The 144,179-nt window shown below is 46.5% G+C and overlaps 3 protein-coding genes across 3 annotated transcripts in view; all 3 read left to right on the top strand.

Moving 5' to 3' along the window:
- LOC311143887 (unconventional myosin-X-like) overlaps window positions 1-9,585 on the top strand; it is a 199,038-nt gene extending 189,453 nt beyond the window's left edge. The window contains exons 28-29 of the mRNA XM_084179757.1: window positions 3,805-3,996; window positions 4,663-9,585. Coding sequence (XP_084035883.1) covers window positions 3,805-3,996; window positions 4,663-4,767 — 297 coding nt within the window. The 3' untranslated portion in view covers window positions 4,768-9,585. The remainder of the gene's footprint in view (window positions 1-3,804; window positions 3,997-4,662) is intronic.
- Window positions 9,586-19,757: 10,172 nt separating this feature from the next.
- Window positions 19,758-22,384, top strand: LOC311143763 (small ubiquitin-related modifier 3-like). The gene is made up of 4 exons (XM_084179641.1): window positions 19,758-19,902; window positions 20,777-20,905; window positions 21,038-21,109; window positions 21,238-22,384. The coding sequence occupies exons 1-4, from the start codon at window positions 19,882-19,884 to the stop codon at window positions 21,340-21,342; spliced, it is 327 nt and encodes a 108-aa protein (XP_084035767.1). The 5' UTR covers window positions 19,758-19,881; the 3' UTR covers window positions 21,343-22,384.
- A 13,512-nt stretch (window positions 22,385-35,896) lies between these two features.
- LOC311143886 (uncharacterized protein) lies at window positions 35,897-99,520 on the top strand. Its single transcript, XM_084179756.1, has 25 exons — window positions 35,897-36,008; window positions 50,387-50,550; window positions 53,323-53,451; window positions 53,631-53,708; window positions 54,373-54,443; window positions 56,327-56,492; window positions 56,729-56,835; window positions 57,086-57,314; window positions 57,369-57,463; window positions 58,180-58,360; window positions 71,012-71,263; window positions 71,471-71,619; window positions 73,144-73,293; window positions 73,378-73,534; window positions 76,004-76,150; window positions 76,428-76,537; window positions 76,770-76,923; window positions 77,036-77,208; window positions 83,927-84,054; window positions 84,341-84,738; window positions 86,869-89,505; window positions 93,817-93,996; window positions 94,198-94,257; window positions 94,514-94,591; window positions 97,773-99,520. The coding sequence occupies exons 2-25, from the start codon at window positions 50,410-50,412 to the stop codon at window positions 97,992-97,994; spliced, it is 6,192 nt and encodes a 2,063-aa protein (XP_084035882.1). The 5' UTR covers window positions 35,897-36,008; window positions 50,387-50,409; the 3' UTR covers window positions 97,995-99,520.
- The last annotated feature ends 44,659 nt before the right edge of the window (window positions 99,521-144,179 follow it).

Here is a 144,179-nt window from a genome sequence, read left to right as displayed (position 1 = left end):
ATGACACGTGGAGGTAAATACATACATGACATGTAGAGGTAAATACATACATGACACGTGGAGGTAAATACATACATGACACGTGGAGGTAAATACATACATGACACGTGGAGGTAAATACATACATGACACGTGGAGGTAACTACATACATGACACGTGGAGGTAACTACATACATGACACGTAGAGGCCAGGGATACTGTGGTGAATAGGGCCAGGGTATGTGATGGTACTGTGGTGAATAGGGCTAGAGATGGGACGGTACTGTGGTGAATAGGGCTAGGGTATGTGATGGTACTGTGGTGAATAGGGCCAGGGTATATGATGGTACTGTGGTGAATAGGGCTAGAGATGATACTGTGGTGAATAGGGCCAGGGATGATACTGTGGTGAATAGGGCTAGAGATGGTACTGTGGTGAATAGGGCTAGAGATGATACTGTGGTGAATAGGGCTAGAGATGGTACTGTGGTGAATAGGGCTAGAGATGGTACTGTGGTGAATAGGGCTAGAGATGATACTGTGGTGAATAGGGCCAGGGATGCTACGGTGGTGAATAGGGCTAGGGTATGTGATGGTACTGTGGTGAATAGGGCTAGAGATGATGCTGTGGTGAATAGGGCTAGGGATGGTACTGTGGTGAATAGGGCCAGGGATGATACTGTGGTGAATAGGGCCAGGGATGATACTGTGGTGAATAGGGCTAGAGATGATACTGTGGTGAATAGGGCTAGGGTATGTGATGGTACTGTGGCGAATAGGGCTAGAGATGGTACTGTGGTGAATAGGGCTAGAGATGGTACTGTGGTGAATAGGGCCAGGGATGCTACTGTGGTGAATAGGGCTAGAGATGGTACTGTGGTGAATAGGGCCAGGGTATGTGATGGTACTGTGGCGAATAGGGCTAGAGATGGTACTGTGGTGAATAGGGCTAGAGATGGTACTGTGGTGAATAGGGCCAGGGATGCTACTGTGGTGAATAGGGCTAGAGATGGTACTGTGGTGAATAGGGCCAGGGTATGTGATGGTACTGTGGTGAATAGGGCCAGGGTATGTGATGGTACTGTGGTGAATAGGGCTAGAAATGATACTGTGGTGAATAGGGCTAGGGATGGTACTGTGGTGAATAGGGCCAGGGATGATACTGTGGTGAATAGGGCCAGGGATGATACTGTGGTGAATAGGGCTAGAGATGATACTGTGGTGAATAGGGCTAGGGTATGTGATGGTACTGTGGTGAATAGGGCTAGAGATGGTACTGTGGTGAATAGGGCCAGGGATGCTACTGTGGTGAATAGGGCTAGAGATGGTACTGTGGTGAATAGGGCCAGGGTATGTGATGGTACTGTGGTGAATAGGGCTAGAGATGATACTGTGGTGAATAGGGCTAGAGATGATACTGTGGTGAATAGGGCTAGAGATGGTACTGTGGTGAATAGGGCTAGAGATGGTACTGTGGTGAATAGGGCTAGAGATGATACTGTGGTGAATAGGGCTAGAGATGGTACTGTGGTGAATAGGGCTAGAGATGGTACTGTGGTGAATAGGGCTAGAGATGATACTGTGGTGAATAGGGCTAGAGATGGTACTGTGGTGAATAGGGCTAGAGATGGTACTGTGGTGAATAGGGCTAGAGATGGTACTGTGGTGAATAGGGCTAGAGATGATACTGTGGTGAATAGGGCTAGAGATGGTACTGTGGTGAATAGGGCTAGAGATGGTACTGTGGTGAATAGGGCTAGAGATGATACTGTGGTGAATAGGGCCAGGGATGCTACGGTGGTGAATAGGGCTAGGGTATGTGATGGTACTGTGGTGAATAGGGCTAGAGATGATACTGTGGTGAATAGGGCTAGGGATGGTACTGTGGTGAATAGGGCCAGGGATGATACTGTGGTGAATAGGGCCAGGGATGATACTGTGGTGAATAGGGCCAGGGATGATACTGTGGTGAATAGGGCTAGAGATGATACTGTGGTGAATAGGGCTAGGGTATGTGATGGTACTGTGGCGAATAGGGCTAGAGATGGTACTGTGGTGAATAGGGCTAGAGATGGTACTGTGGTGAATAGGGCCAGGGATGCTACTGTGGTGAATAGGGCTAGAGATGGTACTGTGGTGAATAGGGCCAGGGTATGTGATGGTACTGTGGCGAATAGGGCTAGAGATGGTACTGTGGTGAATAGGGCTAGAGATGGTACTGTGGTGAATAGGGCCAGGGATGCTACTGTGGTGAATAGGGCTAGAGATGGTACTGTGGTGAATAGGGCCAGGGTATGTGATGGTACTGTGGTGAATAGGGCCAGGGTATGTGATGGTACTGTGGTGAATAGGGCTAGAGATGATACTGTTGTGAATAGGGCTAGGGATGGTACTGTGGTGAATAGGGCCAGGGATGATACTGTGGTGAATAGGGCCAGGGATGATACTGTGGTGAATAGGGCTAGAGATGATACTGTGGTGAATAGGGCTAGGGTATGTGATGGTACTGTGGTGAATAGGGCTAGAGATGGTACTGTGGTGAATAGGGCTAGAGATGGTACTGTGGTGAATAGGGCCAGGGATGCTACTGTGGTGAATAGGGCTAGAGATGGTACTGTGGTGAATAGGGCCAGGGTATGTGATGGTACTGTGGTGAATAGGGCTAGAGATGATACTGTGGTGATTAGGGCTAGAGATGATACTGTGGTGAATAGGGCTAGAGATGATACTGTGGTGAATAGGGCTAGAGATGGTACTGTGGTGAATAGGGCCAGGGTATGTGATGGTACTGTGGTGAATAGGGCTAGAGATGGTACTGTGGTGAATAGGGCCAGGGTATGTGATGGTACTGTTGTGAATAGGGCTAGAGATGGTACTGTGGTGAATAGGGCCAGGGTATGTGATGGTACTGTGGTGAATAGGGCTAGGGTATGTGATGGTACTGTGGTGAATAGGGCCAGGGTATGTGATGGGACTGTGGTGAATAGGGCTAGAGATGGTACTGTGGTGAATAGGGCCAGGGTATGTGATGGTACTGTGGTGAATAGGGCCAGGGATGGTACTGTGGTGAATAGGGCTAGAGATGGTACTGTGGTGAATAGGGCTAGAGATGGTACTGTGGTGAATAGGGCCAGGGTATGTGATGGTACTGTGGTGAATAGGGCTAGGGTATGTGATGGTGCTGTGGTGAATAGGGCCAGGGTATGTGATGGTACTGTGGTGAATAGGGCAAGGGTATGTGATGGTACTGTGGTGAATAGGGCCAGGGTATGTGATGGGACTGTGGTGAATAGGGCTAGAGATGGTACTGTGGTGAATAGGGCCAGGGTATGTGATGGTACTGTGGTGAATAGGGCTAGGGTATGTGATGGTACTGTGGTGAATAGGGCCAGGGTATGTGATGGGACTGTGGTGAATAGGGCTAGAGATGGTACTGTGGTGAATAGGGCCAGGGTATGTGATGGTACTGTGGTGAATAGGGCCAGGGTATGTGATGATACTGTGATGAATAGGGCCAGGGTATGTGATGATACTGTGATGAATAGGGCTAGGGTATGTGATGGTACTGTGGTGAATAGGGCTAGGGTATGTGATGGGACTGTGGTGAATAGGGCCAGGGTATGTGATGGTACTGTGGTGAATAGGGCTAGAGATGGTACTGTGGTGAATAGGGCCAGGGTATGTGATGGTACTGTGGTGAATAGGGCTAGGGTATGTGATGGTACTGTGGTGAATAGGGCTAGGGTATGTGATGGTGCTTGGTATTTGATTCATTCAGTCATTTAGCATTGTATCTGACCTGCTGTATGTTTCTGTGTCCTCAGTGTAAAGAAGGAGGCTTTCCTCATGACCTGTGGCTGAGTGTGAGTGCAGAGAACGTGTCGGTCTACAAGAGAGGAGAACCCAAACCTCTAGAGACATTCCCCTACGAACACATCATCTTCTTCGGCGCTCCGCAGGCCGCTACCTATAAGATCACAGTGGACGACAGAGAGATGTTCTTTGAGACACCTCTGGTACAGTATACCACCATAATACAACATTAGATAAATAGTAGCCTGGTCCCAGGTCTGTTTATAACACCAGATTAGAAATGCTTTGCAGCCTTTCAGTAGCCTGTTCCCAGGTCTGTTTATAACACCAGATTAGAAATGCTTTGCAGCCTTTCAGTAGCCTGTTCCCAGGTCTGTTTATAACACCAGATTAGAAATGCTTTGCAGCCTTTCAGTAGCCTGTTCCCAGGTCTGTTTATAACACCAGATTAGAAATGCTTTGCAGCCTTTCAGTAGCCTGTTCCCAGGTCTGTTTATAACACCAGATTAGAAATGCTTTGCAGCCTTTCAGTAGCCTGTTCCCAGGTCTGTTTATAACACCAGATTAGAAATGCTTTGCATCCTTTCAGTAGCCTGTTCCCAGGTCTGTTTATAACACCAGATTAGAAATGCTTTGCATCCTTTCAGTAGCCTGGTCCCAGGTCTGTTTATGCTCATGCCAACATGTTTGACATGACAATGAACGACAGGGAGTCTACATGATAGCAAACTGACTGGCACCCCAGGCTAGCCTTTCAGAACATCACCCAACAAGGCCTTGGCTGTTACGATGCTTCTAAACACATGTCTGTTCAGTGTGTGTTGTACCTTTTCCCTGCTGTTAAAACTCTATCATCTGTGGTGTTTCAGGTTGGAGAGATCACCAAGATCATGAAAGCCTACATCAACATGATAGTGAAGAAGAGATGCAGTGTCAGATCTGTGTCCAGCTACGGAACCAACTGGATCAGGTGATTAGGGACAGGACAGGACACAGCCCAGTTGGCTTCCCACCACCCCAGGCTAACAGGCTAACAGGACAGGACACAGACCAGTTGGCTTCCCACCGCCCCAGGCTAACAGGCTAACAGGCTAACAGGACAGGACACAGACCAGTTGGCTTCCCACCGCCCCAGGCTAACAGGCTAACAGGACAGGACACAGCCCAGTTGGCTTCCCACCGCCCCAGGCTAACAGGCTAACAGGCTAACAGGACAGGACACAGCCCAGTTGGCTTCCCACCGCCCCAGGCTAACAGGCTAACAGGCTAACAGGACAGGACAGGACACAGCCCAGTTGGCTTCCCACCGCCCCAGGCTAACAGGCTAACAGGACAGGACACAGCCCAGTTGGCTTCCCACCGCCCCAGGCTAACAGGCTAAAAGCCTAACAGGACAGGACACAGCCCAGTTGGCTTCCCACCGCCCCAGGCTAACAGGCTAACAGGCTAACAGGACAGGACACAGCCCAGTTGGCTTCCCACCGCCCCAGGCTAACAGGCTAACAGGCTAACAGGACAGGACACAGACCAGTTGGCTTCCCACCACCCCAGGCTAACAGGCTAACAGGACAGGACAGGACACAGCCCAGTTGGCTTCCCACCACCCCAGGCTAACAGGCTAACAGGACAGGACACAGCCCAGTTGGCTTCCCACCGCCCCAGGCTAACAGGCTAACAGGACAGGACACAGCCCAGTTGGCTTCCCACCGCCCCAGGCTAACAGGCTAACAGGCTAACAGGACAGGACACAGCCCAGTTGGCTTCCCACCGCCCCAGGCTAACAGGCTAACAGGCTAACAGGACAGGACAGGACACAGCCCAGTTGGCTTCCCACCGCCCCAGGCTAACAGGCTAAAAGCCTAACAGGACAGGACACAGCCCAGTTGGCTTCCCACCACCCCAGGCTAACAGGCTAACAGGACAGGACAGGACACAACCCAGTTGGCTTCCCACCGCCCCAGGCTAACAGGCTAACAGGCTATCAGGACAGGACAGGACAGGACACAGCCCAGTTGGCTTCCCACCGCCCCAGGCTAACAGGCTAACAGGCTAACAGGACAGGACAGGACACAGCCCAGTTGGCTTCCCACCGCCCCAGGCTAACAGGCAAACAGGCTAACAGGACAGGACACAGCCCAGTTGGCTTCCCACCGCCCCAGGCTAACAGGCTAAAAGGACAGGACACAGCCCAGTTGGCTTCCCACCGCCCCAGGCTAACAGGCTAACAGGACAGGACACAGCCCAGTTGGCTTCCCACCGCCCCAGGCTAACAGGCTAAAAGGCTAACACTACAAGGCTAAAAGTCTATGAAGACAAGAGGGACTGTTCTCCTCAACCCAGATGTCTGGATAACTGAAGGCTGTTAATCAGCTACTCAATAACTTGTTCACCTCCGTTGACAACAAGGAATCTCATCTAGAAGATTATATGAACTGTAGTGTGTTTCTCAGGGCGTATAGATGTGGTAAAGAGGTCAATGGAACTAGACCAAAACAATGGAAATGCCATGGAAACGCGTGGGGGAAAGATCCTGAATCTCCTCATTGCCCCCCAGCAACATTACCCTATATCTAGCCTGTTGTTTATATGTGTATTTCACACTATGTTGAGGTAGAAATCGGAGTATAATGCTTGTATGGATGTCAACCCCAATACATGTTCATTTCATCGTCACCAATCAACTGCGTTACAGTTAAAAACTACTTTGACTACCACCACTGATTTCTGTATGCTAGCTATGCTAACCAGCTTATACGAACGGGAGTTAGCATTTAGCAGTCACTTCTTCTAAACCTGAAAAGGGACAACTTCTACATGTTATGCAGCGAAAACAGCCAAATATATCCAAATCAGACTTTAGTAACCACATTGTGAGTCTATTGCAATACATCAATCGTGACGGATTTGACAAATATCCACTTTGTTAGATCAGATTTGGTGAATGTCCGCCAATCCGGCGTCCCCACGGTCTGCATTCCATTGACCTCTTTACCGCATCTATGCCAACAGAACATTCTAGAACATTCTAGAACATTCTAGAACATTCTAGAATGTGTAGAACTAAATGTTTAACTGCTTTCCTCAACCATTGCATAGAGCTATTCCCTAGCTGTCGACAGAGTGGATAACCGACCATGTTATTTTCTGCCATTATTTACATCAATTTATCAATGGTATGGACCAATCAAGTGTCACATGTCGCATCAGATGTCCTTTTGCATCAAGTTTGACCATTTCAAATACCTTTCCAATGGACTGAGATTCAGATTGACTGAGAAGTCTCACACTGTCAAGCCCTCCCTGACAATAGCTCCCCTTCCTTATGAGAATGTTGTGTCTTCTTTTGAAAGTGCAAATGTGTTATTATTATTATTATTATTATTATTATTCTAACATATGAGTTGTTCATGTTTGGGCACCCAACTATATCATTCTATATTTATAATTAGAAGAAGTGATTTATGTAAGGATATACTATGTGGTCAATGTTGATCCTCGGGGGCAGTCATCGCTCATTACAAGACTCTCTATTGCCATTCAATAGGGAGATAAGGTTTGGAGACTTCCCCTCAGGTTTGATGAGCAATATGAGTCCAATTTCAGACCACCGACCCAGGGAGTTGAACCTCTTTACATTTTAATGCCTTAAATAGTTTCACTGCTTCCATCCATGTTTTTATTCATCTACTTTGGACCATAAGTCATAGTTTTGCCTTTCAGGAATGGCATCCTCCAACAGGTGTATGTTATAACACAGGTGGCCAAGGCTGCCATTCTACTCAGTGCCTGAGAAGCAGGGTTTAAACCACATGGTTTCAACTCTGGTGAAATGACACTTGCCTTTTATATAAGACTAGAACAAACCAATATATAGTCCATTGCTTCTTATTACTAATACATTTAGGATATTTATTTACACTAAAGGCTGTGGTATTCAGTAAACGCAGTGGTTAATATAAAAATGTGCGTATTTCTGTAAAACATGATTATAGAAGTTAGTCTCCAGTATTTTAAATAATTTAACTGTTATATTTGCTATTATGAATCGATTATTTTATTTTTTTGTCCTTGTAATGATTGTGACTGAAACTGTTGTTTAATGAGAGATGTTTTGAAGAGACAAGCAGGAGATTCTGTTACTGAAGGATGTATTGTTGTTTGGTCATTATGGGAGGGGACATTGTCTCACGTCAGATGACGTCACTCCTCCGTCTTGTTGGACGTGGAACTCAGATTCAAATTTCAATATTGAGCATCCGCCATTCAAAAAATTAAAACATAGTTCCTCATTTTTGATATCACTGCGCTAGCATGTGATTCTCCATGAAATAGGCAGAATAACCAACTAGCTAAATTATTACAAACGTTGTGACAGTGATTTAATAGTTTGCAATTGTGAGAAAATAAAAACAAACCAGTGGCTACCTTCTGCACAAATTCTGTGCCAGGACGTAGGTCGCCAGGCAGTGACTTGATCAGCTGTGTAGCTAACTGTTGTCGCTAGCTAGCTAATCAGCTAGCTCTTCCGTCACTGACATAAAAAGCTTGCTTTGCCTGTTTAAATTACCCTGAAGTTGTAGACATGCAGCCCCACAAATAATAGGAACTGGCTGTTATCACAAATCAGTCCATAGATCAGCATGATGCTCCTCGATTGTATCGTTGGGTAAGCTGAGCACAGCAGCAGCTGCTTCATGAAAACTCATAATAATGTAAGCATTAGCACTACTAGCTACAGCAGCTTGCTAGCCAGCTTTTGTTGGAAGATTCAACATCGTGTGCAGCACTAAGTAGGTAGCTGGTTGGTTAGCAGTGTCGTTTCAGTCAAGATGATTTCAGTGACTCACTCAGCTGTTGGACAAATGTATGCTTTTCGTGCCCATAGTCAAACTTCAGAAATACTGCTCATTAAAGTACAATAATCCTTAGCTAAATGTAAAATGGGACGACTTCCTCACCAAAAACACACACTATTGACATACTGTATTTATTATTTGAACATAAATGAATTCAGACAGTTGTGAGGCAGAAATGGGGTTCAGCAGACGATGTCAACAAGGTCATATGTTCAAACGTTATGGCAGCCCATTGTAGCCTGACCACGTCTGATCTATCCCATTACCCTTTGCGAGATACAAGACGGGTCAGTGCAGACGGAATCCACCGCTATCTGATGTAAGACAATGGGAGGGTGGGGTGTTTACTATGTGTAATTCCAAGAATCACTATAAGCAGACACAGGCTGTTTCTCAGCTTTCTGTGGCTGCGTCTGTATTGGCACCCTATTCCATATATAGTGCACTACTTTAGACCAGAGAATGGCACCCTATTCCCTATATAGTGCACTACTTTAGACCAGAGAATGGCACCCTATTCCCTATATAGTGCACTACTTTAGACCAGAGAATGGCACCCTATTCCCTATATAGTGCACTACTTTTGACCAGGGCTCTGGCACCCTATTCCCTATATAGTGCACTACTTTTGACCAGGGCTCTGGCACCCTATTCCCTATATAGTGCACTACTTTTGACCAGGGCTCTGGCACCCTATTCCCTATATAGTGCACTACTGTTGACCAGGGCTCTGGTCATATAGAGAATAGGCACCCCTCTCTGTTGTTTCTGTCAGCTGCCGGCAGCCGCACCAGAACTACTATGACTGGTTTCCCTTTATCATTACTGTACTTTTGACATTTTTCTGTTTATTTGGAGAGAGAGAAAAATTGAAAAAATCTGGAGATGATTTTTTTGTAACTGGATTTACAAAATGCTTAATAAATTATTGTATTTCAAATCAAATAACATTTTATTTGTCACACGCGCCGAATATAACAGGTGTAGACCTTACCGTGAAATGCTTACTCACAAGCCCTTAACCAACAATGCAGTTCAAGAAATAGAGTTAAGAAAATATTTGCTAAATAAACTAAAGTAAAAAATAAAATAAAAAGTAACATAATAAAATAACAATAACGAGGCTATATACAGGGGGTACCGGTACCGAGTCAATGTGCGGGGGTACAGGTTAGTCAAGATAATTTGTACATGTAGGTAGGGGTAAAGTGACTATGCATAGATAATAAACAGCGAGTAGCAGCAGCAAAAGGGGGGGGTCAATGTAAATAGTCCGGGTGGCCATTTGATTCATTGTTCAGCAGTGTTATGACTTGGTGGTAGAAGCTGTTAAGGAGCCTCTTGGACCTAGACTTGGCGCTCAGGTACCGCTTGCCGTGCGGTAGCAGAAAGAACAGTCTATGACTAGGGTGACTGGAGTCTTTGAAAAAATGTTGGGCCTTCCTCTGACACCGGCTGGTATAGAGGTCCTGGATGGCAGGAAGCTTGGCCCCAGTGATGTATTGGGCCGTACGCACTACCCTCTGTAGCGCTTTACGGTCGGATGCCGAGCAGTTGCCATACCAGGTGGTGATGCAACCGGTCAGGATGCTCCTGATGATGCAGCTGTAGAACTTTTTGAGGATCTGGGGACCCATGCCAAATCTTTTCAGTCTCCTGAGGGGGAAAAGGTGTTGTCGTGCCCTCTTCACGACTGTCTTGGTGTGTTTGGACCTTGATAGTTTGTTGGTGATGTGGACACCAAGGAACTTGAAACTCTCAACCTGCTCCACTACAGCCCGTCGATGTTAATGGGGGCGTGTTCGGCCCTCCTTTTCCTGTAGTCCACGATCAGCTACTTTGTCTTGCTCACATTGAGGGAGAGGTTGTTATCCTGGCACCACATGGCCAGGTCTCTGACCTCCATATAGGCTGTCTCATCGTGGTCGGTGATCAGGCCTACCACTGTTGTGTCGTCAGCAAACTTAATGATGGTGTTGGAGTCGTGCTTGGCCACGCAGTCGTGGGTGAACAGGAAGTACAGAAGGGGACTAAGCACGCACCCCTGAGGGGCCCCGGTGTTGAGGATCAGTGTGACAGATGTGTTGTTGCCTACCCTTACCACCTGGGGGCGGCCCGTCAGGAAGTCCAGGATCCAGTTGCAGAGGGAGGTGTTTAGTCCCAGGGTCCTTAGCTTAGTGATGAGCTTTGTGGGCACTATGGTGTTAAATGCTGAGCTGTAGTCAATGAACAGCATTCTCACATCGTTGTTGCTTTTGTCCAGGTGGGAAAGGGAAGTGTGGAGTGCGATTGAGATTGTGTCATCTGTGGATCTGTTGGGGCGGTATACGAATTGGAGTGGGTCTAGGGTTTCCGGGATGATGGTATTGATGTGAGCCATGACCAGCCTTTCAAATCACTTCATGGCTACAGACGTGAGTGCTACGGGCGGTAATCATTAGGCAGGTTACCTTCGCTTCCTTGGGCACAGGGACTATGGTGGTCTACTTGAAACATGTAGGTATTACAGACTCGGTCAGGGAGAGGTTGAAAATGTCAGTGAAGACACTTGCCAGTTGGTCAGCGCATGCTCTGAGTACACGTCCTGGTAATCCGTCTGGCCCTGCGGCCTTGTGAATGTTGACCTGTTTAAAAGTCTTGCTCACATCGGCTACAGAAAGCGTGATCACATAGTCGTCCGGAACAGCTGGTGCTCTCATGCATGCTTCAGTGTTGCTTGCCTCAAAGTGAGCATAAAAGGCATTTAGCTCGTCTGGTAGGCTAGCGTCACTGGGCAGCTCGCGGCTGTGCTTCCCTTTGTAGTCCGTAATAGTTTGCAAGCCCTGCCACATCCAACGAGCGTCAGAGCTGGTGTAGTAGGATTCAATCTTAGTCCTGTATTGACACTTTGCCTGTTTGATGGTTCATCTGAGGGCATAGTGGGATTTCTTATAAGCGTCCGGATTAGTGTCCCGCTCCTTGAAAGCGGCAGATCTAGCCTTTAGCTTGATGCGGATGTTGCTTGTAATCCATGACTTCTGGTTGAGATATGTACGTATGGTCACTGTGTGGACGACGTCATCGATGCACTTATTGATGAAGCCGGTGACTGAGGTGGTGTACTCCTCAATGCCATTGGATGAATCACGGAACATATTCCAGTCTGTACAAAACAGTCCTGTAGCGTAGCATCCGCATCATCTGACCACTTCTGTATTGAGCGAGTCACTGGTACTTCCTGCTTTAGTTTTAGCTTGTAAACAGGAGGATAGAGTTATGGTCAGATTTGCCAAATGGAGGGCGAGGGAGAGCTTTGTATGTGTCTCTGTGTGTGGAGTAAAGGTGGTCTAGAGTTTTTTTTCCTCTGGTTGCACATTTAACATGCTGGTAGAAATGAGGTAGAACGGATTTCAGTTTCCCTGCATTAAAGTCCCCGGCCACTAGGAGCGCCGCTTCTGGATGAGCATTTTCGTTTGCTTATGGCCTTATCCAGCCCGTTGAGTGCGGTCTTAGTGCCAGCATCGGTTTGTGGTGGTAAATAGACGGATACGAATAATATAGATGAAACTCTCTTGGTAGATAGTGGGTCTACAGCTTATCATGAGATACTCTACCTCAGGCGAGCAAAACCTCAAGACTTCCTTAGATATCGTGCACCAGCTGTTGTTTACAAATATACATAGACCGCCACCCCTTGTCTTACCAGAGGCTGCTGTTCTATCCTGCCGATACAGTGCTATTTGACAAATAGCCACACACCCCCACCCCTCGTCTTACCAGACATAGCTTCTCTGTCCTGCCAGCCAGCTCTATATTATCCATGTCGTCGTTTAGCCACGACTCGGTGAAACACAAGATATTACAGTTTTTAATGTCCCGTTGGTAGGATATTCTTGATCTTAGATCATCCTGTTTGTTTTCCAGTGATTGCACGTTGACCAATAGAACGGACGGTGGTGGCGATTTACTCACTCGCCTACGAATCCTCACAAGGCACCCCGACCTTCCCCGACCTTCGCCCCCTGTATCTCCTTCTTTTCTTGACGTGAATGACAGGGATTTGGGCCGGTCTCCGGGAAGCAGTATATATTTCGCGTCAGACTCATAACCTGTTTGGTGTTGTCTGTACGGTGTTGTCTGTACGGTGTTGTCTGTACGGTGTTGTCTGTACGGTGTTGTCTGTTTGGTGTTGTCTGTACGGTGTTGTCTGTACGGTGTTGTCTGTACGGTGTTGTCTGTACGGTGTTGTCTGTACTTCAACACGTAGCTACAGTACTATGACACCAAAGCAGTTTCTGGCCTTTGAAATAACAAAAACTGCTTTGAAACTAATGTAGCTACATCTTATACAAAATCCTTCCTTTTTAGAAAATGTAGATTCTTCAGAAAAATTATAATAAAGAAACTTCGCAGGTACTTAAAATATTCCACAAAAGAACGTCATTCAACTCGTAATTCCAAGTCGGGATTTCGGGCCTCTTTCTAGAGGACCTGAAGATCACTGACGTCATGATTCAACTTTGTTTTTTTCCAAGTTCCCAGTGGTCTTGAAAGCACCATAAATCCAGAGAATGCTAGACTTTGATGACAAAGTTTAATGACAAAATTTAGCCATGAAGGACCGCCGCGCCACCTTCCTTTTCAAGTGAGCACAGCCCAACAAGGTGAGTCCAAAAATGTATTGTATGCTGCTGCATAAATGATGTAATATGCCAGGGAGATATGTATACTGTAGCTAAGAAAGTAATACTAAGTGTATGTTGTGTAGTAAGCTGTTAGTAGCCCATGTGCCTCACCCTAATAATTTGGTCCCTTTCCCCCTCATAACTTAGCCTACTGTTCTGACTTGGTGGTGCACATGTAGCCTATAGCCTTTTAGAGAAATGTAATAATCAAATATTGTAAGAGCTTTCGTTGTCTGCTTATATTCCCCCTTTATTTATCCTACGGTTCTGACTTGGTGTACAGGGAGAACACTGTAAGAACGGCCCATGTTCTGAATTCTGTCGCTGTACATTTCAAAAGTGCTGAACAAATAGTTATATTGACTACGTCCGTCCTAGCTCGCTCATGAATGTCTTAATCTAAATTACGGATTGCCTCTAATCGGCTTGTCGTCCCCTTATGCCATAGTTTGTACAGCTCAATTGTCAGTAGAAACCACATTTGTTTAAGCAAGTCAGCCATATCAGCTATGTCTTTTAAAAAGGCAGTAAATGAGGCTGAATGAACTGTTTCTCTGCCAGACAAGGCCCCGCTGATAGCCAGGTGGAGCAGTGGTAAGGTGTTGGGACTGCTGTTGGGACAGCTTTATGGAGGCCCTAACAGTTTGTGGGCACCGTTTGTCACCGTTATAGTGCAGTTAACATATTGTTTAGTGTTGTGTAGTGGCTTTGCTGGCATGCATCAAAAAATAAAACATGTGTTTGCCCCACCAAGATTTACATGCTAAAATGCAGATATAATGATGTCCAGCTTCTTAGACACTTGTGCTGTATAATTAATCACTGTGGCTATAAATGCTACAAGATCCACCTTCTTCACAATAAGTGTATCCAGGTCACCCGATTGACCTATAACATTTGCAACTGGTTGTGGTGTATCTGCCACCATATCTTCTTCAGGACTGTTGCCTCTTGCCCCTTCAACTCTCTTCACCACCTACACATTGGAGATTTGCTGTACAGCCCTGATCCTTGACACCTCAACCTCTTTCACCCTAACAGGGCACTCAGGTCATTCGGAAATAAGCTCCCCACCACAGTTGCAACATTTTACATTCACAGATTCTTCAATATCGTACTTCTTCCGTCTACAAACATTTGACACGTGACAATATTTACAATTTCCACACTGTAATGGTTTGGACGCAAATGCTCTCACCATACCTCACATATCCAAGCTTCACATGTTCTGGTAGAGTCTCCTCAAACAACATAATAATATCGACAGGCTTTTCTCCTCCCTTCCATTTCCCATGCGGGTCAGGTGATCTGCCCTGACCACTCCTGGGAAGGTACTCATCATCTACTGTATATCCAACGAGGCTCCACCCAGTTCTACAGTGGGGGGGGGAAAGTATTTGATCCCCTGCTGATTTTGTAAGTTTGCCCACTGACAAAGACATGATCAGTCTATAATTTTAATGGTAGGTTTATTTGAACAGTGAGAGACAGAATAACAACAACAAAATCCAGAAAAACGCATTTCAAAAATGTTATAAATTGATTTGCATTGTAATGAGGGAAATAAGTATTTGACCCCCTCTCAATCAGAAAGATTTCTGGCTCCCAGGTGTCTTTTATACAGGTAACGAGCTGAGATTAGGAGCACACTCTTAAAGGGAGTGCTCCTAATCTCAGTTTGTTACCTGTATAAAAGACACCTGTTCACAGAAGCAATCAATCAATCAGATTCCAAACTCTCCACCATGGCCAAGACCAAAGAGCTCTCCAAGGATGTCAGGGACAAGATTGTAGACCTACACAAGGCTGGAATGGGCTACAAGACCATCGCCAAGCAGCTTGGTGAGAAGGTGACAACAGTTCGTACGATTATTCACAAATGGAAGAAACACAAAAGAACTGTCAATCTCCCTCTGCCTGGGGCTCCATGCAAGATCTCACCTCGTGGAGTTGCAATGATCATGAGAACGGTGAGGAATCAGCACAGAACTACACGGGAGGATCTTGTCAATGATCTCAAGGCAGCTGGGACCATAGTCCCCAAGAAAACAATTGGTAACACACTACGCCGTGAAGGACTGAAATCCTGCAGCGCCCGCAAGGTCCCCCTGCTCAAGAAAGCACATATACAGGCCCGTCTGACGTTTGCCAATGAACATCTGAATGATTCAGAGGAGAACTGGGTGAAAGTGTTGTGGTCAGATGAGACCAAAATCGAGCTCTTTGGCTTCAACTTAACTCGCCGTGTTCGGAGGGGGAGGAATGCTGCCTATGACCCCAAGAACACCATCCCCACCGTCAAACATGGAGGTGGAAACATTATGCTTTGGGGGTGTTTTTCTGCTAAGGGGACAGGACAACTTCACCGCATCGAAGGGACAATGGACGGGGCCATGTACCGTCAAATCTTGGGTGAGAACCTCCTTCCCTCAGCCAGGGGGACCTTGCGGACGCTGCAGGATTTCAGTCCTTCACGGCGTAGTGTGTTACCAATTGTTTTCTTGGTGACTATGGTCCCAGCTGCAATCACAAAGTACTAAGTCATGTTTTGCAGAGGGGTCAAATACTTATTTCCCTCATTAAAATGCAAATCAATTTATGAAATTTTTGACATTCTTTTTTCTGGATTTCTCACTGTTCAAATAAACCTACCATTAAAATTATAGACTGATCATGTCTTTGTCAGTGGGCAAACGTACAAAATCAGCAGGGGATCAAATACTTTTTTCCCTCATTGTATATATATGTAATAATATTGTAACTCCTTTGGCAGGCGCCCTGCTCCGAAGATCAATACATGTTACTTCTGACGTGGACACTTTTGCCAGATCCAGTGCACGCTTCTTCTGTTCTTCATCAACACAATTAACCAATACAAGACTGCTTCTAATCGGTGCCCCAGCACATTGACTCTGTACCGGTACCCCCTGTATATAGCCTCCCTACTGTTATTTCCCATTGACTCTGTACCGGTACCCCCTGTATATAGCCTCTCTACTGTTATTTCACATTGACTCTACCGGTACCCCCTGTATATAGCCTCCCTACTGTTATTTCACATTGACTCTGTACCGGTACCCCCTGTATATAGCCTCCCTACTGTTATTTCACATTGACTCTGTACCGGTACCCCCTGTATATAGCCTCCCTACTGTTATTTCCCATTGACTCTGTACCGGTACCCCCTGTATATAGCCTCCCTACTGTTATTTCCCATTGACTCTGTACCGGTACCCCCTGTATATAACCTCCCTACTGTTATTTCCCATTGACTCTGTACCGGTACCCCCTGTATATAGCCTCCCTACTGTTATTTCCCATTGACTCTGTACCGGTACCCCCTGTATATAGCCTCCCTACTGTTATTTCCCATTGACTCTGTACCGGTACCCCCTGTATATAGCCTCCCTACTGTTATTTCCCATTGACTCTGTACCGGTACCCCCCTGTATATAGCCTCTCTACTGTTATTTCCCATTGACTCTGTACCGGTACCCCCTGTATATAGCCTCCCTACTGTTATTTCCCATTGACTCTGTACCGGTACCCCCTGTATATAGCCTCCCTACTGTTATTTCCCATTGACTCTGTACCGGTACCCCCTGTATATAGCCTCCCTACTGTTATTTCCCATTGACTCTGTACCGGTACCCCCTGTATATAGCCTCCCTACTGTTATTTCCCATTGACTCTGTACCGGTACCCCCTGTATATAGCCTCCCTACTGTTATTTTACTGCTGCTCTTTAATTATTTGTTATTTTTAACTTAACACTTTTTTTCTTAAAACTGCATTGTTGGTTAAGGGCTTGTCAGTAAGCATTTCACTGTAATGTCTACACCTGTTGTATTCGGCGCATGTGGCAAATATTTTTTTTTATAGTCACCTTGTGTAACAATGTACACTGGGAGTCAGGAAGCAAGTACAGGGAGTGCATTTAATGATAAATGAAACAAAACAAGAGTCAGGAACAGAATCAATAACCCCTGGGGAAGGAACCAAAGGGAGTGACATATATATAGGGGAGGGAATCAGGAAGGTGATGGAGTCCAGGTGAGTCTGATGAGGCGCTGGTGCCCGTAACGATGGTGACAGGTGTGTGTAATAAAGAGCAGCCTGGTGACCTAGAGACGTTATGGGACCGGTCCTTGTCTTCATTATGGGACCGGTCCTTGTCTTCATTATGGGACCGGTCATTGTCTTCATTATGGGACCGGTCCTTGTCTTCATTATGGGAACGGTCCTTGTCTTCATTATGGGAACGGTCCTTGTCTTCATTATGGGACCGGTCCTTGTCTTCATTATGGGACCGGTCCTTGTCTTCATTATGGGACCGGTCCTTGTCTTCATTATGGGACCGGTCCTACAACTTATACTCATTTGGTTCCATTCTTTGATATCTCTATTTACTCTTTTTTCATTATCACACACTTCACTAGCTGCACTTTCAGATTCAAGCACAGTCGCCATTTCCTCCTCTCAGGCCTGCTGCTTTCCTGATCATTCATTGCAGGTCTAAAACAGTCCCTGGTGAGTTGAGTTTCAGGGTACTAGACAACATTATTCTGACATTATTGTTACTTTAATGATTGTTAAATGCTGATGTTCATTATGTCAGTGTTTGTTTTGTAAGGTATTTGGTTTAGCTGAAGTCTTTGGTTTGTAATGTTTGGATACCTGAATGTAGCCAGCCACGCCTTGTTGTTGTGTTATATATAACACTTGATCCTTGGCATCTAGACAAACCTCTGAAAATGTATTGCCAAAGACTTAGGGCAGGGTTTCCCAAACTCAGTCCTTGGGACCCCAAGGGGTGCATGTTTGGGTTTTTGCCCTAGCACTACACAGCTGATTCAAATAATCAACTAATCATCAAGCTTTGATCATTTGAATCAGCTGTGTAGTGCTAGGGCAAAAAAACTAAACTTGGGACCAAGTTTGGGAAAAGCTGACTTAGGGGGGAACATGTCTGATTACTCTTCCCATTAATGTGCCTAAAATGCACCATCTAAAAACACTCCATTTAGACTGCAGATTGTCAAACATTTCAACTAATTCAATAATACAAGTATGTGGAAACCCTTTCAAATTAGTGGATTTGGCTATTTCTACAACGCCTGTTGCTGACGGGTGTATAAACTCTAGCACAGAGCCATGCAATCTCCATTGGCAGTAGAATGGCCTTACTGAAGAGCTCAGTGACTTTCAACGTGGCACCGTCATAGGATGCCACCTTTCCAACAAGTCAGTTCGTCAAATTTCTGCCCTGCTAGAGCTGCCCCGGTCAACTGTAAGTGCTGTTATTGTGAAGTGGAAACGTCTAGGAGCAACAACGGCTCAGCCGTGAAGTGGTAGGCCACACAAGCTCACAGAACGGGAGTGCTGAAGCACATAGCATGTAAAAATTGTCTGTCCTCGGTTGCAACATTCACTACCGAGTTCCAAACTGCCTCTGGAAGCAACGCCAGCACAATAACTGTTCATCGGGAGCTTCATGAAATGGGTTTCCATGGCCGAGCAGCCACACACAAGCCTAAGATCACCATGCGCAATTCCAAGTGTCGGCTGGATTGGTGTAATGCTCGCTGCCATTGGACTCTGGAGCAGTGGAAACGCATTCTCTGGAGTGATGAATCACGCTTCGCCATCTGGCAGTCCAAAGGACAAATCTGGGTTTGGCGGATGCCAGGAGAACGCTACCTGCCCCAATGCATAGTGCCAACTGTAAAGTTTGGTGGAGGAGGAATTATGGTCTGGGGTTGTTTTTCATGGTTCGGGCTAGGCCCCTTAGTTCCAGTGAAGGGAAATCTTAACACTACAGCATACAATGACATTCTAGACGATTCTGTGCATCCAACTTTGTGGCAACAGTTTGGGGAAGGCCCTTTCCTGTTTCAGCATGACAATGCCCCCGTGCACAAAGCGAGGTCCATACAGAAAGGGTTTGTCGAGATCAGTGTTGAAGAACTTGACTGGCCTGCACTCTGACCTCAACCCCATCGAACATCTTTGGGATGAATTGGAATTACGACTGCGAGCCAGGCCTAATCGCCCAACATCAGTGCCCGACCTCACTAATGCTCTTGTGGCTGAATGGAAGCAAGTCCCCGCAGCAATGTTCCAACATCTATTAGAAAGCCTTCCCAGAAGAGTGGAGGCTGCTATAGCAGCAATGGGGGGACCAACTCCATATTAATGCCTATTAATAACCCCCCCCCCCCCCTCCCCTCCCCTCCCCTCCCCTCCCATCCTCTAGTGTCTATGCTGCAATAGTCTATTGATAATTAACATGGATCTTTACACTTAATACATTCATTCATCCAGGTGATAGAAATGGCTGTCCGATTTTGCTTAATTCACGGGACTGCGCATTAAACCGATTCGCGCGCCCATGTGTGCACGGTCCCAACAAAACATATAGACACGTGACCCAGTGAGCCAATCAGAGTTTAAAACCCTATGCGCGCTCCTGGTCGAAACGAAGGAAACGGGAAGAGGTAAAAGAAGCGCTAACATTTAGCGATCTGTCTGTAAATTAGTAACTCTCAGAACATTAACTAGCTACACAATGTCTGAAGAAAAGCCAAAGGTAAGAAATGTTGTGTGTGATTGAATATTTCGGTGCATTCTGCCTGTCGAGCGTACTGATATGTGGGTGATAACGTTAGATTGCCAGATTCCGGTTTGAGCGGGTAAAAAGAGAAAACAAAAGGTTGTTCGATTTGCGGACATTTGGCCGTGCGACGTTTTGCGTGTAGCTAACCAACTATCTGATAGATGTATGCCTAGATGTAGTGTACTCTTATCTACTGTTTCGTGAGGTGATTGTTTGCAGTGAAACAGCGCCATTGTGACTTTTCTGCGCCCATTGGAATGGGGACCAACGTTGTCTCTTTGCGGCTTTTTGAGCTAACTAACTAGCATGCTAACGTTAGCCTAACCCCCCCCCCATGGCCGGCCAGTTAGCTAGCTATCTAGGTTAGCATGGCTCTTGTTGCTAGAGGTAGCTAGCTAAGCTATTGCTGCTAGCTAAAAAGCTAAACACAAACAAATGTTTGACACCAAGCAAGGACATTATTCTTCGCCAGACCGTGTGAACTCCTCACCCTACCAGTACTGTTATGCTCCTCTATTGGGAAATAGTTGTGTCATTGTGAGATGCAGGGCAACCTTACAAAAAATAAACTTGGTCCCAATGGGACTCAGCTAAAATGAAGGTACAATAAAATACAACCGTTAGCAGTGTGCACCGCTAGGTAGCTAACGGAGCTATATTACAGATGGATTGCTGTTGCCATAAAACTAGCTAGCTAATATCTTCATGTTACAATGCGTGTTGAGATGCTTTAATGTTAGCCAAAAAGTTTGCTCTGTCTAATGCATAACATTAGCTATATTAGACTGTAGTGATATAAACAATATAGATATTGTCTCTGAAATACACCCTTTCCCCACTGTTTCAGGAAGGAGTGAAGACTGAAAACGACCACATCAACCTAAAGGTTGCAGGTCAAGATGGGTCAGTCGTCCAGTTCAAAATCAAAAGGCACACTCCGCTCAGCAAGCTGATGAAAGCGTACTGCGAAAGACAGGTTTGGCTTTCCTTAAAGTTTACATTCATCTGACTACTCTTCTGCTGAGGCTGATTGGACAACCTTACAGGGCAACTCCTGACCACAGTAACTTGCTAGATGAGTAGATATAACCTCTCCCCTTTATTTCAGGGTTTGTCAATTAGACAGATACGGTTTAGGTTTGACGGACAGCCAATCAACGAAACGGACACACCTGCACAGGTAGGTGACACTTTCGTTATAGTCCTCTATAATGCAAAGATTCAAACAAACTGATATCATGCACAGACGGAGTTACATGTAGACATATTTTGTGACTTACTGACAATTCTATGTATTTGTGTTGGCAGCTTGAGATGGAAGACGAGGACACTATTGATGTATTTCAACAACAGACCGGAGGAGGCTCCTCCTTCTCGGAGGCTTCTCTTAAAAGTGTATGGACCCCTCTCTGAGGCTCCTCCCTCTCTGAGGACAGAAACACACTTGAATAGCAGCAATGTTTTTTTATTTTATTAAATAATTGTTCAGCTTTATTTTATTTTGGGATCTATCCGCTCGTAGCCATGGTCTTATCTTTGTCATGATCACAAGCTGGATTTCATGCCACCTATCCACAAATGTCTTGTTTAAATTCATACTGAGGATGGACTAGATAAACTGCTTGGAGTCATGTTTTGGAGAATATGTATTTGTTTCACACACGGGACAATGGTGATGTGGGGGGGTTCAACTCATTCAGGGTTTGTCCCAAATGGAACCCTATTCCCTTTATAGTGCACTACTTTAAACAACGTGTATATGGTCAATAGGGGGCCGTTTGGGACGCGCCCTCAATCTACCATAGGTTGAGGGACTTATAGTGTTGAACAGGTCTCATAATATGCAACATGCTATAGTTTTTTTTTTTTTTTTTTTGTCTACTGTTTTTAAGTACATCTTGCAAAATATATACAGTCCAAGTGATCAATTTAAAACCTGTTCAAGGAATATTGGTGAATGGGCCCTTCCTCTAGTGCCGTTTAGATTGAATTGCTATCTCTGTCTGGACCAAAATGCTAACTGAAGTGTCGTGAACAGAAATGTCTTGGTGATATGATAGATTAGGGGTTGCAGGTCTATTTTTAACAACACTTGAAAGGGTGCATCATACCTTTCACACGTCTCTGTTTGGTTTCGACCCCCTTCCACACAGATTTAAGGGGAGTAGTTGAGCTGTACTTTGGATTTCTCCTGCTTTTAACCCATCCCACTGCATCACTGATATTTTATGACAAAATAAAAGGGAATCCACCCTGACTTCAACAACCCTTGACTTTCTTTTGTTTAGCCTTTAGCTATAACCAAGACTTCATGAACTGATCTTCCCACCTGCCTTCAGACTATTGTGTGGACTGGGGCCTTGAATAGGGAACACAGGTCCACTGATCCGCTGTTTCTCTAATGATTTGTATATTCTTTTACTACTGTATCCAATAAATATAGTTTGGTACTCAGCTTCCTTGTTTGCATGCTGTGTGAGGAGTGCTGAAAGACTTGCTGTCTTCCCACATTAGGATATCTCACACCACACATCTTACCAAATATTGTCCCACCTGGAGTATGGAGTGGGCGTTTTCCAAAGCAAGCAGCTAATTGGTCAGATATTACTGCTTCGCCTAACCCTCTGCAAGCGCAGACTCTGAGACTATATGAGGTAGATAGTTGAACAACTCGAGATGAAAGTGTAATATGTTGAACAACTCGACCTACAGCCGATACAGCCGAATAAAATGACGATATCTCGTAGCCATAAAATGAAGAGTTATACACATTTTCAACAAGTGTGTGCAGTCAAACGCTACACTGTTGCAATGCACGAATTGAAAACCTGCCTAGAAATGGCGGTAAGTCGTAGCCATAAATTAAAGGTACCCTAGCAATTGTTACTGTCAAATCACATTTTATTTGTCACATGCGCCAAAGGATCTGGGGACCCATGCCAAATCTTTTCAGTCTCCTGAGGGGGAAAAGGCTTTGTCGTGCCCTCTTCACGACTGTCTTGGTGTGTTTGGACCATGATAGTTTATTGGTGATGTGGACACCAAGGAACTTGAAACTCTCAACCTGTTCCACTACAGACATTTACATTTACGTCATTTAGCAGACACTCTTATCCAGAGCGACTTACAAATTGGTGCATTCACCTTATAGCCAGTGGGATAACCACTTTCCAATGTTTTTTTTGTTTTTTTTGGGGGGGGGGGGGGGGGGGGTAGAAGGATTACTTTATCCTATCCCAGGTATTCCTTAAAGAGGTGGGGTTTCAAATGTCCAAGTCAATGAGAATGGGGGTGTATTCGGCCCTCCTTTTCCTGTAGTCCACGATCAGCTCATTTGTCTTGCTCACATTGAGGGAGAGGTTGTTGTCTTGGCACCACATGGCCAGGTCTCTGACCTCCTCCCTATAGGCTGTCTCATCGTGGTCGGTGATCAGGCCTACCACTGTTGTGTCGTCGGCAAACTTAATGATGGTGTTGGAGTCGTGCCTGGCCACGCAGTCGTGGGTGAACAGGAAGTACAGAAGGGGACTAAGCACGCACCCCTGAGGGGCCCCCGTGTTGAGGATCAGTGTGGCGGATGTGTTGTTGCCTACCCTTACCACCTGGGGGCGGCCCGTCAGGAAGTCCAGGATCCAGTTGCAGAGGGAGGTGTTTAGTCCCAGGGTCCTTAGCTTAGTGATGAGCTTTGTGGGCACTATGGTGTTGAACGCTGAGCTGTAGTCAATGAATAGCATTCTCACATAGGTGTTCCTTTTGTCCAGGTGGGAAAGGGCAGTGTGGAGTGCGATTGAGATTGCATCATCTGTGGATCTGTTGGGGTGGTATGCAAATTGGAGTGGGTCTAGGGCACTTTCTTGGGCACAGGGACTATGGGGGTCTATTTGAAACATGTAGGTATCCATAGAAACTCATTCACTCCCATGGAGAGAAGCTATGTGCAGTTCAAACATCTTTTCAGTGAACTTAGCTATGCTACTGAATCACTTCTCTAAGTCATATGTTTCAATCATCACTGCACAATGAAACATGTATGCAAATTAGAACATTTGGTCAACTGAAAAAGAGGCATTCTGTGACAATTACATCACACATGTCCCTGAATATAATGACAAAATATATACGACCCATAGACTCCTGCCTCTATTAGGGAAGTGGGTGAGAGGAGAGAGATGTGAGGGATAGCATACCCTGTCTGTATGTGAGGGATAGCATACCCTGTCTGTATGTGAGGGATAGCATACCCTGTATGTGAGGGATAGCATACCCCGTCTGTATGTGAGGGATAGCATACCCTGTCTGTATGTGAGGGATAGCATACCCTGTCTATATGTGAGGGATAGCATACCCTGTCTGTATGTGAGGGATAGCATACCCTGTCTATATGTGAGGGATAGCATACCCTGTCTATATGTGAGGGATAGCATACCCTGTCTATATGTGAGGGATAGCATACCCTGTCTCTATGTGAGGGATAGCATACCCTGTCTGTATGTGAGGGATAGCATACCCTGTCTGTATGTGTCCGTTGTGAGCTCACCTTCAGCCTGCTGACATCATGTGTGTTTGTATGTTAATCCATCAGCGTATTGAGTGAATATAGTAATTCACTTGAAGACAGCCTAATTAAAGGCGTCCGCATGCTTCCCAGCCGAAACAGTTCAGAAGAGTTCATGCATATATTATGACGACATTTTGTGACGTTTTTGTTCGTTTTGGACTTCGGTAAGGGTTTTTTCGGCTGTTCGGGCACACAACATTTTTTCTCCACAGCATGATGCTGTCACCACCATGCTTCAACGTAGGGATGGTGCCAGGTTTCCTCCAGACGTGACGCTTGGCATTCAGGCCAAAGAGTTCAATCTTGGTTTCATCAGACCAGAGAATCTTGTTTCTCATGGTCTGAGAGTCTTTAGGTGCCTTTTGGCAAACTCCAAGTGGGCTGTCATGTGCCTTTTACTGAGGAGTGGCTTCCGTCTGGTCACTCTACCATAAAGGCCTGATTGGTGGAGTGCTGCAGAGATGGTTGTCCCTCTGGAAGGTTCTCCCATCTCCACAGAGGAACTCTGGAGCTCTGTCAGAGTGACCATCGGGTTCATGGTCACCTCCCTGACCAAGGCCCTTCTCCCCCGATTGTTCAGTTTGGCCGGGTGGTCAACTCTAGGAAGAGTCTTGGTGGTTCCAAACTTCTTTCATTTAAGAATGATGGAGGCCACTATGTTCTTGGGGACCTTCAATGCTGCAGACATTTTTTGTTTCCCTTCCCCAGATCTGTGCCTCGACACAATCCTGTCTCGAAGCTCTAAGGACAATTCCTTCGACCTCATGGCTTGGTTTTTGCTCTGACGTGCACTGTCAACAGTTTTTTATTTTTAATACATTTGCTAAAATGTATAAAAAATTATTTTCTCTTTGTCATTATGGGGTATTGTGTGTAGATTGATGAGGAAAAACATTTAGTTAATACATTTTAGAATAAGGCTGTAACCTAACAAAATGTGGAAAAAAACAACGGGTCTGAAAACTTTCCGAATGCACTGTACATCGACTGTGAGGAATTTTTGCCAACTCTTTTTTACAGTACTGATTCTACTGTGTCATGTTCAAGGGCTTTCTTGAATGCACGGACCGCTTCAAGTCCCTCCACAGCATTTCGACAGGATTGAGATCTGGGCTTTGATTCTGACATTCCATAACCCTCCATTTCTTATTTTTGAGCCATTCTGCTGTAGCTTTGTTTGTGTGTTTTGGATCATTGTGCTGTTGCAAGATCCATGTTCGGTTCAGCTTCAGCTTTTTGACCGATGGCCTCACATTCTCCACGAGAATTTTCTGGTACAATATATAATTCATGGTTGACTCAATGATGGCAAGTTGGCCAGGCCCTGAGGCAGTAAAGCAGTCCCAAACCATAATGCCACCGCCTCCATGCTTTACGGTTGGTATGAGGTTATTCTGATCAAAGGCAGTGTTTCGTTTTCGCCAAACATTACGTCTGGCATTGAGGCGAACCAACAACTCCACATTTGACTCATCTGTCCAGAGCACATTGTTCCAGTAGTTTTGGTCTTTACCCAGGTGTTGTCTGGCAAACGTCAGTCATGTCTTGATATTCTTTTTTGAGAGCAGAGGCTTCTTCCTTCCTGACCTCCCATGTAGGCCTAGTTTGTGCAGTCTCTTTCTGACAGTTGACTCATGCACTTCGACATTGATTGGCAAGAGATCAAGAGATCCCTGGGCTTCATAGAGATCCCTGGGCTTCATAGAGATCCATGGGCTTCATAGAGATCCCTGGGCTTCATAGAGATCCCTGGGCTTCATAGAGATCCCTGGGCTTCATAGAGATCCCTGGGCTTCATAGAGATCCCTGGGCTTCATAGAGACCTTCTATGAGCATCTTTCGGTCGGCTCTTGGGCTTGTTCCAGCTCCTTTCAGGAAGTCCAGATACCAGTTCTATCAGTCATATTAGTGACCTGGTTTTTAGGTTTCTTTAGTACTGCCCAATCAGCATGTTCACATTTAACAGTGAAATCGCACTTATAGTTGAAGTCGGAAGTTTACATAAACTTAGGTTGGAGTCATTAAAACTTGTTATTCAACCACTCCACACATTTCTTGTTAACAAACTATAGTTTTGGCAAGTCGGTTAGGACATCTACTTTGTGCACGACATAAGTAATTCTTCCAACAATTGTTTACAGACAGATTATTTCACTCATAATTCACAGTATCACAATTCCAGTGGGTCAGAAGTTTACATACACTAAGTTGACTGTACCGTTAAACAGCTTGGAAAATTCCAGAAAATGATGTCATGGCTTTAGAAGCTTCTGATAGGCTAATTGACATAATTTGAGTCAATTGGAGGTGTACCTGTGGATGTATTTCAAGGCCTACCTTCAAACTCAGTGCCTCTTTGCTTGACATCATGGGAAAATCGAAAGAAAGACCTCAGAAATTTTTTTGTAGACCTCCACAAGTCTGGTTCATCCTTGGGAGCAATTTCCAAACGCCTGAAGGCTGTCATACCGCTCAGGAAGGAGACGCGTGCAAATCAATCCCAGAACAACAGCAAAGGACCTTGTGAAGATGCTGGAGGAAACCGGTACAAAAATATCTATATCCACAGTAAAACGAGTCCTATATCGATATAACCTGAAAGGCCGCTCAGCAAGGAAGAAGCCACTGCTCCAAAACCGCCATTAAAAAAAGCCAGACTACGGTTTGCAACTGCACATGGGGACAAAGATCGTACTTTTTGGAGAAATATCCTCTGGTCTGATAAAACAAAAATATAACTGTTTGGCCATAATGACCATCGTTATGTTTGCAGGAAAAAGGGGAATGCTTGCAAGCCGAAGAACACCATCCCAATCATGGAGCACGGGGGTGGCAGTATCATGCTGTGGGGGTGCTTTGCTGCAGGAGGGACTGGTGCACTTCATAAAATAGATGGCATCATGAGGAAGGAAAATTATGTGGATATATTGAAGCAACATCTCAAGACATCAGTCAGGAAGTTAAAGCTTGGTCGCAAATGGGTCTTCCAAATGGACAATGACCCCAAGCATACTTCCAAAGTTGTAGCAAAATGGCTTAAGGACAACAAAGTCAAGGTATTTGTCACGGCCGTCTACGGAAGGAGTGGACCAAAGCGCAGCGTTTGTAGCGAACATGACTTTATTAACGTTAAAGTACACGAACGAGGAAAACAATAAACAATGACGGATAGTGAAGTCCTCAGTACACAGACTGAAACATGGAACAAAAACCCACACCCACAAGGTGAACACACACAGTATAAATATGGCTCCCAATCAGAGATAACGAGCCGACAGCTGACACTCGTTACCTCCGATTGGGAGTCATTGACCAAACCAAGACAACACAACCAAAGACAACCAACCAAAACACAACAAAACGAACACACCCTGGCCGGAGCCGGACTGACGACACGCGCCCCTGGCTTGGTGCGTGGAACAGGAACGGACCGGACCGGGCTGACGATACACACCCCTGGCTTGGTGCGTGGAGCAGGAATGGACCGGAATGGGCTGGCGACGCGCACCACCGACCTGGTGCGGAGAGCAGGAACGAGCCGGACAGGGCTGACGAGACGCACCACAGACTTGGTGCGGGGAGCAGGAACAGGCCGGACCGGGCTGGCGACGCGCACCACAGGTTTGGTGCGGGGAGAAGGAACAGGCCGGGCCGGGCTGGCGACGCGCACCACAGACTTGGTGCGGAGAGCAGGAACGAGCCGGACAGGGCTGACGAGACGCACCACAGACTTGGTGCGGGGAGCAGGAACAGGCCGGACCGGGCTGGGGACACACACCACTGGCCCTACGCAGGGATCAGGAACAGGCCGGACCGGACTGGTAACACACCCCAGTACCTCTCGCCGTGCCTCCACACTTTCCCTCTCCTCTGTGACCAGTGGCCCCCTTAACCTGGCGGCCTCCTCTTCACACCCGCTGGACCGCTCCATCGCGGCCTCCTGCTGCCCCGTCGTCCACGTCGTGAGCCCCCCCCTAAAAATTTTCTGGGGTTCTCTCCTCCCCGTGGACCAGGCCTCCCTAGCTCTCGCCAGACTCTCGATCCATTGCTTCATAGACCAGCCTCTCTCCTCTTCACTTAGCGTGGCCCAGCCGAAACTCCTACTCCCCTGATCCCAGGTCCTTCCTCTCATGTCCAGTCTCCTTGCTCCTGGACACGCTGCTTGGTCCTTTTTTGGTGGGTTTTTCTGTCACGGCCGTCTACGGAAGGAGTGGACCAAAGCGCAGCGTTTGTAGCGAACATGACTTTATTAACGTTAAAGTACACGAACGAGGAAAACAATAAACAATGACGGATAGTGAAGTCCTCAGTACACAGACTGAAACATGGAACAAAAACCCACACCCACAAGGTGAACACACACAGTATAAATATGGCTCCCAATCAGAGATAACGAGCCGACAGCTGACACTCGTTACCTCTGATTGGGAGTCATTGACCAAACCAAGACAACACAACCAAAGACAACCAACCAAAACACAACAAAACGAACACACCCTGGCTCAACATACAAAGTCCCGGAGCCAGAGCGTGACAGGATTGGAGTGGCCATCACAAAGCCCTGACCTCAATCCTATAGAACATTTGTGGGCAGAACTGAAAAAGCGTGTGCGAGCAAGGAGGCCTACAAACCTGACTCAGTTACACCAGCTCTGTCAGGAGGAATGGTCCAAAATTCACCCAACTTATTGTGGGAAGCTTGTGGAAGGCTACCCAAAACATTTGACCCAAGTTAAACAATTTAAAGGCAATGCTACCAAATACTAATTGAGTGTATGTAAACTTCTGACCCACTGGGAATGTGACGAAATAAATAAAAGCTGAAATAAATCATTCTCTCTACTATTATTCTGACATTTCACATTCTTAAAATAAAGTGGTGATCCTAACTGAGCTAAGACAGGGAATTCTTACTAGGATTAAATGTCAGGAATTGTGAAAAACTGAGTTTAAATGTATTTGGCTAAGGTGTATGTAAACTTCCGACTTCAACTGTAATAGTTCCTATCTAAGAGGTCAGAGGTTAGACACAAAGCCTAGTCGCCTAGCGACTACCAGCAGTTTCGGAGCGGTTGAATGAGGGCAGAAAAAACTACTACGGTCAACGCTTCCCAAATTCTCAGAGCGGAATTTACTTGTTTTATTGTTCTGGAAAATGACTGTAGCCTGGTGCCAGGCAGTGTACCCAGAATCAGATTGATATCTACTAAACCCAGAGTGATAATCAGTGGTTATAGATTGAGCATCAAATGGATTCGGGATCAGGGGTGTACCATGTGACAGACTCATTGCAGGGGCCTTTTCTCGTCTCATGTGGTCCTGGGCTTCTGGTCCCCCCAGCTGGGGCAGAGAAGACAGGGAGAGGTTACCCAGTACACCTGGTCCCCCCAGCTGGGGCGTAGAAGACAGGGAGAGGTTACCCAGTACACCTGGTCCCCCCAGCTGGGGCGTAGAAGACAGGGAGAGGTTACCCAGTACACCTGGTCCCCCCAGCTGGGGCGTAGAAGACAGGAAGAGGTTACCCAGTACACCTGGTCCCCTCAGCTGGGGCGTAGAAGACAGGGAGAGGTTACCCAGTACACCTGGTCCCCCCAGCTGGGGCGGAGAAGACAGGGAGAGGTTACCCAGTACACCTGGTCCCCCCAGCTGGGGCGTAGAAGACAGGAAGAGGTTACCCAGTACACCTGGTCCCCCCCCAGCTGGGGCGGAGACAACAGGGAGAGGTTACCCAGGACACCTGCTTCCGGCCCGTTGTCTGCTAAGGAGTCCCAGAGCTACTGAGAGTCCAAGGACCCTACTTGGCTGTAGGAGCAACATCTTCTTCCAGTTCAGCTCCTTCATCCGAGGCACTTAACTGCAGTTTGGGTGACCTGGACGATCTGGAACTGCCCTTTCCACTGGGGTTTCCATAGTTATTTCCCTCGAGTGTGTCGTCTCACCATTACCCAGTCCCCTGGCTGGAGTTCGTGGCTGTGGAGACTTGTGAGTGAACAGCTCGGATGCAGTCAGTTAAGGCTACACAATACTTTAGCACAGTATCATCTAACCAATGCAGGTCCGGGATAGCACATGGAGGAGATGCTGGTGTTCTCGTAGAGAACCTTGTGCGGGCTAAGTCCAGTTTTCCTAGCCGGGGTAGAACGCATCGTGCTATAGGGAGAGTGTCTACCTAGGTCAGTCCATATTTTGTCTAGTTTATTTTTCAGGACTGCAGTGAATTTCATAAAAACCTAAATAGTCAAAAATTTAAAAAAGTATGCTTTTTAGATAAAACTATAATAAATATATTCACGTCACCAAATAATTGAATTAAACACACTATTTTGCAATGAAGGTCTACAGTAGCCTCAACAGCACTCTGTAGGGTAGCACCATGGTGTAGCCGGAGGACAGCTAGCTTCTGTCCTCCTCTGGGTACATTTTTTATTTTTTATTTATTTTTATTTAACCAGGTAAGCCAGTTGAGAACAAGTTCTCATTTACTGTGACCTGGCCAAGATAAAGCAAAGCAGTGCGATTAAAAACAACAACACAGAGTTACATATGGGGTAAAAAAAACATAAAGTCAAAAATACAACAGAAAATATATATACAGTGTGTGCAAATGTATTAAATTATGGAGGTAAGGCAATAAATAGGCCATAGTGCAAAATAATTGCAATTTAGTATTAACACTGGAGTGATAGATGTGCAGAAGATGATGTGCAAATAGAGATACTGGGGTGCAAATGAGCAAAAATAAATAACAATATAGGGATGAGGTAGTTGGGTGGGCTAATTACAGATGGTTCTCACCCCCTTCCATAGATGTACACAGTAACTATGACAACTGATAAATAAAACATGAAACAAAACAAGAGTCAGGAACAGAGTAACAGAATCAATAACCCCTGGGGAAGGAACCAAAGGGAGTGACATATATAGGGGAGGGAATCAGGAAGGGGATGGAGTCCAGGTGAGTCTGATGAGGCGCTGGTGCGCGTAACGATGGTGACAGGTGTGTGTAATAAAGAGCAGCCTGGTGACCTAGAGACCAGAGGGGGAGCATACGTGACATGAACAAATTAATTTATTCAGAGAAAGAGAGAGATTATTTCTCTCAAATGTTGTGCACAAATCTGTTAGTGAACATTTCTCCTTTCCCAAGATAATCCATCCACCTGACAGGTGTGGCATATCAAGAAGCTGATTAAACAGCATGATCATTACACGGGTGCACCTTTTGCTGGGGACAATAAAAGGCCACTCTAAAATTTGCAGTTTTGTCATACAACACAATGCCACAGATGTCTGAAGTTTCGAGGGAGCATGCAATTGGCATGCTGACTGCAGGAATGTCCCCAGGGCTGTTGCCAGATAATTAAATGTTAATTTCTCTACCATAAGCCGCATGTTGTTTTTATAACACATGGTACCTTTAATAATATTTAGATCAACTAGGTCCTGGATGAGAGCAGGCCTGGATACGGCCCAGTACATCACTGGGGCCAAGCTTCCTGCCATCCAGGAAAAAAAGAGGACTGAGCACGCCCCCATTCTCATCGCAGGGCTGTAGTGGAACAGGTTGAGAGCTTCAAGTTCCTTGTTGTCCACATCACCAACAAACTATCATGGTCCAAACACACCAAGACAGTCGTGAAGAGGGCACGACAAAGCCTATTCCCCCTCAGGAGACTGAAAAGATTTTGCATGGGTCCTCAGATCCTCAAAAAATGATACAGCTGCACCATTGAGAGCATCCTGACTGGTTCACCGCCTGGTATGGCAACTGCTTGGCCTCCGACCGCAAGGCACTACATAGGGTAGTGCGTACGGCCCAGTACATCACTGGGGCCAAGTTTCCTGCCATCCAGGACCTCTATACCAGACGGTGTCAGAGGAAGGCCCTCAAAATTGTCAAAGACTCCAGCCACCCTAGTCATAGACTGTTCTCTCTGCTACCGCACGGCAAGTGGTACCGGAGTGCCAAGTCTAGGTCCAAAAGGCTTCTCAACAGCTTCTACCCCCAAGCCATAAGACTCCTGAACAGTTAATCATGGTGTCACGCCCTGGCTCTGGGACTCTTATATGTTGAGCCAGGGTGTGTAGATTCTATGTTTTGTGTTCTTTGTTTCAGTTTCTAGTTCATGTGTATCTATGTTGGCCGGGGTGGTTCTCATTCAGAGGCAACGAGAATCAGCTGTTGCTTGTTGTCTCTGATTGGGAACCATACTTAGGCAGCCTGTTTGGCACAGTGTATTGTGGGATCTTGTTCCGTGTTGGTTTGTGTTTGTTACCTAGGACTTCACGTATCGTTTTGTTGTTTTTTGTTCATGTGGTGAATATATAATAAAGTATGTTCGCATTCCACGCTGCGCATTGGTCCAATCCTTTTGACGATCGTGACACATGGCTACCCGGACTATTTGCACTGCCCCCCCACCCCATCTTTTTACGCTGCTGCTACTCTGTGTATTATTTATGCATAGTCACTTTAACTCTACCCACATGTACATATTACCTCAACTACCTCAACTAGCCGGTGCCCCCGCACATTGACTCTGCACCGGTACCCCCCTGTATATATAGCCTCCCTACTGTCACTTTATTTTACTTCTGCTCTTTTTTTCTCAACACTTTTTTGTTGTTGTTGTTTTATTTAACTTTTTTATGAAAAAATTAATGCATTGTTGGTTAAGGGCTGTAAGTAAGCATTTCACGGTAACGTCTACACCTGTTGTATTCCGCGCATGTGGCAAATAAGATTTGATTTGATTTGATTTGAAAGCGGCAGCTCTACCCTTTAGCTCAGTGCGGATGTTGCCTGTAATCCATGGCTTCTGGTTGGGGTATGTACGTACGGTCACTGTGGGGACGACGTCATCGATGCACTTATTGATGAAGCCAGTGACTTATGTGGTGCACTCCTCAATGCCTTCGGAAGAATCCCTGAACATATTCTAGTCTGTGCTAGCAAAACAGTCCTGTAGCTTAGCATCTGCTTCATCTGACCACTTCTTTATTTAGCGAGTCACTGGTGCTTCCTGATTTAGTTTTTGCTTGTAAGCAGGAATCAGGAGGATAGAGTTATGGTCAGATTTGCCAAATGGAGGGCGAGGGAGAGCTTTGTATGCGTCTCTGTGTGTGGAGTAAAGGTGGTCTAGAGTTTTTTTTCCTCTGGTTGCACATTTAACATGCTGTTAGAAATGAGGTAGAACGGATTTAAGTTTCCCTGCATTAAAGTCCCCGGCCACTAGGAGCGCCGCCTCTGGATGAGCATTTTCCTGTCTGCTTATGGCCGTAAACAGTTCATTGAGGGCGGTCTTAGTGCCTGCATCGGTTTGTGGTGGTAAATAGACAGCTATGAATAATATAGATGAGAACTATCTTGGTAGATAGTGGGTCTACAGCTTATCATGAGATACTCTACCTCAGGCGAGCAAAACCTCAAGACTTCCTTAGTATTTGATTTTGTGCACCAGCTGTTGTTTACAAATATACATAGACCGCCACCCCTTGTCTTACCAGAGGCTGCTGTTCTATCCTGCCGGTACAGTGCTGTTCTATCCTGCCGATACAGCGCTGTTCTATCCTGCCGATACAGCGCTGTTCTATCCTGCCGATAAAGTGCTGTTCTATCCTGCCGGTACAGTGCTGTTCTATCCTGCCGGTACAGCGCTGTTCTATCCTGCCGATACAGCGCTGTTCTATCCTGCCGATACAGTGCTGTTCTATCCTGCCGATACAGCGCTGTTCTATCCTGCCGATACAGCGCTGTTCTATCCTGCCGGTACAGCGCTGTTCTATCCTGCCGGTACAGCGCTGTTCTATCCTGCCGGTACAGTGCTGTTCTATCCTGCCGATACAGTGTATAACCCGCCAAGGTGAGTAATCGCTGTTCTGATGTCCAGAAGCTCTTTACGGTCATAAGAGACAGTAGCAGCATCATTATGTTACAAACAATGCGAAAAAACAAACAAAATAGCACGGTTGGTTAAGAGTCCATAAAATGGCAGACATCCTCATTTTATGTCAGAGGTCAAGTTTAATGACAACACCGTTCAATCAAGAGCGTCTAACCTATAGCAGTTCGCTTTTGACACACCCACTCCTTTTGACACACCCACTCCTTTTGACACACCCACTCCTTTCGACACACCCACTCCTTTCAACACGCCCACTGCTTTCGACACACCCCACTACTCCGAGACCAGTTTGGGACGCAGCTACCTATACTTGGTGGGGAGCGGAACCCTTACAAAAAAAGATTGCAGTTTTGAAACTGCAGTAAAAGTGCAGTAACTGCAGTCGACTGTGGTATTTTTGACGCAGTAATTGCAGAATAACTGCAGTGTACTGCAGTTGAACTGCACTTATACTGCAACATTACTGCAGTAAATTAAACAGTGTTATTTTGGACGCAGTATTTGCCTCATATTGCAGTTATACTGCACTTTAACTGCAATCTTTTTTCGGAAGGGAAATTCCAACCGGATGCTTCAGATTTGTACATTCTGAGAAATATCTGGCTCCTGTGGTAGAAGCAAAAACAGTCAACTCTGTGGTACCTGCTGGACCCGCTCACCATCCACAAAGCTAGAGGAGACTACTCATCCGGCCACAGCTAGAGGAGACTACTCCTCCGGCCACAGCTAGTGGAGACTACTCCTCCTGCCACAGCTAGAGGAGACTACTCCTCCTGCCACAGCTAGAGGAGACTACTCCTCCGGCCACAGCTAGAAGAGACTACTCCTCCGGCCACAGCTAGAGGAGACTACTCCTCCGGCCACAGCTAGAGGAGACTACTCCTCCGGCCACAGCTAGAGGAGACTACTCCTCCGGCCACAGCTAGAGGAGACTACTCCTCCGGCCACAGCTAGAGGAGACTACTCCTCCTGCCACAGCTAGAGGAGACTACTCCTCCGGCCACAGCTAGAAGAGACTACTCCTCCGGCCACAGCTAGAGGAGACTACTCCTCCGGCCACAGCTAGAGGAGACTACTCCTCCGGCCACAGCTAGAGGAGACTACTCCTCCGGCCACAGCTAGAGGAGACTACTCCTCCGGCCACAGCTAGAGGAGACTACTCCTCCTGCCACAGCTAGAGGAGACTACTCCTCCGGCCACAGCTAGAGGAGACTACTCCTCCGGCCACAGCTAGAGGAGACTACTCCTCCGGCCACAGCTAGAGGAGACTACTCCTCCGGCCACAGCTAGAGGAGACTACTCCTCCGGCCACAGCTAGAGGAGACTACTCCTTCGGCCAAAGCTAGAGGAGACTACTCCTCCGGCCACAGCTAGAGGAGACTACTCCTCCGGCCACACGGTGGTGCTGTCTGCTTATGAAGTTAGTTATTTCTGCATGGTTCCTCTGTTTTTATGTCAGAGGTAAAGTTTACAGGTTTGAATCGTGTTGTGAGGAAGTGTTTAGGATCATCAAAATGAATGTAATAAATATGGGATAGGTTTCATTACTTTTTTTGAAGGCTACAGAAAGCGTTTGTTTACATTCACAGTATGTTTCGAAGGATCTGCTTTTGAAGGTAGGAAAGCTGTCTACTTGCTATCTTGATTGCTAGCTAACTAGTTTAGAGTATGATTCATCTCACTGTAAGCTAGCTTTAGCTAGCTAGCCAACTAACGTTAACGTTGCTTGTTACTTGGCAAGCTGATTATGAGGAGCTCATCTCTCCAATGCCAAAACTACCTTGCTATGTTACTAGCTACTGATCTTCTTATGTGGGTCAAGGTTGAGCTTTTAAAGCTAGCTAGCTATCACTTGTATATTCGCTACTAACCAACTCTGGGTCTATGGGGCTCTGCCTGATTCAATGTTTCCCCTTTTATCATTGTGGTTGTGCTTACGAATTCGTTTTCTGCTGAACTGATATCTGTAACATGAATTTATCCATAACATTACGAATTGCAGAATACTGGAGGCTCACAATGGATCAGAGTTTTACTCACTGTCAACCTGACCTGACCCACTTCAAATCAAATTAGGGCTGGACGATATGGCCAAAATATAATATCACGTTTGTTTTTTAATTAGACGGTTTGACAGTATTTTATGTTTTTGAATAATAAAAGTAAATCATTTTCTATATGAGTAGTGCGTGACTCTAGGGTGGCAACACAGACTAACTGGACATTCTATATGAGTAGTGCGTGACTCTAGGGCGGCAACACAGACTAACTGGACATTCTATATGAGTAGTGCGTGACTCTAGGGTGGCAACACAGACTAACTGGACATTCTATATGAGTAGTATGTGACTCTAGGGCGGCAACACAGACTAACTGGACATTCTATATGAGTAGTGCGTGACTCTAGGGTGGCAACACAGACTAACTGGACATTCTATATGAGTAGTGGGTGACTCTAGGGTGGCAACACGGACTAACTGGACATTCTATATGAGTAGTGCGTGACTCTAGGGTGCAACACGGACTAACTGGACATTCTATATGAGTAGTGCGTGACTCTAGGGCGGCAACACAGACTAACTGGACATTCTATATGAGTAGTGCGTGACTCTAGGGTGGCAACACGGACTAACTGGACATTCTATATGAGTAGTGCGTGACTCTAGGGCGGCAACACAGACTAACTGGACATTCTATATGAGTAGTGCGTGACTCTAGGGCGGCAACACAGACTAACTGGACATTCTATATGAGTAGTATGTGACTCTAGGGCGGCAACACAGACTAACTGGACATTCTATATGAGTAGTGCGTGACTCTAGGGTGGCAACACAGACTAACTGGACATTCTATATGAGTAGTGGGTGACTCTAGGGTGGCAACACGGACTAACTGGACATTCTATATGAGTAGTGCGTGACTCTAGGGTGCAACACGGACTAACTGGACATTCTATATGAGTAGTGCGTGACTCTAGGGCGGCAACACAGACTAACTGGACATTCTATATGAGTAGTGCGTGACTCTAGGGTGGCAACACGGACTAACTGGACATTCTATATGAGTAGTGCGTGACTCTAGGGCGGCAACACAGACTAACTGGACATTCTATATGAGTAGTGCGTGACTCTAGGGTGCAACACGGACTAACTGGACATTCTATATGAGTAGTGGGTGACTCTAGGGTGGCAACACGGACTAACTGGACATTCTATATGAGTAGTATGTGACTCTAGGGTGCAACACGGACTAACTGGACATTCTATATGAGTAGTGGGTGACTCTAGGGTGCAACACGGACTAACTGGACATTCTATATGAGTAGTGGGTGACTCTAGGGTGGCAACACGGACTAACTGGACATTCTATATGAGTAGTGCGTGACTCTAGGGTGGCAACACAGACTAACTGGACATTCTATATGAGTAGTATGTGACTCTAGGGTGCAACACGGACTAACTGGACATTCTATATGAGTAGTGCGTGACTCTAGGGCGGCAACACAGACTAACTGGACATTCTATATGAGTAGTGGGTGACTCTAGGGTGGCAACACAGACTAACTGGACATTCTATATGAGTAGTGGGTGACTCTAGGGCGGCAACACAGACTAACTGGACATTCTATATGAGTAGTGCGTGACTCTAGGGTGGCAACACGGACTAACTGGACATTCTATATGAGTAGTGCGTGACTCTAGGGCGGCAACACAGACTAACTGGACATTCTATATGAGTAGTGCGTGACTCTAGGGCGGCAACACAGACTAACTGGACATTCTATATGAGTAGTGCGTGACTCTAGGGTGGCAACACGGACTAACTGGACATTCTATATGAGTAGTGGGTGACTCTAGGGCGGCAACACAGACTAACTGGACATTCTATATGAGTAGTGCGTGACTCTAGGGTGCAACACGGACTAACTGGACATTCTATATGAGTAGTGCGTGACTCTAGGGTGCAACACGGACTAACTGGACATTCTATATGAGTAGTGGGTGACTCTAGGGCGGCAACACAGACTAACTGGACATTCTATATGAGTAGTGGGTGACTCTAGGGCGGCAACACGGACTAACTGGACATTCTATATGAGTAGTATGTGACTCTAGGGTGCAACACAGACTAACTGGACATTCTATATGAGTAGTGCGTGACTCTAGGGTGGCAACACAGACTAACTGGACATTCTATATGAGTAGTGGGTGACTCTAGGGTGCAACACAGACTAACTGGACATTCTATATGAGTAGTGCGTGACTCTAGGGTGGCAACACGGACTAACTGGACATTCTATATGAGTAGTGGGTGACTCTAGGGCGGCAACACAGACTAACTGGACATTCTATATGAGTAGTGGGTGACTCTAGGGTGGCAACACGGACTAACTGGACATTCTATATGAGTAGTATGTGACTCTAGGGTGCAACACAGACTAACTGGACATTCTATATGAGTAGTGCGTGACTCTAGGGTGGCAACACAGACTAACTGGACATTCTATATGAGTAGTGGGTGACTCTAGGGTGGCAACACAGACTAACTGGACATTCTATATGAGTAGTGCGTGACTCTAGGGTGCAACACGGACTAACTGGACATTCTATATGAGTAGTGCGTGACTCTAGGGTGCAACACGGACTAACTGGACATTCTATATGAGTAGTGGGTGACTCTAGGGTGGCAACACAGACTAACTGGACATTCTATATGAGTAGTATGTGACTCTAGGGCGGCAACACAGACTAACTGGACATTCTATATGAGTAGTGCGTGACTCTAGGGCGGCAACACGGACTAACTGGACATTCTATATGAGTAGTGCGTGACTCTAGGGTGCAACACGGACTAACTGGACATTCTATATGAGTAGTGCGTGACTCTAGGGTGGCAACACGGACTAACTGGACATTCTATATGAGTAGTATGTGACTCTAGGGTGCAACACGGACTAACTGGACATTCTATATGAGTAGTGGGTGACTCTAGGGTGGCAACACGGACTAACTGGACATTCTATATGAGTAGTGCGTGACTCTAGGGTGGCAACACAGACTAACTGGACATTCTATATGAGTAGTGGGTGACTCTAGGGTGGCAACACGGACTAACTGGACATTCTATATGAGTAGTGCGTGACTCTAGGGTGGCAACACAGACTAACTGGACATTCTATATGAGTAGTGGGTGACTCTAGGGTGGCAACACGGACTAACTGGACATTCTATATGAGTAGTGCGTGACTCTAGGGTTGCAACACAGACTAACTGGACATTCTATATGAGTAGTATGTGACTCTAGGGTGCAACACGGACTAACTGGACATTCTATATGAGTAGTGCGTGACTCTAGGGCGGCAACACAGACTAACTGGACATTCTATATGAGTAGTGGGTGACTCTAGGGCGGCAACACAGACTAACTGGACATTCTATATGAGTAGTGCGTGACTCTAGGGTGCAACACGGACTAACTGGACATTCTATATGAGTAGTGCGTGACTCTAGGGCGGCAACACAGACTAACTGGACATTCTATATGAGTAGTGCGTGACTCTAGGGTGGCAACACGGACTAACTGGACATTCTATATGAGTAGTGCGTGACTCTAGGGCGGCAACACAGACTAACTGGACATTCTATATGAGTAGTGCGTGACTCTAGGGCGGCAACACAGACTAACTGGACATTCTATATGAGTAGTGCGTGACTCTAGGGTGGCAACACGGACTAACTGGACATTCTATATGAGTAGTGGGTGACTCTAGGGCGGCAACACAGACTAACTGGACATTCTATATGAGTAGTGCGTGACTCTAGGGTGCAACACGGACTAACTGGACATTCTATATGAGTAGTGCGTGACTCTAGGGTGCAACACGGACTAACTGGACATTCTATATGAGTAGTGGGTGACTCTAGGGCGGCAACACAGACTAACTGGACATTCTATATGAGTAGTGGGTGACTCTAGGGCGGCAACACGGACTAACTGGACATTCTATATGAGTAGTATGTGACTCTAGGGTGCAACACAGACTAACTGGACATTCTATATGAGTAGTGCGTGACTCTAGGGTGGCAACACAGACTAACTGGACATTCTATATGAGTAGTGGGTGACTCTAGGGTGCAACACAGACTAACTGGACATTCTATATGAGTAGTGCGTGACTCTAGGGTGCAACACGGACTAACTGGACATTCTATATGAGTAGTGCGTGACTCTAGGGTGCAACACGGACTAACTGGACATTCTATATGAGTAGTGGGTGACTCTAGGGTGGCAACACAGACTAACTGGACATTCTATATGAGTAGTGCGTGACTCTAGGGCGGCAACACAGACTAACTGGACATTCTATATGAGTAGTGGGTGACTCTAGGGCGGCAACACGGACTAACTGGACATTCTATATGAGTAGTATGTGACTCTAGGGTGCAACACAGACTAACTGGACATTCTATATGAGTAGTGCGTGACTCTAGGGTGGCAACACAGACTAACTGGACATTCTATATGAGTAGTGGGTGACTCTAGGGTGCAACACAGACTAACTGGACATTCTATATGAGTAGTGCGTGACTCTAGGGTGGCAACACAGACTAACTGGACATTCTATATGAGTAGTGCGTGACTCTAGGGTGGCAACACAGACTAACTGGACATTCTATATGAGTAGTATGTGACTCTAGGGTGCAACACGGACTAACTGGACATTCTATATGAGTAGTGCGTGACTCTAGGGTGCAACACGGACTAACTGGACATTCTATATGAGTAGTGCGTGACTCTAGGGTGCAACACGGACTAACTGGACATTCTATATGAGTAGTATGTGACTCTAGGGTGCAACACGGACTAACTGGACATTCTATATGAGTAGTGGGTGACTCTAGGGTGGCAACACGGACTAACTGGACATTCTATATGAGTAGTGGGTGACTCTAGGGTGGCAACACAGACTAACTGGACATTCTATATGAGTAGTGCGTGACTCTAGGGCGGCAACACAGACTAACTGGACATTCTATATGAGTAGTATGTGACTCTAGGGTGCAACACGGACTAACTGGACATTCTATATGAGTAGTGGGTGACTCTAGGGTGGCAACACGGACTAACTGGACATTCTATATGAGTAGTGGGTGACTCTAGGGCGGCAACACAGACTAACTGGACATTCTATATGAGTAGTGGGTGACTCTAGGGTGGCAACACGGACTAACTGGACATTCTATATGAGTAGTATGTGACTCTAGGGCGGCAACACAGACTAACTGGACATTCTATATGAGTAGTATGTGACTCTAGGGCGGCAACACAGACTAACTGGACATTCTATATGAGTAGTGCGTGACTCTAGGGTGGCAACACGGACTAACTGGACATTCTATATGAGTAGTGCGTGACTCTAGGGTGCAACACGGACTAACTGGACATTCTATATGAGTAGTGCGTGACTCTAGGGTGGCAACACAGACTAACTGGACATTCTATATGAGTAGTGGGTGACTCTAGGGTGGCAACACAGACTAACTGGACATTCTATATGAGTAGTGGGTGACTCTAGGGCGGCAACACAGACTAACTGGACATTCTATATGAGTAGTGCGTGACTCTAGGGTGGCAACACGGACTAACTGGACATTCTATATGAGTAGTGCGTGACTCTAGGGTGCAACACAGACTAACTGGACATTCTATATGAGTAGTGCGTGACTCTAGGGTGGCAACACGGACTAACTGGACATTCTATATGAGTAGTATGTGACTCTAGGGTGGCAACACAGACTAACTGGACATTCTATATGAGTAGTGCGTGACTCTAGGGTGGCAACACAGACTAACTGGACATTCTATATGAGTAGTGCGTGACTCTAGGGTGGCAACACGGACTAACTGGACATTCTATATGAGTAGTGGGTGACTCTAGGGTGCAACACGGACTAACTGGACATTCTATATGAGTAGTGGGTGACTCTAGGGTGGCAACACGGACTAACTGGACATTCTATATGAGTAGTATGTGACTCTAGGGTGGCAACACAGACTAACTGGACATTCTATATGAGTAGTGCGTGACTCTAGGGTGCAACACGGACTAACTGGACATTCTATATGAGTAGTGCGTGACTCTAGGGTGGCAACACAGACTTACTGGACATTCTATATGAGTAGTGCGTGACTCTAGGGTGGCAACACGGACTAACTGGACATTCTATATGAGTAGTGGGTGACTCTAGGGTGGCAACACGGACTAACTGGACATTCTATATGAGTAGTGGGTGACTCTAGGGTGGCAACACAGACTAACTGGACATTCTATATGAGTAGTGGGTGACTCTAGGGCGGCAACACGGACTAACTGGACATTCTATATGAGTAGTGCGTGACTCTAGGGTGGCAACACAGACTAACTGGACATTCTATATGAGTAGTGCGTGACTCTAGGGTGGCAACACAGACTAACTGGACATTCTATATGAGTAGTGCGTGACTCTAGGGTGGCAACACATACTAACTGGACATTCTATATGAGTAGTGGGTGACTCTAGGGTGGCAACACGGACTAACTGGACATTCTATATGAGTAGTGGGTGACTCTAGGGCGGCAACACAGACTAACTGGACATTCTATATGAGTAGTGGGTGACTCTAGGGCGGCAACACAGACTAACTGGACATTCTATATGAGTAGTGGGTGACTCTAGGGTGGCAACACAGACTAACTGGACATTCTATATGAGTAGTGCGTGACTCTAGGGTGGCAACACAGACTAACTGGACATTCTAAGTGATTTCAAACGGGTCTTTCTCCATTCTGATTATTTTATACTGTTCAATTCAACTTCAACCAACATTTTCAGCATTTAAATCAATTTCTGCATTTCCTGCACTCATTTGAGATCATTTGCCATGGATGGCTGCACGATATTGGCAAACAATCTAGGCCTTATTTTTAACCAAATGTTGCAATTGTGATTTAGAGCAAAACACTTGGGTGAACTGTTGGAATCATGGAAAAATAATGATTATTCAAATTCTATAGTTAGAATATAATAGTGGGCACTTTGAATATAGTTTGACATGACAACAAATGAAAATGCCAGGATAGGAACCAAAGTGTTGACAAGTGTTTCCTAGGGGACCCTATAATATTTGGCTACATTTAATGTTTTCACTTAACTACTTCATGTAGTTAACATATTCTTCCTTCACGTATTCGTCTTTGATTTAGAAGATGCTGTTGCCTGAAAAAACTGATTTAGGTCTATACCATCTCTGGTATTATCAGACTGTACAGTGCCTTCGGAAAGTATTCAGACCCCTTGACTTTTCCCACATTTTATTAGGTTACAGCCTTATCAATCTACACACAATACCCCATACCTCTGGGGTATGACGCTACAAGCTTGGCACACCTGTATTTGGGGAGTTTCTCCTATTCTTCTCTGCAGATCCTCTCAAGCTCTCAGGTTGGGGAGCGTCGCTGCACAGCTATTTTCAGGTCTCTCCAGAGATGTTCGATCGGGTTCAAGTCCAGGCTCTGGCTGGGCCACTCAAGGATATTCAGAGACTTGTCCCGAAGCCACTCCTGCGTTGTCTTGGCTGTGTGCTTAGGGTCATTGTCCTGTTGGAAGGTGAATCTTTGCCCCAGTCTGAGGTCCTGAGTGCTCAGGAGCAGGTTTTCATCACGGATCTCTCTGTACTTTACTCCGTTCATCTTTGCCTCGATCCTGACTAGTCTCCCAGTCCCTCCCGGTGAAAAACACCCCCACTACATGATGCTGTCACCACCATGCTTCACCGTAGGGATGGTGCCAGGTTCCCTCCAGACGTGACGCTTGGCATTCAGGCCAAAGAGTTAAATCTAGGTTTCATCAGACCAGAGAATGTTGTGTCTTATGGTCTGAGAGTCTTTAGGTGCCTTTTGTCAAACTCCAAGCAGACTGTCATGTGCCTTTTACTCCTGAGGGGTGCAGCGGTCTAAGGCACTGCATCTCAGTGCTAGAGGCGTCACTACAGACCCTGGTTCGATTCCAGGCTGTATCACAACCGGCCGTGATTGGGAGTCCCATAGAGCGGCGCACAATTGGCCCAGCGTCGTCCGGGTTTGGCCGGGGTAGGCCGTCATTGTAAATAAGAATTTGTTCTTAACTGACTTGCCTAGTTTAAATAAAGGTTTAAAAAACAACATAAAGGCCTGATTGGTGGTGTGCTGCAGAGATGGTTGTCCTTCTGGAAGGTTCTCCCATCTCCACAGAGGAACTCTGGAACTCTGTCAGAGTGACCATCGGGTTCTTGGTCACCTCCCTGATCAAGGCCCTTCTCCCCTGATTGCTCAATTTGGCCGGGCGGCCAGCTCTAGGAAGAGTCTTGGTGGTTCCAAACTTCTTCCATTTAAGAATGATAGAGGCCACTGTGTTCTTGGGGACCTTCAATGCTGCAGACATTTTTTGGTACCCTTCCCCAAATCTGTGCCTCGACACAATCCTGTTTCGGAGCTCTACGGACAATTCCTTCGACCTCATGGCTTTTTGCTCTGACATGCACTGTCAACTGTGGGACCTTATATAGAAAGGTGTGTGCCTTTCCAAATCATGTCCAATCAATTTAATTTACTACAGGTGGACTCCAATCAAGTTGTAGAAACATCTCAAGGATGATCAATGGAAACAGGATACACCTGAGCTCAATTTCGAGTCTCATAGCAAAGGGTCTGAATACTTATGTAAATACGTAATTTTTTATTTTTAATACATTTGAATTTTTTTTGCAAAACTTGTTTTTTCGCTTTGTCATAATGGGGTATTGTGTGTAGATTGCTGAGGATTATAATTTTTTAAATCCATTTTAGAATAAGGCTGTAACGTAACAAAATGTGGAAAAAGTCAAGTGGTCTGAATACTTTCCGAAGCCACTGTATAGCTAATTATGTTTGCTCTGTCTCAGTACCTTTATTAACTAGCTAGCGATTAGCATTAGTGGCTAACAAGATTCAGGCCCAACTTGCTAAGAAAAGAGAAACTAGCTGTTTGCAGATGTAAGAAACACCGTTATAGATAGTAAAGTAAAAACCCAAACCGGTCCGTGCATCAATAAATACGGTATAGCCTATCGCCCAGCCCTAAGGTATATCGCCCAGCCCTAAGGTATATCGCCCAGCCCTAAGGTATATCGCCCAGCCCTAAGGTATATCGCCCAGCCCTAAGGTATATCGCCCAGCCCTAAATCAAATCACATTGTATTCTTCACAAGCTTTGTAAACAACAGGTGTAGATTAACAGTTAAATGTTCACTTCAACAACCCAGAGAGAGAAAATAGAGAAATAATAGAAAAGTAAAACACGTAATAATAAATACACCACGAGCCATAGAACACAGAGAATAGAACACAGAGAATAGAACACAGAGAATAGAACACAGAGAAGAGAACACAGAGAAGAGAACACAGAGAAGAGAACACAGAGAAGAGAACACAGAGAAGAGAACACAGAGAAGAGAACACAGAGAAGAGAACACAGAGAATAGAACACAGAGAAGAGAACACAGAGAAGAGAACACAGAGAAGAGAACACAGAGAAGAGAACACAGAGAAGAGAACACAGAGAATAGAACACAGAGAATAGAACACAGAGAAGAGAACACAGAGAAGAGAACACAGAGAAGAGAACACAGAGAAGAGAACACAGAGAGCCTGGTCCTTGATCAGTTTGTGCTGTCAAATCAAATCAAATGTTATTTGTCACTTGCTTGGTAAACAACAGGTGTAGACTAACATTGGAATTCTTACGGGCCGTTCTCAACAATACAGACAGAAAAATAGAGACAAATTATAGAAAAAATACAAGGAATAAATACACAGAGTAACGATAACTTGGCTATATACACAGGGTACCAGTACCGAGACGATGTGTAGGGGTACGAGGTAATAACTAGGCTATATACACAGGGTACCAGTACTGAGACGATGTGCAGGGGTACGAGGTAATAACTTGGCTATATACAAGGGGTACCAGTACCGAGACGATGTGCAGGGGTACGAGGTAATAACTTGGCTATATACACAGGGTACCAGTACCGAGACGATGTGCAGGGGTACGAGGTAATAACTTGGCTATATACACAGGGTACCAGTACCGAGACGATGTGCAGGGGTACGAGGTAATAACTTGGCTATATACACAGGGTACCAGTACCGAGACGATGTGCAGGGGTACGAGGTAATAACTTGGCTATATACACAGGGTACCAGTACCGAGACGATGTGTAGGGGTATGAGGTAATAACTAGGCTATATACACAGGGTACCAGTACCGAGACGATGTGCAGGGGTACGAGGTAATAACTTGGCTATATATACAGGGTACCAGTACCGAGACGATGTATAGGGGTACGAGGTAATAACTAGGCTATATACACAGGGTACCAGTACCGAGACGATGTGTAGGGGTACGGGGTAATAACTTGGCTATATACACAGGGTACCAGTACCGAGACGATGTGCAGGGGTACGAGGTAATAACTTGGCTATATACACAGGGTACCAGTACCGAGACGATGTGTAGGGGTACGAGGTAATAACTAGGCTATATACACAGGGTACCAGTACCGAGACGATGTGCAGGGGTACGAGGTAATAACTTGGCTATATACACAGGGTACCAGTACCGAGACGATGTGTAGGGGTACGAGGTAATAACTTGGCTATATATACAGGGTACCAGTACCGAGACGATGTGTAGGGGTACGAGGTAATAACTAGGCTATATACACAGGGTACCAGTACCGAGATGATGTGCAGGGGTACGAGGTAATAACTTGGCTATATACACAGGATACCAGTACCGAGACGATGTGCAGGGGTACGAGGTAATAACTTGGCTATATACACAGGGTACCAGTACCGAGACGATGTGCAGGGGTACGAGGTAATAACTTGGCTATATACACAGGGTACCAGTACCGAGACGATGTGCAGGGGTACGAGGTAATAACTAGGCTATATACACAGGGTACCAGTACCGAGACGATGTGCAGGGGTACGAGGTAATAACTAGGCTATATACACAGGGTACCAGTACCGAGACGATGTGTAGGGGTACGAGGTAATAACTAGGCTATATACACAGGGTACCAGTACCGAGACGATGTGTAGGGGTACGAGGTAATAACTTGGCTATATACACAGGGTACCAGTACCGAGACGATGTGTAGGGGTACGAGGTAATAACTAGGCTATATACACAGGGTACCAGTACCGAGACGATGTGCAGGGGTACGAGGTAATAACTAGGCTATATACACAGGGTACCAGTACCGAGACGATGTGCAGGGGTACGAGGTAATAACTTGGCTATATACACAGGGTACCAGTACCGAGACGATGTGCAGGGGTACGAGGTAATAACTTGGCTATATACACAGGATACCAGTACCGAGACGATGTGCAGGGGTACGAGGTAATAACTTGGCTATATACACAGGATACCAGTACCGAGACGATGTGCAGGGGTACGAGGTAATAACTAGGCTATATACACAGGGTACCAGTACCGAGACGATGTGCAGGGGTACGAGGTAATAACTTGGCTATATACACAGGGTACCAGTACCGAGACGATGTGTAGGGGTACGAGGTAATAACTTGGCTATATACACAGGGTACCAGTACCGAGACGATGTGCAGGGGTACGAGGTAATAACTAGGCTATATACACAGGGTACCAGTACCGAGACGATGTGCAGGGGTACGAGGTAATAACTAGGCTATATACACAGGGTACCAGTACCGAGACGATGTGTAGGGGTACGAGGTAATAACTAGGCTATATACACAGGGTACCAGTACCGAGACGATGTGCAGGGGTACGAGGTAATAACTAGGCTATATACACAGGGTGCCAGTACCGAGACGATGTGTAGGGGTACGAGGTAATAACTTGGCTATATACACAGGGTACCAGTACCGAGACGATGTGCAGGGGTACGAGGTAATAACTTGGCTATATACACAGGGTACCAGTACCGAGACGATGTGCAGGGGTACGAGGTAATAACTAGGCTATATACACAGGGTACCAGTACCGAGACGATGTGCAGGGGTACGAGGTAATAACTTGGCTATATACATAGGGTACCAGTACCGAGACGATGTGCAGGGGTACGAGGTAATAACTTGGCTATATACACAGGGTACCAGTACCGAGACGATGTGCAGGGGTACGAGGTAATAACTTGGCTATATACATAGGGTACCAGTACCGAGACGATGTGCAGGGGTACGAGGTAATAACTAGGCTATATACACAGGGTACCAGTACCGAGACGATGTGCAGGGGTACGAGGTAATAACTTGGCTATATACACAGGGTACCAGTACCGAGACGATGTGTAGGGGTACGAGGTAATAACTTGGCTATATACACAGGGTACCAGTACCGAGACGATGTGTAGGGGTACGAGGTAATAACTAGGCTATATACACAGGGTACCAGTACCGAGACGATGTGCAGGGGTACGAGGTAATAACTTGGCTATATACACAGGGTACCAGTACCGAGACGATGTGCAGGGGTACGAGGTAATAACTTGGCTATATACACAGGATACCAGTACCGAGACGATGTGCAGGGGTACGAGGTAATAACTTGGCTATATACACAGGATACCAGTACCGAGACGATGTGCAGGGGTACGAGGTAATAACTAGGCTATATACACAGGGTACCAGTACCGAGACGATGTGCAGGGGTACGAGGTAATAACTTGGCTATATACACAGGGTACCAGTACCGAGACGATGTGTAGGGGTACGAGGTAATAACTTGGCTATATACACAGGGTACCAGTACCGAGACGATGTGCAGGGGTACGAGGTAATAACTAGGCTATATACACAGGGTACCAGTACCGAGACGATGTGCAGGGGTACGAGGTAATAACTAGGCTATATACACAGGGTACCAGTACCGAGACGATGTGTAGGGGTACGAGGTAATAACTAGGCTATATACACAGGGTACCAGTACCGAGACGATGTGCAGGGGTACGAGGTAATAACTAGGCTATATACACAGGGTACCAGTACCGAGACGATGTGTAGGGGTACGAGGTAATAACTTGGCTATATACACAGGGTACCAGTACCGAGACGATGTGCAGGGGTACGAGGTAATAACTTGGCTATATACACAGGGTACCAGTACCGAGACGATGTGCAGGGGTACGAGGTAATAACTAGGCTATATACACAGGGTACCAGTACCGAGACGATGTGCAGGGGTACGAGGTAATAACTAGGCTATATACACAGGGTACCAGTACCGAGACGATGTGTAGGGGTACGAGGTAATAACTTGGCTATATACACAGGGTACCAGTACCGAGACGATGTGCAGGGGTACGAGGTAATAACTTGGCTATATACACAGGGTACCAGTACCGAGACGATGTGCAGGGGTACGAGGTAATAACTAGGCTATATACACAGGGTACCAGTACCGAGACGATGTGCAGGGGTACGAGGTAATAACTTGGCTATATACACAGGGTACCAGTACCGAGACGATGTGCAGGGGTACGAGGTAATAACTTGGCTATATACACAGGGTACCAGTACCGAGACGATGTGCAGGGGTACGAGGTAATTGAGGTAGATATGTACATATAACTAGGAATAAAGTGACAGATAGTAAACAGCAGCAGTGTATGTGATGAGTCAAAGAAGTTTGTGCAAAAAGGGTCAATGCAGATAGTCCGGGTAGCTATTTGGTTAACTATTTGACTAACTATTTATCAGTGTAATGGCTTGGGGGTAGAAGCTGTTCAGGATCCTGTTGGTTCCAGACGTGTTGCATCGGTACCACTAGCCTGACTGTGTTGGTGTGTGTGGACCATGATGGATCCTAAGTGATGTGAGGGGGTGGGACTCGCCCTATGAGGAACTTGTTTCACCCTATGGGTTTCCCTTGTAATTCCTCCCCAGCTTCCTGAGTGCCCAGGACCAGGATGGAGTCAGCGCTGTTGGATGGCTGGAAGGAGGAGAGGGCGGAGCTGAGGGCAGAGGTGTCTCGGCTGCAGAATGAGCTGGCTGAGAGTCACGCTGAGAGGGAGGAACTGGAGTCCCGTGCCCAGGCCCTCACAGACCGGGTGAGTCCCCACCCCCCCAGGCCCTCACAGACAGGGTAATCCCCCCCACCCACTCAGGGAGGTGAATCATCGCCCCCCCCCCCCCAAGTTACATTTCAACTATTCTTGCGGGACCAGACCTCAACACTGTATTTTTGTTCGAGAACGGGTTGAGTTCTGGTCTTCTGGAGAAACCTACAATTGCTGGAGTCAAGGCTTTCTTGTAGGGCTGACCCCATTTAGTGGTCTGGTCGATTGTTTGGTCGTTAGGCTGTTGGTCGACCCATATTGTTTTAGTCGAGCAGTAACAAATATATATATTTGCGCCCATCTCAGTGAACTAATCCATTGCGGAGGCCTAGACTAAAAGCCAATGTCTGAGGCTCCATATGGAAGGTGTGACTCAATTGCGGAGCCTCCAGAAGCTCTGTATTGCATCGCCATGGCGTCTCCCAGATGTTGTAATAATGCGGAGGGCTCTGCATAGCTCCGTTCTGCATCGCCATGGCGTCTCCCAGATGTCGTAATAATGCGGAGGGCTCTGCATAGCTCCGTTCTGCATCGCCATGGCGTCTCCCAGATGTCGTAATAATGCGGAGGGCTCTGCATAGCTCCGTTCTGCATCGCCATGGCGTCTCCCAGATGTCGTAATAATGCGGAGGGCTCTGCATAGCTCCGTTCTGCATCGCCATGGCGTCTCCCAGATGTCGTAATAATGCGGAGGGCTCTGCATAGCTCCGCAGTGACACGATTGGTTGACGGTAGGTGGGGGCGATATATAGAAAACACAAACTCACTTCCTTGACAACAGCTCTGCACTGCTCTGCGAAGCGTGAGAAGTATGAATGCCCTTCTACTGAGGCCGTATTGACCATGCGCCCAGATGCACATTGAACTTCTCTCTCCAGAATGCACTCTTTTTTCCCGCCAATTTGTGCACATTCATTGTTTCATAACTTTCATTGTTTGAATTGTTTGCGTTTGATTGTTAGTGTCTATCAATTCCCCATTACATATATCACCAGTAGTGCATTTACCGTTAATTCCTATAATTTCTAATCTGTAATGTTTGTTACTTTGGTTACGGTCATTTCTGTTAATGCATTCAATATTGTTATTCCAGTCTTCCTGTTATCATTGTCTGAGTGGACACATTGTTTGCAGAGTACACAACCTACTACACTTGTGAGAAACAAGTTTTGGTTTATTTCATTACATTTATGAGTTCTGTCAATTTAGACATTGTCTTTTGTTTGGAGCTCCTGTCAATGTTGAGTAAAGACGCATAGAAGTAGTCCTATAGGCTACCTGGCCTGAACGCAAATGGAGGGTTAGGGTTAGGGTTAGTGCTAATGGAGGGTTAGGGTTAGGGTTAGTGCTAATGGAGGGTTAGGGTTAGTGCTAATGGAGGGTTAGGGGTTAGGGTTAGGGTTAGTGCTAATGGAGGGTTAGGGTTAGTGCTAATGGAGGGTTAGGGTTAGTGCTAATGGAGGGTTAGGGGTTAGGGTTAGGGTTAGTGCTAATGGAGGGTTAGGGTTAGTGCTAATGGAGGGTTAGGGGTTAGGGTTAGGGTTAGTGCTAATGGAGGGTTAGGGTTAGGGTTAGTGCTAATGGAGGGTTAGGGTTAGGGTTAGTGCTAATGGAGGGTTAGGGTTAGGGTTAGTGCTAATGGAGGGTTAGGGGTTAGGGTTAGGGTTAGTGCTAATGGAGGGTTAGGGTTAGGGTTAGTGCTAATGGAGGGTTAGGGTTAGTGCTAATGGAGGGTTAGGATTAGGGTTAGTGCTAATGGAGGGTTAGGGTTAGTGCTAATGGAGGCATAAATGTGCCCATTTGGGGATCTGATAGTATTTCTGATTGGCTTAATGCACCACCACTAATGACCTGTGGAGCTTCTCAAAGTAATGTTTTCTTCACCTCAAAAACAGCAAGCAAACAAAGTCTGTTTTTACATCGATTGAGAATGACAATAGTTCCTTAGTGTATCTGAAACATCTTTCCATCTCTCCCCCTTAGATAACCACTCAGCGTGACAGGGAAGAAATGTAACGCTCTGATCCAGGCCATGTGTAGCCAATGTGATTTATAGGATATTTGTTTTTATCAGGATATTTTCTACCTGCAGGTTGCAATGTTTTTATTTGTTGGCTTTATGGAGGCTATTTTTACATAGTTGGCAATATAAGTTACTTTTTAGGTTTGTATCATTTTCATTTAGATTTGGATCGAATTTTTAATTCACCACATTACAATGATTTAGAGATATAAAGACGTTATTATAAATTAAATGAAACAGTTTCACGACAATGTGCATATGGAAACCATAACTGGCACGCAGCTCGGTAGAAATTGTAAGATAAATTGGCATTCCACATCAGAATGTTGCCGACTCCTCGTGTAGCCTATCACCGACAACTTCAGGAGAGTAACGGCAGAATCTGAGAAAGCCAGCAGGAGCGGATCTCTGGCGCCCTCTTGAGGCATTTGTCTTATTTCATCCAACCGTAAGCTTAAAGCATCCGACCAGCTCAATGCATATAGTTGATTTTATTAAAACACATAGGGTGTGTCTATATATGGAAAAACACATGTTTAAAAATGTCAACCAATCGATTGGTCGAAAGAACAGACGACTTTCGGTCAACCAATATTTTTTTTTTTTGTCAGGGACAGCACTATTTTCTTATCCATTTACCAAAATACAAAATAATAATAATAATATAAATGGCATATTATTATTATTATATTATTATATTATTAGCCTCATATATCTGTCTCTTTCTATCCTCTGGTTAGCTGTCCCAGTCACTGGACCCATCCCTGTGTGTGTCTCTGCGTCTGGACAGCGAGTGGAGAAGGAAGATGAGAGATGGCAGAGAGAGGGAGGCCAGGCAGGCTCTACTCATCCACAAACTACAGAACAAGGTCCGGGTTTAAATGGTTGGCACTGTGGGGCTATAATGGACTTGTATATGGCCATGTTTTAAGAGCATAAATTCAACAGTCGATGATCAGCGACTGAGCAGAATTGACACTCTCAAACATGGCCGTGAAAATAATTGTTGCTCTCTCGTTTACACTGTGATCAAATGCTCTGTTCTCAGGTGCTGGAATACCGGGATCGCTGTCAGGGAATGGAACACCAGGTGAAGACCGAAGAAAGGGAGCTCCTGAAACGTGAGGTTAGAAGAAAATCTATTATTTGATGAATACTTTATTTAACCAGGTCAATCCCCATTAAGATATGAATCCCTTTTTCAAGGTAGCCCTTGATGAAGTGTTTTTCAATGGTAGTTAATTGAATCTGCATATCAGCACAGAGGAAGAGGAGAAGTGAGTGGGATGACTGGGCCCAAAATCTGTCTTCTCCAGCAAGTGGTGTTTTTTCATTTTTTTAGCTCACCAAGTGAGTCGAATTTGGTTACAACAAATATTAATGGCTTATTTGCTATGTGTGGCTTATTTGATCCAATAGAAGTTTGGTAATGATTAGGTTATTACGAGTGCACTGATCTAAGTAGGACGTGTGACATCCCGACAACATCCCGACAACTTTATATCGGAGTTGTGCCTGGTCGTCACTAGGTACCACAGCCACAAAGTCAAAAACCCATCCTATTTCTACAATGTATTTTCTTAAAATGTGATTTTAAACCTAACCCTATCCACACTAATGATCTTATGCCTAACCTTAAATTAAGACCTACAAGCAAATGTTTGTTTTCACGAATTTTTATGATATAGCCATTTTGAATTTGTGGCTGTGGTAACTAGTGCAAACCGTTGTGTGGCTGTTTACACGTAAATCTGCTCTCTCATTGTCCTTCTTCTGTTGTTGTTGTGCAGAGGAGGATCAGGGATGAGCACAGTGACTCCTTAGAGAGCGCCCTCATCAGGCTGGAGGAAGAACAGCAGAGGTGGGTGGGACACATCATCGACACATCAGAGACACAAGCCCTGACTGCATAGGGGTTGAATAAATCACAATTAAAGAAGATGTCAGAATTGGAAATGTTGTGAACTGCGTTAGAGTCAATCAATCAATCAATCAATTTTATTTTATATAGCCCTTCTTACATCAGCTAATATCTCGAAGTGCTGTACAGAAACCCAGCCTAAAACCCCAAACAGCTAGTAATGCAGGTGTAGAAGCACGGTGGCTAGGAAAAACTCCCTAGAAAGGCAAAACCTAGGAAGAAACCTAGAGAGGAACCAGGCTATGAGGGGTGGCCAGTCCTCTTCTGGCTGTGCCGGGTGGAGATTATAACAGAACCATGCCAAGATGTTCAAAAATGTTCATAAGTGACAAGCATGGTCAAATAATAATCAGGAATAAATCTCAGTTGGCTTTTCATAGCCGATCATTAGAGTTTAAAACAGCAGGTCTGGGACAGGTAGGGGTTCCATAACCGCAGGCAGAACAGTTTAAACTGGAATAGCAGCAAGGCCAGGCGGACTGGGGATAGCAAGGAGTCACCACGGCCGGTAGTCCCGACGTATGGTCCTAGGGCTCAGGTCTCTCAGTTGGCTTTTCATAGCCGATCATTTAGAGTTGAAAACAGCAGGTCTGGGACAGGTAGGGGTTTCGTAGCCGCAGGCAGAACAGTTGAAACTGGAATAGCAGCAAGGCCAGGCGGACTGGGGGCAGCAGGGTGTCATCATGCCCGGTAGTCCTGACGTATGGTCCTAGGGCTCAGGTTCTCAGAGAGAAAGAGAGAACGAGAGAATTAGAGAGAGCATACTTAAATTCACACAGGACACTGGATAAGACAGGAGAAGTACTCCAGGTATAACCAACTAACCCCAGCCCCCCGACACATAAACTACTGCAGCATAAATACTGGAGGCTGAGACAGGAGCGGTCCGGAGACACTGTGGCCCCATCCGAAGAAACCCCCGGACAGGGCCAAACAGGAAGGATATAACCCCACCCACTCCGCCAAAGCACAGCCCCCGCACCACTAGAGGGATATCCCCAACCACCAACTTACAATCCTGAGACAAGGCCGAGTATAGCCCACAGAGGTCTCCACCACAGCACAAACCAAGGGGGGGGGGGGGCGCCAACCCAGACAGGAAGATCACGTCAGTAACTCAACCCACTCAAGTGACGCACCCCTCCCAGGGACGGCATGAAAGAGCACCAGCAGGCCAGTGACTCAGTTAGAGTGTTCTCAACAAACACTATAACAAACACTATTAGCCCACAGAGGTCTCCACCACAGCACAAACCAAGGGGGGGGGGGGGCGCCAACCCAGACAGGAAGATCACGTCAGTAACTCAACCCACTCAAGTGACGCACCCCTCCCAGGGACGGCATGAAAGAGCACCAGCAGGCCAGTGACTCAGTTAGAGTGTTCTCAACAAACACTATTTTCAGACCAGGTAGCTATTAGTCTTTCCAAAGTCAAGACAGAATTGATTGTTAAAACAGAATTTGCCATCCATCGTGTTAGACTCAACCGGCCCAGTCGTTTACTGGTCAACAAGCTTCGCAGTAATGATCAATTAACTGATATAGCAACTATTGAATCTGAAACTGGGGAATTACTATCAGAACCCACATTAATCAATCAAAGATGCTTCTTCATTTGGGAGAGATGTGAATACAGCACTAACTAAGCTTTTATTAAAAAAGGTAAGGATGCCACCCGGTGTTCTCACTATCGCCCCCTACCTTTGATAAATATAGATATTAAACTGTTTTCCATAATGTTGTTGTCCCGTCTCGAGACTATAAGGTCCCTAGACAAGATTGTGAAGCTTAATTCCCCTTTGTGTGTGTTTGTCTGTGAGCAGGAGTGTAGGGCTGGCAGAGCTGAACGCTCTCCTTCGTGGCCAGCTCAGCCAATCAGGGCAGGTAAATGAAGCACTGAGGGAGGATCTTTGCAAACTGACCACTGATTGGTCCAAAGCAGTGGAGGAGGCGGGACTGAGGGAGACGGAGTGGCAGAAAGAGAAAGAGGTAGACTGATAGCTGATTGGTCCAAAGACAGGAGGAGATGAGTCTTTCATTACTGGAGCTGTTTCATCATTCTGATCATCTCTTCTCTCTCTCTCTCTCTCTCTTTCTTTCTTTCTTTCTTTCTTTCTTTCTTTCTTTCTTTCTTTCTTTCTTTCTTTCTTTCTTTCTTTCTTTCTTTCTTTCTCTCTTTCTTTCTTTCTTTCTCTCTTTCTCTCTTTCTCTCTTTCTTTCCTCAGCGACTGACCAGTCATGTAGACCAGGGGCAGAGTCGTCTGATGTCCGTCTGGGGAGATGTGATCACTCTGAGACGACACTGTCACACTATGAAGACTGCCACTGACAGGTGCCTGGAAAACAATTCAAACCAGTATCTTAAACTCTCTATCTCTACGGCTGTGTCTGAAATGGCACCCTACTCCCTATATAGTGCACTACTTTTGACTAGAGCCCTATGGCTCTGGTTAAAATAGCCCTAGTGCTCTGGTCAAAAGTAGTGCACTGTATAGGGATTAGGGTGCCATTTTGGACGTACTTCTGTACTTGTGATATATAGTCCGGTTGGTAATGATTGTTGTTGTTGATCCCACCCACAGGGACCTTTGGGAGCTCAGGGCTGAGTTCTCTCACCTTTCTTCCTCTCTCCTCTCCCACTGTGGTTCAGTGGTGTCTCTCTCTCTATGGCCTAGTGACCCTACAACCAGCCTCCATCCTGCTTCCCGCTCTGCCTCTGCCCCACCCCTCTCCTCCACCCCGGGCCCACCCCTCTCCTCCACCCTAGGCCCTCTCTCCTTGCAGGACCTGGACCACGACCAGAAGGAGAGAGAGGAGAGGGAGAGGGAGAGAGATGAGAAGGAGAGAGAGGAGAAGGAGAGAGATGAGAAGGAGAGGGAGAGAGAGGAGAGGGAGAGGGAGAGGGAGCTGACAGAGCTCAGAGACCTCTATGAGGCTGAGACCCTGCATCTGAATAACAGGTCAGACTAAAAGGTTACTCCAGCCCTGCCTTTCCTGCATTCTCCACTGAGAACAATACTCATTGCTTTGGTTGTGTCCCAAATGGCACATTATTCCCTATATAGTACTCTCCCTTTGACCAGAGGGCTCTCCCTTTGACCAGAGGGCTCTCCCTTTGACCAGAGGGCTCTCCCTTTGACCAGAGGGCTCTCCCTTTGATCAGAGGGCTCTCCCTTTGACCAGAGGGCTCTCCCTTTGACCAGAGGGCTCTCCCTTTGACCAGAGGGCTCTCCCTTTGTGCAGAGGGCTCTCCCTTTGACCAGAGGGCTCTCCCTTTGTGCAGAGGGCTCTCCCTTTGTGCAGAGGGCTCTCCCTTTGTGCAGAGGGCTCTCCCTTTGTGCAGAGGGCTCTCCCTTTGTGCAGAGGGCTCTCCCTTTGTGCAGAGGGCTCTCCCTTTGACCAGAGGGCTCTCCCTTTGACCAGAGGGCTCTCCCTTTGACCAGAGGGCTCTCCCTTTGACCAGAGGGCTCTCCCTTTGACCAGAGGGCTCTCCCTTTGACCAGAGGGCTCTCCCTTTGACCAGAGGGCTCTCCCTTTGTGCACTACATAGGGAACAGGCTGCCATTTGGGATTCATCCTTTGTCTCTGCCTCAGACATGATCAGCTTAATCAATCCTGTTTCTGATTGTCTAGAGGTAGACGTGGTTGTTCCTCTTCTCTCTCTCTTCTTCCACAGGATCTCTGCGTTATCTCGTACCATTCAGGACCAAGAGGAAAAGGAAGAACGCCAGGAGGAGGAGAGGAAGATGGAGCGAGGGAGGGCTTTGGAGAAGCGTGAGAACAGAGAAAAGGAGTGGGAGAGACAGAGAAACACAGAGAGAACTCTAGAGTCTGTCTGTCAGGCCGTTCTAAAACTGGTAAGACTGACCACAGATCAGAAAATACAGTGCCTTCGGAAAGTATTCAGACCCCTTGACTTTTTCCACATTTTGTTACGTTACAGCCTTACTTCTAAAATGGATTTAATCATTTCCCCCCCTCATCAATCTACACACAATAGCCCATAATGACAAAGCAAAAACAGGTTTTTAGAAAGTTTTGCAAATTTATAAAGAAAATCACCTGAAATATCATATTTACATAAGTATTCAGACCCTTTACTAAGTACTTTGTTGAAGCACCTTTGGCAGAGATTACAGCCTTGAGTCTTCTTGGGTATGACGCTACAAGCTTGGCACACCTGTATTTGGGGAGTTTCTCCTATTCTTCTCTGCAGATCCTCTCAAGCTCTGTCAGGTTGGATGGGGAGCGTCGCTGCACAGCTATTTTCAGGTCTCTCCAGAGATGATCCAGATCCTGACTAGTCTCCCAGCCTCTCCAGAGATGATCCAGATCCTGACTAGTCTCCCAGTCTCTCCAGAGATGATCCAGATCCTGACTAGTCTCCCAGTCTCTCCAGAGATGATCCAGATCCTGACTAGTCTCCCAGTCTCTCCAGAGATGATCCAGATCCTGACTAGTCTCCCAGTCTCTCCAGATATGATCCAGATCCTGACTAGTCTCCCAGTCTCTCCAGAGATGATCCAGATCCTGACTAGTCTCCCAGTCTCTCCAGAGATGATCCAGATCCTGACTAGTCTCCCAGTCTCTCCAGAGATGATACAGATCCTGACTAGTCTCCCAGTCTCTCCAGAGATGATCCAGATCCTGACTAGTCTCCCAGTCTCTCCAGAGATGATCCAGATCCTGACTAGTCTCCCAGTCTCTCCAGAGATGATCCAGATCCTGACTAGTCTCCCAGTCTCTCCAGAGATGATCCAGATCCTGACTAGTCTCCCAGTCTCTCCAGAGATGATCCAGATCCTGACTAGTCTCCCAGTCTCTCCAGAGATGATCCAGATCCTGACTAGTCTCCCAGTCTCTCCAGAGATGATCCAGATCCTGACTAGTCTCCCAGCCTCTCCAGAGATGATCCAGATCCTGACTAGTCTCCCAGCCTCTCCAGAGATGATCCAGATCCTGACTAGTCTCCCAGTCTCTCCAGAGATGATCCAGATCCTGACTAGTCTCCCAGTCTCTCCAGAGATGATCCAGATCCTGACTAGTCTCCCAGTCTCTCCAGAGATGATCCAGATCCTGACTAGTCTCCCAGTCTCTCCAGATATGATCCAGATCCTGACTAGTCTCCCAGTCTCTCCAGAGATGATCCAGATCCTGACTAGTCTCCCAGTCTCTCCAGAGATGATCCAGATCCTGACTAGTCTCCCAGTCTCTCCAGAGATGATCCAGATCCTGACTAGTCTCCCAGTCTCTCCAGAGATGATCCAGATCCTGACTAGTCTCCCAGTCTCTCCAGAGATGATCCAGATCCTGACTAGTCTCCCAGTCTCTCCAGAGATGATCCAGATCCTGACTAGTCTCCCAGTCTCTCCAGAGATGATCCAGATCCTGACTAGTCTCCCAGTCTCTCCAGAGATGATCCAGATCCTGACTAGTCTCCCAGTCTCTCCAGAGATGATCCAGATCCTGACTAGTCTCCCAGTCTCTCCAGAGATGATCCAGATCCTGACTAGTCTCCCAGCCTCTCCAGAGATGATCCAGATCCTGACTAGTCTCCCAGTCTCTCCAGAGATGATCCAGATCCTGACTAGTCTCCCAGTCTCTCCAGAGATGATCCAGATCCTGACTAGTCTCCCAGTCTCTCCAGAGATGATCCAGATCCTGACTAGTCTCCCAGTCTCTCCAGAGATGATCCAGATCCTGACTAGTCTCCCAGTCTCTCCAGAGATGATCCAGATCCTGACTAGTCTCCCAGTCTCTCCAGAGATGATCCAGATCCTGACTAGTCTCCCAGTCTCTCCAGAGATGATCCAGATCCTGACTAGTCTCCCAGTCTCTCCAGAGATGATCCAGATCCTGACTAGTCTCCCAGTCTCTCCAGAGATGATCCAGATCCTGACTAGTCTCCCAGTCTCTCCAGAGATGATCCAGATCCTGACTAGTCTCCCAGTCTCTCCAGAGATGATCCTGACTAGTCTCCCAGTCTCTCCAGAGATGATCCAGATCCTGACTAGTCTCCCAGTCTCTCCAGAGATTATCCATATCCTGACTAGTCTCCCAGTCTCTCCAGAGATGATCCAGATCCTGACTAGTCTCCCAGTCTCTCCAGAGATGATCCAGATCCTGACTAGTCTCCCAGTCTCTCCAGAGATGATCCAGATCCTGACTAGTCTCCCAGTCTCTCCAGAGATGATCCAGATCCTGACTAGTCTCCCAGTCTCTCCAGAGATGATCCAGATCCTGACTAGTCTCCCAGTCTCTCCAGAGATGATCCAGATCCTGACTAGTCTCCCAGTCTCTCCAGAGATGATCCAGATCCTGACTAGTCTCCCAGTCTCTCCAGAGATTATCCAGATCCTGACTAGTCTCCCAGTCTCTCCAGAGATGATCCAGATCCTGACTAGTCTCCCAGTCTCTCCAGAGATGATCCAGATCCTGACTAGTCTCCCAGTCTCTCCAGAGATTACCCAGATCCTGACTAGTCTCCCAGTCTCTCCAGAGATGATCCAGATCCTGACTAGTCTCCCAGTCTCTCCAGAGATGATCCAGATCCTGACTAGTCTCCCAGTCTCTCCAGAGATGATCCAGATCCTGACTAGTCTCCCAGTCTCTCCAGAGATGATCCAGATCCTGACTAGTCTCCCAGTCTCTCCAGAGATGATCCAGATCCTGACTAGTCTCCCAGCCTCTCCAGAGATGATCCAGATCCTGACTAGTCTCCCAGTCTCTCCAGAGATGATCCAGATCCTGACTAGTCTCCCAGTCTCTCCAGAGATGATCCAGATCCTGACTAGTCTCCCAGTCTCTCCAGAGATTACCCAGATCCTGACTAGTCTCCCAGTCTCTCCAGAGATGATCCAGATCCTGACTAGTCTCCCAGTCTCTCCAGAGATGATCCAGATCCTGACTAGTCTCCCAGTCTCTCCAGAGATGATCCAGATCCTGACTAGTCTCCCAGTCTCTCCAGAGATGATCCAGATCCTGACTAGTCTCCCAGCCTCTCCAGAGATGATCCAGATCCTGACTAGTCTCCCAGCCTCTCCAGAGATGATCCAGATCCTGACTAGTCTCCCAGTCTCTCCAGAGATGATCCAGATCCTGACTAGTCTCCCAGTCTCTCCAGAGATGATCCAGATCCTGACTAGTCTCCCAGTCTCTCCAGAGATGATCCAGATCCTGACTAGTCTCCCAGTCTCTCCAGAGATGATCCAGATCCTGACTAGTCTCCCAGTCTCTCCAGAGATGATCCAGATCCTGACTAGTCTCCCAGTCTCTCCAGAGATGATCCAGATCCTGACTAGTCTCCCAGTCTCTCCAGAGATGATCCAGATCCTGACTAGTCTCCCAGTCTCTCCAGAGATGATCCTGACTAGTCTCCCAGTCTCTCCAGAGATGATCCAGATCCTGACTAGTCTCCCAGTCTCTCCAGAGATTATCCATATCCTGACTAGTCTCCCAGTCTCTCCAGAGATGATCCAGATCCTGACTAGTCTCCCAGTCTCTCCAGAGATGATCCAGATCCTGACTAGTCTCCCAGTCTCTCCAGAGATGATCCAGATCCTGACTAGTCTCCCAGTCTCTCCAGAGATGATCCAGATCCTGACTAGTCTCCCAGTCTCTCCAGAGATGATCCAGATCCTGACTAGTCTCCCAGTCTCTCCAGAGATGATCCAGATCCTGACTAGTCTCCCAGTCTCTTCAGAGATGATCCAGATCCTGACTAGTCTCCCAGTCTCTCCAGAGATGATCCAGATCCTGACTAGTCTCCCAGTCTCTCCAGAGATTATCCAGATCCTGACTAGTCTCCCAGTCTCTCCAGAGATGATCCAGATCCTGACTAGTCTCCCAGTCTCTCCAGAGATGATCCAGATCCTGACTAGTCTCCCAGTCTCTCCAGAGATGATCCAGATCCTGACTAGTCTCCCAGTCTCTCCAGAGATGATCCAGATCCTGACTAGTCTCCCAGTCTCTCCAGAGATGATCCAGATCCTGACTAGTCTCCCAGTCTCTCCAGAGATGATCCAGATCCTGACTAGTCTCCCAGTCTCTCCAGAGATTATCCAGATCCTGACTAGTCTCCCAGTCTCTCCAGAGATGATCCAGATCCTGACTAGTCTCCCAGTCTCTCCAGAGATTACCCAGATCCTGACTAGTCTCCCAGCCTCTCCAGAGATGATCCAGATCCTGACTAGTCTCCCAGTCTCTCCAGATATGATCCAGATCCTGACTAGTCTCCCAGTCTCTCCAGAGATGATCCAGATCCTGACTAGTCTCCCAGTCTCTCCAGAGATGATCCAGATCCTGACTAGTCTCCCAGTCTCTCCAGAGATGATCCAGATCCTGACTAGTCTCCCAGTCTCTCCAGAGATGATCCAGATCCTGACTAGTCTCCCAGTCTCTCCAGAGATGATCCAGATCCTGACTAGTCTCCCAGTCTCTCCAGAGATGATCCAGATCCTGACTAGTCTCCCAGTCTCTCCAGAGATTACCCAGATACTGACTAGTCTCCCAGCCTCTCCAGAGATGATCCAGATCCTGACTAGTCTCCCAGTCTCTCCAGAGATGATCCAGATCCTGACTAGTCTCCCAGTCTCTCCAGAGATGATCCAGATCCTGACTAGTCTCCCAGTCTCTACAGAGATGATCCAGATCCTGACTAGTCTCCCAGTCTCTCCAGAGATTACCCAGATCCTGACTAGTCTCCCAGCCTCTCCAGAGATGATCCAGATCCTGACTAGTCTCCCAGTCTCTCCAGATATGATCCAGATCCTGACTAGTCTCCCAGTCTCTCCAGAGATGATCCAGATCCTGACTAGTCTCCCAGTCTCTCCAGAGATGATCCAGATCCTGACTAGTCTCCCAGTCTCTCCAGAGATGATCCAGATCCTGACTAGTCTCCCAGTCTCTCCAGAGACCTGTTCTTATTGTCCTCAAATAGGTTGGAAAAATAGGCTGATCGAGCAGCAGTGAGGGCTCTTTGATATTGCTCTGTACTGTCTATCCAAGCTAGTAGGAAGACTTCCAGTTTGGTGGAGCGCCATTTCCGTTCCAATTTTCTGGAGGCTTGCTTCAGGGCTCGGGTATTCTCTGTATACCAGGGAGCTAGTTTCTTGTGACAAATGTTTTTTGTTTTTAGGGGTGCGACTGCATCTAGGGTATTACGCAAGGTTACATTTAGATCCTCAGTTAGGTGGTTAACTGATGTTTGTACTCTGACGTCCTTGAGTAGGTGGAGGGAGTCTGGAAGGGCCTCTAGGGACCTTTGGGTTGTCCAAGGATTTATAGCACGGCTTATGATGGTCCTTGGTTGGGGTCTGAGCAGAATATTTGTTGCGATTGCAAACATTTACATTTTTACATTTTAGTCATTTAGCAGACGCTCTTATCCAGAGCGACTTACAGTTAGTGTGTGTGGTAATAAGATGGTGGTCCGATAGTCCAGGATTATGAGGAAAAATATTTAGATCCACAATATTTATTCCACGGGACAAAACTAGATCCAAGGTATGACTGTGGCAATGAGTAGGTCCGGAGACATGTTGGACAGAACCCACTGAGTCGATGATGGCTCCGAAAGCCTTTTGGAGTGGGTCTGTTGACTTCTCCATGTGAATATTAAAGTCAGCAAAAATTAGAATATTATCTGCCATGACTACAAGGTCCTATAGGAATTCAGGGAACTCAATGAGGAACTCTGTATACGGCCCAGGGGGGTAAATTGACATTTGCCATCATAAATGTTAACAACACCTCCGACTTTGCGGGATGCGAGGGGGATATGGTCACTAGTGTAACCAGGAGGAGAGGCCTCATTTAACACAGTAAATTCATCAGGCTTAAGCCATGTTTCAGTCAGGCCAATCATATCAAGATTCGGATCAGTGATTAGTTCATTGACCATAACTGCCTTGGAAGTGAGGGATCTAACATTAAGTAGCCCTATTTTGAGATGTGAGATATCACAATCTCTTTCAATAATGACAGGAATGGAGGAGGTCTTTATTCCAGTGAGATTGCTAAGGCAAACACCAGCATGGCACAGACACGGTCTCAATGGGGATAGCTGAGCTGACTACCCTGACTGTGCTAGTGGCAGACTCCACTAAGCTGGCCGGCTGGCTAACAGCCTGCTGCCTGGCCTGCACCCTGTATCATTGGGCTGGCTAACAGCCTGCTGCCTGGCCTGCACCCTGTCTCATTGGGCTGGCTAACAGCCTGCTGCCTGGCCTGCACCCTGTCTCATTGGGCTGGCTAACAGCCTGCTGCCTTGCCTGCACCCTGTCTCATTGGGCTGGCTAACAGCCTGCTGCCTGGCCTGCACCCTGTCTCATTGGGCTGGCTAACAGCCTGCTGCCTGGCCTGCACCCTGTCTCATTGGGCTGGCTAACAGCCTGCTGCCTGGCCTGCACCCTGTCTCATTGGGCTGGCTAACAGCCTGCTGCCTGGCCTGCACCCTGTCTCATTGGGCTGGCTAACAGCCTGCTGCCTGGCCTGCACCCTGTCTCATTGGGGAGGCTAACAGCCTGCTGCCTGGCCTGCACCCTGTCTCATTGTGGAGGCTAACAGCCTGCTGCCTGGCCTGCACCCTGTCTCATTGGGGAGGCTAACAGCCTGCTGCCTGGCCTGCACCCTGTCTCATTGGGGAGGCTAACAGCCTGCTGCCTGGCCTGCACCCTGTCTCATTGGGCTGGCTAACAGCCTGCTGCCTGGCCTGCACCCTGTCTCATTGGGGAGGCTAACAGCCTGCTGCCTGGCCTGCACCCTGTCTCATTGGGCTGGCTAACAGCCTGCTGCCTGGCCTGCACCCTGTCTCATTGGGGAGGCTAACAGCCTGCTGCCTGGCCTGCACCCTGTCTCATTGGGCTGGCTAACAGCCTGCTGCCTGGCCTGCACCCTGTCTCATTGGGGAGGCTAACAGCCTGCTGCCTGGCCTGCACCCTGTCTCATTGGGGAGGCTAACAGCCTGCTGCCTGGCCTGCACCCTGTCTCATTGGGCTGGCTAACAGCCTGCTGCCTGGCCTGCACCCTGTCTCATTGGGCTGGCTAACAGCCTGCTGCCTGGCCTGCACCCTGTCTCATTGGGCTGGCTAACAGCCTGCTGCCTGGCCTGCACCCTGTCTCATTGGGCTGGCTAACAGCCTGCTGCCTGGCCTGCACCCTGTCTCATTGGGCTGGCTAACAGCCTGCTGCCTGGCCTGCACCCTGTCTCATTGGGCTGGCTAACAGCCTGCTGCCTGGCCTGCACCCTGTCTCATTGGGCTGGCTAACAGCCTGCTGCCTGGCCTGCACCCTGTCTCATTGGGGAGGCTAACAGCCTGCTGCCTGGCCTGCACCCTGTCTCATTGGGCTGGCTAACAGCCTGCTGCCTGGCCTGCACCCTGTCTCATTGGGGAGGCTAACAGCCTGCTGCCTGGCCTGCACCCTGTCTCATTGGGCTGGCTAACAGCCTGCTGCCTGGCCTGCACCCTGTCTCATTGGGGAGGCTAACAGCCTGCTGCCTGGCCTGCACCCTGTCTCATTGGGCTGGCTAACAGCCTGCTGCCTGGCCTGCACCCTGTCTCATTGGGGAGGCTAACAGCCTGCTGCCTGGCCTGCACCCTGTCTCATTGGGCTGGCTAACAGCCTGCTGCCTGGCCTGCACCCTGTCTCATTGGGGAGGCTAACAGCCTGCTGCCTGGCCTGCACCCTGTCTCATTGGGCTGGCTAACAGCCTGCTGCCTGGCCTGCACCCTGTCTCATTGGGGAGGCTAACAGCCTGCTGCCTGGCCTGCACCCTGTCTCATTGGGGAGGCTAACAGCCTGCTGCCTGGCCTGCACCCTGTCTCATTGGGCTGGCTAACAGCCTGCTGCCTGGCCTGCACCCTGTCTCATTGGGCTGGCTAACAGCCTGCTGCCTGGCCTGCACCCTGTCTCATTGGGCTGGCTAACAGCCTGCTGCCTGGCCTGCACCCTGTCTCATTGGGCTGGCTAACAGCCTGCTGCCTGGCCTGCACCCTGTCTCATTGGGCTGGCTAACAGCCTGCTGCCTGGCCTGCACCCTGTCTCATTGGGCTGGCTAACAGCCTGCTGCCTGGCCTGCACCCTGTCTCATTGGGCTGGCTAACAGCCTGCTGCCTGGCCTGCACCCTGTCTCATTGGGGAGGCTAACAGCCTGCTGCCTGGCCTGCACCCTGTCTCATTGGGCTGGCTAACAGCCTGCTGCCTGGCCTGCACCCTGTCTCATTGGGGAGGCTAACAGCCTGCTGCCTGGCCTGCACCCTGTCTCATTGGGCTGGCTAACAGCCTGCTGCCTGGCCTGCACCCTGTCTCATTGGGGAGGCTAACAGCCTGCTGCCTGGCCTGCACCCTGTCTCATTGGGGAGGCTAACAGCCTGCTGCCTGGCCTGCACCCTGTCTCATTGGGCTGGCTAACAGCCTGCTGCCTGGCCTGCACCCTGTCTCATTGGGCTGGCTAACAGCCTGCTGCCTGGCCTGCACCCTGTCTCATTGGGGAGGCTAACAGCCTGCTGCCTGGCCTGCACCCTGTCTCATTGGGCTGGCTAACAGCCTGCTGTCTGGCCTGCACCCTGTCTCATTGGGGAGGCTAACAGCCTGCTGCCTGGCCTGCACCCTGTCTCATTGGGGAGGCTAACAGCCTGCTGCCTGGCCTGCACCCTGTCTCATTGTGGAGCTAGAGGAGTTAGAGCCCTGTCTATGTTGGTAGATAAGATGAGAGCACCCCTCCAGCTAGGATGGAGTCCATCACTCCTCAGCAGGCCAGGCTTGGTCCTGTAACACCCCTCCAGCTAGGATGGAGTCCATCACTCCTCAGCAGGCCAGGCTTGGTCCTGTAACACCCCTCCAGCTAGGATGGAGTCCATCACTCCTCAGCAGGCCAGGCTTGGTCCTGTAGCACCCCTCCAGCTAGGATGGAGTCCGTCACTCCTCAGCAGGCCAGGCTTGGTCCTGTAGCACCCCTCCAGCTAGGATGGAGTCCATCACTCCTTAGCAGGCCAGGCTTGGTCCTGTAGCACCCCTCCAGGGTCCATCACTCCTCAGCAGGCCAGGCTTGGTCCTGTAGCACCCCTCCAGCTAGGATGGAGTCCATCACTCCTCAGCAGGCCAGGCTTGGTCCTGTAACACCCCTCCAGCTAGGATGGAGTCCATCACTCCTCAGCAGGCCAGGCTTGGTCCTGTAGCACCCCTCCAGCTAGGATGGAGTCCGTCACTCCTCAGCAGGCCAGGCTTGGTCCTGTAGCACCCCTCCAGCTAGGATGGAGTCCATCACTCCTCAGCAGGCCAGGCTTGGTCCTGTAGCACCCCTCCAGCTAGGATGGAGTCCATCACTCCTCAGCAGGCCAGGCTTGGTCCTGTAGCACCCCTCCAGCTATGATGGAGTCCATCACTCCTCAGCAGGCCAGGCTTGGTCCTGTAGCACCCCTCCATCTAGGATGGAGTCCATCACTCCTCAGCAGGCCAGGCTTGGTCCTGTAGCACCCCTCCAGCTAGGATGGAGTCCATCACTCCTCAGCAGGCCAGGCTTGGTCCTGTAACACCCTTCCAGATAGGATGGAGTCCGTCACTCCTCAGCAGGCCAGGCTTGGTCCTGTAACACCCCTCCAGGGTCCATCACTCCTCAGCAGGCCAGGCTTGGTCCTGTAGCACCCCTCCAGCTAGGATGGAGTCCGTCACTCCTTAGCAGGCCAGGCTTGGTCCTGTAGCACCCCTCCAGGGTCCATCACTCCTCAGCAGGCCAGGCTTGGTCCTGTAACACCCCTCCAGCTAGGATGGAGTCCATCACTCCTCAGCAGGCCAGGCTTGGTCCTGTAGCACCCCTCCAGCTAGGATGGAGTCCATCACTCCTCAGCAGGCCAGGCTTGGTCCTGTAGCACCCCTCCAGCTAGGATGGAGTCCGTCACTCCTCAGCAGGCCAGGCTTGGTCCTGTAGCACCCCTCCAGCTAGGATGGAGTCCATCACTCCTCAGCAGGCCAGGCTTGGTCCTGTAGCACCCCTCCAGCTAGGATGGAGTCCATCACTCCTCAGCAGGCCAGGCTTGGTCCTGTAGCACCCCTCCAGCTATGATGGAGTCCATCACTCCTCAGCAGGCCAGGCTTGGTCCTGTAGCACCCCTCCAGCTAGGATGGAGTCCATCACTCCTTAGCAGGCCAGGCTTGGTCCTGTAGCACCCCTCCAGGGTCCATCACTCCTCAGCAGGCCAGGCTTGGTCCTGTAACACCCCTCCAGCTAGGATGGAGTCCATCACTCCTCAGCAGGCCAGGCTTGGTCCTGTAGCACCCCTCCAGCTAGGATGGAGTCCATCACTCCTCAGCAGGCCAGGCTTGGTCCTGTAGCACCCCTCCAGCTAGGATGGAGTCCATCACTCCTTAGCAGGCCAGGCTTGGTCCTGTAGCACCCCTCCAGCTAGGATGGAGTCCGTCACTCCTCAGCAGGCCAGGCTTGGTCCTGTAACACCCCTCCAGGGTCCATCACTCCTCAGCAGGCCAGGCTTGGTCCTGTAGCACCCCTCCAGCTAGGATGGAGTCCGTCACTCCTTAGCAGGCCAGGCTTGGTCCTGTAGCACCCCTCCAGGGCCCATCACTCCTCAGCAGGCCAGGCTTGGTCCTGTAACACCCCTCCAGCTAGGATGGAGTCCATCACTCCTCAGCAGGCCAGGCTTGGTCCTGTAACACCCCTCCATCTAGGATGGAGTCCATCACTCCTCAGCAGGCCAGGCTTGGTCCTGTAGCACCCCTCCATCTAGGATGGAGTCCATCACTCCTCAGCAGGCCAGGCTTGGTCCTGTAGCACCCCTCCAGCTAGGATGGAGTCCATCACTCCTCAGCAGGCCAGGCTTGGTCCTGTAGCACCCCTCCAGCTAGGATGGAGTCCATCACTCCTCAGCAGGCCAGGCTTGGTCCTGTAGCACCCCTCCAGCTAGGATGGAGTCCATCACTCCTCAGCAGGCCAGGCTTGGTCCTGTAACACCCCTCCAGCTAGGATGGAGTCCATCACTCCTCAGCAGGCCAGGCTTGGTCCTGTAGCACCCCTCCGGCTAGGATGGAGTCCATCACTCCTCAGCAGGCCAGGCTTGGTCCTGTAGCACCCCTCCATCTAGGATGGAGTCCGTCACTCCTCAGCAGGCCAGGCTTGGTCCTGTAGCACCCCTCCAGCTAGGATGAAGTCCATCACTCCTCAGCAGGCCAGGCTTGGTCTTGTAGCACCCCTCCAGCTAGGATGGAGTCCATCACTCCTCAGCAGGCCAGGCTTGGTCCTGTAGCACCCCTCCAGCTAGGATGGAGTCCATCACTCCTCAGCAGGCCAGGCTTGGTCCTGTAGCACCCCTCCAGCTAGGATGGAGTCCGTCACTCCTCAGCAGGCCAGGCTTGGTCCTGTAGCACCCCTCCAGCTAGGATGGAGTCCGTCACTCCTCAGCAGGCCAGGCTTGGTCCTGTAACACCCCTCCAGCTAGGATGGAGTCCGTCACTCCTCAGCAGGCCAGGCTTGGTCCTGTAGCACCCCTCCAGCTAGGATGGAGTCTGTCACTCCTCAGCAGGCCAGGCTTGGTCCTGTAGCACCCCTCCAGCTAGGATGGAGTCCATCACTCCTCAGCAGGCCAGGCTTGGTCCTGTTTGTGGGTGAGTCCCAGAAAGAGAGCCAATTATCTACAAATTCTATTTTTTGGGAGGGGCAGAAAACTGTTTTCAACATTCAGAGACTTGTCTCGAAGCCACTCCTGCGTCATCTTGGCTGTGACATAGGGTCGTTGTCCAGTTGGAAGGTGAACCTCCGGTCAGAGTGACCATCGGGTTCTTGGTCACCTCCCTGACCAAGGCCCTTCTCCCCCGATTGCTCAGTTTGGCCGGACGGCCAGCTCTAGGAAGAGTCTTGGTGGTTCCAAACTTCTTCCATTTAAGAATGATGGAGGCCACAGTGTTCTTGGGGACCTTCAATGCTGCAGACATTTTGTGGTACCCTTCCCCAAATCTGTGCCTCGACACAATCCTGTCTCGGAGCTCTACGGACAATTCCTTCAACCTCATGGCTTGGTTTTTGCTCTGACATGCACTGTCAACTGTGGGACCTTATAGAGACAGGTGTGTGCCTTTCCAAATCATGTCCAATCAATTGAATTTACCACAGGTGGACTCCAAATCAAGTTGTAGAAACATCTCAAGAATGATCAATGGGAACAGGAGGCACCTGAGCTCAATTTCGAGTCTCATAGCAAAGGATCTGAATACTTATTTAAATAAGGTATTTCTGTTTTTATTTTTAATACATTTGCTAAAATTTATAAAAACCTGTTTTCGCTTTGTCATTATGGGATATTGTGTGTAGATAGATGAGGAATAAAATGTATTTAATCCATTTTAGAATAAGGCTGTAACGTAACAAAATGTGGAAAAAGTCAAGGGGTCTGAATACTTTCCGAATGCACCACATAGAAATGAACACATCCCCCAGCCCACTGTATTGGTCCATTATATAGCCTGTTTAATGATATTCTGTTGTTGTTTCCCGTGTCTAGTCCAAGGTTCTGTTCTCCCAGAGTAGCAGTAGCCCTACTCTGTGTCTGTCCAGCGATGGGTCAGGACCAGACCGGTTGACTACAGGGCTAACCCAGGTGTTGGATGTATTGGCCCAGGCTGAGACCACTACAGGGCTAACCCAGGTGTTGGATGTGTTGGCCCAGGCTGAGACCACTACAGGGCTAACCCAGGTGTTGGATGTGTTGGCCCAGGCTGAGACCACCCTGCTGTGGCGGCACCAGGAAGTACAGGTCTGTTGAAGACATGCATCAGATCCACTGTTCTAATAGGCTGTTTGAAGACAGACTCTACCCAGCAGGCCAAGCGTGTTCTAATGTTGTCATTTCAACCCATTTTTCCCCCCTGGGTAGAGAAGATATCTATATCTGTTTCTGCATGATCTAGTTAAGTCCAAACAAGCCACCAGTGTCCATGTCTCATCTCCCGCTTCCCTTCAGGATGCTGCGGCTAGCCTGCGGAGGCTGGGTGAGGAGAGAGCGGCGCTGGAACAGAGAGTCAGACAGCTGGAGACAGACACAGAGGAGAGGCAGACACAGAGCCTGCATGGAGGACAGGAGCTCACACACACACAGGACATGTTGCTCAGGTAACACACACAGGACATGTTGCTCAGGTAACACACACAGGACATGTTGCTCAGGTAACACACACAGGACGTGTTGCTCAGGTAAGACACACTGGACGTGTTGCTCAGGTAACACACACTGGACGTGTTGCTCAGGTAAGACACGTTGCTCAGGTAAGACACGTTGCTCAGGTAAGACACACTGGACGTGTTGCTCAGGTAAGACACACTGGACGTGTTGCTCAGGTAAGACACGTTGCTCAGGTAAGACACGTTGCTCAGGTAAGACACACTGGACGTGTTGCTCAGGTAAGACACGTTGCTCAGGTAAGACACACTGGACGTGTTGCTCAGGTAAGACACGTTGCTCAGGTAAGACACGTTGCTCAGGTAACACACACTGGACGTGTTGCTCAGGTAACACACATGTTGCTCAGGTAAGACACACTGGACGTGTTGCTCAGGTAAGACACACTGGACGTGTTGCTCAGGTAACACACACTGGACGTGTTGCTCAGGTAACACACACTGGACGTGTTGCTCAGGTAAGACACGTTGCTCAGGTAAGACACACTGGACGTGTTGCTCAGGTAAGACACGTTGCTCAGGTAAGACACACTGGACGTGTTGCTCAGGTAAGACACGTTGCTCAGGTAAGACACGTTGCTCAGGTAACACACACTGGACGTGTTGCTCAGGTAACACACATGTTGCTCAGGTAAGACACACTGGACGTGTTGCTCAGGTAAGACACACTGGACGTGTTGCTCAGGTAACACACACTGGACGTGTTGCTCAGGTAACACACACTGGACGTGTTGCTCAGGTAACACACATGTTGCTCAGGTAAGACACACTGGACATGTTGCTCAGGTAACACACACTGGACGTGTTGCTCAGGTAAGACACGTTGCTCAGGTAAGACACACTGGACGTGTTGCTCAGGTAAGACACGTTGCTCAGGTAAGACACGTTGCTCAGGTAACACACACTGGACGTGTTGCTCAGGTAACACACATGTTGCTCAGGTAAGACACACTGGACGTGTTGCTCAGGTAAGACACACTGGACGTGTTGCTCAGGTAACACACACTGGACGTGTTGCTCAGGTAACACACACTGGACGTGTTGCTCAGGTAAGACACGTTGCTCAGGTAAGACACACTGGACGTGTTGCTCAGGTAAGACACGTTGCTCAGGTAAGACACGTTGCTCAGGTAAGACACACTGGACGTGTTGCTCAGGTCTCGGGTGAGGAGGAGGAAGCCTGCTTATTTAAACCTGAATTTAGCCAGGTGGGTTGTTGAGAATAATATATATTTTACAATAATAACCTGTTCCTACTTCTGTTCTGCAGGATGTCTTGTGTTCTCTCTAGCCTGGTCCCGGATCTGTTTGTGCTGTCTTGCCAACTCCTGGTCATTGTCCCAGAGGAGTTGGAAAGACCGCACAAACAGATGTGGGACCAGGCTCTGTGTTCTCCACGTATAGTTGACTGGAAAAACGCTGGAGATTCACCCATCTATGTTGCTGTTGCTGTGTCAGTGAGAGAGAGATGGTGGGCTCCCTGAGGAGCCAGCTGGAGGAAGAAGAGAGACGGAGTGAGGAGAGAAGGAAGGAGAACGAACGACTGAGACGGGAGAGAGAGAGGGAGGTGGAAGAGAGGAAGGAGCTGGAGAGTGAGAGGCAGAGACGGTACCTACTCCAGGTCACTGTAAAGTCAACTGTTGATGTAACAAGGGCTTTACAAACCATTTGATTGATTGATTTGATTGACAGATTGGAGGCTGACCTGGTAGAGAGTGCCCATCTCAGTGAGCGTGAGGCTCGTATCCGCATGGAGCTGCATGCCCTACAGGGGGCGCTGCAGAGAGAACAGCTGGACAGGGAGAGGGCAGAAGAGGAAGCTGCTGATGTTAAGAATGCTCTAAGCAAGGTACAGCTATCATCTCTGACCTCTAACCTCTTGAGTCTTAGATTGGATCTGACACATGCTCGTTGTATTTGTCTGCCTTTGTTTACATGATCGTGATCGCTCACCCGTTAAAGCCTGCAAACTACATGCATCGTTTCATATTGAAAATAGAGTATTATGTTGTAGGGTGTCCAGTCAAACACGCATCTTTTGACCAATGGGTAAAATAAGGTGTTAATTGTGTAGATACTCCTCCAAGAAAACCAATGGACCAAACCTCATGTCTCTATCCGTTCAAAGTTACTAGAGTTTATTCCCATATAGGATGACTAGAATTAGTGTGAGTAAACCAATGGAGGACAGAGAAAAAAAGTGGGCAAAAATTAAGAAAATAGCATGGCGTCAGCTGGGCTGGATGCTGGGAGAGAATGGCTAACTGACAGGAAACTAGCATGGCGTCAGCTGGGCTGGATGCTGGGAGAGAATGGCTAACTGACAGGAAACTAGCATGGCGTCAGCTGGGCTGGATGCTGGGAGAGAATGGCTAACTGACAGGAAACTAGCATGGCGTCAGCTGGGCTGGATGCTGGGAGAGAATGGCTAACTGACAGGAAACTAGCATGGCGTCAGCTGGGCTGGATGCTGGGAGAGAATGGCTAACTGACAGGAAACTAGCATGGCGTCAGCTGGGCTGGATGCTGGGAGAGAATGGCTAACTGACAGGAAACTAGCATGGCGTCAGCTGGGCTGGATGCTGGGAGAGAATGGCTAACTGACAGGAAACTAGCATGGCGTCAGCTGGGCTGGATGCTGGGAGAGAATGGCTAACTGACAGGAAACTAGCATGGCGTCAGCTGGGCTGGATGCTGGGAGAGTATTAAGGCTAACTGACAGGAAACTAGCATGGCGTCAGCTGGGCTGGATGCTGGGAGAGAATGGCTAACTGACAGGAAACTAGCATGGCGTCAGCTGGGCTGGATGCTGGGAGAGAATGGCTAAACTGACAGGAAACTAGCATGGCGTCAGCTGGGCTGGATGCTGGGAGAGAATGGCTAACTGACAGGAAACTAGCATGGCGTCAGCTGGGCTGGATGCTGGGAGAGAATGGCTAACTGACAGGAAACTAGCATGGCGTCAGCTGGGCTGGATGCTGGGAGAGAATGGCTAACTGACAGGAAACTAGCATGGCGTCAGCTGGGCTGGATGCTGGGAGAGAATGGCTAACTGACAGGAAACTAGCATGGCGTCAGCTGGGCTGGATGCTGGGAGAGAATGGCTAACTGACAGGAAACTAGCATGGCTTCAGCTGGGCTGGATGCTGGGAGAGAATGGCTAACTGACAGGCTCCAGGCTCACCGCTGAACTCCTCATGTTTCTACTCAAACCCAAAGGACATAAAATGTAGAGCTAAGACAGATATCGATTTTGAGACATGACATGTAGTATTTTCATATTTTAGTATACACCTTTCATATTAATGCGTCATTCCTGATTGTTTTCGAAGATTTCTCACAAATATAAGCGTATCTCTGAAATGTCAATGTAGCTCAAGAGTGTACCCCAAGCTTTTTATTTCAAAGCCTTTTCTATTTAATCCAGCTTCTGTCATGCTAATTTAGCTTTTTGCGACCCGCGGAAACAACTTTGCAGACGACGACCACAACATCTAAAATCATCAAAAGTTACTGTCAGCAGAGCTTATTATCGGATGTAATAGGTTACGAAATCCGACTTTTTGGATATAATGTGAATGATGTTCGAGAAAGACCCCACTGAACGATTCAGAACATGAAGAATCATATTTGTCTTGGTAAAATGTGTTTTATTACATAAGGAACTGAAATGTTTTCTCCCACTCTGGGCAGAGTGGCGGGCACCCTATAATATTACATTTACATTTACATTTTAGTCATTTAGCAGACGCTCTTATCCAGAGCGACTTACAGTTAGTGAGTGCATACATTACATTTTTTATACTGGCCCCCCATGGGAATCGAACCCACAACCCTGGCGTTGCAAACGCCATGCTCTACCAACTGAGCTACGTCCCTGCCGGCCATTCCCTCCCCTACCCTGGACGACGCTGGGCCAATTGTGCGCCGCCCATGAGTCTCCCGGTCGTGGCCGGCTACGACAGAGCCTGGATTCGAACCAGGATCTCTAGTGGCACAGCTAGCACTGCGATGCAAATCCCCTTTGATGCTAACGCTTGCTTCTACTGCACATGCTAGCTTTCATGCTGTTCTGTTCTGTCTCTTTGTCATGGCGTTGTTTCTTCAGCACAAATGATGAAGGTGAAGACTAGAGCAGAAGAGCAGCTCTCATCTTCTTCCCTCAGGACCCCTGTGGAAATGTTGCCTTTCCCACTGGTAGTCTTGCTACTCACATCCCTCCTTCCTCTCCTCCTTCCTCTCCTCCTTCCTCTCCCCTCTCTCTCCCCTCTCTCTCCCCTCGGTCTCCTCCCTCATTCCTCCCTTTGCTTCCCTCCAGGCCCGTGAGTCAGTCTTAACCCTGTCATCCGGTCAGACCCTTCTGAAGAGAGAAGTGTCAGAGCACCGTGATGCCCTAGAGAAGATGGCTGCCTTAAACGAAGCCCTAGCCAAGGACAAGAGAGAGCTCAACGCCCAGGCTATACAGGTATACATTAACCCTAACACCCAGGCTATACAGGTATACATTAACCCCAACACCCAGGCTATACAGGTATACATTAACCCTAACACCCAGTGCTTTGTTGCACTTTTACATCGATGTTGAACATTTCTACTGTCCCACTCTTGTCCACTGTCCCACTCTTGTCCACTGCCCTGTCAAATGTTCAAAATAAATAAATACTCTGCTAAATAAACTGCTAAGCTGTCTCAGACAACTACTCTAGACCCAGAGAGAATGACCTGTTCTTCTCCCCCACAAGCTTGAGATGGAGATGGCTGACCTCCAGGGCCAGCTACAGGGACTGGAGTCAAAGGTCATGACCCTTCGTAGGGAGCTGAAGACCCAGTCCAATGAGAGCACAGAGTTAAGGTAGGACATTATGTGACTTCATCAAAAGTAGACAGACCTTTCTTAAATCCATTACAACTGTTCCAAATAATGTTAATGACATCTGTTTTGAAGACTAAATGCGAACATTAATTTGCCTCAGCGCCTGTCTGCGAGGGCTGGTTTGTGATCGTGATAGTTCCATCAGTATTCTCAGAGCTCTGGCTGTGTGTGACAATCAATCAACATCTTATCAATCAATGTATTTGTCCAGGACTCGTAGAGGATCAGAGCTGAGCTCCCTGCAGCAGCTGAGGCACAGAGAGAGGGACCTGGAGAGTGAGGTGGAGACCCTACGAGAGGAGAAGGAGAGAGAAATCACCGCTCTGGTGGAGGAGAGAGGGATGGATGGAAAACGACTGGAAGAGGTGAAGGAGAACAGGAGAGTGGCATTGAGTCTTTTTATTTTATCTGTGGGGTTTGTGTTGCTTCTATTCAGTTGATTGTTTTTGCGTATTGTTCTTGACGTGTGCGTTCCAGCTGTCTGTGCAGCACAGTGCAGTGTGTGGGGAGTTGAGCGGTCTACAGGCAGAGCTGTGCAAAGCGACAGAGCAGCGGAGGAGGGCAGAGAGAGAGAGCCAGGATGTGGCGGGGACTGTCCTCTCACTGGAGAGAGAGAGAGACCAGCTGGAGCAGGACATAGAGGAACTCAGGTCAATATACTCTTCATGCTTTACAAACGTATAAAAGTAAAGGTTAAAAGCAGAAAATGTGATTTAAGAAAACAGATTTGCCTGCACACTGCCTTAAACGGATAGTTCAGCCAAATGACTAAAGAACTCAATGGTTTCCTGACCCTGTCAGCAGTCTATGGAAAAGGTTTGACAGCAATCCATGCTTTGGTTTAGTTTCCTTGGCAGTGGCTAGTAGTGTTTCCAAATGCTGGCACAAATCCCATTCAAGTAATGAGACCGATATTTCCAGTGATTTTAAACATCACATCCATACTAGAATAGACCTACAAATACTGAACTGTTAAATAAAATGGGATCACTGTAGGTTATCCATTTTTTCCATTGTATGGCTAGAGATAATGCAATGATGCCTATATTAATTTATATGAAAATACTTATACAACTTCTGTTGCATTCACCTTTTACTTATTTGCATATTAGGATGTTTTGGACATGATGTGCGAAAAATGCTAATATTGGTCCCATGACTCAAATGGGATTTGTGCCACGAATGCTAAAATGTTAGCATTTGGAAACAGTGACAGGGAAACTAAACCAACACATTAATTTCTGTCGTTCCTTGTCCATAGACTGCTTACAGCACGTGTCAAACTCATTCCACGGAGGGCCGAGTGGCTGCTGGTTTACACGGAGGGCCGAGTGGCTGCTGGTTTACACGGAGGGCCGAGTGGCTGCTGGTTTACACGGAGGGCCGAGTGGCTGCTGGTTTACACGGAGGGCCGAGTGGCTGCTGGTTTACGCTCCTCCCTTGTACTTGATGGATGAATTAAGGTCACTAGTTAGTAAGGAACTCCCCTCACCTGGTTGTCTAGGTCTTAGCAAGGAACTCCCCTCACCTGGTTGTCTAGGTCTTAGTAAGGAACTCCCCTCACCTGGTTGTCTAGGTCTTAGTGAGGAACTCCCCTCACCTGGTTGTCTAGGTCTTAGTAAGGAACTCCCCTCACCTGGTTGTCTAGGTCTTAGCAAGGAACTCCCCTCACCTGGTTGTCTAGGTCTTAGTAAGGAACTCCCCTCACCTGGTTGTCTAGGTCTTAGTAAGGAACTCCCATCACCTGGTTGTCTAGGTCTTAGTAAGGAACTCCCCTCACCTGGTTGTCTAGGTCTTAGCAAGGAACTCCCCTCACCTGGTTGTCTAGGTCTTAGCAAGGAACTCCCCTCACCTGGTTGTCTAGGTCTTAGTGAGGAACTCCCCTCACCTGGTTGTCTAGGTCTTAGTGAGGAACTCCCCTCACCTGGTTGTCTAGGTCTTAGTAAGGAACTCCCCTCACCTGGTTTTCTAGGTCTTAGCAAGGAACTCCCCTCACCTGGTTGTCTAGGTCTTAGTAAGGAACTCCCCTCACCTGGTTGTCTAGGTCTTAGTAAGGAACTCCCCTCACCTGGTTGTCTAGGTCTTAGTAAGGAACTCCCCTCACCTGGTTGTCTAGGTCTTAGTAAGGAACTCCCCTCACCTGGTTGTCTAGGTCTTAGTAAGGAACTCCCCTCACCTGGTTGTCTAGGTCTTAGCAAGGAACTCCCCTCACCTGGTTGTTGTTGTTGTTGTTGTTGTGTCATTTAGCAGACGCTCTTATCCAGAGCGACTTACAGGAGCAATTAGGGTTAAGTGCCTTGCTCAAGGGCACTTGTCTATGTCTTAGCAAGGAACTCCCCTCACCTGGTTGTCTAGGTCTTAGTGAGGAACTCCCCTCACCTGGTTGTCTAGGTCTTAGTGAGGAACTCCCCTCACCTGGTTGTCTAGGTCTTAGTAAGGAACTCCCCTCACCTGGTTTTCTAGGTCTTAGCAAGGAACTCCCCTCACCTGGTTGTCTAGGTCTTAGTAAGGAACTCCCCTCACCTGGTTGTCTAGGTCTTAGTAAGGAACTCCCCTCACCTGGTTGTCTAGGTCTTAGTAAGGAACTCCCCTCACCTGGTTGTCTAGGTCTTAGTAAGGAACTCCCCTCACCTGGTTGTCTAGGTCTTAGTGAGGAACTCCCCTCACCTGGTTGTCTAGGTCTTAGTAAGGAACTCCCCTCACCTGGTTGTCTAGGTCTTAGCAAGGAACTCCCCTCACCTGGTTGTCTAGGTCTTAGTAAGGAACTCCCCTCACCTGGTTGTCTAGGTCTTAGTAAGGAACTCCCCTCACCTGGTTGTCTAGGTCTTAGTAAGGAACTCCCCTCACCTGGTTGTCTAGGTCTTAGTAAGGAACTCCCTTCACCTGGTTGTCTAGGTCTTAGTAAGGAACTCCCCTCACCTGGTTGTCTAGGTCTTAGTAAGGAACTCCCCTCACCTGGTTGTCTAGGTCTTAGTAAGGAACTCCCCTCACCTGGTTGTCTAGGTCTTAGTGAGGAACTCCCCTCACCTGGTTGTCTAGGTCTTAGTAAGGAACTCCCCTCACCTGGTTGTCTAGGTCTTAGCAAGGAACTCCCCTCACCTGGTTGTCTAGGTCTTAGTGAGGAACTCCCCTCACCTGGTTGTCTAGGTCTTAGTGAGGAACTCCCCTCACCTGGTTGTCTAGGTCTTAGCAAGGAACTCCCCTCACCTGGTTGTCTAGGTCTTAGTAAGGAACTCCCCTCACCTGGTTGTCTAGGTCTTAGTAAGGAACTCCCATCACCTGGTTGTCTAGGTCTTAGTAAGGAACTCCCCTCACCTGGTTGTCTAGGTCTTAGCAAGGAACTCCCCTCACCTGGTTGTCTAGGTCTTAGCAAGGAACTCCCCTCACCTGGTTGTCTAGGTCTTAGCGAGGAACTCCCCTCACCTGGTTGTCTAGGTCTTAGTGAGGAACTCCCCTCAACTGGTTGTCTAGGTCTTAGTAAGGAACTCCCCTCACCTGGTTGTCTAGGTCTTAGTGAGGAACTCCCCTCACCTGGTTGTCTAGGTCTTAGTGAGGAACTCCCCTCACCTGGTTGTCTAGGTCTTAGTAAGGAACTCCCCTCACCTGGTTGTCTAGGTCTTAGCAAGGAACTCCCCTCACCTGGTTGTCTAGGTCTTAGTAAGGAACTCCAGTCTCACCTGGTTGTCTAGGTCTTAGTAAGGAACTCCCCTCACCTGGTTGTCTAGGTCTTAATAAGGAACTCCCCTCACCTGGTTGTCTAGGTCTTAGTAAGGAACTCCCCTCACCTGGTTGTCTAGGTCTTAGTGAGGAACTCCCCTTACCTGGTTGTCTAGGTCTTAGTAAGGAACTCCCCTCACCTGGTTGTCTAGGTCTTAGTGAGGAACTCCCCTCACCTGGTTGTCTAGGTCTTAGTGAGGAACTCCCCTCACCTGGTTGTCTAGGTCTTAGTGAGGAACTCCCCTCACCTGGTTGTCTAGGTCTTAGTAAGGAACTCCCCTCACCTGGTTGTCTAGGTCTTAGTGAGGAACTCCCCTCACCTGGTTGTCTAGGTCTTAGTAAGGAACTCCCCTCACCTGGTTGTCTAGGTCTTTGTAAGGAACTCCGCTCACCTGGTTGTCTTAGTAAGGAACTCCCCTCACCTGGTTGTCTAGGTCTTAGTGAGGAACTCCCCTCACCTGGTTGTCTAGGTCTTAGTAAGGAACTCCCCTCACCTGGTTGTCTAGGTCTTAGTAAGGAACTCGCCTCACCTGGTTGTCTAGGTCTTAGTAAGGAACTCCCCTCACCTGGTTGTCTAGGTCTTAGTGAGGAACTCCCCTCACCTGGTTGTCTAGGTCTTAGTAAGGAACTCCCCTCACCTGGTTGTCTAGGTCTTAGTAAGGAACTCCCCTCACCTGGTTGTCTAGGTCTTAGTAAGGAACTCCCCTCACCTGGTTGTCTAGGTCTTAGTAAGGAACTAACAGTAGTATCATAGTGGTATTAGCATTGTAGTGGTAGTAGTATCGTAGTGGTATTAGCATTGTAGTGGTGGTAGTATCGTAGTGGTATTAGCGTTGTAGTGGTAGTAGTATCATAGTGGTATTAGCGTTGTAGTGGTGATAGTATCGTAATGGTATTAGCATTATAGTGGTGGTATTAGCGTTGTAGTGGTAGTAGTATCGTAGTGGTATTAGCATTGTAGTGGTAGTAGTATCATAGTGGTATTAGCGTTGTAGTGGTAGTAGTATCATAGTGGTATTAGCGTTGTAGTGGTAGTAGTATCGTAGTGGTATTAGCGTTGTAGTGGTAGTAGTATCGTAGTGGTATTAGCGTTGTAGTGGTGGTAGTATCGTAGTGGTATTAGCGTTGTAGTGGTGGTAGTATCGTAGTGGTATTAGCGTTGTAGTGGTAGTAGTATCGTAGTGGTATTAGCATTGTAGTGGTGGTATTAGCGTTGTAGTGGTAGTAGTATCGTAGTGGTATTAGCGTTGTAGTGGTGGTAGTATCGTAGTGGGATTAGCGTTGTAGTGGTGGTATTAGCGTTGTAGTGCTAGTAGTATCGTAGTGGTATTAGCATTGTAGTGGTAGTAGTATCGTAGTGGTATTAGCATTGTAGTGGTAGTAGTATCGTAGTGGTATTAGCATTGTAGTGGTGGTAGTATCGTAGTGGTATTAGCGTTGTAGTGGTAGTAGTATCGTAGTGGTATTAGCGTTGTAGTGGTAGTAGTATCGTAGTGGTAGTAGTATCGTAGTGGTATTAGCGTTGTAGTGGTAGTAGTATCGTAGTGGTATTAGCGTTGTAGTGGTAGTAGTATCGTAGTGGTATTAGCGTTGTAGTGGTAGTAGTATCGTAGTGGTATTAGCGTTGTAGTGGTAGTAGTATCGTAGTGGTATTAGCGTTGTAGTGGTAGTAGTATCGTAGTGGTATTAGCGTTGTAGTTGTAGTGGTATTAGCGTTGTAGTGGTGGTATTAGCGTTGTAGTGGTAGTAGTATCGTAGTGGTATTAGCGTTGTAGTGGTGGTATTAGCGTTGTAGTGGTGGTATTAGCGTTGTAGTGGTAGTAGTATTGTAGTGGTATTAGCGTTGTAGTGGTAGTAGTATCATAGTGGTATTAGCGTTGTAGTGGTAGTAGTATCGTAGTGGTATTAGCATTGTAGTAGTATCGTAGTGGTATTAGCGTTGTAGTGGTAGTAGTATCGTAGTGGTATTAGCGTTGTAGTGGTGGTAGTATCGTAGTGGTATTAGCGTTGTAGTGGTGGTAGTATCGTAGTGGTATTAGCGTTGTAGTGGTAGTAGTATCATAGTGGTATTAGCGTTGTAGTGGTAGTAGTATCGTAGTGGTATTAGCGTTGTAGTGGTAGTAGTATCGTAGTGGTATTAGCGTTGTAGTGGTGGTAGTATCGTAGTGGTATTAGTGTTGTAGTGGTGGTAGTATCGTAGTGGTATTAGCGTTGTAGTGGTAGTAGTATCGTAGTGGTATTAGCATTGTAGTGGTGGTATTAGCGTTGTAGTGGTAGTAGTATCGTAGTGGTATTAGCGTTGTAGTGGTGGTAGTATCGTAGTGGGATTAGCGTTGTAGTGGTGGTATTAGCGTTGTAGTGCTAGTAGTATCGTAGTGGTATTAGCGTTGTAGTGGTAGTAGTATCGTAGTGGTATTAGCATTGTAGTGGTAGTAGTATCGTAGTGGTATTAGCATTGTAGTGGTGGTAGTATCGTAGTGGTATTAGCGTTGTAGTGGTAGTAGTATCGTAGTGGTATTAGCGTTGTAGTGGTAGTAGTATCGTAGTGGTAGTAGTATCGTAGTGGTATTAGCGTTGTAGTGGTAGTAGTATCGTAGTGGTATTAGCGTTGTAGTGGTAGTAGTATCGTAGTGGTATTAGCGTTGTAGTGGTAGTAGTATCGTAGTGGTATTAGCGTTGTAGTGGTAGTAGTATCGTAGTGGTATTAGCGTTGTAGTGGTAGTAGTATCGTAGTGGTATTAGCGTTGTAGTTGTAGTAGTATCGTAGTGGTATTAGCGTTGTAGTGGTGGTATTAGCGTTGTAGTGGTAGTAGTATCGTAGTGGTATTAGCGTTGTAGTGGTGGTATTAGCGTTGTAGTGGTGGTATTAGCGTTGTAGTGGTAGTAGTATCGTAGTGGTATTAGCGTTGTAGTGGTAGTAGTATCATAGTTGTATTAGCGTTGTAGTGGTAGTAGTATCGTAGTGGTATTAGCATTGTAGTGGTGGTATTAGCGTTGTAGTGGTAGTAGTATCGTAGTGGTATTAGCGTTGTAGTGGTAGTAGTATCATAGTGGTATTAGCGTTGTAGTGGTAGTAGTATCGTAGTGGTATTAGCATTGTAGTGGTGGTATTAGCGTTGTAGTGGTAGTAGTATCGTAGTGGTATTAGCGTTGTAGTGGTAGTAGTATCATACTGGTATTAGCGTTGTAGTGGTAGTAGGATCATAGTGGTATTAGCGTTGTAGTGGTAGTAGTATCATAGTGGTATTAGCGTTGTAGTGGTGGTATTAGCATTGTAGTGGTAGTAGGATCATAGTGGTATTAGCGTTGTAGTGGTAGTAGTATCATAGTGGTATTAGCGTTGTAGTGGTGGTATTAGCGTTGTAGTGGTAGTAGGATCATAGTGGTATTAGCGTTGTAGTGGTGGTATTAGCATTGTAGTGGTAGTAGTATCATAGTGGTATTAGCGTTGTAGTGGTAGTAGTATCATAGTGGTATTAGCATTGTAGTGGTAGTAGTATCATAGTGGTATTAGCGTTGTAGTGGTGGTATTAGCGTTGTAGTGGTAGTAGGATCATAGTGGTATTAGCGTTGTAGTGGTGATAGTATTGTAGTGGTAGTAGTATCGTAGTGGTCTCTCCCTGTATGTATGAGTTGTATTTGTCTCTCCAGGATCCTGACGGTGTCCCAGCAACACCAGTTAACCCAGGCCCAACAGCAGGTCTCAGGGCTGGAGGTAGAGCGGAGCCAGCTACAGGTCCAGGTCACCACTCTGCTCCAGACCAAGGACGTGCTGCAGGGTGAGCAGTGACACCTGTTGCCTTAAAGATGAATCCCAATTTCCATTTGGCAGGAGTCAGAAAGTCTAGGAGCCTACTTCCAGAATCCAAGCCTACTGTAACCTACAATGGAAATATGACAAAAGTCCTAGATTTACCTCTCTGTGAGTTGGGGTCTCCAGACCCCATCAAATTACACAGAACCAGCCCATGTATCCACATTCTGTATGTGTTCATTTTCAAAGTTATTGAACTCATCATGGCTGTGTTGTATTGGTCCCCGATATCTCTGTCCTTTGTCCTCCAGGGGAGGTCCAGTTTCTGAGGGGAGAGATGGAGAGAGGGATGAGCCAGACGGAGAAGGAGAAACAGGAGGAGCGAGAGGAGAGGGAGAGGAGCCAGAGAGAGAGGGAGGTCTGGCAGGCTGACCTGGAGAGGCTGCAGTTACAGGTGGATCAGACGACAGAGAAGAGGACAAGAGAAGAGAGGGAACGGAGAGAAGAGAGGGAAGAATGGCAGAGAGAGAGGTTGGCGTTGAGCTCGGAGCTGGGGCACGGTGATGGAGAGGTGGTGGCGATGAAGAACAGGATGGAGGGATTGGAGAAGGAGAAGGAAGAGATGTCATGTATGTTGGAGGAGAGAGATGCAGAGCTGGAGAGACTAACCTCAGAACACAAAAGCCACCAACACAGAGAGAGAGAACTGAAGGAGGAGGGGGAGAGATGGAGGGAGAGAGCAGAGGAGGGGGAGAGATGGAGGGAGAGAGCAGAGGAGGGAGAGAGATGGAGGGAGAGAGCAGAGGAGGGAGAGAGAGAAAATGAGAGACTGAGTCAGAGGCTCACTGAAAAAGAGAAGAATGCCAGTGAACAACTAAAGGCTGTTAAAAGAGAGGGTGAGAATGTAGCGGAACAACTGAAAAAGAAGGAGGTCGAGGGAAGGAAGAGATTAGAGGAGATAGAGGAGCTGAAAACTAGAATGATCTCACTGGAGGAAGACAGAGGCTATCTGGAGAGGGACAGGGATGAAATGAGTCAGAGGTTTAAAGAAAGACAGAAGAAAGAGAGTGAACAACTGAAAGCCACAAGAAGAGAGATGGAGAAGGTGGCAGAACTTCTGAGAAAGAGTGAGGAGGAGAGTACAGAGCTGAAAGCCATGGTCATCTCTCTGGAGGAAGAGTTAAAGGACATTGAGATATTAAAGGGAAACCTTCTGGCTTTAGAAGAGGCCAACACAAAACTCAGGGACAGGGAGATGGAGGAAGAGGAGAAGAGAGAAAAGAGAGAGGCAGAAGAGAGGGAGAGAGTGGAGAGACTGAAAGGAGAGCTGGCACAGAAAGACGTCGAGGTACAGGATCTCCGGAGCAGGATGGAGGGATTAGAGAAGGAGAAGGAGGAGAGAGATGCAGAGCTGGAGAGACTAACCTCAGAACACAAGAGCCACCAACACAGAGAGAGAGAACTGAAGGAGGAGGGGGAGAGATGGAGGGAGAGAGCAGAGGGAGAGAGATGGCGGGAGAGAGCAGAGGAGGGAGAGAGATGGAGGGAGAGAGCAGAGGAGGGAGAGAGATGGAGGGAGAAAGCAGAGGAGGGAGAGAGATGGAGGCAGAAAGCAGAGGAGGGAGAGAGATGGAGGGAGAGAGCAGAGGAAGAGAGATGGCGGGAGAGAGCAGAGGAGGGAGAGAGATGGAGGGAGAGAGCAGAGGAGGGAGAGAGATGGAGGGAGAAAGCAGAGGAGGGAGAGAGATGGAGGGAGAGAGCAGAGGAGGGAGAGAGAGAAAATGAGAGACTGAGTCAGAGGCTCACTGAAAAAGAGAAGAATGCCAGTGAACAACTAAAGGCTGTTAAAAGAGAGGGTGAGAATGTAGCGGAACAACTGAAAAAGAAGGAGGTCGAGGGAAGGAAGAGATTAGAGGAGATAGAGGAGCTGAAAACTAGAATGATCTCACTGGAGGAAGACAGAGGCTATCTGGAGAGGGACAGGGATGAAATGAGTCAGAGGTTTAAAGAAAGACAGAAGAAAGAGAGTGAACAACTGAAAGCCACAAGAAGAGAGATGGAGAAGGTGGCAGAACTTCTGAGAAAGAGTGAGGAGGAGAGTACAGAGCTGAAAGCCATGGTCATCTCTCTGGAGGAAGAGTTAAAGGACATTGAGATATTAAAGGGAAACCTTCTGGCTTTAGAAGAGGCCAACACCAAACTCAGGGACAGGGAGATGGAGGAAGAGGAGAAGAGAGGAAAGAGAGAGGCAGAAGAGAGGGAGAGAGTGGAGAGACTGAAAGGAGAGCTGGCACAGAAAGACGTCGAGGTACAGGATCTCCGGAGCAGGATGGAGGGATTAGAGAAGGAGAAGGAGGAGAGAGATGCAGAGCTGGAGAGACTAACCTTAGAACACAAGAGCCACCAACACAGAGAGAGAGAACTGAAGGAGGAGGGGGAGAGATGGAGGGAGAGAGCAGAGGAGGGGGAGAGATGGAGGGAGAGAGCAGAGGGAGAGAGATGGAGGGAGAGAGCAGAGGAGGGGGAGAGATGGAGGGAGAGAGCAGAGGAGGGAGAGAGTTGGAGGGAGAGAGCAGAGGAGGGAGAGAGATGGAGGGAGAGAGCAGAGGAGGGAGAGAGATGGAGGGAGAGAGCAGAGGAGGGAGAGAGATGGAGGGAGAGAGCAGAGGAGGGAGAGAGATGGAGGGAGAGAGCAGAGGAAGAGAGATGGCGGGAGAGAGCAGAGGAGGGAGAGAGATGGAGGGAGAGAGCAGAGGAGGGAGAGAGATGGCGGGAGAAAGCAGAGGAGGGAGAGAGATGGAGGGAGAGAGCAGAGGAAGAGAGATGGCGGGAGAGAGCAGAGGAGGGAGAGAGATGGAGGGAGAGAGCAGAGGAGGGGGAGAGATGGAGGGAGAGAGCAGAGGAGGGAGAGAGATGGAGGGAGAGAGCAGAGGAGGGAGAGAGAGAAAATGAGAGACTGAGTCAGAGGCTCACTGAAAAAGAGAAGAATGCCAGTGAACAACTAAAGGCTGTTAAAAGAGAGGGTGAGAATGTAGCGGAACAACTGAAAAAGAAGGAGGTCGAGGGAAGGAAGAGATTAGAGGAGATAGAGGAGCTGAAAACTAGAATGATCTCACTGGAGGAAGACAGAGACTATCTGGAGGCAGAACTGAAGAAAACGGAACTATTGGAGAAAAAAATGGTTGGCGTGGAGAGAGAGAACTCACAGCTGAGAGAGAGGGAGAGAGTGAAATACCAGGAGGAGAGTCTGAGAAAGAGGTGGAGGGAGTCTGAGGGAAGGGAGAGAGAGGAGAGAATGAGAGAAAAGCTGGAGCAAAGCGAAGGGGAGGTTGAGGTCCTGAGAGTGAAGTTGATTGTCTTAGAAGAAGACAGGGATTGGGGGAAGAGAGAGCAACAGAAACTAGAGGGGAAGATGAGGGAAAGAGAAGTGGAGCTAGAGAAACTGTGGGGGACACTGAGAGAAAAGGAGGAGGAGAGACTGAGGGAGGAGGAAGAGGCAGGGGCTAGGTTACAGCAGAGAGAGGAAGAGTTGAGGAATCTGAAAGACAGAATGCACCAGTCAGAGCTCTCAGAGAAACATATCTCAGACCTACTGACAGAGACTGAGTCTTTACTAGAGACAGAGAGGAGTCAGGGCAGAGAGAGGGCCAAGGAGGAGAGGGAGAGAGAGCGAGAACGGGCACAGGAAACAGAGGAGAACAATGAAAGACTGGAAGATGAGGTGAAGAAATGGAAAGAAAGAGTGGAGGAACGGATAAGAGAAGTAGGAAGGCTCTCACAGCTCCTGGAGGAGAGAGAGGAGGAGGTGGAGGACTTTAGGGTGAGAGCGGTAGAGAGAGAGAGACAGAAGGAGGAGCTGAAAAGGAGTGAGGAGGAGAGGGAGAGACAGGAGGTCGTGTTGAGGAGGAACCAGGAGGAAAGGGAATGGTTGGGTGCCCAGCTGAGAGAGGAGCAGGCGGAGAGAGAGAGACTGAGGTCCAGACTAGAGGAGGTGCAGAGACAACGCCTCCTGCAGGAGGAGAGAGGAGGTCGCGTGGAGAGGCTGGGGGCTCAGGTTAATGCCCTGGAGGAGGAGAGAGACCGCCTCCTAGCTGAGATCAGGAAGAAGGAGAGAGAAGCTGGGAGCCTGAAGGACGAGACTCACAGAGAGAGGAGAGAGAAGGAGAGGAATGGTGCCTCACTGAGGAGGATGGAGGAGGAGTTGAAGGAGAGCAGGGAGGCGCTGGCCCTCAGTCTGGCCACCCTGAAGGAGCAGGAGAGAAGCAGGAAGGAGGTGCAGGAGAAGGAGGAGGACAACCAGAAGATGAGAGAGGGGCTGAAGACAGCCATGCAGGAGATGGCTACCCTGAACCAGCTGCTGGAGGAGAGCCACATCGAGGGGGAGAGGCTAAGGAGCCTCCTGCAGGAGAGGAAAGAGGAGGTGGTGAGGAGCAGGGAGGAGAGCCTGCGTGCCGCCCGGGGAGAGGTGGAGGAGCTGCGAGGGAGGACCAGGGCTGTGGAGCAGGAGAAGAGGGAGGTGGAGAGGAAGCTCAGAGCCAGAGAGGAGGAGCTGGAGGAGGCAGTGAGAGAGAAGGAGAGGAGACAGAAGGAGGTGGAAGAGGTGTTGGGAGAGAAGGAGGCTGAGCTGACCACCGCAAGGGCCAGACTGGATGTCTTGGAGGAACAGAGGACAGAGCTCAGCTGTCTGGCTGCCGAGAAAAGTCAGGAAGTTACACAGCTGAGAGAGAGGATCAGAGAGGTGGAGGGAGAGAGAGAAGAGAAGAAGAGAGAGATTGAGAGGCTTCAGCGGAAGATCGAGACGTTGAGACAGGAAGTGGAGGATAGGAGGGAGAGCCTGAGGCGTGTAGAGTTAGTCACAGACATGCTGAGAGAGAAGGAGACAGAGCTGGAGAGGCTGAGAGAGAAGGAGACTGAGCTGGAGAGGCTGAGAGAGAAAGAGAAACTGGAGGAGAGGAAGAGCGACTCAGAGGACGTGAAACTACAGATAAAGAGTATGGAGAAAGAAGAGACAGATGGACAGAGGCGACTGAGAGAGCCTGGGGAACAAAGGGAGACGACAGACCAGAAGAGAGGAGAAGGAAGTCAGGAGGGTCCAGGAAAAGAGGTCTGGCTTCAGGAGGAGGTAGTTACTCTGAGGAAGAGATTGTCATCCCTGCTCCTGGAGAGAGAGGAGAGCCAGGAGAGCCTTAGACTGTTGAGACAGAGAGAAGAGGAGAGCCAGGAGAGCCTTAGACTGTTGAGACAGAGAGAAGAGGAGAGCCAGGATAGCCTTAGACTGTTGAGACAGAGAGAAGAGGAGAGTCTTAGACTGTTGAGACAGAGAGAGACGGAGCTTTACACCCTGAGAGAGAGAGTAGAGGAACTAGGTAAGGACAGAGACCGTGTCACAGCTGCCCTGGAGAAGACTGAGGCTGCCATGATTGGCTACCGGGACAGAGCCCACCAACAGGAGCAGAGCAGGGGGGCGGGCTCTGAGGTTAGTACACCTCCTCTCTATGGCTGCGCCCCAATTGGTCCCTATGGGCTCTGGTCAGAAGTAGTGCACTACATAGAGAATAGGGTGCCTGATCCCCTATATAGGGCACTACCTGACACCTGATCCCCTATATAGTGCACTACTTTTGACCGGGGCCCATGTCTTGTATTAACATGTCAGCTGTAATAACTCCCCAAGAGACATTATAACTCCCCAAGAGACATTATAACTCCCCAAGAGACCTTATAACTCCCCAAGAGACATTATAACTCCCCAAGAGACCTTATAACTCCCCAAGAGACATTATAACTCCCCAAGAGACCTTATAACTCCCCAAGAGACCTTATAACTCCCCAAGAGACCTTATAACTCCCCAAGAGACCTTATAACTCCCCAAGAGACCCTATAACTCCCCAAGAGACCTTATAACTCCCCAAGAGACATTATAACTCCCCAAGAGACCTTATAACTCCCCAAGAGACATTATAACTCCCCAAGAGACATTATAACTCCCCAAGAGACCTTATAACTCCCCAAGAGACATTATAACTCCCCAAGAGACCTTATAACTCCCCAAGAGACCTTATAACTCCCCAAGAGACCTTATAACTCCCCAAGAGACATTATAACTCCCCAAGAGACATTATAACTCCCCAAGAGACCTTATAACTCCCCAAGAGACCTTATAACTCCCCAAGAGACATTATAACTCCCCAAGAGACCTTATAACTCCCCAAGAGACATTATAACTCCCCAAGAGACCTTATAACTCCCCAAGAGACATTATAACTCCCCAAGAGACCTTATAACTCCCCAAGAGACATTATAACTCCCCAAGAGACCTTATAACTCCCCAAGAGACATTATAACATTATTATCCTGACTAACTTACCCTCTAAATACACCTCCGCTGTCTTCAACCAGGATCTCAGCGATCACTGCCTTACTGCCTGCGTCCGTAACGGGTCCACGGTCAAACGACCGCCCCCCCACCCCGCTTCTCCTTCATACAAATTCAGACAGCTGATGTTCTGAAAGAGCTGCAAAATCTGGACCCCTACAAATCAGCTGGGCTAGACAATCTGGACCCTTTCTTTCTAAAACTAGCCGCCGAACTTGTTGCAACCCCTATTACTAGCCTGTTCAACCTCTCTTTCGTATCATCGGAGATCACCAGAGATTGGAAAGCTGCCGCGGTCATCCCCCTCTTCAAAGGGGGTGACACTCTAGATCCAAACTGTTACAGACCTATATCCATCCTGCCCTGCCTTTCAAAAGTTTTTGAAAGCCAAGTTAACAAACAGATCACCAACCATTTCGAATCCCACCGTACCTTCTCCGCTATGCAATCCGGTTTCCGAGCTGGTCATGGGTGCACCTCAGCCACGCTCAAGATCCTAAACGATATTATAACCGCGATCGATAATAGACAGTACTGTGCAGCCGTCTTCATCTACCAGGCCAAGGCTTTCGACTCTGTCAACCACCGCATTCTTATTGGCAGACTAAATAGCCTTGGTTTCTCAAATGACTGCCTCGCCTGGTTCACCAACTACTTCTCAGATAGAGTTCAGTGTGTCAAATCGGAGGGCCTGTTGTCTGGACCTCTGGCCGTCTCGGCTTCCTATTTCGCAACGAAGCCTCCTTCACTCATGCTGCCAAACAATGCCCTCGTAAAACTGACTATCCTACCGATCCTTGACTTCGGCGATGTCATTTACAAAATAGCCTCCAACACTCTACTCAGCAGATTGGATGTAGTCTATCACAGTGCCATCCGTTTTTGTCACCAAAGCCCCATATACTACCCACCACTGTGACCTGTACGCTCTCGTTGGCTGGCCCTCACTACATATTCGTCGCCAAACCCACTGGCTCCAGGTCATCTATAAATCACTGCTAGGCAAATCCCCGTCTTATCTTAGCTCATTAGTCACCATAGCAGCACCCACCCATAGTATGCGCTCCAGCAGGTACAGTGGGGAGAACAAGTATTTGATCCACTGCCGATTTTGCAGGTTTTCCTACTTACAAAGCATGTAGAGGTCTGTCATTTTTATCATAGGTACACTTCAACTGTGAGAGACGGAATCTAAAACAAAAATCCAGAAAATCACATTGTCTGATTTTTAAGTAATTAATTTGCATTTTATTGCATGACATAAGTATTTGATCACCTACCAACCTGTAAGAATTCCGGCTCTCACAGACCTGTTAGTTTTTCTTTAAGAAGCCCTCCTGTTCTCCACTCATTACCTGTATTAACTGCACCTGTTTGAACTCGTTACCTGTATAAAAGACACCTGTCCACACACTCAATCAAACAGACTCCAACCTCTCCACAATGGCCAAGACCAGAGAGCTATGTAAGGACATCAGGGATAAAATTGTAGACCTGCACAAGGCTGGGATGGGCTACAGGACAATAGGCAAGCAGCTTGGTGAGAAGGCAACAACTGTTGGCGCAATTATTAGAAAATGGAAGAAGTTCAAGATGACGGTCAATCACCCTCGGTCTGGGGCTCCATGCAAGATCTTGCCTCGTGGGGCATCAATGATCATGAGGAAGGTGAGGGATCAGCCCAGAACTACACGGCAGGACCTGGTCAATGACCTGAAGAGAGCTGGGACCACAGTCTCAAAGAAAACCATTAGTAACACACTACGCCGTCATGGATTAAAATCCTGCAGCGCACGCAAGGTCCCCCTGCTCAAGCCAGCGCATGTCCAGGCCCGTCTGAAGTTTGCCAATGACCATCTGGATGATCCAGAGGAGGAATGGGAGAAGGTCATGTGGTCTGATGAGACAAAAATAGAGCTTTTTGGTCTAAACTCCACTCGCCATGTTTGGAGGAAGAAGAAGGATGAGTACAACCGCAAGAACACCATCCCAACCGTGAATCATGGAGGTGGAAACATCATTCTCTGGGGATGCTTTTCTGCAAAGGGGACAGGATGACTGCACCGGATTGAGGGGAGGATGGATGGGGCCATGTATCGCGAGATCTTGGCCAACAACCTCCTTCCCTCAGTAAGAGCATTGAAGATGGGTCGTGGCTGGGTCTTCCAGCATGACAACGACCCGAAACACACAGCCAGGGCAACTAAGGAGTGGCTCCGTAAGAAGCATCTCAAGGTCCTGGAGTGGCCTAGCCAGTCTCCAGACCTGAACCCAATAGAAAATCTTTGGAGGGAGCTGAAAGTCCGTATTGCCCAGCGACAGCCCCGAAACCTGAAGAATCTGGAGAAGGTCTGTATGGAGGAGTGGGCCAAAATCCCTGCTGCAGTGTGTGCAAACCTGGTCAAGACCTACAGGAAACGTATGATCTCTGTAATTGCAAACAAAGGTTTCTGTACCAAATATTAAGTTCTGCTTTTCTGATGTATCAAATACTTATGTCATGCAATAAAATGCAAATTAATTACTTAAAAATCATACGATGTGATTTTCTGGATTTTTGTCTTAGATTCCGTCTCTCACAGTTGAAGTGTACCTATGATAAAAATTACAGACCTCTACATGCTTTGTAAGTAGGAAAACGGCAGTGTATCAAATACTTCTTCTCCCCACTGTATATCTCACTGGTCATCCCCAAAGCCAACACCTCCTTTGGCCGCCATTCCTTCCAGTTCTCTGCTGCCAATGACTGGAACGAACTGCAAAAATCTCTGAAGCTGGAGACTCTTATCTCCCTTAATAACTTTAAGCATCAGTTGTCAGAGCACCTTACCGATCACTGCACCTGTACACAGCCCATCTGTAATTAGCCCACCCAACTACCTCATCCCCATATTGTTATTTATTTTGCTCATTTGCACCCCAGTATCTCTATTTGCACATCATCTCTTGCACATCTAGCATTTCAGTGTTAATACTAAATTATAATTATTTTGCACTATGGCCTATTTATTGCCTTACCTCCATAACTTGCAACATTTGCACAGACTGTATATATATTTTCTGTTGTATTTTTGACTTTATGTTTTGTTTTACCCCATATGTAACTCTGTGTTGTTTTTATCGCACTGCTTTGCTTTATCTTGGCCAGGTCGCAGTTGTAAATGAGAACTTGTTCTCAACTGGCCTACCTGGTTAAATAAAGGTGAAATAAAAAAATAACTCCCCAAGAGACATTATAACTCCCCAAGAGACATTATAACTCCCCAAGAGACATTTAGCAGTTTTCCAGTTGTGAGCAGCGATTGAGTGTCTGTCTGGTGAGTCTGACCTGTCTGCCCATACTGGAGACAGTAGTGCTGTACAATTCAGTACACGACCCTGGTGTTAAGGAGTGTCTGTCTGTCCTGCAGAGGGCCGTGGCCCAGATAGAGATAGACCCTGTGATCCAGGAACGTCTGTCTGTCCTGCAGAGGGCCGTGGCCCAGCTAGAGATAACCAACAGACGGCTACAGAGGAGGAACACACAACTGGAACAACGCACTGACAGACTAAAGACTGAGAGGAAGCACCTTAGAGAGATGCTAACACAGGTATTGTACTGTACCTCCTCATTTCTACCGTATTTACCTGCAGAACTAAAGGCTAAATCAATCCTCAATTGACCTGATTTCGGATCCCGAATAGAAAGGAGGTGCCCTCACACTTGCCCGTTTTATAGTCCCAGACTTGGAGAATTCAGACCAGTAACCTTACTATATAGAATGATACTTCTGATGTGGTTTGTTTTCAAGGTGGAGAGAGGATCATCACATAATCAGTTGTCCTCCAGCAGCCCCAGAGACAGAGCTCAGGTTGGTCATCAGCCATCAGCCATCAGCCATCTACTAACTGCTCTAGTGATGTCATGTCATTAGCAGTTACAACTCAATGTCCCGCTACAGTGCAGTTGGACTGCACCCAATAACCGATCTACAAATCACTTTGCATCCCAAATAACTTCAGTAATTATGTGATTGGCAAATCTGCACGGAGGCTTACTCAGGATAATCCCCTGTAATGTGCTGAATATAGACAGAGCATTCATTTCCTTTCTCTTCTGCACGGCAGGAGTCCAGGGGCTTGGTTGGTCTTGAAACAGAGGAGTTGGAACACTTAAGGACCAAGGTGAAGGAACTAGAGGATCAGGTAGGTCACCACGGCTGTGTCCCGAATGGTACCCTGTTCCCTTAGGCGCTTAAACACAGCAGTGTTCTAGAGTATTGGACCGTTGCTTTCGTAGTTTTGGAATTCTCAGCGCGCCTCAAGCAATTTCTCCAACCGTCTCCACATTCAAAAGAATAGAACCCGTGTACACAGAGGTTGTGTATTTTGGGGAGGTGCACGGTCGGTGGTCTCAGAGATACACTACCAGTCAAAAGTATGGACACCTACTCATTCAAGGGTTTTTCTTTATTTTTACTATTTTCTACATTGTAGAATAATAGTGAAGACATCAAAACTATGACATAACACATATGGAATCATGTAGTAACCAAAAAAGTGTTAAACAAATCAAAATATATTTTATATTTGAGATTCTTCAAATAGCCACCCTTTGCCTTGATGACAGCTTTGCACACTCTTGGCATTCTCTCAAACAGCTTCATGAGGTAGTCACCTGGAATGCATTTCAATTAACAGGTGTGCCTTCTTAAAAGTTAATTTGTGGAAGTTCTTTCCTTCTCAATGCGTTTGAGCCAATCAGTTGTGTTGTGACAAGGTAGGGGTGGTATACAGAAGATAGCCCTATTTGGTAAAAGACCAAGTCCATATTATGGCAAGAACAGCTCAAATAAGCAAAGAGAAACAACAGTACATCATTACTTTAAGACATGAAGGTCAGTCAATTCGGAAAATGTCAAGAACTTTGAAGGTTTCTTCAAGTGCAGTCGCAAAAACCATCAAGCGCTATGATGAAACTGGCTCTCATGAGGACCGCCACAGGAATGGAAGACCCAGAGTTACCTCCGCTACAGAGGATAAGTTCATTAGAGTTACCAGACTCAGAAATTGCAGCCCAAATAAATGCTTCACAGAGTTCAAGTAACAGACACATTTCAACATCAACTGTTCAGAGGAGACTGTGTGAATCAGGCCTTCATGGTCGAATTGCTGCAAAGAAACCACTACTAAAGGACACCAATAAGAAGAAGTGACTTGCTTGGGCCAAGAAACACGAGCAATGGACATTGGACCAGTGGAAATGTGTCCTTTGGTCTGGAGTCCAAATGTGAGATTTTTGGTTCCAGCCGGCGTGTATTTGTGAGATGCGGTGTGGGTGAACGGATGATCTCCGCATGTGTAGCTCCCACCGTAAAGCATGGAGGAGGAGGTGGTATGGTGTGGGGGTGCTTTGCTGGTGACACTGTCTGTGATTTATTTAGAATTCAAGGCACACTTAACCAGCGTGGCTACCACAGCATTCTGCAGCGATACGCCATCCCATCTGGTTTGGGCTTAGTGGGACTATCATTTGTTTTTCAACAGGACAATGACCCAACAAATCAAATCAAATTGTATTTGTCACATACGCGTGTTTAGCAGATGTTATTGTGGGTGTAGCGAAATGCTTGTGCTTCTAGCTCCGACAGTGCAGTAATATCTAACAAGTAATATCTAACAATTTCACAACATATCCCCAATACACACAAATCTAGTAAGGAATGGAATTTAAGAATATATACATATATGGACAAGCAATGACAGAGCGGCATGGACTAAGATACAGTAGAATATTATAGAATAGAATGCAGTATATACATATGAGATGAGTAGTGCAAGATATGTAAACATTATTAAAGTGACTAGTGTTCCATTTCTTAAAGTGGCCAGTGATTGCAATAGGCAGCAGCAGCCTCTAGTGTGCTAGTGATGGCTATTTAACAGTCTGATGGCCTTGAGATAGAAGCTGTTTTTCATTCTCTCGGTCCCAGCTTTGATGTGGTCCTCTGTAGCTCAGCTGGTAGAGCACGGCGCTTGTAACGCTAAGGTAGTGGGTTCGATCCCCGGGACCACCCATACACAAAAAACTAATAATGTATGCACGCATGACTGTAAGTCGCTTTGGATAAAAGCGTCTGCTAAATGGCTTATTATTATATTATTATGCACCTGTACTGACCTCGCCTTCTGGATGATAGCGGGGTGAACAGGCAGTGGCTCGGGTGGTTGATGTCCTTGATGATCTTTTTGGCCTTCCTGTGACATCGGGTGCACTAGGTTTCTTGGAGGGCGGGTAGTTTGCCCCCGGTAATGCGTTCGGCAGACCGCACCACCCTCTGGAGAGCCCTGCGGTTGCGGGTGGTGCAGTTGCCATACCAGGCAGTGATACAGCCCGACAGGATTCTCTCAATTGTGCATCTGTAAAAGTTAGTGAGGGTTTTAGGTGCCAAGACAAATTTCTTCAGCCTCCCGAGGTTGAAGAGGCTCTGTTGTGCCTTCTTCACCACACTGTCTGCGTGGATGGACCATTTCAGTTTGTCAGTGATGTGTACGCCAAGGAACTTGAAGCTTTCCACCTTCTCCACTGCTGTCCCGTCGATGTGGATAGGGGTGTGCACCCTCTGCTGTTTCCTGAAGTCCACGATCATCTCCTTTGTTTTGTTGACGTTGAGTGAAAGGTTATTTTCCTGGCACCACACTCCCAGAGCCCTCACCTCCTCCCTGTAGGCGGTCTCGTCACCTCCAGGCTGTGTAAGGGCTATTTTACCAAGAAGTAGAGTGATGGAGTGCTGCATCAGATGACCTGGCCTCCACAATCCCCTGACCTCAACCCAATTGAGATGGTTTGGGATGAGTCGGACCGCAGTGTGAAGGAAAAGCAGCTAACAAGTGCTCAGCATATGTGGGAACTCCTTCAAGACTGTTGGAAAAGTATTCCAGGTGAAGCTGGTTGAGAGAATGCCAAGAGTGTGCAAAGCTGTCATCAAGGCAAAGGGTGGCTATTTGAAGAATCTCAAATCATGATTCCATATGTGTTATTTCATAGTTGTGATGTCTTCACTATTATTCTCCAATGTAGAAAATAGTAAAAAATATAGAAAAACCCTGGAATGAGTAGGTGTGTCCAAACGTTTGACTGGTACTGTGTGTCCCAATGGACCGCCAGACCATTACAGCTCTGCAGCTTTGGACTCTGAATCTTTATAGATCAGAACTACTGACCTTGATAAATTATGATTAAATAGGCTTGACAAATCAGAGTATCTCTATATATTGTATTTCTATCTATATTTCTCAAGCTTATTTAATCATAATCTATCAAGGTGATTGAACGATATAAAACCTTTATTGTTATATTAATATTGAACCTTCCCTAACCTCGCAGGTACACTACCTACAGCTGACGCTAGTCCTCGACCACCGGGAGAGGATGGAGTTCATCCAACACTCCTCCAGGAACAACCAATGGCTGGTGTCTCTTCGCCAAGACTTGACTGATTCGCTGGTGTTGGTCTCGCAGCAGCCAATCCCCTCTGTGCTGGAGTCTGAGACGCACCGCTTGGATAGGAGTGCCAGAGAGGAGGAGCTGAGATTGTCTCAGAGTTGAAGATGAAGCACAGTATGTTTGCCTCTGAAATGGCATCCTGTTGTCTTCCAGGGCTCTGGTCCAAGGTAGTGCGCTATATATGGAATAGGGTACCATTTGGGACTCACCCTATGTATACTGAACAAAAATATTAACACAACATGCAACAATTTCACTGAGTTACAATTCATATAAGGAAATCAGTCAATTGAAATAAATTCATTAGGCCCTAATCTATGGAGTTCACATGACTGGGCAGGGGTGAAGCCATGGGTGGGCCTGGGAGGGCATAGGGCCCACCCACTGGGGAGCCAGGCCCACCCACTGGGGAGCCAGGCCCAGCCACTCAGAATGAGTTTTCCCCCACAAAAGGGCTTTATTACAGACAGAAATACTCCTCAGTTTCATCAGCTGTCCGGGTGGCTGGTCTCAGATGATCCCGCGGGTGAAGAAGCCGGATGTGGCGGTCCTGGGCTGGCGTGGTTACACGTGGTCTGCGGTTGTGATGCCGGCTGGACGTACTGCCAAAATTCTCTAAAACGACGTTGGAGGCGGCTTATGGTAGAGAAAGGAACATTCAATTCTCTGGCAACAGCTCTGGTGGACATTCCTGTTGTCAGCATTCCAATTGCACGCTCCCTCAACTTGATACAGCTGTGGCATTGTGTTGTGTGACACAACTGCACATTTTAGTGACCTTTTATTGTCCCCAGCACAAGGTGCACCTGTGTAATGATCATGCTGTTTAATCAGCTTCTTGATTTGCCACCCTTTCAGGTGGATGGATTATTTTGGGAAAGAAGAAATGCTCACTAACAGGGATGTAAACCCATTAGTGTCTGTTCAGTGTAGTTATCATATACCTTTTATACATTTGAATCCGAGTTGGGGTCAATTCACTTTTCAATGTAGTCAATTCAGGAAGTGAATTGAAATTGTGCATTTTTCCAATTCATGAAAGCCCGATTCCGACTTAGGATGCCTTCTTAGTAGTTGGTATTCAGACTTACGTAATGAAGGTGCGTAACGGCCTTTGCAGGCGTGGTTCCCTTGCGATCGCTGAATACATTTAATTAAACCGCTGAAAACCCTCCCACTTGCTGGGCAACAGATTTTCTCGTGGAGTTTTCATTCAGGTTTTGAGTACATTTATCTTAAATACAATCCCTTTAAATACCTTTTTAAATAGAATTTTAGAATCCATCTAGAGAACAGGTTCAGAATATAGGGATCATTTAAATACAGTGCCTTGCAATAGTATTCAGATCCCTTGGATTACTTCACATGTTATTGTTACAAAGGATTCAAATGGATTTCATTTAACTTTTTTCTCAACAATGTACACAAACTACTCTGTCAAAGTAAAAACCAAAAATCAATATTTTTTTTACGATTATTCGAAATTAAATAACTAAAATATAGTTGTTGCATGAATATTCAGCTCTTTGAGTCAGTCCAGGTTAGACAGAATCACCTTTGGCAGCGATTACAGCTGTGAGTCTTCTTGGGTAAGTCTCTAAGAGCGTTGCACACTTGGATTGTGCAATATTAGCACATTATTACATCACATTTTATTTTCTAAATTCTTCAAACTCAAGATGTTGGGGATCATGGCTACACTGCCATTTTCAGTTCCAGGGTCAGTAGCTATATACAGTTCCAGGGTCAGTAGCTATATACAGTTCCAGGGTCAGTAGCTATATACAGTTCCAGGGTCAGTAGCTATATACAGTTCCAGGGTCAGTAGCTATATACAGTTCCAGGGTCAGTAGCTATATACAGGGACAGTTCCAGGGTCAGTAGCTATATACAGTTCCAGGGTCAGTAGCTATATACAGTTCCAGGGTCAGTAGCTATATACAGTTCCAGGGTCAGTAGCTATATACAGTTCCAGGGTCAGTAGCTATATACAGATCCAGGGTCAGTAGCTATATACAGATCCAGGGTCAGTAGCTATATACAGATCCAGGGTCAGTAGCTATATACAGTTCCAGGGTCAGTAGCTATATACAGTTCCAGGGTCAGTAGCTATATACAGTTCCAGGGTCAGTAGCTATATACAGTTCCAGGGTCAGTAGCTATATACAGATCCAGGGTCAGTAGCTATATACAGATCCAGGGTCAGTAGCTATATACAGATCCAGGGTCAGTAGCTATATACAGTTCCAGGGTCAGTAGCTATATACAGTTCCAGGGTCAGTAGCTATATACAGGGACAGTTCCAGGGTCAGTAGCTATATACAGGGTCAGTTCCAGGGTCAGTAGCTATATACAGGGTCAGTTCCAGGGTCAGTAGCTATATACAGTTCCAGGGTCAGTAGCTATATACAGGGACAGTTCCAGGGTCAGTAGCTATATACAGGGACAGTAGCTATATACAGGGTCAGTTCCAGGGTCAGTAGCTATATACAGGGACAGTTCCAGGGTCAGTAGCTATATACAGGGTCAGTTCCAGGGTCAGTAGCTATATACAGGGACAGTTCCAGGGTCAGTAGCTATATACAGGGACAGTTCCAGGGTCAGTAGCTATATACAGTTCCAGGGTCAGTAGCTATATACAGTTCCAGGGTCAGTAGCTATATACAGGGTCAGTTCCAGGGTCAGTAGCTATATACAGGGTCAGTTCCAGGGTCAGTAGCTATATACAGGGTCAGTTCCAGGGTCAGTAGCTATATACAGGGACAGTTCCAGGGTCAGTAGCTATATACAGGGACAGTTCCAGGGTCAGTAGCTATATACAGGGTCAGTTCCAGGGTCAGTAGCTATATACAGGGACAGTTCCAGGGTCAGTAGCTATATACAGGGACAGTTCCAGGGTCAGTAGCTATATACAGGGTCAGTTCCAGGGTCAGTAGCTATATACAGTTCCAGGGTCAGTAGCTATATACAGGGACAGTTCCAGGGTCAGTAGCTATATACAGTTCCAGGGTCAGTAGCTATATACAGGGACAGTTCCAGGGTCAGTAGCTATATACAGGGACAGTAGCTATATACAGGGTCAGTTCCAGGGTCAGTAGCTATATACAGGGACAGTTCCAGGGTCAGTAGCTATATACAGGGTCAGTTCCAGGGTCAGTAGCTATATACAGGGACAGTTCCAGGGTCAGTAGCTATATACAGGGACAGTTCCAGGGTCAGTAGCTATATACAGGGTCAGTTCCAGGGTCAGTAGCTATATACAGTTCCAGGGTCAGTAGCTATATACAGGGACAGTTCCAGGGTCAGTAGCTATATACAGTTCCAGGGTCAGTAGCTATATACAGGGACAGTTCCAGGGTCAGTAGCTATATACAGGGACAGTTCCAGGGTCAGTAGCTATATACAGGGTCAGTTCCAGGGTCAGTAGCTATATACAGTTCCAGGGTCAGTAGCTATATACAGGGTCAGTTCCAGGGTCAGTAGCTATATACAGTTCCAGGGTCAGTAGCTATATACAGGGTCAGTTCCAGGGTCAGTAGCTATATACAGGGACAGTTCCAGGGTCAGTAGCTATATACAGGGTCAGTTCCAGGGTCAGTAGCTATATACAGGGACAGTTCCAGGGTCAGTAGCTATATACAGTTCCAGGGTCAGTAGCTATATACAGGGACAGTTCCAGGGTCAGTAGCTATATACAGTTCCAGGGTCAGTAGCTATATACAGGGACAGTTCCAGGGTCAGTAGCTATATACAGGGACAGTTCCAGGGTCAGTAGCTATATACAGGGACAGTTCCAGGGTCAGTAGCTATATACAGGGTCAGTTCCAGGGTCAGTAGCTATATACAGGGACAGTTCCAGGGTCAGTAGCTATATACAGGGTCAGTTCCAGGGTCAGTAGCTATATACAGGGACAGTTCCAGGGTCAGTAGCTATATACAGGGACAGTTCCAGGGTCAGTAGCTATATACAGGGACAGTTCCAGGGTCAGTAGCTATATACAGTTCCAGGGTCAGTAGCTATATACAGGGTCAGTTCCAGGGTGAGTAGCTATATACAGGGACAGTTCCAGGGTCAGTAGCTATATACAGGGTCAGTTCCAGGGTCAGTAGCTATATACAGTTCCAGGGTCAGTAGCTATATACAGGGTCAGTTCCAGGGTGAGTAGCTATATACAGGGACAGTTCCAGGGTCAGTAGCTATATACAGGGTCAGTTCCAGGGTCAGTAGCTATATACAGGGACAGTTCCAGGGTCAGTAGCTATATACAGGGACAGTTCCAGGGTCAGTAGCTATATACAGGGACAGTTCCAGGGTCAGTAGCTATATACAGTTCCAGGGTCAGTAGCTATATACAGGGTCAGTTCCAGGGTCAGTAGCTATATACAGTTCCAGGGTCAGTAGCTATATACAGTTCCAGGGTCAGTAGCTATATACAGGGTCAGTTCCAGGGTCAGTAGCTATATACAGTTCCAGGGTCAGTAGCTATATACAGGGTCAGTTCCAGGGTCAGTAGCTATATACAGGGACAGTTCCAGGGTCAGTAGCTATATACAGTTCCAGGGTCAGTAGCTATATACAGGGTCAGTTCCAGGGTCAGTAGCTATATACAGGGACAGTCCCAGGGTCAGTAGCTATATACAGGGTCAGTTCCAGGGTCAGTAGCTATATACAGGGTCAGTCCCAGGGTCAGTAGCTATATACAGGGACAGTTCCAGGGTCAGTAGCTATATACAGGGACAGTTCCAGGGTCAGTAGCTATATACAGGGTCAGTTCCAGGGTCAGTAGCTATATACAGGGTCAGTTCCAGGGACAGTAGCTATATACAGGGTCAGTTCCAGGGTCAGTAGCTATATACAGGGACAGTTCCAGGGTCAGTAGCTATATACAGGGACAGTTCCAGGGTCAGTAGCTATATACAGGGACAGTTCCAGGGTCAGTAGCTATATACAGGGTCAGTTCCAGGGTCAGTAGCTATATACAGGGACAGTTCCAGGGTCAGTAGCTACATACAGTTCCAGGGTCAGTAGCTATATACAGGGTCAGTTCCAGGGTCAGTAGCTATATACAGGGACAGTTCCAGGGTCAGTAGCTATATACAGTTCCAGGGTCAGTAGCTATATACAGGGACAGTTCCAGGGTCAGTAGCTATATACAGTTCCAGGGTCAGTAGCTATATACAGTTCCAGGGTCAGTAGCTATATAAAGGGTCAGTTCCAGGGTCAGTAGCTATATACAGGGACAGTTCCAGGGTCAGTAGCTATATACAGTTCCAGGGTCAGTAGCTATATACAGGGTCAGTTCCAGGGTCAGTAGCTATATACAGGGACAGTCCCAGGGTCAGTAGCTATATACAGGGTCAGTTCCAGGGTCAGTAGCTATATACAGGGACAGTTCCAGGGTCAGTAGCTATATACAGGGTCAGTTCCAGGGTCAGTAGCTATATACAGGGACAGTTCCAGGGTCAGTAGCTATATACAGGGTCAGTAGCTATATACAGGGTCAGTTCCAGGGTCAGTAGCTATATACAGGGTCAGTTCCAGGGTCAGTAGCTATATACAGGGTCAGTTCCATATTAACAATGTCCAGGGATACTGGAGTGATGGAGGTAGATATGTATAGGGATCAGGTGACTATATACAGGGTCAGTTCCAGTACCATATTAACAATGTGCAGGGATACTGGAGTGATGGAGGTAGATATGTATAGGGGTCAGGTGACTAGGCATCAGGATATATGTTAAACAGAGTAGCAGCAGCGTATATGATGATTTGTATATGAGTGTGTGTGTACAGTCAGTATAAATATGTGTGTGTGAGCAGATATGGAATGAGTGTGTGTGTGTGTTAGTATCAGTGTGTGTAGTGTGTAGGGCCCTATCAGTGTGCATAGAGACAGTAATAAAGGGTAAACTCCGATAGTACATGCTGTTAGTTATTTAGCAGTCTTACGGCTTGGGGATAGAAGCTGTTCAGCAGCCTGTAAGGATTTGCATTTAGGTCAAGAAGCGTTTTCCTTTTCCATTCTGCATTTATTTATATTACTTTAGTGTCTTGTTGCGTGATGCTATCGCGTATCGGAGTGTTTCTGAACCCTGTAGAATACCCCAAAGAATTCCGGTTGTTCTGGAGGCAAGGGGGGAGTCCGACCCGGTACTAGATGGGTGTACCTAATAAACTGTCCGGTGAGTGTATAATCCACAGCATAATTATTAACTTGACCATGCTTAAAGAGATATTCAATGTCTGCTTTGTTATTGGTACCCATCTACCAATCACTGCCCTCCTTTATGAGGCATTCGAAAAGCTCCCTGGTCTTTGTAGTTGAATCTGTGCTTGAAATTCAATACTTGACTGAGGGACCTTACCGGTGTTGTATGTATGGGGGACAGAGGAAGTCATTCACAAACCATGTCAACCCCTGTTATTTCACTCAGTGAGTCCATCTAACTTATTATGTGATTTTTTAAAGCCTAATTTTACTCCTGAACTAATTTAGGCTTGCCTAAACAAAGGGGCTGAATTACAACTATTTTAGTTATGACTTTTTTTATAACAAATAAATACATCTTCCACTTTGACCGAGTATTTTGTGGAGATTGTTAACAGAAAATGACAATTAAATAAATGTTAATCTCACCTGTGAAGAAATCCAAGGGGTCTGAATACTATTGCAAGGCACTGTATATGCATTTCCGTCTCCGTTTCAGCACCAACTGTTAGATTTAAAAAAATACTCTGATCTTGTAGATTATTCAGGCAGGATTAGGAAAGTATGAATCATAAAAATTAAAATAAAGGTTTGGAGAGCTTTAACGCACTAAATATATTGATGAATCAAAAATGGTGGTTTGATTCATCCTGAAAGTTGCCATATTGAAGTTCAAGCCATGAAATATTGGAAGGTGAGAAAAGTGTCCAATATGTGTTGAACAGTAGTCCTGTTAATCTACCCTAATAATCCTCACTAATCATGGACCTGTATGACAACGTCCAGTCGTTGTTAAACCAAGCGCCAGGCTCCTGGTTTAAACTGCTATGTATGGTCTGACTTCCATAATGATTCAAGTAGGCTACATGTCCCAAATTATTGCACAATGTTAGCCTAATATGATCCACTAATGGTAGCGTCCCTTAGGAACAACCACACTGACGTGACAGGGGAAAGAAAGGGAAACGGACTGGAATGTTGCTAAATATAGGCTACAGATTGAAGGAAGCTAACATTAAAGTGACTGTTATAAATGTATGTGGGTATCACTGACGGTGGCTCCCGACAGTGGCTAATATTAAACATGATACCAATTTGTAAAATAAAACGGAGAAAAGCCCGGGAATATAATTAAAACATTATATCAACTCGGAAGTTTCGGCCCTACAGAATAGCCAATAGCTTGGGTCTCCAAATTTCATTCACGCAAATTGAGGGCATACAATTAAAATGCTGAATAACGGCACAGCTATTTATAGCCTACTTAACTATGGAAAAGAGGCCGCAATACATGTCATGTTGATATGATTTTCAGTTTGCTTCCATATGACTGGTTTCACATTCGTCTCCAGGGAGCATAAAGAAAGAAATCATCTAAAAAAAATTGTTATGTGTATTTACAATTCTCTTCTTTTCCCACTTGGAACTGACAGGTTCAGTTCGACCTTATTCATGGTTTCCTCGCGCGTAAAGGTGGTGGAATTATGAGGGAATTAAGTCAAGGTCAGAATAGGTCTTATCTGTAGACACACCTTCATTTCTTAGATCTCCACCAGAAACGAACAGCGGGTTAATAGCATGCTGTTCTCATGCTGAACTTCAAGGTCAGAATACCTGGAGAGAAAAGTGCATCAAAAGGGAATTAGGTTCCATTTACGCACGCTTAACTTGGGTCGGAATTCCCCCTGAATTGAATTGACACCAACCTTGATTTGCATAATATCAGATGACTATCACTATCCTAATTGTTACTGTAACTTATTACACAAAAGCTTAAACGATGTTTTCACTACAGTATTGAAGGTCTCAGACTTATGTTCACATTCTTTTTTTTTTTTATTACAGATTATTTTTTTACAGTCTATTTATTTTGTTGTCCGTTTTGTATTTGTATCCCGAGTGGCGCAGTGGTCTAAGGCTAGCTGTGCCACTAGAGATCCTGGTTCGAGTCCAGGTTCTGTCGCAGCCGACCATGGGGCGGCGCACAATTGGTCCAGCGTCGTCCAAGATAGGGGAGGGTTTGGCCGGCAGGGATGTGGGTTCGTTTCCCACGGGGGGCCAGTATGAAAAAAATAAAATAATAATAAAAATTACTATGTATGCATTCAATAACTGTAAGTCGCTCTGGATAAGAGCGTCTGCTAAATGACCTAAATGTAATGTAAATGTATTTAGCTTGTACTCAACCATCACCTATGTTCCACTATGAACTACGGGTAACTGCCAAAATAAAGGAAACACCAACATAGTGTCTTAATAGGGCGTTGGGCCACCACGGGCCAGAACCGCTTCATTGCACCTTGGTATAGATTCTACAATGGACTGGAACTCTATTGGAGGGATGCGACACCATTCTTCCACGAGAAATTCCATAATTTGGTGTTTTGTTGATGGCGGTAGAAAACGCTGTCTCAGGCGCCGTTCCAGAATCTTCCATAAAGTGTTCAATTGGGTTGAGACCTGGTGACTGAGGCGGCCGTGATCTGCCACATGAGAAGTCTTCTTCACTGAAGCTCCTGCCAAACGTGCCCCAACAATCACACCTCTTTCAAAGTCACTGAGATCTCTTCTAGCCATGGTAGCCAAAACAATGGGCAACTGGGCCTGCCCAGCAATTTTATACATGACCCTAAACTTGATGGGATGTTAATTCCACACCTTTGTGGAAGCACCTGGTTTCAATATACTTTGTGTCCCTCATTTACTCAAGTTGTAACGGTTTTGACTTGAGGTATTTATAGGGGTGCCAGGTAGGTTGTGCCTACCAGAGAAAGCATGGGTTTCTCCTTTTAGTTCGGGAGGGAATAAGTCCCATCTGGTCCGTCAAGTCACACCAATACAAAGGACTTATGTAAAAGTCAAGATGGAAATATACTTTTCATAAACCCCTAAAAACCTTGGAAAGAACTTCAAACAAGTGTATTCTTTTGCTTGGTTGTATTCACAACATAAATGATCACACCCACCCACACACAACAATATAACAAATCAATGCACTTATGTTCATTTAGAAATGTCCTGTACCTCGGGCATAAAAAGAGTCCAGCCCGGTAAATAAGTTCCGTGGCTCAAGTGCCCTTAGTCCCGCAACGCTTGTCTGTAGCATAAACCCAGTATATTCATACACTCAAAATAACACTTATTTTGTAACCCAACTATAAAGCGTATCAAAGACTACCCAAAGAATAATACGTCCTCACAACTACATAAATCACAGTATACATCACCCCAAACAAATGAAATACCGTATACAAAAAGTTGTAGTCAGTCGGTCAGTCAGACAATCCGCCAACAGCCCTCCAGCGGAGGAAAGGCCACGAAAACCAACGGAGAGTTGTAGTCCACAGCGCACAGAGTGGATCCAATCCTGGGTAAACTCGCTTTAAGGCCACAAAACACACTGTAAGGCCACAAAACAAATGTCATGGCGAAGCTTCATGAACTGAAGGTAGTACACATCCTCCTTCAGGTCTCAATCACAACTTCTCTTTTGCGCAGCTGATGCTGGCTATTTAATGGGGAATTAAAGGGGAAGCGCCCTATTAGAAGGAGAAGCCTTGAGACGGTTCAGAAATATTCAGGGCCGTCACACACACCCTCCCCTGGAAAAAGCCGACCATTGCCCGGGAAGGCAGATCTTGGTCGGGGAAACCGAGAAAGGTCTCCTCATCACTTTCCTCTTCAAAGATCTCCAGGACCTTGCGGCGCTCAATCTCCTCCAATTCCTCAGCCGAGGGGTAACAGGCCTTAAGGCGTGAGACATGGACAACGCGCATATCTTCACCTGTGTCCTCTTTCACCACTCGGTAGTTCAAAGGGCCCACCTGCTCCACAATCCTATATGGTCCTTGCCATTTAGGAGCGAGCTTGGCCGAGAAGAATTGTTCAGCTTTCGAGTAAGGATGAGAGCGAAGCCACACCCGATCACGAAGCTGGAACTGCAGGTCTCGTCTGTTCTTATCATAATTTCTCTTCTGCTTGAGTCGAGCCTGGATCATGTTCCTTGAGACAAGAGCTCTCAAGTCGTGGAGATGGACTACCTGGTCATAGCAAGCAGCGTCTGGAGTAAGCTGCTGGGGCTGTAGCACCATATCCAAGGGTCCTCGGAGGAGACGACTTAGGTTCAGCTCTGCAGGTGTGACTCCAGTGGACTCTTGCACAGCAGAATTCAGGGCAAATCGAAACTCGTGAAGGTGCTTGTCCCAGTGTTTGTGCTGGGTCCCTACATAGGAAGCAACCATGGTCTTCAAGGTTCGATTTACTCTCTCAGTGAGGTTGGTCTGTGGGTGATAGGCTGTGGTCAACTTCTGTCTCAGGTTCCATCTTTGGCAGGTCTCTCCAAAGAGATCAGAGACAAATTGGGAACCTCGATCAGACAGAATGTAATCAGGCACTCCCCAGCGAGTCAGGATCTCTCTCGTAAGGATGTTAGAGACGGTCCTCGCTGTGGCCTGACGCAGGGCAAAGAGCTCAACCCACTTGGAATAGTAATCAACAAAAACAAGCATGTACACATTCTGATTGGAGCTTCTAGGAAATGGACCCATCAAATCCACTCCTAACATTTCCCAAGGTCGGGTAACCACAGTTTGCTGCAACTTGCCAGCAGGTTTTCTACCTTCTGGTTTGTACATTTGACAAACCTGACATTTTCGGATATGTGATTTCACATCCATGCGCAGATGTGGCCAGTACAGTAATGCTTGCAAACGTTTGTAGGTTTTGAACCTGCCCAAATGACCAGCTAATGGGTCTTCATGGAAATGTTGAAGCAGTTGAAGGCGTAGAGTTTCAGGTATGTATATTTGGTAGAGTGTTCTGTGAGGTAGTTGTACAACTCGGTAGACTTTGTCTTCAATGATGGTCAGCTTTGTGGTAGGGTTGACCATCTTTTCTTCATCTTCCAGGATAGTCTGGTACAAAGCCTGTACTTCGGGATCATCCTGTTGGGCTTTCCAAATGACCTCATCAGAGATGGGAAAGTCAGTTTTGGGTGAGTCTCGACTGCTAGACAGGACAGTAGCACATGTAAGATGAGGGCCACCATTACCACAAGCAGGAGCTCTGGATAAGGCATCTGGAACAGTGTTGTATTTTCCTTTCCTGTATTCTACTGCAAAGGTGAACTCTTGCAACCGTAGAGCCCATCTGATGAGCCTGGTGCTTGGTTTGTTGGTCTTGAACACCCACACAAGGGAGGAATGGTCAGTGACCACAGTGAAGTGTCTTCCCTCCAGGTAGTACCTCCACTTTTCCAAAGCCCAGACAACTGCAAGGCACTCTTGCTCGGTTGTGGAGTAGTTCCGTTCTGCTCCATTCAATGTCCGACTGGCGAACGCTAGCACTTCTTCAGTACCAAGTCCAGTCTGTTGGACTAGGACAGCACCAAGTCCAACATCACTTGCATCAGTGTAAACAACAAAAGGGAAATCAAAGTTGGGATGACCCAAAATGGGAGGGGTGACGAGGTGTCGTTTCAGGGTTTCAAAGGAGTTCTGGCACTCTGCCGTCCATCGGAATTTCGCTCCTTTTCGCTTCAACCCGTTGAGGGGTTCTGCCACCTGGGAGAAGTTCCACACAAACCGATGGTACCATCCAGCCATCCCAAGGAACCGTTGAAGGGCCTTGAGTGTGGTTGGCACAGGGAAGTCTTGTACAGCCTTGGTCTTTTCAGGATCCACATGAATACCATCACAAGACACAATATGGCCAAGGAACTTCAGGGAGGTTTGGCAGAAGTTGCTCTTCTTCATGTTCACTGTCAGACCAGCTTCTCTTAGCTTGTCCAACACTGCTTGAAGGTCTTGAAAGTGTTGCTCTCTGTTCTGGGAGTAGATAATTATATCGTCCAGGTAGACGAAACATATCTTCCCTTTGAGCTCACCTAACGCAATCTCCATGAGTCTTTGGAAAGTGGCAGGTGCATTCTTTAATCCAAAAGGCATCACCTTAAAGGAAAACAAGCCCTCAGCACAGACAAAAGCAGTCTTGTCCTTGCTTTCCTGGTCCATCTCAACCTGCCAATAGCCACTATTGAGGTCAAGGGTAGTGAACACAACAGCGCCAGACAATGACTCCAGGATCTCGTGGATGGTGGGAAGAGGATAGGCATCAGTCTGGGAAACATTGTTGGTCTTCCTATAGTCCACACAAAATCTAAGACCACCGGTCTTTTTTGGAATGAGGACAACAGGAGCAGCCCAGGGAGAGGAGGAACGTTCTATTATATCTTGTGTCAACATATCATTAATGAGTCCCTTTTGGATGATTAGCTTCGCTGGGGACAAACGATATGGCTTTTGCTTGATCGGCATTTCCTGTGTAAGGAATATTTTGTGCTTCAGGAGTCCGGTGCGTCCTAACTTTGAAGTACACACATCAGCATTATTCTGCAGCTGTTCCAACAGCCTTAACTCCTCTGGCTGTTCCAGCTGAGCTCTTCTTACAGCCTGTAAAAGGAGATCCTCAGAAGGATTATCCAGGGTTAGTGGTACCGTAGCAACGGCAGAGAAGACTGCCACATTTAGACCCCAATCATGTAACTTTGTAACTTCTGATTGGAAGAAATGCTTCTTGCTCGGATTGTTTGGAAACCAGTAGCAATTGTGTGCGATATCAATCTGGACACCACTGAAGTACATGAAATCAATTCCCAACACGACAGGAAAAGCAAGGTTCTTGTTTTGTAGGATAACCGAAGGAATCATATAGGAACGGTTACACAGGCGGAACTCCACCTCACTCCATCCAAGTGGTCGTTTAGCCGCACCGTCAGCCAGATACAGTGGACCTTCTGTCCACGGCTTCAAGTTGTATTTTGGACCTTCAACCTCCTTCCACAGTTTCTCATTGAGCAGTGTGTAGGATGACCCGGTGTCCAGGATGGCTCTTCCTGTCCATGGGCCTATGGACAGGGGTAACACCAGCTGGTGTGGTATTAACTGAAAGGAAGGGGATGTCGGCGGGGGGGCGTAGGCAGTGACTCTTGAGGTTTCAGCTCTGGTCAAAGCACCCAGAGTAGGATGGTCGTTCCTGCGAAGGGTGTTAGGGGTGTTGGCCTGTTGTGATTTGTGGTTTCTGGAAGGGTTTACTTGATACGGTCTTGGACATGTAGCTGAAGAATGTCCCTTTTGGCTACATCTCCAACAGAACATGGGAGGGGTCTTGGCTGGAGACTCTGGCTGTGGTTGATGATCTGGCTTGGGTAACTGTCTGGGTGTCTGTTTCTTTCTCTGTTCATATTGCTGTTGGCATTCTCTGTCCTTCTCGAACTGCTGTCCTAGGCGAACCAGTCCATCGACAGTGGTGACTCTTTCTCTGAGTTGACTGGCTAGTAGTGGGTTGATGTTCTTCAAGATCAACTTAATGACCTCTTCCTCCTCAATGCCAGGTTTCCTCCTTCTGCACAGGGAGTGGTAACCGTATGCAAAGTCACGAATATTCTCATTCTCCCTTTGCACTCGATTCCTGACTCTGTCTGCCAGCTCATCTGTGTAGTCCTCAGACAGAAATGCAGAGGAAAACTTGGCCTCAAAGTCAGCCCAGGAGGTAGTGGTGAGACGTGCCACATCCCACCAGTCTCGAGCTGTCCCATGCAACACATTCCTCAATGTGGCAAGGAGTTCTTCGTCAGCCAGGGGATTGAGGGCAAGAAAGTCATGACATCTTTCCAGATACATTAGCGGATCAGGACTGTCATCCTTTTTCCCAAAGGTGGGAAATTGCAATTTAATGGGCATCGCTCCCACATGACGTCTACTCAAATCACCATGAACAAAAGAGCTAGGAGGGATTGAGGAAGTAGAGGGTGAGGGAGTTATGGGACCATGAAAATGAACACCAGGATGCATGGTGGATTGCATCCTGCAAGGGGTGGCTGCAGCATGGCCTTGTCTTGGCTGTTCTGAGGTGCCCGCTTGGCCCTCAGTGGTCTGAACAGAAGTGGACACAAGAGAAGCTCTGTGCAAGGAGTTGTGCCTAATGGAGGCCATGTCAACAGACACATCATCCAACATTTTAACACAATTAGAGAGCGCTGTCTGCAAGTGGTCTACAGTGTTAACCAGGGGAGAAAATACAGAATTGACGTCCTTGAGGACCTCAGTGTGATGATGTTGCAGGCGCCACTGGAGAGTGGCAGTGAGTTGGCTTTGTTGGTAGTCAAACTGCCTGTCCATGGCACCAGTAATTTCCTGTCTTCCACTCTCACTGAGCTCTGTCAGAGTGTGAGTTAGAGTACTCAGTGAGTTTCTGAATTCCATGGCACTCTGTTGTTGCTCTACACTCAGACATTTGAATTTATGATGGATTAGAGTTTGGAGATGTTGTTGAGTCTTACGAATATCAAGGATGTCACCTTGAAGTTGTAAGACTACTACCTCTGGAGATAAACCAGACAATGGAGGAAGATTGGGCGTCAGAGGGAGGGCTAGCTCAGTACCTTCACACAGATCCATGTCAATAAGTGAGTTACTAGTTAGACCTGTGGCCTGTGGTCCAGACCGAGCATTTAGATTCCCAGGGCTCTGGCCCACATCAACTCCATTATTTCCATTCACATTATGATTTGTATTGTTGGCTCGGTAGTCAGAATGGCCCTGTGTATTCCCATTGACAGGTAGGATATGGATGAGCACATTTTCTTGTAGTGAATCCATTATTTTAATTCCACTCAAAAGATTTGCTTTGGTTAGTTCTCAATGTTGAGGTCCCATCTGGGGTGCCATTTTTTATGTAACGGTTTTGACTTGAGGTATTTATAGGGGTGCCAGGTAGGTTGTGCCTACCAGAGAAAGCATGGGTTTCTCCTTTTAGTTCGGGAGGGAATAAGTCCCATCTGGTCCGTCAAGTCACACCAATACAAAGGACTTATGTAAAAGTCAAGATGGAAATATACTTTTCATAAACCCCTAAAAACCTTGGAAAGAACTTCAAACAAGTGTATTCTTTTGCTTGGTTGTATTCACAACATAAATGATCACACCCACCCACACACAACAATATAACAAATCAATGCACTTATGTTCATTTAGAAATGTCCTGTACCTCGGGCATAAAAAGAGTCCAGCCCGGTAAATAAGTTCCGTGGCTCAAGTGCCCTTAGTCCCGCAACGCTTGTCCGTAGCATAAACCCAGTATATTCATACACTCAAAATAACACTTATTTTGTAACCCAACTATAAAGCGTATCAAAGACTACCCAAAGAATAATACGTCCTCACAACTACATAAATCACAGTATACATCACCCCAAACAAATGAAATACCGTATACAAAAAGTTGTAGTCAGTCGGTCAGTCAGACAATCCGCCAACAGCCCTCCAGCGGAGGAAAGGCCACGAAAACCAACGGAGAGTTGTAGTCCACAGCGCACAGAGTGGATCCAATCCTGGGTAAACTCGCTTTAAGGCCACAAAACACACTGTAAGGCCACAAAACAAATGTCATGGCGAAGCTTCATGAACTGAAGGTAGTACACATCCTCCTTCAGGTCTCAATCACAACTTCTCTTTTGCGCAGCTGATGCTGGCTATTTAATGGGGAATTAAAGGGGAAGCGCCCTATTAGAAGGAGAAGCCTTGAGACGGTTCAGAAATATTCAGGGCCGTCACAAAGTGTTCCCTTTATTTTGCCAGTTACCTGTACATTGGATATTTAAAATCACTGCAAAGTTTTGGTTTCTCTGAATGTGCGGTTTCCAATGGTATGTTCTTCTACTGTAAGTTCATGAATGTCTTTGCCCATGCTTTGGATACATGTTTTAAATTCTATAAAACAAAACCAGGTGTTTCCAGAGCAACACAATTTTACTGAATCCTTTTTTCAGCCGTTGTTTTCAACATACTGTCATAAATTGTATAGAAAACCTAACATAAAAGGTATAATTTATTGTCCAGCATCTTTGATATTAAATGTGTTTTGACTATCGGCCGCCAGGAGGTTATCTGGATACTGTAGAATGCACAATCTGTTTCCCTCTCGCACACTGTCTGGCGCCTGCTGAGCAACCCGTCTCCTCTGCTCGAAACAACCTGACGAGGCGTTTCCACGGTAGCCTGTCTAAGTGAAAACATTGTTGGAATCCTATAAAACACTGAGATAATGAGATGGCTGATCTGCTCTATTGGAAGATTTGGCACACGCTGCATTTCGCAGAGAGCGTGTCTTTAGAGATTGGCTCATCAGGTATCGTTTCCCAAAACCAATCTTATAGGATTTTTGCAAGGATTGGTACTTTAGAAAGGAAAACGCATGCCATTCCGGTGCCTCCACCCTCGGGATCCACCCTCGGGATCCACCCTCGGGTTTTTGGCAACGGCACTTTTCAGCGGGAGATTGCCGATCAGTATCTCTCAGCCCTCGAGCAAATGTTTTGGATGCAATCATCAGCAAAAGGAACAGGTACAGTGCCTTCAGAAAGTATTCACACCCTTGACTTTTTCCAAATGTTGTGTTACAACTTGAATTTAAAACGGATTAAATTGAGATGTTTTGTCACTTGCCTACACACAATACCCCATAAAGTCAAAATGGAATTATGTTTTTAGACATTTTTACAAATGAATTAAAAATGAAAAGCTTGAATGTCTTGTGCCATTAAACCCCTACAACTCATCCAGAATGCCGCAGCCCGCCTGGTGTTCAACCTTCCCAAGTTCTCTCACGTCACCCCACTCCTCCGCACACTCCACTGGCTTCCAGTTGAAGCTCGCATCCGCTACAAGACCATGGTGCTTGCCTATGGAGCAGTGAGGGGAACGGCACCTCTGTACCTTCAGGCTCTGATCAGTCCCTACACCCAAACGAGGGCATTGCGCTCATCCACCTCTGGCCTGCTGGCTCCCCTTCCTCTGCGGAAGCATAGTTCCCGCTCAGCCCAGTCAAAACTGTTCGCTGCTCTGGCACCCCAATGGTGGAACAAGCTCCCTCACGACGCCAGGACAGCGGAGTCACTCACCACCTTCCGGAGACATTTGAAACCCCACCTCTTTAAGGAATACCTGGGATAGGATAAAGGAAGTCACATAAATTGCATGGACTCACACTGTGCGCAATAATAGTGTTTAACATGATTTTTGAATGACTACCTCATCCCTGTACCCCATCATACAATGATCTGTAAGGTCCCTCAGTCGAGCAGTGAATTTCAACCACAAAGACCAGGGAGGTTTTCCAATGCCTCGCAAAGAACGACACCTATTGGTAGATGGTTATAAAATAAAAAGCAGACATTGAATATCCCTTTGAGCATGGTGAAGTTAATTACCACTCTACCTAGTTGTATATAATGAAACCACTCTAACCAGTTGTATATAATGAAACCACTCTAACTAGTTGTATATAATGAAACCACTCTACCTAGTTGTATATAATGAAACCACTCTAACCAGTTGTATATAATGAAACCACTCTAACTAGTTGTATATAATGAAACCACTCTACCTAGTTGTATATAATGAAACCACTCTACCTAGTTGTATATAATGAAACCACTCTAACTAGTTGTATATAATGAAACCACTCTACCTAGTTGTATATAATGAAACCATTCTACCTAGTTGTATATAATGAATGGAAACCACTCTAACTAGTTGTATATAATGAAACCACTAACTAGTTGTATATAATGAAACCACTCTACCTAGTTGTATATAATGAAAGCACTCTAACTAGTTGTATATAATGAATGGAAACCACTCTACCTAGTTGTATATAATGAAACCACTCTACCTAGTTGTATATAATGAAACCACTCTAACTAGTTGTATATAATGAAACCACTCTAACTAGTTGTATATAATGAAACCACTCTACCTAGTTGTATATAATGAAACCACTCTACCTAGTTGTATATAATGAAACCACTCTAACTAGTTGTATATAATGAAACCACTCTACCTAGTTGTATATAATGAAACCACTCTACCTAGTTGTATATAATGAAACCACTCTAACTAGTTGTATATAATGAAACCACTCTACCTAGTTGTATATAATGAAACCACTCTACCTAGTTGTATATAATGAAACCACTCTAACTAGTTGTATATAATGAAACCACTCTAACTAGTTGTATATAATGAAACCACTCTACCTAGTTGTATATAATGAAACCACTCTAACTAGTTGTATATAATGAAACCACTCTACCTAGTTGTATATAATGAAACCACTCTAACTAGTTGTATATAATGAAACCACTCTAACTAGTTGTATATAATGAAACCACTCTAACTAGTTGTATATAATGAAACCACTCTAACTAGTTGTATATAATGAAACCACTCTACCTAGTTGTATATAATGAAACCACTCTACCTAGTTGTATATAATGAAACCACTCTAACTAGTTGTATATAATGAAACCACTCTACCTAGTTGTATATAATGAAACCACTCTAACTAGTTGTATATAATGAAACCACTCTAACTAGTTGTATATAATGAAACCACTCTAACTAGTTGTATATAATGAAACCACTCTAACTAGTTGTATATAATGAAACCACTCTAACTAGTTGTATATAATGAAACCACTCTAACTAGTTGTATATAATGAAACCACTCTAACTAGTTGTATATAATGAAACCACTCTAACTAGTTGTATATAATGAAACCACTCTAACTAGTTGTATATAATGAAACCACTCTACCTAGGTGTATATAATGAAACCACTCTAACTAGTTGTATATAATGAAACCACTCTACCTAGTTGTATATAATGAAACCACTCTACCTAGTTGTATATAATGAAACCACTCTACCTAGTTGTATATAATGAAACCACTCTAACTAGTTGTATATAATGAAACCACTCTACCTAGTTGTATATAATGAAACCACTCTACCTAGTTGTATATAATGAAACCACTCTACCTAGTTGTATATAATGAAACCACTCTAACTAGTTGTATATAATGAAACCACTCTACCTAGTTGTATATAATGAAACCACTCTACCTAGTTGTATATAATGAAACCACTCTACCTAGTTGTATATAATGAAACCACTCTACCTAGTTGTATATAATGAAACCACTCTAACTAGTTGTATATAATGAAACCACTCTACCTAGTTGTATATAATGAAACCACTCTAACTAGTTGTATATAATGAAACCACTCTAACTAGTTGTATATAATGAAACCACTCTAACTAGTTGTATATAATGAAACCACTCTAACTAGTTGTATATAATGAAACCACTCTAGCTAGTTGTATATAATGAAACCACTCTAACTAGTTGTATATAATGAAACCACTCTACCTAGTTGTATATAATGAAACCACTCTAACTAGTTGTATATAATGAAACCACTCTAACTAGTTGTATATAATGAAACCACTCTAACTAGTTGTATATAATGAAACCACTCTACCTAGGTGTATATAATGAAACCACTCTAACTAGTTGTATATAATGAAACCACTCTAACTAGTTGTATATAATGAAACCACTCTAACTAGTTGTATATAATGAAACCACTCTACCTAGGTGTATATAATGAAACCACTCTAACTAGTTGTATATAATGAAACCACTCTAACTTGTTGTATATAATGAAACCACTCTAACTAGTTGTATATAATGAAACCACTCTAACTAGTTGTATATAATGAAACCACTCTACCTAGTTGTATATAATGAAACCACTCTACCTAGGTGTATATAATGAAACCACTCTAACTAGTTGTATATAATGAAACCACTCTAACTAGTTGTATATAATGAAACCACTCTACCTAGGTGTATATAATGAAACCACTCTAACTAGTTGTATATAATGAAACCACTCTAACTAGTTGTATATAATGAAACCACTCTAACTAGTTGTATATAATGAAACCACTCTACCTAGTTGTATATAATGAAACCACTCTACCTAGTTGTATATAATGAAACCACTCTAACTAGTTGTATATAATGAAACCACTCTACCTAGTTGTATATAATGAAACCACTCTAACTAGTTGTATATAATGAAACCACTCTACCTAGTTGTATATAATGAAACCACTCTAACTAGTTGTATATAATGAAACCACTCTAACTAGTTGTATATAATGAAACCACTCTACCTAGTTGTATATAATGAAACCACTCTACCTAGTTGTATATAATGAAACCACTCTACCTAGGTGTATATAATGAAACCACTCTAACTAGTTGTATATAATGAAACCACTCTAACTAGTTGTATATAATGAAACCACTCTACCTAGGTGTATATAATGAAACCACTCTAACTAGTTGTATATAATGAAACCACTCTAACTAGTTGTATATAATGAAACCACTCTAACTAGTTGTATATAATGAAACCACTCTACCTAGTTGTATATAATGAAACCACTCTAACTAGTTGTATATAATGAAACCACTCTACCTAGTTGTATATAATGAAACCACTCTAACTAGTTGTATATAATGAAACCACTCTACCTAGTTGTATATAATGAAACCACTCTAACTAGTTGTATATAATGAAACCACTCTACCTAGTTGTATATAATGAAACCACTCTACCTAGTTGTATATAATGAAACCACTCTACCTAGTTGTATATAATGAAACCACTCTAACTAGTTGTATATAATGAAACCACTCTACCTAGTTGTATATAATGAAACCACTCTACCTAGTTGTATATAATGAAACCACTCTACCTAGTTGTATATAATGAAACCACTCTACCTAGTTGTATATAATGAAACCACTCTAACTAGTTGTATATAATGAAACCACTCTACCTAGTTGTATATAATGAAACCACTCTAACTAGTTGTATATAATGAAACCACTCTAACTAGTTGTATATAATGAAACCACTCTAACTAGTTGTATATAATGAAACCACTCTAACTAGTTGTATATAATGAAACCACTCTAGCTAGTTGTATATAATGAAACCACTCTAACTAGTTGTATATAATGAAACCACTCTACCTAGTTGTATATAATGAAACCACTCTAACTAGTTGTATATAATGAAACCACTCTAACTAGTTGTATATAATGAAACCACTCTAACTAGTTGTATATAATGAAACCACTCTACCTAGGTGTATATAATGAAACCACTCTAACTAGTTGTATATAATGAAACCACTCTAACTAGTTGTATATAATGAAACCACTCTAACTAGTTGTATATAATGAAACCACTCTACCTAGGTGTATATAATGAAACCACTCTAACTAGTTGTATATAATGAAACCACTCTAACTTGTTGTATATAATGAAACCACTCTAACTAGTTGTATATAATGAAACCACTCTACCTAGTTGTATATAATGAAACCACTCTACCTAGGTGTATATAATGAAACCACTCTAACTAGTTGTATATAATGAAACCACTCTAACTAGTTGTATATAATGAAACCACTCTACCTAGGTGTATATAATGAAACCACTCTAACTAGTTGTATATAATGAAACCACTCTAACTAGTTGTATATAATGAAACCACTCTAACTAGTTGTATATAATGAAACCACTCTACCTAGTTGTATATAATGAAACCACTCTAACTAGTTGTATATAATGAAACCACTCTACCTAGTTGTATATAATGAAACCACTCTAACTAGTTGTATATAATGAAACCACTCTACCTAGTTGTATATAATGAAACCACTCTAACTAGTTGTATATAATGAAACCACTCTAACTAGTTGTATATAATGAAACCACTCTACCTAGTTGTATATAATGAAACCACTCTAACTAGTTGTATATAATGAAACCACTCTACCTAGTTGTATATAATGAAACCACTCTAACTAGTTGTATATAATGAAACCACTCTACCTAGTTGTATATAATGTATAGAAACTAGGTAGAGTGGTTTCCATACATTAAATACAACTAGGTAGAGTGAGCAGAGAGCTATAGGAGAATATATCAACCGTCTACCCATGGTGGTTTCCATACCCATGGTGGTTTCCATACCCATGGTGGTTTCCATACCCATGGTGGTTTCCATACCCATGGTGGTTTCCATACCCATGGTGGTTTCCATACCCATGGTGGTTTCCATACCCATGGTGGTTTCCATACCCATGGTGGTTTCCATACCCATGGTGGTTTCCATACCCCTGGTGGTTTCCATACCCCTGGTGGTTTCCATACCCATGGTGGTTTCCATACCCATGGTGGTTTCCATACCCATGGTGGTTTCCATACCCATGGTGGTTTCCATACCCATGGTGGTTTCCATACCCATGGTGGTTTCCATACCCATGGTGGTTTCCATACCCATGGTGGTTTCCATACCCCTGGTGGTTTCCATACCCCTGGTGGTTTCCATACCCATGGTGGTTTCCATACCCATGGTGGTTTCCATACCCATGGTGGTTTCCATACCCATGGTGGTTTCCATACCCATGGTGGTTTCCATACCCATGGTGGTTTCCATACCCATGGTATATACACATATAGAGTGGGTATACGGTTGCTATACAGTGGATATTCACTACCAGTCAAAAGTTTGGACACACTTACTCATTCAAGGGTTTTTCTTAATTTTTACTATTTTCTACATTTTAGCAGACACTCTTATCCAGAGCGACTTACAGGTAGTGAGTTTTTTTTATTTTTCATACTGGCCCCCCGTGGGAATCAAACCCACAACCCTGGCGTTGCAAACGCCATACTCTACCAACTGAGCTACATCCCTGCCGGCCATTCCCTCCCCTACCCTGGACGAATTGTGCGCCGCCCCACGGGTCTCCCGGTCACGGCCAGCTACGACAGAGCCTGGATTCGAACCAGGATCTCTAGTGGCACAGCTAGCACTGTGCCTTAGACCACTGCGCCACTCTGGAGATACATTGTAGAATAATAGTGAAGACATCAAAACTATGAAATAACACATATGGAATCATGTAGTAACCAAAAAAAGTGTTAAACAAATCATCATTATATTTGAGATTCTTCAAATAGCCACCCTTTGCCTTGATGACAGCTTTGCACCCTCTTGGCATTCTCTCAACCAGCTTCATGAGGTAGTCACCTGGAATACATTTCAATTAACAGGTGTGCCTTGTTAAAAGTTAATTTGTGGAACACGAGCAATGGATATTAGACTGGTTGATATACAGTGGGTATAAGGATGATATACACTGTATATTTGTATGAGAGAGAGAGAGAGAGAGAGAGCGAGAGAAAAAAAACATACGACATTATAAAATCCATGTACACAAACAACAAGTGTGCGGTTAAAATTGGCAAAAAACACGCTGTAGGGTGAGACAGGAATGCAGCTTGAGGCCCACCCTCTTCAACATATACAGTAGATTGGTGAGGGCACTAGAACAGTCTGCAGCACCCGGCCTCACCCTACTAGAATCTGAAGTCAAATGTCTACTGTTTGCTGATGATCTGGTGCTTCTGTCACCAACCAAGGAGGGCCTACAGCAGCACCTAGATCTTCTGCACAGATTCTGTCAGACCTGGGCCCTGACAGTAAATCTCAGTAAGACAAAAAATAATGGTGTTCCAAAAAAGGTCCAGTTGCCAGGACTACAAATACAAATTCCATCTAGACACCGTTGCCCTAGAGCACACAAAAAACTATACATACCTCGGCCTAAACATCAGCGCCACAGGTAACTTCCACAAAGCTGTGAACGATCTGAGAGACAAGGCAAGGGCCTTCTATGCCATCAAAAGGAACATAAAATTTGACATACCAATTAGGATCTGGCTAAAAATACTTGAATCAGTTATAGAACCCATTGCCCTTTATGGTTCTGAGGTCTGGGGTCCACTCACCAACCAAGAATTCACAAAATGGGACAAACACCAAATTGAGACTCTGCATGCAGAATTCTGCAAAAACATCCTCCGTGTACAACGTAAAACACCAAATAATGCATGCAGAGCAGAATTAGGCCAATACCTGCTAATTATCAAAATCCAGAAAAGAGCTGTTAAATTCTATAACCACTTAAAAGGAAGCGATTCCCAAACCTTCCATAACAAAGCCATCACCTACAGAGAGATGAACTTGGAGAAGAGTCCCCTAAGTAAGCTGGTCCTGGGGCTCTGTTCACAAACACAAACAGACCCCACACAGCCCCAGGACAACAACAACAACAACACAATTAGACCCAACCAAATCATGAGAAAACAAAAAGAGAATTACTTGACACATTGGAAAGAACAAACAAAAAAACAGAGCAAACTAGAATGCTATTTGGCCCTAAACAGAGAGTACACAGTGGCAGAATACCTGACCACTGTGACTGACCCAAACTTAAGGAAAGCTTTGACTATGTACAGACTCAGTGAGCATAGCCTTGTTATTGAGAAAGGCCGCCGTAGGCAGACCTGGCTCTCAAGAGAAGACAGGCTATGTGCACACTGCCCACAAAATGAGGTGGAAACTGAGCTGCACTTCCTAACCTCCTGCCAAATGTATGACCATATTAGAGACACATATTTCCCTCAGATTACAGCGATCCACAAAGAATTCGAAAACAAACCCAATTTTGATAAACTCCCTTATCTACTGGGTGAAAAACCACAGTGTGCCATCACAGCTGCAAGATTTGTGACCTGTTGCCACAAGAAAAGGGCAACCAGTGAAGAACAAACACCATTGTAAATACAACCCATATTTATGTTTATTTATTTTCCCATTTGTACTTTAACTATTTGCACATTGTTACAACACTGTATATAGACATAATATGACATTTGAAATGTCTTTATTCTTTTGAAACTTCTGAGTGTAATGTTTACTGTTAATATTTATTGTTTATTTCACTTTTGTTTACTATCTACTTCACTTGCTTTGGCAATGTTAACACACGTTTCCCATGCCAATAAAGCCCTTAAATTGAAATTAAATTGAAATTGAATTGAATTTGAATTGATAGAGAGAGAGAGAGAGAGAGAGAGAGAAAATAACCAGAGCGCAGAATAACGGATGAATTTACCAACGCACAACACCCGTTGAATGTGGCCGGTGTCAGTTAACGTCGGCAAAAAAACTTTATTAAATGGTTGCCAGCAGCACAGTTACAGTCATCAACGCTCTGGATAACATGAAAACTGGCTAACCAGCTCTGCTAGGACAAGTAAAATGATCAGAGTGAGGTGTTCTCTCATTTGTGTCTGGAAGTAGCTAGCAAGTTAGCCAGTTAGCTTGGGTGCTTGATTGCCGTTGTGAGGTCAGAACGCTCCGATCAACCCTACTCCTCCTCCGCCAGAGCGTCCAGTGACGCGCTCCGACAGCGAAACCGCTCCGATCAACCCTACTCCTCGGCCAGAGCGTCCAGTGACGCGCTCCGACAGCGAAACGCTCTGACTTTACGAACGGACAATCTGACAATCTGACGATCTATGGATGTCACTGAGTAGGCTGAGACCCCATTTTATGGCTGGACAATCCATAGGTAAGGCTGTACAGTGGAATTATGCAGTCAAATACGTCCACAGTGCAATTAGGTGGTGGAAAAAGTACCCAAGGACTTGAGTAAAAGTAAAGATACCTTAATAGAAAATCACTCAAGTACAAGTGAAAGTCACCCAGTAAAATAATACTTGAGTAAAAGTCTAAATAAGTACGTTTTAAATATACTTAAGTATCAAAAGTAATTGTAAAAAATAAAATAACTTTCTCCTGTATAAATAAAGTATAAATAATTTCAAATTGCTTATATTAAGCAAACCAGACAGCACCATTTTCGTGTTTTTTAAAATGTACGGATAGCCAGGGACACACTCCAACACTCAGACATAATTTAGAAACTAAGCATTTGTGTTTAGTGAGTTCACCAGATCAGAGGCAGTAGGGATGACCAGATTTGCTCTCTTGATAAGTGTGTGAATTGGACCATTTTCCTGTCCTGCTAAGCATTCAAAATGTTACAAGTACTTTTGGGTGTCAGGGAAAATGTATGCAGTGAAAAGTACATTATTTTCTTTAGGAATGTAGTGAAGTAAAAGTAAAAGTTGTCAAAAATAGAAATAGTAAAGTAAAGTACAGATACCCCCCAAAAATTCTTAAGTAGTACTTTCAAGTATTTTTACTTAAGTACTTTACACCACTGGTGGGATTGCAACAGTTTATTGTCAAAACAATTAATTATTTTATTTCATTTAAAATTATGTAACAACATTCCAACCTTCTTTAGCATTAGCTTGTCCATATATATGACATGATTCCACTATTTGGATCCGTTTGCATCACTTTCAATGAGGGACTTTTATTTTGAAGGCGAACCGCAAATTCCACTGGCTGATCGTTACTGTGGCGTGCGTTGAGCAGGAAGACCGACACGTTGGCTCGTTACTGTGGCGTGCGTTGAGCAGGAGGACCGACACGTTGGCTCGTTACTGTGGCGTGCGTTGAGCAGGAGGACCGACACGTTGGCTCGTTACTGTGGCGTGCGTTGAGCAGGAAGACCGACACGTTGGCCAACGTTCAGAAGATAGAAATGGGTTATGTAGAACAAACATGCCTCTGATTCTAAGGAATCATGTCAGTTCTATTTATGGCAATTCAATTCAAGGGGCTTTATTGGCATGGGCAACATATGTTTACATTGTTAAAACAGGGCTTTATTGGCATGGGCAACATATGTTAACATTGCCAAAGCAAGTGAAATCGAAAATAAACTAAAGTGAAATAAACAATGAAAAATGAACAGTAAACATTACACTCACAAACGTTTCAAAGGAATAGAGACATTTCAAATGTCATATTATGGCTATATACATTTCTATCTGCAACGTTCCAACCCGTGTTGGTACTGATCATGCCCAGGCGAACCCACTGAGCTGTATACGAACCCCCTCTGTCCATCGCTCCGCAAATGAGAACATGTCGGCCCGGGCCGACCCCCCACACCGACCCCCCAACAGCCGACCCCGCCCGGTTCCGTTTGCGGCGGCGAGGGGCTTCTCTACCTACCCGACTAGTCAGCCTCGCCTTGTACTAGCATGAACACATTTTCAACAGGCAGAAGAGGATTTGTCAACTATGGATGGATATCAAACGGATTTGATCGGAATTAATTTTTAAAACAAGTCAGATCATCAGTTTAGTGATTCCAGTTTTTATCAGCTTGCTAGTTCACTTAGCTAGTAGAATATGCCTGGTTAACTCGCCTATCAAATGGCAGAAATCCGTCTGACAGATCAGCCACACTATCTGCCGGTCTGTCGGTCTGCCGGTCTGTCTAGTTGGCCTCCGGGAAACGTTGAGGTTACTGTCGCTGCGTTGCGTTACAATCTTCTTTTAAGTAGCATGCTAGTTAGCATGCGTTGAATTATTTGTTCTCCTGAAATGCTAGCTAGCGATGAGAACTGAATATGTAGCCCAGTAACTGTTATACTGGAGACTCGATGTCGAAACATCTAAAAGGTTTAGGCAATGAATAAGAATATGTAGGTAACTAGCTAGGTGATAAGAAAGTACACAGACAACGTTAGCTATTTTGCTAGCTCAAATAGCTTGTTCGATTTTTTTTGCACTGGCTGGGACCATCTGTTGGACAATCACGGTTAGGTAACTAGCTAAATTAGCTAGTTAAACATGAATATCAACTGTTAAGAGCTGGAAGACGTTTAATCATCCATCGTATTTGATTTGGATTATGTTGGATTTGATAGTCCGGGCGAATGTACCGAATGTACTCGTCTAACGTTAGCTCACGGATTGAAGGGGGCGAAAAAGAGAGAACTTTTTGGAGAAACCGCCCGTCCCAAATAATCCCACCAGCCATGGCAGTCCTGGGCCAAATGTCGGGGCTGGCATTGGGACTGTATGTAATCCTGCTCCTCAGTCCCGTTGCTGGTAAGTCTCCTTTACCTTCATTTACCCAGTCTTGTTCAAATCGATGAAATAAATATACATACACACAAAATTGATTTCCATATGATATAATTAGAAAATTGGTTTGAGTTCCCCATCTCCCTTCCTATAGTCTTGCCCTAGTTAGTAGCTACTGCAATTTGCCTGCTTTTATTAATGGGATCTGTTGACCATTACCTATTCTGTGAATGAATGTCAAGCCAAGCCATGTAATTTCAAGTCATGCCATTACACTGGCACTGTGAATATGATCTTGGCAAACCACAGCAACAATGCTAGCCTGTCATCCATACTTGAAGAAGATGGGCTATTGATCTGATGGATGGTGAAAGCCTGGTATTGTAGGCCATATTGAGATCTATTGAGCTCCGATATTCAGAAAAGGCTCTGATCTACCCTAGATGCTAGTGCTGCTTTGGTTGAAAGTACTGGAGTCCTATCTGCTGTCAGAGATGTAGTCCAATTTATTACCATGATGGGAAAGAAAAGGAATAAAGAACTGCTGAGAGGAGAGAGGCTTCAGGAAGCTAAAATCATACAGATTCTGTGTTCAGCTTTGACATGGTGGATAAGACAGCTGCTGTCCCTGGAGATATGTTGGGGACAGGAGAAAGACAGCTGCTGTCCCTGGAGCTATGTTGGGGACAGGAGAAAGACAGCTGCTGTCCCTGGATATATGTTGGGGACAGGAGAAAGACAGCTGCTGTTCCTGGAGATATGTTGGGGACAGGAGAAAGACAGCTGCTGTCCCTGGAGAAATATTGGGGACAGGAGAAAGACAGCTGCTGTTCCTGGAGATATGTTGGGGACAGGAGAAAGACAGCTGCTGTCCCTGGAGCTATGTTGGGGACAGGAGAAAGACAGCTGCTGTTCCTGGAGCTATGTTGGGGACAGGAGAAAGACAGCTGCTGTTGGGGACAGGAGAAAGACAGCTGCTGTTCCTGGAGGTATGTTGGGGACAGGAGAAAGACAGCTGCTGTTCCTGGAGGTATGTTGGGGACAGGAGAAAGACAGCTGCTGTTGGGGACAGGAGAAAGACAGCTGCTGTTCCTGGAGCTATGTTGGGGACAGGAGAAAGACAGCTGCTGTCCCTGGAGGTATGTTGGGGACAGGAGAAAGACAGCTGCTGTTGGGGACAGGAGAAAGACAGCTGCTGTTCCTGGAGATATGTTGGGGACAGGAGAAAGACAGCTGCTGTTGGGGACAGGAGAAGCAAATGAAAGCTTCTGGTTAGATTTGTCTTGTCAGGAACATGGGATTCACATCCCAAATGGCACTCTGTCCCCTATATAGAGGAGAAGAAGAATAATATATACCATTTAGCAGACTTTTTTATCCAAAGCAACTTAGTCATGTGTGCATGTCATTGTAAATAACAATTTGTTCTTAACTGACTTGCCTAGTTAAATAAAGGTACAAAATAAAATACTCATAAAAACGAGTGATGCTGAAGAGAGTCTAAAGCCTTCAAACTCAACTCTGGACCTCCAAGCCAGTTCCACTGTTCCCCTCTAATCAGGGACTGATTAAGACCTGGACACCAGGTGGTGTAATTAATTATCAGGTAGAAGAGAAAAGCAGCAGGCTCTGGATCTCGTAGGGTAACAGTTGAATAACCCTGGTATAGTAACCAGCAGGCTCCGGATCTCGTAGGGTAACAGTTGAATAACCCTGGTATAGTAACCAGCAGGCTCCGGATCTCGTAGGGTAACAGTTGAATAACCCTGGTATTGTAACCAGCAGGCTCCGGATCTCGTAGGGTAACAGTTGAATAAGCCTGGTATAGTAACCAGCAGGCTCCGGATCTCGTAGGGTAACAGTTGAATAACCCTGGTATTGTAACCAGCAGGCTCCGGATCTCGTAGGGTAACAGTTGAATAACCCTGGTATAGTAACCAGCAGGCTCCGGATCTCGTAGGGTAACAGTTGAATAACCCTGGTATAGTAACCAGCAGGCTCCGGATCTCGTAGGGTAACAGTTGAATAACCCTGGTATAGTAACCAGCAGGCTCCGGATCTCGTAGGGTAACAGTTGAATACCCCTGGTATAGTAACCAGCAGGCCCCGGATCTCGTAGGGTAACAGTTGAATAACCCTGGTATAGTAACCAGCAGGCCCCGGATCTCGTAGGGTAACAGTTGAATAACCCTGGTATAGTAACCAGCAGGCTCCGGATCTCGTAGGGTAACAGTTGAATAACCCTGGTATAGTAACCAGCAGGCCCCGGATCTCGTAGGGTAACAGTTGAATAACCCGGGTATAGTAACCAGCAGGCTCCGGATCTCGTAGGGTAACAGTTGAATAACCCTGGTATAGTAACCAGCAGGCTCCGGATCTCGTAGGGTAACAGTTGAATAACCCTGGTATAGTAACCAGCAGGCTCCGGATCTCGTAGGGTAACAGTTGAATAACCCTGGTATAGTAACCAGCAGGCTCCGGATCTCGTAGGGTAACAGTTGAATACCCCTGGTATAGTAACCAGCAGGCCCCGGATCTCGTAGGGTAACAGTTGAATAACCCTGGTATAGTAACCAGCAGGCCCCGGATCTCGTAGGGTAACAGTTGAATAACCCTGGTATAGTAACCAGCAGGCTCCGGATCTCGTAGGGTAACAGTTGAATAACCCTGGTATAGTAACCAGCAGGCTCCGGATCTCGTAGGGTAACAGTTGAATAACCCTGGTATAGTAACCAGCAGGCTCCGGATCTCATAGGGTAACAGTTGAATAACCCTGGTATAGTAACCAGCAGGCTCCGGATCTCGTAGGGTAACAGTTGAATAACCCTGGTATAGTAACCAGCAGGCTCCGGATCTCGTAGGGTAACAGTTGAATAACCCTGGTATAGTAACCAGCAGGCTCCGGATCTCGTAGGGTAACAGTTGAATACCCCTGGTATAGTAACCAGCAGGCCCCGGATCTCGTAGGGTAACAGTTGAATAACCCTGGTATAGTAACCAGCAGGCCCCGGATCTCGTAGGGTAACAGTTGAATAACCCTGGTATAGTAACCAGCAGGCTCCGGATCTCGTAGGGTAACAGTTGAATAACCCTGGTATAGTAACCAGCAGGCCCCGGATCTCGTAGGGTAACAGTTGAATAACCCGGGTATAGTAACCAGCAGGCTCCGGATCTCGTAGGGTAACAGTTGAATAACCCTGGTATAGTAACCAGCAGGCTCCGGATCTCGTAGGGTAACAGTTGAATAACCCTGGTATAGTAACCAGCAGGCTCCGGATCTCGTAGGGTAACAGTTGAATAACCCTGGTATAGTAACCAGCAGGCTCCGGATCTCGTAGGGTAACAGTTGAATACCCCTGGTATAGTAACCAGCAGGCCCCGGATCTCGTAGGGTAACAGTTGAATAACCCTGGTATAGTAACCAGCAGGCCCCGGATCTCGTAGGGTAACAGTTGAATAACCCTGGTATAGTAACCAGCAGGCTCCGGATCTCGTAGGGTAACAGTTGAATAACCCTGGTATAGTAACCAGCAGGCCCCGGATCTCGTAGGGTAACAGTTGAATAACCCTGGTATAGTAACCAGCAGGCTCCGGATCTCGTAGGGTAACAGTTGAATAACCCTGGTATAGTAACCAGCAGGCTCCGGATCTCGTAGGGTAACAGTTGAATACCCCTGGTATAGTAACCAGCAGGCTCCGGATCTCGTAGGGTAACAGTTGAATAACCCTGGTATAGTAACCAGCAGGCTCCGGATCTCGTAGGGTAACAGTTGAATAACCCTGGTATATAAACCAGCAGGCCCCGGATCTCGTAGGGTAACAGTTGAATAACCCTGGTATAGTAACCAGCAGGCCCCGGATCTCGTAGGGTAACAGTTGAATAACCCTGGTATAGTAACCAGCAGGCTCCGGATCTCGTAGGGTAACAGTTGAATAACCCTGGTATAGTAACCAGCAGGCTCCGGATCTCGTAGGGTAACAGTTGAATAACCCTGGAATAGTAACCAGCAGGACGCGTGGCTCTCGAGCTTCGCCTCTCCTGAGTCCGTAGGGGAGTTGCAGCGATGGGACAAGACTGTTACTAATAATAATATAATAATAATAATAATAATATATCACAAAATTGGGGAGAAAAAGGAGTAAAAAGTAAAAAAAAAAAAGTAAAAAAAAGAGGTGTGTGTGGATGAAACCAGTCAGTAACCAGTCAGTAACCAGTCAGTAACCAGTCAGTAACCTGTCAGTAACCTGTCAGTAACCAGTCAGTAACCAGTCAGGATCTCTCTCTCTCTCTCTATCCACTGCTCAAAAAAATAAAGGGAACACTTAAACAACACATCCTAGATCTGAATGAATGAAATAATCTTATTAAATACTTTTTTCTTTACATAGTTGAATGTGCTGACAACAAAATCACACAAAAATTATCAATGGAAATCAAATTTATCAACCCATGGAGGTCTGGATTTGGAGTCACACTCAAAATTAAAGTGGAAAACCACACTACAGGCTGATCCAACTTTGATGTAATGTCCTTAAAACAAGTCAAAATGAGGCTCAGTAGTGTGTGTGGCCTCCACGTGCCTCTATGACCTCCCTACAACGCCTGGGCATGCTCCTGATGAGGTGGCGGATGGTCTCCTGAGGGATCTCCTCCCAGACCTGGACTAAAGCATCCGCCAACTCCTGGACAGTCTGTGGTGCAACGTGGCGTTGGTGGATGGAGTGAGACATGATGTCCCAGATGTGCTCAATTGGATTCAGGTCTGGGGAACGGGCGGTCCATAGCATCAATGCCTTCCTCTTGCAGGAACTGCTGACACACTCCAGCCACATGAGGTCTAGCATTGTCTTGCATTAGGAGGAACCCAGGGCCAACCGCACCAGCATATGGTCTCACAAGGGGTCTGAGGATCTCATCTCGGTACCTAATGGCAGTCAGGCTACCTCTGGCGAGCACATGGAGGGCTGTGCTCCTCCTTGCATAAAGGCGGAGGTAGCGGTCCTGCTGCTGGGTTGTTGCCCTCCTACGGCCTCCTCCACGTCTCCTGATGTACTGGCCTGTCTCCTGGTAGCGCCTCCATGCTCTGGACACCGCCAGCATTCAAAAGTGACCAAAACATCAGCCAGGAAGCATAGGAACTGAGAAGTGGTCTGTGGTCACCACCTGCAGAACCATTCCTTTATTGGGGATGTCTTGCTAATTGCCTATAATTTCCACCTGTTGTCTATTCCATTTGCACAACAGCATGTGACATGTATTGTCAATCAGTGTTGCTTCCTAAGTGGACAGTTTGATTTCACAGAAGTGTGATTGACTTGGAGTTACATTGTGTTGTTTAAGTGTTCCCTTAATTTTTTTGAGCAGTGTGTATATATATATATATATTACTGCTCGTCTAAGACAATCTCGGTCGACCAACAGCCTAACGACCAAACAATCGACCAGTCGACTAATTGGGGTCAGCCCTAAAGGTGTGGCATATCAAGGAGCTAATTAAACAGCATGATCATTACACAAGTGCTGGGGACAATAAAAGGCCACTCTAAAATGTGCAGTTTTGTCACACAACACAATGCCACAGATGTCTCAAGTTCAGGGAGCGCGCAATCGGCATGCTGACTGGAGGAATGTGCAACTAAGATGTTGCCAGAGAATTGAATGTTCCTTTCTCTGCCATAAGCCACCTCCACGCGTCATTTTAGAGAATTTGGCAGCACATCCAACCAGCCTCACAACCACAGACCACGTGTAACCACACCAGCCCAGGACTTCAAAATGCGACTTCTTCACCTGCAGGATCGTCTGAGATCAGCCACCCAGACAGCTGATGAAACTGTGGGTTTGCACAACAGAAGAATGTCTAGACAAACTGTCAGAAACCGTCTCAGGGAAGCTCATCTGGGTGCTTGTCATCCTCACCAGGGTCTTGACCTGACTGTAGTTCGGCATCATAACTGACTTCAGTGGGCAAATGCTCACCTTCGATGGCCACTGGCACGCTGGAGAAGTCTCCTGTTCACGGATGAATCACGGTTGAAACTGTACCGGGTAGATGGCAGACAGCGTGTATGGCGTCGTGGGGGTGAGCAGTTTGCTGATGTCAGCATTGTGAACAGAGTGCCCCATGGTGGCGGTGGGGTTATGGTATGGGCAGGCATAAGCTACGGACAACAAACACAATTGCATTTTATCTATGGCAATTTGAATGCACAGAGATACCATGACAAGATCCTGAGGCCCATTGTCGTGCCATTCATCCACCGCCATCACCTCAGGTTTCAGCATGATAACGCATGGCCCCATGTCGCAAGGATCTGTACACAATTCCTGGAAGCTGAAAATTTCCCAATTCTTCCATGGTCTGCATACTCACCAGACATATCACTCATTGAGCATGTTTGGGATGCTCTGGATCGATGTGTATGACAGCGTGTTCCAGTTCCTGCCAATATCCAGCAACTTCACACAACCATTGAAGAGGAGTGGGACAACATTCCACAGGCCAATATCAACAACCTGATCAACTCTATGCGAAGAAGATATGTCGCGCCGCATGAGGCAAATGGTGGTCACATCAGATACTGACTGGTTTTCACTGTTGGTGGGGTCCAGCTGATTGGCAGGCTACCAACTGAGTGGCAGGCTACCAACTGATTGGCAGGCTACCAACTGAGTGGCAGGCTACCAACTGAGTGGCAGGCTACCAGCTGAGTGGCAGGCTACCAACTGAGTGGCAGGCTACCAACTGAGTGGCAGGCTACCAACTGAGTGGCAGGCTACCAGCTGAGTGGCAGGCTACCAGCTGAGTGGCAGGCTACAAGCTGAGTGGCAGGCTACCAGCTGAGTGGCAGGCTACCAGCTGAGTGGCAGGCTACAAGCTGAGTGGCAGGCTACCAACTGAGTGGCAGGCTACCAACTGATTGGCAGGCTACCAACTGAGTGGCAGGCTACCAACTGAGTGGCAGGCTACCAACTGAGTGGCAGGCTACCAGCTGAGTGGCAGGCTACCAGCTGAGTGGCAGGCTACCAGCTGATTGGCAGGCTACCAGCTGAGTGGCAGGCTACCAACTGATTGGCAGGCTACCAACTGAATGGCAGGCTACCAGCAGGCTACCAGCTGAGTGGCAGGCTACCAGCTGAGTGGCAGGCTACCAGCAGGCTACCAGCTGAGTGGCAGGCTACCAACTGAGTGGCAGGCTACCAGCAGGCTACCAGCTGATTTGCAGGCTACCAGCAGGCTACCAACTGAGTGGCAGGCTACCAGCTGAGTGGCAGGCTACCAACTGAGTGGCAGGCTACCAACTGAGTGGCAGGCTACCAGCAGGCTACCAGCTGAGTGGCAGGCTACCAGCAGGCTACCAGCTGAGTGGCAGGCTACCAACTGAGTGGCAGGCTACCAGCTGAGTGGCAGGCTACCAGCAGGCTACCAGCTGAGTGGCAGGCTACCAACTGAGTGGCAGGCTACCAACTGAGTGGCAGGCTACCAACTGAGTGGCAGGCTACCAGCAGGCTACCAGCTGAATGGCAGGCTACCAGCAGGCTACCAGCTGAGTGGCAGGCTACCAGCTGAGTGGCAGGCTACCAGCAGGCTACCAGCTGAGTGGCAGGCTACCAACTGAGTGGCAGGCTACCAACTGAGTGGCAGGCTACCAGCAGGCTACCAGCTGAGTGGCAGGCTACCAGCAGGCTACCAGCTGAGTGGCAGGCTACCAACTGAGTGGCAGGCTACCAGCTGAGTGGCAGGCTACCAGCAGGCTACCAGCTGAGTGGCAGGCTACCAACTGAGTGGCAGGCTACCAACTGAGTGGCAGGCTACCAACTGAGTGGCAGGCTACCAGCTGAGTGGCAGGCTACCAGCAGGCTACCAGCTGAGTGGCAGGCTACCAGCTGAGTGGCAGGCTACCAGCAGGCTACCAGCTGAGTGGCAGGCTACCAACTGAGTGGCAGGCTACCAACTGAGTGCAACATTTCCATCTCCTTGACATAGTGACATAGTGACATTTGCGCCAGTGAAAGCTCATTAAGTAGCAGACACACCTGTCCGGGGCTACCAGTTCTTTCCACAGAAATACCCTGAGATCTGAACCAGAGAAGCTAGCAGCTGAAATCAAACAGTTTCCATCTCTGCTGGCTAAAACACAGTCTATCGAGATCTAGTGACATTTGGCCCAGTGAACACAGCTCAGTTCACAGGAGACTACAGCAGTGTTTACCCAGCCAGCCAGCCAGCCAGCCAGCCAGCCAGCCAGTCAGTCATACAGCCAGCCAGCCAGCCAGCCAGCCAGCCAGCCAGCCAGCCAGTCAGTCAGTCATACAGCCAGCCAGCCAGCCAGCCAGCCAGTCAGTCAGTCATACAGCCAGCCAGCCAGCCAGCCAGTCAGTCAGTCATACAGCCAGCCAGCCAGCCAGCCAGCCAGCCAGCCAGTCATACAGCCAGCCAGCCAGCCAGTCAGTCAGTCATACAGCCAGCCAGCCAGCCAGCCAGCCAGTCATACAGCCAGCCAGCCAGCCAGCCAGCCAGTCATACAGCCAGCCAGCCAGCCAGCCAGCCAGCCAGCCAGCCAGTCAGTCAGTCATACAGCCAGCCAGCCAGCCAGCCAGCCAGCCAGTCAGTCAGTCATACAGCCAGCCAGCCAGCCAGCCAGCCAGCCAGCCAGCCATACAGCCAGCCTTTCACAAGTTACACATTAATCACCCCAAAGAGTTGCAAAACACTACTGTACCATCATACAGTTAGTCAGCATCCCAAATGGCACCCTATTTCCTATGTACTTCACTACTTTTGACCAAGGACCATAGGGGTCTACTTCAAATCAAATCTAATCAAATGTTATTTGCCACATGCGCCGAATACAACAGGTGTAGACACACAATAGAGCTAGGCAGAATGTGAAACATGTATAGAACTAACTTCATTCTCCATTTCCTCAAACAGAAACCCTGACAACCTTCATGTTTTAAATCTATTTATACTGACAAAGAAAAAGGAGTGTTTTAAGATGAAGATCTGTTTCTAACTCTGAGACAATAGTCTGTTTCATCGTGTCCTCTCTGAATTTGGAACTTGTCGAAGCACATGCTGCCACTTTGATTTAGGCTTCATTTTGTTAGTTCATCCTGATTGAACAAAAGCACCATTACATCGCCATTGTATTGGACATTGTGAACTGAAAAGCTGAATCAAGCTGAAGAAGACAACGCAGTAGAGTACAGTACTACAGTACAATATACTGTACTTTTCTTTACTGTACTACTGCAGTATATTGGACAGTACTGTGCTCACTGTAATCTACTCACTGTGCTGTAATCTACTCACTGTAATCTACTCACTGTGCTGTAATCTACTCACTGTAATCTACTCACTGTGCTGTAATCTACTCACTGTAATCTACTCACTGTGCTGTAATCTACTCACTGTGCTGTAATCTACTCACTGTGCTGTAATCTACTCACTGTGCTGTAATCTACTCACTGTAATCTACTCACTGTGCTGTAATCTACTCACTGTGCTGTAATCTACTCACTGTAATCTACTCACTGTGCTGTAATCTACTCACTGTGCTGTAATCTACTCACTGTGCTGTAATCTACTCACTGTGCTGTAATCTACTCACTGTAATCTACTCACTGTGCTGTAATCTACTCACTGTGCTGTAATCTACTCACTGTGCTGTAATCTACTCACTGTGCTGTAATCTACTCACTGTAATCTACTCACTGTGCTGTAATCTACTCACTGTGCTGTAATCTACTCATTGTGCTGTAATCTACTCACTGTGCTGTAATCTACTCATTGTGCTGTAATCTACTCATTGTGCTGTAATCTACTCACTGTGCTGTAATCTACTCATTGTGCTGTAATCTACTCACTATGCTGTAATCTACTCACTGTGCTGTAATCTACTCACTGTACTGTCATCTACTTACTGTGCTGTACTGTAATCTAAATCTGAGGGTGGTTTTAACATTCAAGACTTGGATTTGTATCAATTCACCAACCAGGGCTTTTACAGTTGAAGTCGGAAGTTTACATACACCTTAGCCAAATACATTTAAACTCAGTTTTTCACAATTCCTGACATTTAATCCTAGTAAAAATTCCCTGTCTTAGGTCAGTTAGGATCACCACTTTATTTTAAGAATGTGAAATGTCAGAATAATAGTAGAGAGAATGATTTATTTCAGCTTTTATTTATTTCATCACATTCCCAGTGGGTCAGAAGTTTACATACACTCAATTAGTATTTGGTAGCATTGCCTTTAAATTGTTTAACTTGGGTCAAACGTTTCGGGTAGCCTTCCACAAGCTTCCCACATTTAGGTTGGGTGAATTCTGGCCCATTCCTCCTGACAGAGCTGGTGTAACTGAGTCAGGTTTGTAGGCCTCCTTGCTCGCACACGCTTTTTCAGTTCTGCCCACAAATGTTCTATAGGATTGAGGTCAGGGCTTTGTGATGGCCACTCCAATACCTTGACTTTGTTGTCCTTAAGCCATTTTGCCACAACTTTGGAAGTATGCTTGGGGTCATTGTCCATTTGGAAGACCCATTTGCCACCAAGCTTTAACTTCCTGACTGAAGTCTTGAGATGTTGCTTCAATATATCCACATCATTTTCCTTCCTCATGATGCCATCTATTTTGTGAAGTGCACCAGTCCCTCCTGCAGCAACGCACCCCCACAGCATGATGCTGCCACCCCGTGCTTCACGGTTGGGATGGTGTTCTTCGGCTTGCAAACCCCATCTTTTTCCTCCAAACATAACGATGGTCATTATGGCCAAACAGTTCTATTTTTGTTTCATCAGACTAGAGGACATTTCTCCAAAAAGTACTATCTTTGTCCCCATGTGCAGTTGCAAACCATAGTCTGGCTTTTTTATGGTGGTTTTGGAGCAGTGGCTTCTTCCTTGCTGAGCGGCCTTTCAGGTTATGTCGATGTAGGACTCGTTTTACTGTGGATATAGATACTTTTCTACCTGTTTCCTCCAGCATCTTCACAAGGTCCTTTGCTGTTGTTCTGGGATTGATTTGCACTTTTCGCACCAAAGTACGTTCATCTCTAGGAGACAGAACACGTCTCCTTCCTGAGCGGTATGACGGCTGCGTGGTCCCATGGTGTTTATACTTGCGTACTATTGTTTGTACAGATGAACGTGGTACCTTCTGGGGTTTGGAAATTGCTCCCCAGAATGAACCAGACTTGTGGAGGTCTACAAATTTTTTTCTGAGGTCTTGGCTGATTTCTTTTGAAAAATGCAGACATTGAATATCCCTTTGAGCATGGTGAAGTTAATTACACTTTGGATGGTGTATCAATACACCCAGTCACTACAAAGATACAGGCATCCTTCCTAACTCAGTTGCCAGAGAGGAAGGAAACTGCTTAGGGATTTCACCATGAAGCCAATGGTGACTTTAAAACAGTTACAGAGTTTAATGGCTTAATTGACAGAGTGAAAAGAAGGAAAATATTCCAACAAGGCACTGCAAAAAACGTGGCAAAGCAATTAACTTTTTGTCCTGAATATAAAGTGTTTTGTTTGGGGTAAATCCAATACAACCCATTACTGAGTACCTTACTACTTCAAGCATAGTGGTGGCTGCTTCATATTATGGGATGCTGATAAACGTTAAGGACTGGGGAATGCTTATAAACGTTAAGGACTGGGGAATGCTTATAAACGTTAAGGACTGGGGAATGCTTATAAACGTTAAGGACTGGGGAATGCTGATAAACGTTAAGGACTGGGGAATGCTTATAAACGTTAAGGACTGGGGAATGCTGATAAACGTTAAGGACTGGGGAATGCTTATAAACGTTAAGGACTGGGGAATGCTTATAAACGTTAAGGACTGGGGAATGCTTATAAACGTTAAGGACTGGGGAATGCTTATAAACGTTAAGGACTGGGGAATGCTTATAAACGTTAAGGACTGGGGAATGCTTATAAACGTTAAGGACTGGGGAATGCTTATAAACGTTAAGGACTGGGGAATGCTTATAAACGTTAAGGACTGGGGAATGCTTATAAACGTTAAGGACTGGGGAATGCTTATAAACGTTAAGGACTGGGGAATGCTTATAAACGTTAAGGACTGGGGAATGCTGATAAACGTTAAGGACTGGGGAATGCTGATAAACGTTAAGGACTGGGGAATGCTTATAAACGTTAAGGACTGGGGAATGCTTATAAACGTTAAGGACTGGGGAATGCTTATAAACGTTAAGGACTGGGGAATGCTTATAAACGTTAAGGACTGGGGAATGCTGATAAACGTTAAGGACTGGGGAATGCTTATAAACGTTAAGGACTGGGGAATGCTTATAAACGTTAAGGACTGGGGAATGCTTATAAACGTTAAGGACTGGGGAATGCTTATAAACGTTAAGGACTGGGGAATGCTTATAAACGTTAAGGACTGGGGAATGCTTATAAACGTTAAGGACTGGGGAATGCTTATAAACGTTAAGGACTGGGGAATGCTTATAAACGTTAAGGACTGGGGAATGCTTATAAACGTTAAGGACTGGGGAATGCTTATAAACGTTAAGGACTGGGGAATGCTTATAAACGTTAAGGACTGGGGATTTTTTCAGGATAACAAAAGAAACGGAATGGAGCTAAACACAGGCAAAATCAAATCAAAATCAAATCAAATGTATTGGTCACACACAGATGTTATTGCGAGTGTAGTGAAATGCTTATGCTTCTAGTTCCAACAGCGCAGTAATATCTAGCAAGTAATATCTAACAGATACACAACAAAAACCTAATACACACAAATCTAAGTAAATGAATTGAATAAGAACACATAAATATATGAATGAGCAATGTCATTATCAGAGTGGCATAGGCTAAGATGCAATAGATAGTATAGAATACAGTATATACAGTGGGGAGAACAAGTATTTGATACACTGCCGATTTTGCAGGTTTCCCTACTTACAAAGCATGTAGAGGTCTGTAATTTTTATCATAGGTACACTTCAACTGTGAGAGACGGAATCTAAAACAAAAATCCAGAAAATCACATTGTATGATTTTTAAGTAATTAATTTGCATTTTATTGCATGACAAGTATACATCAGAAAAGCAGAACTTAATATTTGGTACAGAAACCTTTGCAATTACAGTTTCCTGTAGGTCTTGACCAGGTTTGCACACACTGCAGCAGGGATTTTGGCCCACTCCTCCATACAGACCTTCTCCAGATCCTTCAGGTTTCGGGGCTGTCGCTGGGCAATACGGACTTTCAGCTCCCTCCAAAGATGTTCTATTGGGTTCAGGTCTGGAGACTGGCTAGGCCACTCCAGGACCTTGAGATGCTTCTTACGGAGTCACTCCTTAGTTGCCCTGGCTGTGTGTTTCGGGTCGTTGTCATGCTGGAAGACCCAGCCACGACCCATCTTCAATGCTCTTACTGAGGGAAGGAGGTTGTTGGCCAAGATCTTGCGATACATGGCCCCATCCATCCTCCCCTCAATACGGTGCAGTCGTCCTGTGCCCTTTGCAGAAAAGCATCCCCAAAGAATGATGTTTCCACCTCCATGCTTCACGGTTGGGATGGTGTTCTTGGGGTTGTACTCATCCTTCTTCTTCCTCCAAACACGGCGAGTGGAGTTTAGACCAAAAAGCTCTATTTTTGTCTCATCAGACCACATGACCTTCTCCCATTCCTCCTCTGGATCATCCAGATGGTCATTGGCAAACTTCAGACGGGCCTGGACATGCGCTGGCTTGAGCAGGGGGACCTTGCGTGCGTTGCAGGATTTTAATCCATGACGGCGTAGTGTGTTACTAATGGTTTTCTTTGAGATTGTGGTCCCAGCTCTCTTCAGGTCATTGACCAGGTCCTGCCGTGTAGTTCTGGGCTGATCCCTCACCTTCCTCATGATCATTGATACCCCACGAGGTGAGATCTTGGATGGAGCCCCAGACCGAGGGTGATTGACCGTCATCTTGAACTTCTTCCATTTTATAATAATTGCGCCAACAGTTGTTGCCTTCTCACCAAGCTGCTTGCCTATTGTCCTGTAGCCCATCCCAGCCTTGTGCAGGTCTACAATTTTATCCCTGATGTCCTTACACAGCTCTCTGGTCTTGGCCATTATGGAGAGGTTGGAGTCTGTGTGATTGAGTCTGTGGACAGGTGTCTTTTATACAGGTAACGAGTTCAAACAGGTGCAGTTAATACAGGTAATGAGTGGAGAACAGGAGGGCTTCTTAAAGAAAAACTAACAGGTCTGTGAGAGCCGGAATTCTTACTGGTTGGTAGGTGATCAAATACTTATGTCATGCAATAAAATGCAAAAGAATTACTTAAAAATCATACAATGTGATTTTCTGGATTTTTGTTTTAGATTCCGCCTCTCACAGTTGAAGTGTACCTATGATAAAAATGACAGACCTCTACATGCTTTGTAAGTAGGAAAACCTGCAAAATCAGCAGTGTATCAAATACTTGTTCTCCCCACTGTACATTTTACATTTAAGTCATTTAGCAGACGCTCTTATCCAGAGCGACTTACAAGAGCAATTAGGGTTAAGTGCCTTGCTCAAGGGCACATCGACAGATTTTTCATCTAGTCGGCTCTGGGATTAGAACCAGCGACCTTTCGGTTACTGGCACAACGCTCTTAACCACTAAGCTACCTGCCGCCCTATGAGTACATATGAGATGGGTAATGCAAGATATTTAAACATTATTAAGATAGTATAGAATAAAGTATATACATTTGAGAAGGGTAACGCAAGATATTTAAACATTAAAGTGGCATTATTAAAGTGACTAGTGTTCCATTTATTAAAGTCTGTATGTAGGCAGCAGCCTCTCTGTGCTAGTGATGGCTGTTTAACAGTCTGATGGCCTTGAGATATAAGCTGTTTTTCAGTCTCTCTGTCCCAGCTTTGATGCACCAGTACTGACCTCGCCTTCTGGATGATAGCGGGGTGAACAGGCAGTGGCTCGGGTGGTAATTGTCCATGATTATCTTTTTGGCCTTCCTGTGACATCGGGTGCTGTAGGGGACCTGGAGGGCAGGTAGTTTGCCCCCAGTGATGCGTTGTGCAGACCGCACCACCCTCTGGAGAGCCCTGCGGTTGTGGGCGGTGCAGTTGCCGTACCAGGCGGTGATACAGCCCGACAGGATGCTCTCAATTGTGCGTCTGTAAAGGTTTGTGAGGGTTTTAGGTGACAGGCAACATTTCTTCAGCCTCCTGAGGTTGAAGAGACACTGTTGCGCCTTCTTCACCACACTGTCTGTGTGGGTGGACCATTTCAGTTTGTCAGTGATATGTACGCAGAGGAACTTAAAACTTTCCACCTTCTCCACTGCTGTCCCGTTTGGGGTTACTCCCTCTGCTGTTTCCTGAAGTCCACGATCATCTCCTTTGTTTTTTTGACGTTGAGTGAGAGGTTATTTTCCTGACACCACACTCCCAGAGCCCTCACCTCCTCCCTGTAGGCTGTCTCGTCATTGTTGGTAACACAAGGCCAAATCTACAATAGAGTTGCATACCAAGAAGACAGTGAATGTTCCTGAGAGGCCAAGTTACAGTTTTGACTTAAATCTACTTGAAAAATCTATGGCAAGACCTGAAAATGGTTGTCTAGCAATGTTTAAATTAAAAAACCAATTTGACAGAGCTTGAAGACTTTTGAAAATAATATTGGCCAAAAAATCTATTTAATCCATTTTGAATTCAATCTGTAACGCAACAAAATGTGTAATAAGTTTCTGAAGGCACTGTACAAAACCTTGCAGATCAAATCTTTTCTCTTAGAAAAAAATATAAACTATTGGAACCAAGACTTAAAAAGAACTGATATTATCAACAACAATTGCGAAATCATTCACCCCCTTTGGCATTTTTCCAATTGTTGCATTACAACCTGGAATTAAAATAGATTTTTTGGGGGTTTGTATAATTTGATTTACACAACATGCCTTTCACTTTGAAGATGCAAAATATTTTTTTCTTGTGAAACAAAAAACCTGAAAACTTGAGCATGCATAACTATTCACCCCCCCAAAGTCAATACTTTGTAGAGCCAACTTTTGCAGCAATTACAGCTGCAAATCTCTTGGGGTATGTCTCTATAAGCTTGGCACATCTAGCCACTGGGATTTTTGCCCATTCTTCAAGGCAAAACTGCTTCAGCTCCTTCAAGTTGGATGGGTTCCGCTGGTGTACAGCAATCTTTAAGTCATACCACAGATTCTCAATTGGATTGAGGTCTGGGCTTTGACTAGGCCATTCCAAGACATTTAAATGTTTCCCCTTAAACCACTCAAGTGTTGCTTTAGCACTATGCTTAGAGTCATTGTCCTGCTGGAAGGTGAACCTCCGTCCAAGTCTCAAATCTCTGGAAGACTGAAACAGGTTCCCCTCAAGTATTTCCCTGTATTTAGCACCATCCATCATTCCTTCGATTCTGACCAGTTTCCCAGTCCCTGCCGATGAAAAACATCCCAACAGCATGATGCTGCCACCACCATGCTTCACTGTGGGGATGGTGTTCTCAGGGTGATGAAAGGTGTTGGGCTTGCACCAGACATAGCGTTTTCCTTGAAGGCCAAAAAGCTAAATTTTAGTCTCATCTGACCAGAGTACCTTCTTCCATATGTTTGGGGAGTCGCCCACATGGCTTTTGGTGAACACCAAACGTGTTAGCTTATTTTTTTCTTTAAGCAATGGCTTTTTTCTGGCCACTCTTCCGTAAAGCCCAGCTTTGTGGAGTGTGCGGCTTAAAGTGGTCCTATGGACAGATACTCCAATCTCCGCTGTGGAGCTTTGCAACTCCTTCAGTGTTATCTTTGGTCTTCATGGTGCCGCTTGCTTGGTGGTGCCCCTTGCTTAGTGGTGTTGCAGACTCTGGGGCCTTTCAGAACAGGTGTATACTTACTGAGATCATGTGACGGATCATGTGACACTTAGATTGCACACAGGTGGACTTTATTTATCTAATTATGTGACTTCTGAAGGTAATTGGTTGCACCAGATCTTATTTAGGGGCTTCATAGTAAAGGGGTGAATACATATGCACGCAACACTTTTCCATTATTTATTTTTTTGAATATTTTGAAACAAGTTATTTTTTCCATTTCACTTCACCAATTTGGACTATTTTGTGTATGTCTCTCTCTCTCCCCCCGTCTCTCTCTCTCCCCCGTCTCTCTCTCTCCATCTCCCCCTGTCTCTCTCGCACTCTCTCCACCTGTCTGTCTCTCTCTCTCTCCACCTGTCTCTCTCTCTCCCCCATCTCTCTCTCCCCTTTTCTCTCTCGCTCCCCCTCTCTCCCCGTCTCTCTCTCTCTCCCCGTCTCTCCCTCCCTCCCCGTCTCTCTCTCTCTCTCCCCGTCTCTCGCTCTCCCCGTCTCTCTTTCTCCCCGTCTCTCTCTCCCCCGTCTCTCTCTCTCTCGCTTCCCCGTCTCTCTCTCTCCCCCGTCTCTCTCCCTCCCTCGCCCCCTCTCGCCCTCCCTCGCCCCCTCTCGCTCTCGCCCCGTCTCTCTCCCCAGTCTCTCTCTCTCTCTCCGCCTGTCTGTCTCTCTCCCCCTGTCTCTCCCTCTCGCTGTGTCTGTCTCTCTCCTTGTGTGTCTCTCTCTCTCTCCCCCGGTCTCGCTCTCTCTCCCCCTCTCCCCTGTCTCTCTCCCTCTGTCTCTCTCTTTCTCTCACCCAGTCTCTCTCACCCCCTGTCTCTCTCTCTCACTCTCCCCCCTCCCCCGGTCTCTCTCTCTGTAGAACACACTATTGTGTTTTTCTACCTGAACGTTTCTCCCTCTATATAACAGATTGGCAGATAGTTTCCCCATAAACAAGCAGTGGTTTAGTTCACCCTGGTCTGGTCTGTTTACATTGTGCTTCATTGTCTCATTCGGACACAGTGGTACTGGGATGTGTATGGACCTGCATATGACCTGGTTTCAACATTTGAGTAGTTTTGGAAACTGTTGTAATAACAGTATTTTTTCCAGCCAGCCCTAACAGGCAGCATGGTTTAGTTCCAGCCAGCCCTATATTGATATCAGTCAATTTAAATAAATTCCTTAGAAATCTATGGATTTCACATGACTGGGAATACAGATATGCATCTGTTGGTCACAGATACCTTAAAAAAATAAAGGTAGGGGCGTGGATCAGAAAACCAGTCAGTATCTGGTGTGACTACCATTTGCCTCATGCAGAGCGACACATCTCCTTCGCATAGAGTTGATCAGGCTGTTGATTGTGACCTGTGGAATGTTGTCCCACTTCAATGGCTGTGCGAAGTTGCTGGATATTG

The sequence above is a fragment of the Coregonus lavaretus genome (genome assembly GCF_964263955.1).
Source record: "Coregonus lavaretus genome assembly, chromosome: 16".
Taxonomy (NCBI): domain Eukaryota; kingdom Metazoa; phylum Chordata; class Actinopteri; order Salmoniformes; family Salmonidae; genus Coregonus; species Coregonus lavaretus.
This window is presented reverse-complemented; position numbering and strand designations above follow the sequence as displayed.

Excerpts from the sequence above, each read along its gene's own strand:
- LOC311143763 (XM_084179641.1), top strand. The coding sequence starts at position 19,882 with ATGTCTGAAGAAAAGCCAAAG. Across the intron at positions 19,903-20,776 it reads TGTCTGAAGAAAAGCCAAAG|GAAGGAGTGAAGACTGAAAA; the intron begins GTAAGAAATGTT and ends CCACTGTTTCAG. Across the intron at positions 20,906-21,037 it reads AAGCGTACTGCGAAAGACAG|GGTTTGTCAATTAGACAGAT; the intron begins GTTTGGCTTTCC and ends CCTTTATTTCAG.
- LOC311143886 (XM_084179756.1), top strand. The coding sequence starts at position 50,410 with ATGGAGTCAGCGCTGTTGGATGGCTGGAAGGAGGAGAGGGCGGAGCTG. Across the intron at positions 76,924-77,035 it reads ATGGAAAACGACTGGAAGAG|CTGTCTGTGCAGCACAGTGC; the intron begins GTGAAGGAGAAC and ends TGTGCGTTCCAG. Across the intron at positions 77,209-83,926 it reads CAGGACATAGAGGAACTCAG|GATCCTGACGGTGTCCCAGC; the intron begins GTCAATATACTC and ends TTGTCTCTCCAG.